At 36.0% G+C, this 144,179-nt stretch overlaps 2 protein-coding genes across 2 annotated transcripts; both read right to left on the reverse strand.

Moving 5' to 3' along the window:
- Positions 1-26,094: 26,094 nt before the first annotated feature.
- klhl4 (kelch-like family member 4) lies at positions 26,095-76,008 on the reverse strand. The gene is made up of 11 exons (XM_073820402.1): positions 75,347-76,008; positions 53,290-53,457; positions 50,948-51,084; positions 50,551-50,747; positions 43,698-43,910; positions 42,569-42,755; positions 41,944-42,168; positions 38,448-38,610; positions 32,002-32,214; positions 30,146-30,317; positions 26,095-27,479 (listed from the first exon to the last, which is right to left on the reverse strand). The coding sequence occupies exons 1-11, from the start codon at positions 75,763-75,765 to the stop codon at positions 27,420-27,422; spliced, it is 2,154 nt and encodes a 717-aa protein (XP_073676503.1). The 5' UTR covers positions 75,766-76,008; the 3' UTR covers positions 26,095-27,419.
- A 4,843-nt stretch (positions 76,009-80,851) lies between these two features.
- On the reverse strand, positions 80,852-102,398 carry ahnak (AHNAK nucleoprotein). The gene is made up of 12 exons (XM_073820841.1): positions 102,242-102,398; positions 101,848-102,053; positions 99,460-100,414; positions 98,806-99,372; positions 91,848-98,733; positions 90,884-91,574; positions 90,133-90,721; positions 89,062-89,970; positions 87,634-88,899; positions 85,492-87,471; positions 84,778-85,329; positions 80,852-84,615 (listed from the first exon to the last, which is right to left on the reverse strand). The coding sequence occupies exons 1-12, from the start codon at positions 102,396-102,398 to the stop codon at positions 81,896-81,898; spliced, it is 17,478 nt and encodes a 5,825-aa protein (XP_073676942.1). The 3' UTR covers positions 80,852-81,895.
- Positions 102,399-144,179: the final 41,781 nt, after the last annotated feature.

A 144,179-nucleotide genomic window follows, 5' to 3' on the forward strand; every position in this document is an offset into this window, starting at 1 on the left:
AGATTTTTGTATGGTTGCCACTGGCTTTGAAGTTGGATCAAATTTTGATTGATTTGATATCAGCTTCACAAAGAATCTGAGAACAATTAGAAGAAATCATAATCCAAACAGTGGGGGTTAGCGCCGACTAGTCAACTTTAATGCTCTGCCATGACGCTTTAAGCTACAGACAGAAGTTCTTACATCACGCGAAGATCGCACACTCACAATCATTCAAAAGCACGATGTCAACAACAATGTCAGTAACATAGCTTAGCAAACTGAAAAGATCTAGCATATATTTCTTAGTAATTAAAACTTGCAGCTTTATTATTAGGCTAGAGAGACGCTGCCAGGTAGAATTAATTCACACAGGCTATCGCTCTCTCACTAATGACTTTATATAAAAGTAATTTTTACAGTGCTACTTTATCTGTATCTGATTTAGAACGAGCCGAAATCTGTGAGAAATATAACAATCCAAAGACAAAATAACTGATGAAAGCAAGCTATTAAAGGAGCAATAGCCATGTAGGCAGCGGTGTTATATGCAATAGTGGTGCACAAGGTGTTCAAGTCTCAGCTCAAGGTTTAGGCGTATTTCTTCATTAATCATAAGTGACTATAGACGACGTTGACTTCAATTTTATCACATAAATGTCGGCATAAAAAAAATCTGAAGTCGTTAGGTCTTTGTTACAACATGGAAAAACACATGCACAAAACCTAATCCAAATCACTATTGTAGATGGTTTGAAATTAAAGACGACCTATAATGTGAGGGGAGTATATACTGTATATAATAAGTCTCAGGTGTCCCTAGAATGTGTCTGTGAAGTTTCAGCACAAAATACCCCACATATCATTTACTATATAATTTTGAAAATGCTTATTTTGGGTGGAAGCACAAACATGCTGTTTTTGTGCATGTGTCTTTAAATGCAAATGAGCTGCTGCTCTCCGCCCCCTTTTTGCAGCTCGTACCTCGGATACTCTGCAAAATAACACTGTCACATGGCATGTGAGTACTAAACTAAGTTCTCTTTCATGTCTTATTGCGCTTAAACTGTCTATTACACACAAGTTTATTGTAAAAGCACTTGAGTTACAAAAACAGTCGGGAATATATGTGAAGGTAAACAGCTGGGAAAGAAATTGCATGTTTATATTAGATCTGTGTGGCAGCAGCGTAATATACACTAAATAAATCAATAAATCCACTGCTCTCTTGTCTCCTCTGAGGCTGGGACTCTAAATAGTGTTCTATGCAGCCAAAAAAAGGAAAATTTGCATGCTTTGCTCAAACTTTTGCCTTGGCATTAGAACTAGTACATCGATATCGCTTGTGAAAAAGGGCGATAATATTATAATAATATCCACTTACTACATCACAAAGAGAGCGAAATCTGAGCGGCTCATTTTTCACATGCTTGCAGAAAAAGGCTTACCAAAACAAAATCAGTTTATGTTGTTTATGTATCAAATACAGAGATACAGGAATCTAGCAAGATTTTTTTTTTTTTATCTAAAAACATACGTATATACAAATTCACTGCAGTTTCCAGCTTAGATGAACACTTGAGGCAGTAAACATTTATTCCTTTTCACAAAAATTAAGATTAACAGAGCAGGATATTGATTAATAAAGACAGTGCAATACTATTATGACCTCAAAACAATTTTTCCATAGTGCATGATTTGTAAACTAAAACGTGTTGGCGTTTGCATCACGTTACCACCTCCAGATGTGTTGTTTTTCTAATGTACAGTAATAGATCACTTGGTTACCACCACTTAGTACATTTCACTTGCAATGCCTGTAACTCAAAAGTCACATTAAAAGAGCTCAAAGAAGCGAGCAAAATTGACTTGGTTGCCTCAGCAAACTCGTTATCTCATGTTTACTTTAGTCAACACATTATTTTTAACCACAACAGAGCATTAAACTTTTAGCACCACTCCCCAGATGTTTCATGCCGTGATTTGTACAACAACCAGTGTGATAAAAACATTCACGTCCATTAGTTTTGGATAAAACAGAATGCACTTTCAGCATGACTTACTGGACATTTATTTTTGAAGCTTACTCAAAATGTGTCAAAAACAGCATAATATCAACACATTCTCACTCCCAACTTGTCACACATTGATGCTTGGTCTAAATCTCTAGGCGTCATTTTTTTGATGCTCAGGGTACTCCTTTAGTGTCAGTTTTGGATGTGCTCCATTGCTTTTAGTTATTTGCATTATGCATCACATTTAATGGTTTGCATGCATTTGCAAAAATAGAAATCATTTTATATAAATGTATACTTTCATAGATATTTTGGTGCCCTAACCCCAACCAATAATATAAAACACACAATAGGCAAATAAATGTAAAGTGACAGGTACTTATGGCAAAAACTGACCATAAAAAGCAGTATAAAAGTATTACAAACAAGTTGTGTTGCATTCCAGTTCCTCTGTTATCTTTATGTGAAGAACCAAGTAAATCGGTTTTTAATAGTTTAATCTGTCACAAGACACACAAGAGCCAGTGGCATTTCACAACCAAAGCTGATGTAACGCTTCTTCTGGCGGCAATTTTTAAATTTGTGCACAGACTGCACACCGGATGAGCTTTATGCTGGATAGAGACGGCGATCACATCTATTCCTCTCAGAAATCAGAAAGAGGTCAGGCGTTTCTTGCTCACTTCTCATCCAAGATTTGACAGTACATGGCCTTGTCCATCGTCCCTTTGATGCAGTGTAGTTGTCCTGTCCCCTAAGCAGAAAAAGACCCCCAAAGCATAATGTTCCACCTCCATGTTTGACGGTGAGGATGGTGTTCTTGGGGTCATATGCAGCATTCCTCCTCCTCCAAACATGGCAAGTTAAGTTGATGCCAAAGAGCTTGCAACACTTTCACCCAGTTCTCCTCTGTATCATTCAGATGTTTATTGGCAAACTTCAGACCGGCATGTACAATGGCTTTCTTGAGCAGAATTTCAGTCCTTCACGGCGTAGTGTATTACCAATTGTTTTCTTGGTGACTATGGTCCCAGCTGTCTTGAGATCATTGACAAGATCCTCCTGTGTAGTTCTGGGCTTGATCCTCACCGTTCTCATGATCATTGAAACTCCACGAGGTAAAATCTTGCATGGAGCCCCAGACCAAGGGAGAATGACAGTTATTTTGTGTTTCTTCCATTTGCGAATAATCAACCTACAGTTGTCACCTTCTTGCCAAGCATCTTGCTGATGGTCTTGTAGCCCATTCCAGCCTTGTGTAGGTCTACAATCTTGTCCCTGACATCCTTGGTTGATTCATTGCTTCTGTGGATAGGTGTCTTTTATACAGGTAACAAACTGAAATTAGGAGCACTCCCTTTAGGAGAGTGATCCTAATCTCAGCTCGTGACCTGTATAAAAGACACTGGGAGCTGGAAATCTTGCTGATTGATAGGGGATCAAATACTTATTTTACTTATTTTAATTTATAATTTATAACTCTCTAGAGGACCCTGTGCATCAAAAAGTGACGCCAAAGGGTCCTGAACAAGAATCAATATGTGACAATTTCGGAGTCAGAATATGTTGGTAATATAATTTTGCAGAAATGTCACAAGTCAAGCAATGCTTACTGTGACTACCAACATGAGGCCATGACAGAATTTTTTTTTTTGGTAAACTATGCTTTTAAGAAATACTTGAGGCACTTGAGAAAACTGATTCAACCTTTCCATTGAAAATTTCAAATTTAAGGTAAATTTTACTGACTGAGATGAATGTCCCTGCAGAAACTACTGTGAATGCTTGGATGAAACTCTAAAGCAGCATTTTCTTTAGCAGTCCAATGTTGCAAGGAGCTGAGGTCCAAAGCTTTATCAGATAAGAGCATTAGAATTTCCAAATGTATTGAGGGAGTGACAATGTTTGGTGATTGAAGGGAGGTAAGAGAAGCAGCTTAATTAGTTTCATCTGAAGAATTATTGGGCTCTAATATAATGGTGCGATTCATCTTTCTCACCATCTGGTCCAAGAGAAGTGCTCCAGTGGTGCCGATTGCCTTCCCTGGTGCTGTGTGGAGGTAAAAGGCTGTTCAAAGCCGGCTTCACTGTGGACAGCTGAACAGAGGTGGGGCAGCAGCATCTGGGCTTGAGGTTGTCACCAGCTGCCTGTCACGCAAACTCCCTTAACTAGCAAGCGAAACCCACTCTATCCAGCATTATGCGCTTATGCTGAAAGGGAACAATCGTTATTTCTTTGGAGGACTGACAAACGAATTGATGACCCCCGAGGTCGGCGGATACCGAGGCGAATTCTTCATTTGATAAATGGCGTTCCAGTTTCTAGTAATTACCGAACACTAATTTACCTTAGACCCGAGTGATTTTGTACCATTTTGAAAAATAACAAACGGACTAACATGTAGTGGGAGCAATCACACTAATAATCTGCGTGAGGAAAAAGGTTCAAAAGACTTCTGATCAAACCGTTCATCTCCTGCTGACAGCGTTATCAAAAAAGCAGTCAATAGTCAAAGGAATAACAAGCTTGACTCAAAGGGCATTGTGTTTCATGCTCTCGCCCGATGGGCCCTCAGCGCTTCGTCCTTGTCACGAGAATCTTGATGTCTAATTTTAGAGCCCCGAATAATTACAGAGTCCGGATGACATTTTGCAGCTGATGTGTGGTCTCGGTGAACTCACCTTTTTGACACAGCCCGTCTCCACTCACAATTATATGAAGTGTGGTTCACGAAGGTCATCGCTTCATACAAACAAAATATCTGTAGGCAGATTTTTGTTCTTTAAACTCGTGATGCATGGAGCACATTACCTAGCAATCTCGATTCAAAGTCCCAATTAAAAGCGAACGGGGCTTGCTCTTCATTACCCGAACTCCAGGCGATTTTCGGGTCATTAAGCCCTACCTGTATCTGTGGAAATGTTTTAGAGGTGAACATCTGGAGGTTACGAGATCGACTGTAAAATGAAATGCCTCGCCGTCCTCTCTTTGCCTTTTGTCCGGAGAGGCCAAAGATAATGAAATGTAATGCCACGTGATAAGGATCTTGGCAGCGTTTTCTGCGACGCGGTGCACAAATCATCATCGTTTGATAAAGCGGTAGACGCTTTAGAGATAATCTTAATTATTTATCCTTATATGCTGCGTGGTGTCGAAAGCTGCAGAAAGCTCTCTGTTTCTGTTTACTCGCAACATGTGTAGATGCAGCTATATAAAGTCTTTACATTTTAATGCCGTGATAGTACAGCATCATTCCTCAAAGCCCTCTAGAGCTCTAGTCTCTATTCACCGCTGTGCGTAAAAGCCTTTTTATCTAAAGACCTCCTCTGCGGTGTCCATGGCATAAGGTAGCACATCTTTTATCACACAGAGGGAATAATACCCCCGAATAACCTTTGTTAAGCTCGATAATATGAGCCCTGTGTATGATATGATTCACTCGTCAAGGAAGAGATGCTCTGAAATGACACCGAGAAGGATTAGTACGACATACACGAGATCTGTGGGAGGAGTCGCGTATTTAACTATATTTAACAGAGTGTGTGGGAGGAGCCTGACGTTTGAAACATTAATTGCGCTCTGTAAATGTGCAAAGTTTCGTGGCAGATTGCAGCGCTGTCTATTAAAGTCTTCAGATCTTTCATAGCTTCAAGGATTGTATAAATGTATTTCTTTAATTCATTCTCGTTTGAATAATTCAGACGTTCATCTATGTTAAATGTCCCTACCACTGGTAGATCCAGATGCTGTTAAAGTTCGCCTCAGGCCGACTTCAAGGAGTTTTCGTTGATCAATATTTTTTAGGCAGAGGTACGAGCTAAATTTGTATTAATTATTAACTCTGCACTTTGGAGGACTACTGAAGCTGAATTAAAAGCAAATAGTGAAATTAATAAATATTAACTTTAGCTAGATTTGATCCATAACAGCAGCTTTAATCCTGTGAGGTGATTTTGATCTGGAACTACATGCGCCGAAAAAAGAAGAAAGCCTTTTCAACACAGAACTGTTTTATGATTTATAGGAAGCCCACATAGTTCAAGCATGCAATATTCATGTTTAATTCTGTCCTTCACTTTTTCAAAGCAAATTTTATTCTTGCCTCAATATTGATTGGAGAAGAATGCGGGGAAGAAATTTACAACTGATTCCATTTTAGATCCTTACGCCTGACAATTTAGTTAGCTGGATACTCTGGAGATTCAAGTGGTCACAAACTTGCATCTTACGTCAGCCAACTAAAGCCGTGTTTTGTTTCTTTAATGGAACCGGAATAACTTAGCAAATATTGGCAGCCTGAAGTGAAAAGGACACATGGAAAAGAACAACCGAACGCTTTTTCTTCCTGCTCTCACAGCAGGTGGAATAGCAACATAAAATCACAGTGCTCTTCAGGCTCGGGCTGCCTGAGAGACTAGCACACTATAAAAAGCAGCAAGATGAGTCAATGTTGCCATCTTGTGGAAGGCAAATATCCAATCACATGGCTAGCTCCCTCACGGCTCGGGTTAGAGTCAAAAGAGCACAGATAAATCTTGATATGGGATGAATGATTTAACTTAAGATGACAGTCTGCTCCCAATTAGCACACCAAGTATGTATAATATGGATATAAACATGCATTAGCTTAAGGATGCTTATTTAATAGCACACAGAGTTGAAAAAGTACTTGCAAGGCACTAAGCCTTGACAACCCAAGTTAAAACAACAACAACAACAAGAAGCAGAAAAACTTTCATTGCCATTGGTTTGCCTTATGGAGCTGCTGTAATGATGGTTTTGAGTGTTTTTAAACCCTCTCTTGTTTCTCCGACCATCGTCAAACACTGAGTCTCGCTGGAGATTTGGGTGCTTGTTGCATTCAAGATGATCCACAGTAATCAGCTCCTTTGAGTCTGTCCTTCTGAGCCGCAGCACATATCGCTGTGTCTTTATGTTACATCATTCTCCGCATGGCACATTATTAAGCTTATGGGAGCATGCTGGAAGAAAGCCTTGCCCTCCGATTTGTTGCTGCTGCGAGCCTCAGCTGTTACGAGCGCAGATGGATCGCTTGCCGACCAACCCAGCGCAAGCCATTGAAAGTAATTTATGCACGCTTCTGGAGGACATTCTTGGCATTGACGTGACTCACATAGCTGTGATGCCTTTGAATATGATATTAATGGCATGAGCTGGCTGTGTCAACAGGGAGGATGTTTTCGAACCGGAACGGAAGAGCGACGTCGGCCTGTCGGTGGATTCCTGCTTCGCACCTACCAGAACGTAGTCATCTGAAATTCCGACCAGGTGTCGTGTCACGGCGATGCCTGGTTATGCGGTGGCGCTTTTTGTGCGCGCCGCGGCAGATTATCAGAGCTTAACATGCCACGCTGGAGATTTAGCTTTTATGTAGCCCATCCTCCAAGTGGCAATGCATGATCCAGGTGCTTTTTTCCCTGAAAACACTGTGAAGGGCATGTTTTGGTAGAGTGTTAGAGCTTGAAACACAATGAAAGTGGCTTTCCTGACACTGAGGCTGCTGCTTGCTCTTGCTCAACTCCCTGTGACAGGACTGTGACTGAAAAGCTCAAAGGCATTGGCAAGAAATCCCTCACTGGCAGACACAGCGTGCCTTTCAATTTATCCCTCTTCACGGCATCATACCTATTAACTCGCGCTGAGTTTAATTGCATCTTCTAATGCTTTCTCTTTTATTCTGAGCATAGTTTGTCAGTTCATTATATACCATGCAGTCCAGCAAGTTATAGGGGCCCTTGAGTAAAACTTTCCTATTATACTGATAAGTGCAAATCTCTTTAATTTCCCCTAAATCAAATGGACTTCAGAACAACTTAAGGGCCATTACTGTTATGCGGTACCTTTAGAGCCCTGCTACAATGAACATGCCACTGTTGTACAGTAGTATATAAAAGATATAGCAGACTTTCAAAAATATGCTCTGGACAATCTCAAGCAACTATAACTTGATTGTTTATACAGTACATTGTCGGGTTGCACGATGTATTGAAATAAAATCGATAGCATGCAGACTGCAATTTAATTCAATAAATATATGCTTTACCAGCTTCAGAGTGAAGCACAGACACATATGGACAGCAACTCAACTACAACGTTCAAGGCCCACAAAGGTAGAAAGGACATCATGCTGTCGATTTGTGAATAGGTGTCAAAAACTGAAACGGAAGAGAAGAAATTGTTATTGAAGTTGTCATCATTGTGGCTTCATAACATTATAGTTGAACCACTGATGTCACATGGACTATTTTTAATAATGTCCTTACTACCTTTCTAGGCCTTGAACGTTTCAGTTGCATTGTTGTCTATGATGGTCTGTAAGAAAGCTCTCAGATTTCATCAGAAATATCTCAATTTGTGTTCCGAAGATGAAAAAGGTCTTGGTTTGGAATAAAATGAGGGTCAGTGATTAATAACAGAATATTCATTTTTGGGTGAACCATCACTTAAAGGCACTATTTATTTTGTTTGTGTCTTTGTTGTTCTGTATGTATTTGTGCTTTTGCTTGTTATTTGTTTATTTGCTCTTATTTTATTACTGTTTAATATTAATGTTAGTTAAGGCAGTTTTTGCTGTGCTGTTGAAATAGGTCAAAACAATGAAAACAATAACTATTTTTATTTTATTTTATTTGTTCACTTATTGTGGCAGCACTAGTAAAAAAAACAACTGTGTATTGTTAATTCAGGCTCAATTAAATAATTAAAAAACAGATACAGCTTTTGATTTTAATAATGCATAGCTAAATGTTGAAATTAATGTGAACGAAGATTAATAAATGCTTTTAATTGGTAGTTCATGTTAACAAATATCATACAGTGTTCCCAAGTTATCAAACAGATTTTAAAAAATGCTTATTATTATTATTATTATTATTATTATTATTAATAATTGTTGATATTATTACAAATCTGTGTCTGGTTGCAGCAAACTTAACCTAGGAAAAACCTTAGTTATAATTATAATCAAATTATTAAATTAGCTATTAAAAAAGAGTTTGTTACAGCCAAACCCTAGCTTTTGATAGTTTAACTGATTTTTACAAAAGACTATACAATGGAAATAAGGGAATTGGAGAAGAAAGAAAAAACTTCTCAAGGCATAAACTCCTGTAATATTTTTTTAATGAATTGTCTGTTTTTCATGTTAGAGGTTAGTGAAGCACCCGGGGACAAAAATTACACCGTCCACTCAAGCCAAATTACAGAAGTTATTTAAAATTCACCCCTATCTCCACATAATTGTGATGAATTGATAAAAGAAAACTGACTAATTTCATTAAACGACCTGTGATTGACTGTCTAGACATGAACTGCCGTGTGGGACTCTCTGAAGTCAAACCCCAGGACTGTAATAACAAAGAAGGTCAAAGGCAAGTGCCATTGAGTCCGTAATAATCATTCCTTCATCAAGCGTTTAACGCCGGAACTCTTTCACACTGTCCACATTCACCTTTTTCAGGAGCCCGGCTGAATATAATCTAGGAGTGATTTGTTGCCCTTGTTGAAGGTTTTGCAGACTTTCTATGCATTCAAAGAGTTTGTCTCAGTCTAAGTCAAAGGGCTGTGAGAAAATTCTATTTTGTGTGAAGCAAAAGATTAATGTGTGTACACGTTTGTGTTTTGCCAAGGGCGATGAACGGGTTAAGGTCGAACGAGACTCAAGCAGTGAGATGTTGTATGAAGGTCATGTGTGAACCATGGTAGAGAGTTTACTTTCAAGGACGTGCATGTGTGCTGTTAGAACATTCAGTCAAGAAAACAGTCTGCTTTCTGAATACCAAGCCAGGACATACAAAATAAAAGACTTGCTATCTGTTTTCATAAGCTATATATTTTCCTCCACACGCTTTGAGTCTTAATTCTGACTAACACATCCTGACTACTGTGTTTGCGGTAGAGATCACTGAAAAGTATTTTGCTATCCATTATAAATATTTCAAAATTCTTAAATCAAGATACATTTACTTCAGAAGATTGAAAAAAAATTGGCAGTGGGGTTCAATTTAATTTTTTTTATTTAAGGAGTAGTTCACTTTCAGAACAAAAATTGACAGATAATGTACTCACCTTTTGTCATCCAAGATGTTCATGTCTTTCTTTCTTCAGTCGTAAGGAAATTATGTTTTTTTGAGTAAAATATTTTAGGATTTCTCTCCATATAATAGACTTCTATGGAATTTGAACTTCCAAAATGCAGATTCAAAGGGCTCTGAATGATCACAGTCGAGGAAAAGATGGGTTATTTTCTGAAAAAAAAAAAATTACAATTTATGTACTTTTTAATCTCTAATGCTCGTCTTGTCTAGCTCGGCAAGACGAGCGTTTGAGATTAAAAATTTGGTTTTAGAAAATAACCCATCGTTTCGCTAAAAAAGACCCTTCTACCTTGGCTGGGATCATTTAGAGCTCTTTGAAGCTGCATTTAAACTGCATTTTGGAAGTTCAGACTCGGGGCACCATAGAAGTCCACTATATGGAGAGAAATCCTGAAATGTTTTCCTCAAAAAACACAATTTCTTTATGACATGAACAAAGAAAATTTGTCAGTGGGGTTCAATTTAAAGTCTTTGTTTTTAAAGACTTAAAGGAGTAGTTTACTTTCAGAACAAAAATTTACAGATGATGTACTCACCCCATTGTCACCCAAGATGTTCATGTCTTTCTTTCTTCAGTCGTAAGGAAATTATGTTTTTTGAGTAAAACATTTTAGGATTTCTCTCCACATAATGGACTTCTATGGAGTTTGAACTTCCAAAATGCAGCTTCAAAGGGCTCTAAATGATCCCAGCCGGGGAAGAAGGGTCTCATCTAGTGAAACGATGAGTTAATTCAGACTCGGGGCACCATAGAAGTCCATTATATGGAGCGAAATCCTGAAATTTCCTCCAAAAACAAATTTCTTTACGACTGAAGGAAGAAAGACATGAACATCTTGGATGACAAGGGAGTGAGTACATTACCTGTACATTTTTGTTCTGAAAGTGAACTACTCCTTTAACATCTAACATGCTTCTCAAGTATATGTATTTTGATTTAAGAATGTTCAGATGTATTTTATATTAAGTATTTTTCAAGTAATTTTTGAGCATTTTAGCTATTTTTTTATTGTCAGTTCACATAAAATTAGAAAAGCCAGGAAGTATCAGCCTGATTTTTAAATATTGATTGTGTTTTTTAAAATGTCTGTGGGGTCACTTTAATTTTTAAAATGTTTTTATACTATTTGATTTAAATGTGTATTTATAATATTCCATTTATATAATTTTTTAAGGCTTAAGTCATGACTCATTTTGCTTCTCAAGCATATATCTTGATTTAGAAATGCTTAGATGTTTGTACACTCTTAAAAATAAAGGTGCTTTAAAAGGATCTTCGCAGTGGTGCCACAGAAGAACCGTTTTTGTTTCCACAAAGAACAATTAAGTTAAAGGTTCTTTAAAGAACCATCTCTTTCTTACCTTTTTATAATCTGAAGAACCTTCTTTCGCCACAAAGATCCTTTTATGGAACAGAAAGTTTCCTCAGATGTTAAAGATTCTTTATGTAAAGCAACATTCAAAAGTATCAATTTTCAAATCGCACAGGATGTTAAAATTGTTTTGAAACCATGATATAATATTCTTCATTTGAAAAGGAAAAAAAAAGAAGTTTTTAAAGAAGTTTTACTGCCTCAACTCATGACTGGAAACTGCAGTGATTCGTACATAATATATGTACGTTTTTTTCAGGTTTGCAGAAATGTATATAAAGGCATTTATTTCCATTGAGCCTATGTTGGGAAACCCACTGAATGGGACACACAGACTGCCTCAACAAAAGTCTCTGAACTTTACCATCTCCAGCTTTGAATATCCACACAATGACTTGGTTCTCCAAATGATGTAAAGCTTGTTAAACACATTAAAAAAGGCGGGTTAGGAAAGGCGCTCGGAGGCTGAATTAAAAGAGAATCCGCCTTCTCAAATTTTCAAGCTGAAGGCTATACTACAGTATGTCAACTTATGCAAAGCACCATAGCGCCCCTGCGAAACGCACGGTAAGATCAAATTAATCTTTTGAAGTTGTTAACAGCGATAGGCTGAAATCCAGACTCTGAACCTGGATCAGGCAGGTGCAGTATGTGCTGCCGTGGGCAGGCCTGCTGGCGGTGCGTATGAGCTTTGGGCTTACACGGTGTGAAGCAGTTTCCCACAGTGATACCCAGTTACAAAACGATCCAAAAGTGATTAAATTAACTCGGTGTGGTGCAGTACTTATGTCCCTTGGCTGGCAGCTATAGACTGTGACCCAAAGGTTAAGCACTGCCACCTCTGCCCTGGTTTCTGTGATTATCCGCTGAATATTTTGGGCCATTGGCTAATGTGAATAACTGTAAGTGACCTGCTTTGTATCTGAATGTGCAGGTGTACTACGTTTATGCGGCTGGGTGTGATTCTACCAGAGCAGATTGTATTGTAATGCCAATGGGAGTGTGGTCCTGTGGTGTGATATGATATATGATTAAATTATGTTAGATAAGAGTGATAATGATCTTTCTGTTTTGGTGCGTTGTTTAACACAGCCGCATGTTATTGAGGCATTTCCACACATAGTGGAAAATAACTCTAGAATAACAGAATATCTCTGGGAATTGACAAGGAACTAGACTAACCCAGCCTGAGGTCTTTTTAGAACAGTTAAGCATTGCGGGTAACCGTTTATTCAGCAAAGTAATGGTGTGGAACTTTAATTGTCATGGGTAGTTCATCTTCACCAGCAAAAGCAGCTAACAATGAGGTCTCGGTAGAATGCCTACTTTTCGCCTAAACTGGTGGTGATTAAGCTTTCTCTACTTTTTGCAGCTGTGCAGAGCGAAAGAACCGCTCAAGGGCTTTCACGTGTTGAGCTATCAACTGACTCAATCATTTTTATGATATTTAATTAATATTTACTTCTGGCTTTGTTTAACCTTCAGTTTCTGGCATTGTGTCCTTAACAAAAATGTTACAGTGCAGTTCAGTTTTCTCTTTTCACTCTTTTATCATTTGCTCACCATTATGTTCCAAATCCGTATGAGTCCTTCCTTTCTTTCTTTCATTTTGTTATTGAACATGAACTGAGAATTTTTAGTTTGAAGAATGTATTTTAGTGTCATATTTCTCATGCAGTTTCAATGAATGCAGGTTTTTGAGCTTCAAAAAGGATGCAAAGGCACTATAAAATCATTATGAAAGTAATACATCTGATTTATAGACTATATTTAAAGTCTTCTAAAGCATGCAATAACACTGTGTGAAGAGCAGACTGCATTAAAGTTGTTTTTCGCAAAAATATTGACATCCACCCATTGACAGAACTCTCCTTGGCACTCTAATAAGATTTTTTAGAAGTAGCGATGTCTGATTCACAAAACCTGATCTAAATTATTCTCAGTTTAAAATCACCGACTCACTGGAGGGAAGATTGTCAGTGAATAGCAACTGAATCTTGTAAAGGTTATCATTCACTGCTGTTTCAAAAGTTTGGGATCAGTAAGTTTTTAAAGTAGATTCTTGTGCTAATCAAGGCTGCATTTATTTGATCAAAAATACAGAAAAATCTGTAATATTGTGAAATACTATTGCTATTTAAAATAATGGTTTTCTATTTTCATACACTTTAAAATATAATTTATTTCTGTGATGCAAAGCTGAATTTTCTGTAGACATTACTCCAGTCTTCAGTGTCACATGATCCTTAAGAAATCATTCTGATTTGATGCTGATGTATTATCAGTGTTGAAAGCAGTTGTGCCGCTTAATTTTTTTTTTTTAATTTTTTTTTTTTGAACCTGAGAAACTTTTTTTAGGATTCTTTTATGATTTTTATTCTGTTCAAATGTTAGGGGTCAGTAAAAAAAAAAAAAGTATTTTTTTTTGAGAGAAATTAATACTTTTATTTAGCAAGGATGTGTCAAATAGATAAAAAATGATAGAAAAGACTTATATTGTTAGAAAAGATGTCTATTTAATAAAAATAAATGCTGCACTTTTTTTTATCAAAGAATCCTGAATCCAAGAAATCACAGATTTAAAAAAAATCTAAAATAATAATAAATCAGCTGAAGGATCATTTGACACTGGAATAATGATGCTGAAAATTCAGCTTTGCATCACAGAAGTAAATTAATATATTTTGAAGTATATTAAAATGCAAAACGGTTATTTTAAATTGTAATACTATTTCACAATATTACATTGTTTTCTGTATTTTTGATCAAATAAATGCAGCCTTAATGAGCAGAAGAGATAACTTCAAAAAACATAAAAAAATCTTTGTATGGACCAGTTTTTAATACTTTAATGGTGATTTTTTTTTAAAGTCCCTGTTCATTTCAACAGCATGAAAAAAATGACTAGTACAGTCTTCATAATGTCTCTTCACAAAAGAAACAACATCTTTCAAGTTTGCAGTGACATGAGGATAGTAAATGATGGCAGAATTTTCATTTTTGGATGAACTGTTCCTTTAAATTATTGTAAAAGCTTTTTATATTTTGTTTGCGCTGAAAATGTGAGACATATATTATTTGCGCTCCGCTCGTCACTGTTTCTAAAACAGGAGTCAGACGGCAGATGAATTTCGAAGGGTGTTTAATTAATAATCATGACACAGCCTGGGGAGCGTTTCTGATGTAACCGCAGCCTATTATTTACCAGCGTTACTAAAGTTGTTAGAAGTGTTTAGGGTGTTAAACTTGGCCTTATGTATCAAAGACTTTTGTCTTATGCGCTCCTCCATTTTTCTACTGTTTTCTCTTTAACTCCTGAGAGGATATTAAAAGACGATCAGCATTTCAGTTGAGATGAAGACAGATTTTGTCAGGACAAGGTTGATGTGTTTCTTTTTGCACTCCTCGCTGAAGTGTGATTAGTTCTGTGTTCCCAGTCTTCCCCCGGTTCAAAAATGGGTTGCAAAAACAAAGTCCACTGCGATTTCTACACGAGGTTTCCTGCAGGTAATTTTGATACGCTTGTCATTCATACCTCTGTTAAAAGTTCACTTACGAGCTTGTCTGGGAAATTGGCATTCATATTTGCGGAGGTTCAGCCCTCTTGTGTTTGTAATAGTGACTCGGTGTATGTAGTCGCTGAATTACAGAATGTCTCCCTTGGAAGTTGAAGCCCATTAAAGTGATAGATTGCACTGTGTCGTAGTTTATGCTTAGGGACAGTTTACACCCACAAAGCAGTCTAATTGCATTCATTCCGCTGAAAAATCCACAAACGTTGAATCTGGGCTCTCGGGCGACTTGGCAGCAGTCTACCTGACATCAGAAGACTGCCTTTGAGGGAGAAGAACGAAAATGTAAATTCTGACAATGAAAAGACAGGGTCTATATCATCTGAAGTCAGTGGACAGGCCTACCGTGCATAATTTCAAAGACAGCACAAAGCCGGTACAAGCGAGCGATGGATGGATTGGTTTCTCCTTCTCTAAAGCTTGTTGATCTCCGCATTCCTCCCCGTCACACCTCGTTAAAATGAATGACAATCAGTGCATCATTTCAGCCTCTGAGACAAAGTCTCTACCTCCCGTTTCGAGCTCCAAACATCTGACGAACATCGCGTTCGCCTCTTACGCTGCGTGTCATTTTCTGCCGCTGCAGAAAATACCTTTGAGAGCGTATGAATAGCAATTAAGACATTTTCAAATGAGGTGGCGTTGGCACAGCAGCTCCTCTTTCTCTGCCTCTTCCCTCTCTTGCCATATCACTTTTGACATTTTTGACAGCAATTACTGTTTTTTTTTTTTCATATATAGGTTTCACTGCATATACTGTATTGTTGCTTTATTTGTATTTTCGGTTGGCCTTGAGCTTTCAGCATATAACCGCCAAGTTATTTTTGCCGTTGAAGAGTTGCATTATTTGTTGTAGGGACAAAATGCAATATTCGACTGAAAAAAATGAATTTTGACATGCAATTATTCATCTCCTCAGCAGAACTGTTAGTATTAGTTTTTAATACTTTAATGGTGATTTTACATCTTTTTTTAAAACTTAAAGGAGTAGTTCACTTTCAAAACAAACATTTAATGAAAGAACAGCATTTATTTAAAATAAAAATATTTTTAGCAATATACACTACTGTTCAAAAGTTTTTAAAGTAGATTCTTGTGCTAATCAAGGCTGTATTTATTTGATCAAAATTACACAAAAATCTGTAATATTGTGAAATATTATTGCTATTTAAAATAATGGTTTTCTATTTAATACACTTTAAAATATATTTTATTTCTGTGATGCAATGCTGAATTTTCTTCTGTCATTACTATGGCAGTTATTTATATGCTTCCAGCATATAAATAACTGCCAAGTTATTTTTGCCATCGAAGGGTTGTATTATTTGTTGTAGGGACAAAATGCAATATTCGAATGGAAAAAATGTATTTTGACATGCAGTTATTCATCTCCTCAGCAGAACTGTTAGTATTAGTTTTTAATACTTTAATGGTGATTTTACTTCTTTTTTTGAAACTTAAAGTCCCTATTTATTTCAATAGCATGAAAAAAATGACTACAATCTTCAAAATTTCTCTTTTATGTTGCACAGAAGAAAGAACATCATACAAGTTTGGAGCGACATGAGGTTAGTAAATGAAGACAGAATTTTCATTTTTGAATTAACTTTTTCTTTAAGGCAAGACACTGCAGGTGAATAGGGTAAAAAAAAATAGCTAATAGTTATCACCTTAGTTGATTACATTGATAATTGCAAACATTTGTTGTATAACAAGTTTTCTAAAATGTTAGTTTAAATATGCAAATGAGGCATTGTGTAATGAAATATGCGTTAATTTGCATGCATTTCTAGTACAGAAATCTAAACACTGGATGAAGTCAGTTTCAAAATTCTTTTTACGTTTTTTTTTTACATATTAGAGTCAAATGTTTTTACAGAGGTGATTTTGGGTATCTCATTTTGTCACTCCATAATTCAGAAAAAAACTTAGAACAGACGTAAAACAATGTATTTTTACCATTTTGGGGGGAATAAAATGTTGTATAAAATCAAGCAAATTATATATAATCAAATCCCTCAGTAAAAACCTTCAGAATATAGACAGGAATAAAAATGTAGAGTTTGGTGCGTGTAAGTGTTACTGAAGTGGAGATTTACGGCTTAGTATAGGAGAAAAAACTCATTTTGAGAAAACGGCCTTCAAAAGTATGTATTGTAATTGAAATCTATTGACACAAATAGATAAATTGCTATAAAAGAAACACTTAACAGTGTCTTTTGGGTGTTTTCTTTCCACTAGTCTGAAAAAACACTTTATGAAACACCAAAAAGCCCAAAATCTCAAACTTGACAGGTGCATGAAAAAACTATGTTTTTGCCTGCAGTGTCTCCCCTTAAGAGTAAGTTATTATAAACACTTTTTCAAGCAATTTATATTTTGTTTGCACTGAAAATGTAAGACATATTGTGTTTCCCTAAAGTTCAGTAGTCACTAAAAGACAAAAAAAGAAGCCATACCACAGGTTTGTGTGGAAAAACAAGTCAGTTTTTAAGTCATATACATATTTTCTTAATTTATTTCATTTTTAATTATTTACACTGCTGTTTAAAGTTTGGGATCAGTACGATATCTTTGTTTTTAAAGTAGTTTCTTGTGCTCATTAAGGCTATATCTATTTGATCAAAAAAAATAATTTTGTGAAATATTATTGCAATTTAAAATAACTGATTTCTATTATGATATACTTTAAAGTATAATTTATTTATAATTTCAGCATCATTACTCCAGGCTTCAGAGTTACATGATCCTTCAGAAATCATTTTAATATGCTGATTCATAATCAATGTTGGAAACATTTGTGTTGCTTTTTTTTTTTTTTTTTTTTTTTTTTTTTTTTTTTTTGGGACCTATGGTACTTTTTTCAGGATTCTTTGATGAATATTAAAATTTAACTTTTTACATTTTAAAAATGTAAATTTTTAAAGTTAATTTTCCCTTGTTCCTTTTTTTTAAGAAATTAATACTTTTATTCAGCAAGTATGTGTTAAATGGATAAAAAGTGATAGTACAGACTTATATTGTTAGAAAATGTTTTTATTTTGAATAAATGCTGTTCTTTTAAACTTTTTATTTATCAAAGAATCAAAGAAAAAAGGATCACAGGTTCCAAAAAAATATTAAGCAGCACTTATAATAAATTAGCATATTAACTGATTTCTAAAGGATCAAGTGGCACTGAAGACTAGGGTAAAGGCTGATTAAAATTCACTGCTGCATCACAGAACTTAATTATATTTTAAAGTATATTAAAATAGGAATCCAATATTAGTATCTGCAATAATATTTCACAATATTACTGTTTTTTTCTTTATTTTTGATCATATAAATACAGCCTCTATAAATATAAGAGACTTTAAAAAACATTAAAAATCGTACTAATCCCAAACTTTTCAACAACAGCGTATTATTATTTTTTTCTTGAGTTTGACTAAACTGTCCTTGTGTATCAAGAGCTGCATAATGTTTATTCCAAAAGTGTTCCTTGAAAAAAATAAGCAGCAGACAGGTTTTGAATAACATGGTGGTGAGTAAATGATGTAAATTATATACTGCTGTCACTTTAAGAGCTACCCGGATCCAATATACTGTACTGTTACACATTTGTTTTCTTTCTCAGCTGATTTCTTTCACTTAAAACCTAAGTTACTGTGTTTACGAGGATACTTTTTTGACACAGTGTGTATTTAACCATTCAACACTGCAAAAAAAAGGCTCATCTTACTATTTTTTATCTTGTTTCCGGTCCAAATTTCTAAAAATTCTTAAATTAAGATGCATTTACTAGATTAGCAAAATGACACAAGTTTATTTTGCTTAAAACAAGATTAAATATCTTAATTTAGTTTTTCCCTCTGGAAACAGGTAAAATGATCTGCCAGTGGGGTAAGTAAAATATTCCTAAAACAAAGTGTATTTTACTTACCCCACTGGCAGTTAATTTTACCTTTTTTAAGCAAACTGCACTTAATTTATTTATTTTTTCCCCTGGAAGTAAAACTAAATATCTTATGTCATTTTGTTTATCTAGTAAATGCATCTTAATTTAAGGATTTTTAGATATTTTGACTAGAAACAAGACTAGGAAGGGCTACACTGCAAAAAATGCTTTTCTTACTTAGATTTTTTGTCCTGTTTCCTGCCAAAATATCTAAAAATTCTTAAATAAAGGAGGATTTTCTAGACAAGTAAAAATTGTCTTATTTTCAGAAAAAACACTTCAAAATTAAGTGAGATTTTGCTTAGAACAAGCAAAATAATCTGCCAATGGGGTAAGCAAAAAAATATTTTTTTAAACAGAAAACAAGATTATTTTTCTTACCCCTTTGGCAGATTATTTATCTTATTTCAAGCAAAAATGCACTTAATTTTGATTTGTTTGTTTTTTCTGAAAACAAGACAATAATTTTTACAAAAGAATATTTAGATATTTTGGCTGGAAACAAGACAAAAAAATAAGTTAAAAAAAATTTGCAGTGTATAAAGTTGCAAAAATTACTGAGTTCAGTCATTTTGTCAGCACTACTTGTAAATTACGTTATTTTGTTGTAGTTGTCTATTTAGAATCACAGGAGAATCATGATTTTTTTTAAACAAAAAAAAATCTAAAAAATTTTTTAACTAAAATCTATTGCTATGAAAAAGGGATACGCCTTTTGATATATGTGACCCTGTATTTATTTTTGACCAAATAAATACAGCCTTGATGAGCATAAGAGACTTTAAAAAACATTAAAAATCATACTAATCCCACAGTTTTGAACGACAGTGTATTATTATTTTTTATGGAGTTTGACTGACCTAGACACTAAACTGTCCTTGTATATCAAAAGCTGCATAATGATTATTCCAAAATGTGTGTTCCTTAAATTTTTTTTGCAGCGGACAGGTTTTGAACGACACGGTGGTGAGTAAATGAGGGCAGAATTTTTTTCTTAGGTGAACAGTTTGAATCCAAAGCATCTCAGTTGCCATCCTTCAATGCACTGTGATCCATTCAGAGACTTTAAAATAGCTGGAGAGTCTCTGGATGACAGCAAACGTCTAGTGTTTTTTCAGTTGCGACTGGCACAAAGTAACTCTAAGATGTAGTGTGATCACTGATTTGTCATAATGAGTAGCACTTACACTTTACATATATAATTTCTTCATATTTCATCAGCCTGGCCTAATAATTATGCAGCATTATTATCTCAATTACTTGCCCTTGACCTAGTTGATGCAAGTTGACATTTATTGTTCATAGCAGGGATAGAGAACTGGCCTTTTGATTTTTTTTTTTTTTTCCTTTTTTTCTTTTTTTAAACTTAAAATAATAGGACTAGAAGTGCAACAGCACCACCTGCTGTAAACAGACCAATTATGCAAACACATCAAAATGTAAAGCCATGTTCATCAGAGGCAGATCCAGTCTGTCTCACTGTAAGTCATTGCAAGGTCTGCCACAACTTTTTCTGGATGGAGTCCAGGCTGTCGTGTTTATATTGAATTCTTAGTTGAGCGCTGCAATCAGTATGCAAAGTAATTTGATGGTCCGGGTGATATCGACAGACGCGTAGATTACTTTATGTAATGTCCAACAAAATCACACTTGCAGTTTTATAGCGAGATGAAATGAATGAATTTGTGACAGATCATTATAAAGTTTTGCGATTTCAGAAAATGCTAATAAAACATGAAACGTGAATTGCTGGTTGTGGCTATATATACAGTGCCTTGCAAAAGTATTCATACCCCTTCTTTTTTTCACGTTTTGCTGCAGCATTATGTTAAACTGCTTTAAATTAGTTTTTTTCCACATCAATCTACATCTCATACACCATAATGACAAAGCACAAAACAGGTTTGTAACAACTTTGCAAATTTCTTAGAAATAAAAAACTGAAAAGATCCCGTTGCATAAGTATTCATACCCTTTTCTGGGACACTCGAAATTTAGCTCTGGAGCATTCATATTGCTTCTAGATGTTACTACACTTCGAGTGGAGTTAAACTGTGGCAAATTCATTTGAATGAGTATGATTTAGAAAGGCACACACCTCTCAGAAAAGGTCTAACAGCTGAAAATGCATATCAGAGCAAAAACCAAGTCCTGAGGTCAAGATAACTGCCTGTAGAGCTCAGTGACAGACTTGCGTTAGAGCAAATGATCTAGGGAAGAGTCCAGAAAAAAATCTGCTGCATTGAAGGTTCACAGAAGCCTGTAGCCTCCATTATCCATAATGGAAGACGATTGGAACAACTAGGACTCTAGAAAATGTCTTCCAGCCCCCATCCAAGCTGACAGAGCTTGAGAGGTGAAAAGGTGAGGCAAAGAATGGCAGATAATTGCCAAATGCAGATGTGCAAAGCTTGTCACATCATACCCAAAAAGACTTGAGGCTGTAAAGGTGCTTCAACGATGTACTGAGTTAAGGGTATAAATACTTATGCAATGTACTTATTTCAGTGTTTTATTTTTAATAAATTTGTCAAATTTGCAAATCTGGTTTTTGTTTTGTCATTATTATGGTGTATGGAGTGTAAATTGATGTGAGGAAAAACTCATTTACAGCAGTTTAACATAATGCTGCAACAAAACAAAATGTGAAAAAAAAATGAAGGGGTATGAATACTTTTGCAAGGCACTGTATCTATATATTTATTTCTCTACTCTCTTAGCTTCATTCAGAGGTCCGGGCATTGATTTCTCGGTTCCAGCTTGGATGAAGCAGACGCAGCTTTCCACGAGGCCATGAACCGGAGGTCGGGTAATTTCAGAAGGCTTTTCAGATATTGCCATTTCCAACATCTGGTGGGACTGAAACAACACCTGCAGTCTTTTTGCCCTTTTGCACTCCCTCTCCACCCGTCTTCTGATGTGCTGCGGCAATTGCGTAGCATTAATAATCAATTTTTATTCCCTTTGAAATGTTCAGTCTTTGTTTTGCTCTTGCTCGGTTGGAGAACAAAGACCTTAATTGCAATCTATCCATTTTATCAGATACAATCTGGCTTTGGACATCGCTCTGTCCTTTCGCATCACTTTCATCTTGTGACATTTCAGACTATCAACAAATAACACATTAATTTTTTAAAGGTTACACTGCAACAATTCAGGCTCTTTTTTTTCTGAGCTTGAACCTCCTAGGTCTCCGGGTCTGTTTGATTGAAGTGCTATTGCCTCTTTTCATTCCATATTGATTCAGTTATGTCCTTCATGTAGAATAACGATTCTAACCCATGTACCGGATTTATTGACCGTTGTAATAATCTTGCTGTTATAGTTTCGATTTTGACTTCTAATCCATCCTGTTTAGCATAAACAAATCAGCGATACTAATGAGTCAGCGGTCATGTTTTTACTTTCAAACAGAATTAGGTATTAGTTTCACAGAGCTTGCAAGAAATCCACAGCTGAGGCAATATGCATCCAATGCTGTACAAGAGACAACCACTGGAGGCCACTGGAGTATTAAAAAAAAAAATAAAGGGCTTGAAACAGCATATGCAGGACACAACGCGCCGTATACGCCATAGAAATACTCAGCAAAGAGAATAACTTTTTATTTCTAAGTTTCTTCAGCATGCCATATAAAACAATGAAAAATTCAATGAAAGAATTTCGGTATTACAAATGTGTCATACTAGTAAATGTATTCTTGAATGTTACATTCCAGTTATACAGGTAATGAGGCTCAGATGAATGTCAGTACATCACAAAGCAAGAATTTAGATGACAGTTTTAATGACTGATTTGACATCATGGTTAAAGACCCTGTGAAATCAAGACTTCTGTGGCTTGAAAGTCATTTATATGCACTCATAAACAGACAAAAAAAATATATAAACTAGAGCTGCACAATCAATCATTCAAATAATGCATTTGTCATGTATAGGTATGAAATCACAAAGTATTTTCAACCACACAATATCCTTATTTCTTTGTTACAAACATTCTAATTATCACAGATGAACTCGCTGCAAAAAAATGCCTTTTTTACTTAATTTTTTTGTCTTGTTTCAAGCCAAAAATCTAAAAATTCTTAAATCTAAAATAATTTTCCAGACAAGTAAAATTATTTTCTTGTTTTTATAAAAAAGAAGTTAAAATTAAATAACGTTTTGCTTGAAACAAACAAAATAATCTGCCAGTGGGGTAAGCAAAATAATATAGTTTTCTGCTTGAAATAAGATTATTTTGCTTACCGCATTGACAGATTATTATGCTTGTTCTAAGCAAAAAACTCACTTAATTTTTACTCATTTTTTCTGAAAACAAGTATAGGTTTTTTTTCTTGTTTTTAGTAAAGAGTTGTTAAAATTAAATACATTTTAGCTGATTGAAACAAGCAAATCTTGATTTAAGAACTTTTAGATATTTTGACAAAAAATCTAAATATTAAAAGCAGTGTGGGATGAAAGTTTAAATCAAAATCACGAGTAAAAAATATTTTCTTGTTTTCAGAAAAAAACAACCAAAATTAAGTGATTTTTTTTTTTTTTTGCTTAGAACAAGCAAAATGAAAAACTTATTTCAAACAGAAAGCAAGATTTTTTTACCCCATTGGCAGATTATTTCGCTTGTTTCAAGCAAAAACACACTTAATTTCGACTTGTTTTTTCTGAAAACAAGAATTTTTACTCATCTGGAAAATCCTTCTTGATTTAAGAATTTTTAGATATTTTGGCTGGAAACAAGTCAGAAAATCTAACTAAAAGCATTTTTTGCAGTGTGATATAAACACTGATGTTTAGTGTTTGAAATAGAGTAAATCATCTTTTCAAAGAAAATAACTTGACATTTTAAATAAAGATTATTTTGTTATTTCGTTACACCAGTAGGTGGCGACAAGTGACTGTATTCCACATTGAATCAATAGAAGAATTTGTTTACAAAAATGCTGATTCATCCAATAATGAAACTAGGAATGGGTGATATGACCAAAATCTTATATCACAATGGCAGTCATTTTATGTCACAGTAACAAAACAGTAGTCAAGATTTGAAGTGGATCAAAAAAGTTTGTCAAATTTGTCCTAAAAAGTCAAAATTAGGTGCAACAAGCAAAATAATTTGCCAGTGGGCTAGGAAAAATAATCTTGTTTTCTGTTTGAAATGAGATTTTATTTTGCTTACCCCAATAGCAGGTTATTATGCTTGTTCCAAGCAAAAAAAAAACTAAATTTTAACATGCATTTTTTCTGAAAACAAGAAAATAATTTTTACCTACTAGAAAAATCCTCCTTTATTTAAGAATTTTTAGATATTTTGGCTGGAAACAAGACAAAAAAATCTAAGTAAGAAAAGCATTTTTTGCCGTGAGTAACATGAATAACAGACGGCAGAAATAATAGAATGCTGTCACTTTAAGAGCTGCCCGGATCCAATATACTGTACTGTTACACATTTGTTTTCTTTCTCAGCAGATTGCTTTCACTTAAGACCCAAGTTACTGTGTTTACAAGGATACTTGCTCATAAACACTCGGACACATACAATTGTGTATTTAACCATTCAACACTGCAAAAAAAAAAGGCTCATCTTAGTATTTTTATCTTGTTTATAGTCAAAATTTCTAAAAATTCTTAAATTAAGATGCATTTTCTAGATTAGCAAAATAAGATATATAATCTGGTTTTAAGCAAAATTAACTTTGTTTAGTTTTAAATTATCTGCCAGTGGGGTAAGTAATATATTCTTTAAAAAAAAAAAAAAGTAGTTTACTTATAATTTGATAATTTTACTTATTTTAAGCAAACTGCACTTAATTAATTTTTTCTCTTGAAATAAGATTAAATATGTAATTTTGCTTGTGTAGTAAATGCATCTTAATTTAAGGATTTTTAGATGATATTTTGACCAGAAACCAGCCAAAAATACTAAGTAAGATAAGATTTTTTTTTTTTTTTTTTTTTTTTTTTTTTGCAGTTAAGGCCTATAAAGTGGCAAAAATAACTGAGTTCAATCCTCAGCGCTCTATAAGCACTGTCTTCACGTGCATGGGCCTCTCCGATGCTCAGAAACAGTCTCTCAGACTTGCGCATATAGCGAAATAAGTTCCTTTTCGCTGCTTATTGCATTTAAACGATTAAAATTACTTGTTTTTAAACCGCAATGCTCAAAAACAACATTGCGTGAGAGCATAACAGCGATAGAGACAATATTTGACAAATTTTTTACCAGTTAATAGTGTCTACCTGTATATCGCCCACCCCTAAATGGAACAAGTGAAGACTTTGAGTGAGTCACTGAATCATTCATTTAAACCAAGTTTTAAAAAAAATAATTCAAATTAATACTACTTTTTTTTTTAAACAGACTACAGCAATCAACATTTTGTCAGCACTACACTCTTAAAATAAAGGTGCTTCACGATGCCATAGAATAACCTTTTTTTGTTTAAATGGTTCCATAAAGAACATTTAACATCTGAAGAACCTTTCTGTTTCAGAAAAGGTTCTTTGTGGAGAAAGAAGGGTCTTCAGATCATAAAAAGGTAAGAAAGAAATGGTTCTTTAAAAAACCTCTGACTGAATATTTCTTTGTGGAACCAAAAATGGTTCTTCTGTGGCATCGCTGTGAAGAACCTTTTAAAGCACCTTTATTTTTAAGAGTATACTTGTAAATGATGTTCTTTTGTTGTAGTTGTCTATTGAGAATCACAGGAAAATCATGATTTTTTTTTTACACAAAAATAAATTGTGAATCCCAATTTATCCAAAATCATTCAGTTCTAATATGCACGTTTAATTTTCATACACTGCAAAAAATGCTTTTCTTACTTAGATTTTTTTGTTTCCAAAATATCTATTGTTCTTTGCAGAGAAAATAGTTGGTCAAAACAAGCAAAATAATCTGCCAATGGGGTAAGAAAAATAATCTAGTTGTCTGCTTGAAATAAGATTTTTTTTCTTACCCCATTGGCAGATTATTTTGCTTGTTTTAAGCAAAAACTCACTTAATTTTGACTTGTTTTTACTAAAAACAAGAGAATAATTTTTACTTGTCTAGAAAATCCTTCCTGATTCAAGATGTTTTAGATATTTTGGCTGGAAACAAGACATTTTTTGCAGTGTAGCTAAAAACTAAAACCTATTGCTATGAAAAAAGGATAAGCCTTTTGATATATGTGACCCTGGACCAAAAAAACTATCACAAGGGTATTTTTTTTAAGTTGAAAGCTGAATAAAATAAGTTTTCCATTTATGTATGAATGTATGGCAAGACGATATTTGAAAATCAGAGGGTGAAAAAAAATCTAAATATTGAGAAAATTGCCTTTAGAGTTGTCCAAATGAGGTAGCAATGCACATTACTAAATCAAAAATTAAGTTTTGATGTATTTACGGTAGGAAATTTACTAAATATCTTTATGGAACATTATCTCTACGTAATGTCCTAATGATTTTTGGCATTAAAGAAAAATCAGTAATTTTGGCCTATACAATGTATTGTGTTTTGTGGTCCAGGGTCACATATAATATACCACCCCAACTTCTGGCTCATATAATGTGTCAACAAAACTGTTTTTGACTGATTTCACAGGGCCTTCAAAATATTTAATAATGGCATTCAAACATATTGAAGTAGCATGCCAGAACATAATGATAAATTACACGTGATCAGCGACTATGTACAATACAAATTACAAAAACCTTTACATAAAGGTGAAATATCAATATGATATAATAGCACATTTTCTACTGTAAACCTTATTACCATTTTAAGAACGACTTACCGATACGTGCTAATTACTTTGGTGTTTTTGTGTTTGTTTGTTTGTTTGTTTTGCTTTTTTCTACTTCAGCGAAAGTAATTTCGTGCTGAACCTAGTATCAGGAAAAAAAAAAGTATTCAGATGAGAATCGCATGAGTGTGTGTTCACAAACATTTGCGTAAACCAGCGTGTTTTGTTGCAAGCGTACAACTGGAAGTATTCACAGTGGTCTTTTAAAATCGTTTGTCTAAGATCAAAATACATTTTCACAAAATTGCACAAGTAAACAAGTATACTGCTGTCTTTAAAATTACATTTGATATTTCATAGAGTTAAAAGATATAATGTGATGAGGTTAACAAGATGTAAGTATTAAAATGAAAAAACGCAAATTTTGTCTGGATACATTTTCAAAAGTATTCTTTTAATATAAAACGTCTCTCATAATCAAGTAATATCTTATATGCATTATTTTTTTTCTATCCCTTTTCTTCCAGTCTGTAATATTTCTGAGCAAAAACATTCTAAGAATGAACGGCTAAATCTGTTGAGATGAATCCAGTGTTGACGATAGCTTTGATGAACTGTACTACGTGAAAAGAGCATTCCAAGTGTTGACATCGCAGGCCTCTTCTTGAGGTCACAGTTCAGGGACTCAGAGCCTTCAAGGCAGCTTCACGACCACCACACATGCCCCCGCTCTCCCGATGTTTAGAGGGACCTCCTAGAATAACAGGAGACAGAGGTTAATGACCAGTGTCCTACCACTGCAAATTCCCTCCTCCGCAGTGCTCTCGGTGTACTAACAGCCCATTGCAGGTAATCTTATGAAAGAGAGAGCAAGATGGAGACATGGGAAGCTTAGACAGGAGGCAAACTAGACTTGAACATAGTGTTTGTTAGCAGACTGGCTAAGGAAAGAGCGGTTAACCTCATGGTGTTCAATGCCATTGTGACACAGTGGAAAACGGATGAATGGCAGGAAATGCTTGCACTTCCTGTTCACAGACGTACATCATCCAAGCATTCAAGGAACATTCATAAAGTCCACTGTTTTGACAGTAAATGTTCTAGAACAATTCTAGGTGTTTTTCTTTTGTTCTTTGCAGAGAAAATAGTTGGTCAAAACTGGATAGCTGTAAAGTTATTGTAATATTTTAGATTCAATACAAGCTCTTGTGGCATAATGTTGACTAACATTAATAGTAATTTTGAATAGTCTCTTTCTTAAAAAAAATAAAAGCTAAATATCTGGATTACAGTGAGGTGAGCGAACTTACAGTACTATATGTGACCCTGGACCACAAAACCAGTCATAAGGTTAAATTTGACAAAACTGAGATGTATACATCATATGAAAGCTCAATAAATAAGCTTTCTTTTGATGTATGGTTTGTTAGGATAGGACAATATTTGGCCGAGATACGTCTATTTGAAAATCTGGAATCTGACGGTGCAAAAAAATCTAAATACTGAGAAAATCACCTTTAAAGTTGTCCAAATTAAGTTCTTAACAATGCATTTTACTAATCAAAAATTACATTTTGATAGGTTTACTGTAGGAATTTTACAAAAAATCTTCATGGAACATGATTTTTGGCATAAAAGAAAAATCAAAAACTTTGAACCATGCAATGTATTTTTGGCTATTGCTACAAATATACCCCAGCGACTCAAGACTGGTTTTGCGGTCCAAGGTCACATATGTGAATGGGACTAAATCAGTAAAAGCTAAAATACTCACTTTTGAGTTTTATTGTGTTTTTATAAAACTATAAATGTCAGAATTGTAAATCTTCCAAAAAACTGGCCCCATTTAGATGCATCATAAGTGCCTCACAGTAACACATAAATGTGATCCTGGACAACAAAACCAGTCATGAAGGTATTGAGATTTGTAATTTAAAACATTTTTTAAATCATCATATTTGGCTGAGATACAACTATTGATGAAGTTCTTAATGCATATTACTAATCAAATATTACGTTTTGATATATTTATGGTAGGAAATTGACCAAATATCTTCATAGAACATGATCTTTACTTAATGAATTGATAAATTTGATGAAATGTTTTGAGTAAAGTAACATTACTTTTTAATTTACAAGAAAATATCTGAGTTACTTTTTCAAAAAGTAACGCCAGGTACCTTTTGTTTTCTTTATGTATTTATTCCCATTTTATTAACCAATGTCTTTGATGCTGACCTTTGTTGATCCAATTCAACCATACTAATAAGCAAAACTTACTTTAAATTGACATTTGTGCTTCATTTTTCTCATTGCTGAAGAGTGTTGAACTTCCTTCTCCAACAGTTCTACTGTACAGACGTGAATTTACATTTGCTAAAAATCTAACTTTTTATATTAAAAACAAACAAGCAAGCCCTGTCCAGATTTAAAAAGTAAATATATGGTTATATGTATTATAATTGGTTGAGTGAATGATTCAATTACTTATTCATAAAGTCATGAGTCACTTGCTTCATTTAATGAATCAGTCCCTGATAATGAATCACATGATTCAATGACCGATTCATTAAGATAAGTGAGTAATTGAGTCACCACCTACTGGTGGTTTTAGTTTCACAATTAAAAAGATAATTAATTTATCTTTCCTTAATTGTTTTTATATCCAAAATGTTACATTTGAAACATTAATATCATAACATTACTTTTTGCAAATTTAATTTCAGTTTAAATAAATTCAGGGCACATTTGAGCCGCTTAAAATTATTTTTAAAAAAAGTTAATGCTTTACAATATTTAAAATAAGAGCAGACCCAATTTCTTTTTTTTTTTGGTCCCACTTAACATTAGGTGGCCTTAACTACTATGTATGTACATATAAATTAATCATTTGGTACAATGTTGATTTTGACACAATATAGAATTTGACATTTTACAGAGACATTTGTGTATAAGTAATATAAGAGGCAGTTAATGGTCTCTCACTGGCTTCTATATACAATCTCTTCATAAAAAAAAACAAGCCCTGCATATTAATATAAAAGTATTTTTAAAAACTTTAAAATATTTAAAATATATTATTCAGAGACTTCATATTTAATTAAATTTATTTAACTTTCATTATACTTTCAATAAAACATTTGCAATTGGTTTTTAAAAGCTGATTTTGTTACATTTACACACTTTTGACCAGCAGGGGTCACTGAAGGGTGTTTTGAGTCCTTCGAAAAGGTTTGTTTCTCCCATCACTAGTTTCTATGCACAATTTCTACCTGATTAAATATTCTAATCACAAACAAATGAGAATCAATTTGGCCTTTGAACATTATTGTGGACAATAGGGGCATTGGGAGTCTACAATGTTGAGCCGCTCCTTTAAAGGCAGGCAGCCTGATTTAAAGATGAACTCAATGCACCCACCTCCGTCCATTCGTTGTTCTGGGCATCATAGGACTCGACACTGTTTAAGTAGGTCTGACCGTCATATCCTCCGACCGCATATAACCTGTCTCCCAGCAGACACACCCCCACAGCATCCCGAGGGACGCTCAGAGAGGACACTGTGGTCCACGTGTCTGTTTTGGGGTCATACCTGCAAACGCAATACAGAATGTATGAGACAGTGCTAGTACTTCAATACAAGCCACTGAATAAAATGAGAGATAATTGCATGGAGGTTAAACAGCAGCCAGTCTGTAATCAAGACGATGGAAGCCTTTGAAAGCACAAGGACTATGATTATCATCCCTGACAATGAAATCTATTGTGCTTTCAGCATGGAAAGTAATAACAGAGTAATTAGTTGAAGTTTCTGACGGCCGTTGTATATTAATTAGGATGTCTTATTGTTCTTTAAGTACTTATTTCAGTTATTATTCATTTAGCCTTTCCCCCCACAAGTACTTACAGACTATATATATATATATATATATATATTATATATAGCCTATATATATATATATATATATATATATGTGACCCTGGACCACAAAACCAGTCTTAAGTCGCTGGGGTATATTTGTAGCAATAGCCAAAAATACATTGCATGGGTCAAAAAAAAAACTTTTTCTTTTATGCCAAAAATCATTAAGAAATTAAGTAAAGTTTATGTTCCATGAAGATTTTTTGTAAAATTCCTACTGTAAACATATCAAAATTTAATTTTTGATTTGTAATATGCATTGTTAAGAACCTAATTTGGACAACTTTAAAGGTGATTTTCTCAGTCTTTTTGATTTTTTTGCATCCTCAGATTTCTGATTTCAAATAGATGTATCTCAGTCAAATATTGTCCTATATCCTAACAAACCATACATCAATAGAAAGCTTATTTATTGAGCTTTCATATGATGTATAAATCTCAGTTTTGTCAAATTTAACCTTATGACTGGTTTTGTGGTCCAGGGTCACATATATAGATAGATAGATAGATACACAGCATATTAGAATGATTTCTGAAGGATCATGTGACAATGAAGACTGGAGCAATGATGTTTTGCATCACAGGAATACATTACTTTAAAAATATATATATTTAAGTTGAAAATGTATTTTAAATACAAAATTAATTCACAAAAATTACTTTATTTTTGATCAATTATACGCAGCCTTGGTAAGTTTTCAATTTTAATTATTACAAACTTTAGGCTGTCTGTCAGATCATCTCCAGCAGGGGGCGTCTAACGCCAGATTTCTGTGGTTTCCCACAACATTCCTCAATGACAAGGTAACAATGGTTTCACAAATGAGTAAAGTGTGTCCAGATTTGCAAATAAACTTGCAAATTGTAGTACTTGGCACCCATAACTATGTGCCAGGTCTCAGCAGGCTGCTTTGTGTGTGTGTGTGTGTGTGTGTGTGTGGGCATGTTTTTGTGACATATCAGGACACAAATGTGTGTAATAACATGGGTATGACATAGGTATTACAAGGAGAGGGTGACTTATGAGGACATTGCCCATGTCCCCACTTTTCAAAAGGCTTATAAATCATACAGAAAATGTTTTTTTGAGAATGTAAAGATATGCACAGTCTCCTGTGAGGGCTAGGTTTAGGTGTAGGGAAGGTGTAGGGTGATAGAAAGTACGGTTTGTACAGTATAAAAACCATTACGTCTATGGAATGTCCCCACAATTCACAAAAACAAACGTGTGTGTGTGTGTGTGTGTGTGTGTGTGTGTGTGTGTGTGTGTGTGTGTGTGTGTGTGTGTGTGTGTGTGTTGTCGTTATGATCAGGCGTTGGATTCCTTGCCAGATGCTGTGCTGTGGCAGCTTACCTCTCCACACAATCAGAGAGACGTGAACAATGGCTTGAAGCTGGTGCATCGTGTCCTCCAACTGCATACAAGAAACTGTTATATGTGGCCACGCCTACTCCTCCCCTCCTCTTCGACATGGGCGCGCACATGCTCCATTTATTGGTGTGGGGATCAAAACATTCCATCGATCGCAGACAGGAGCTTCCATCACGGCCGCCTACAGCGAACAACCTGTAAATGCAGAAAAGTTTTACGTGACTTCGACAAGAAATATGCTTTTACTTCTGTTCTGGGATGTTTCTTAGATTTGATTGTATACACTGCCAGTCAAAAGTTTTGAACAGTAAGATTTTTAATGTTTTTTTTTTAAGTCTCTTCTGCTCACCAAGCCTGCATTTATTTGATCCAAAGTACAGCAAAAGTAATATTGTGAAATTTGTACTATTTAAAATAACTGCTTTCTATTTGAATATATCTTAAAATGTAATTTATTCCTGTGATCAAAGCTAAATGTTCAGCATCATTACTCCAGTCTTCAGTGTCACATGATCTTTCAGAAATCATTCTAATATGCTGATTTGCTCCTTAAGAATTTTTTTTTATTATTATCATCATCATCAATATTTGAAACAGTTGAGTTTTTTTTTTTTTTCAGGATTCTTTGATAAATAGAAAGATCCAAAGTTCAGCATTTATCTAAAATAAAAAGCTTTTGTAACATTATACACTATTAAGGACGCCTGTTTCCGACAAAATAAAGGTAGTTGCGACTTTTTTTCCTCACAATTGCCTCATAAATTCACAACTGCGAGAAATAAGGTCAAAATTTTGAGATATAAACTCACAATTTTGACACTTTTTCTTGCAATTGCAACTTTGTATCTTGCAATTCTGACTTTTTTTTCCTCAGAATTGTGAGATATATACTAGCAATTACAAGTTATAAAGTCCAGTTCTGTGGAGAAAAAAGCCTCATTGGTTTATATATCACAATTCTGACTTCCTTTCTAAGAATTGCGAGTTTAAATCTCAGAATTCTGACTTTATTTCTCAGAATTGCAAGTTTATAACTCGCAATACTGATTTTATAACTAACAATTCTGAGTTTATATCTTATAATTCTGAGAAAAAAATCAGAATTGTGAGAAGTTGCAAAAACCTTTTTATTTTTTAATTCAGTGGCGGGAACGGGCTATACCATTCAAAAGCTTCAGTCAGCATTTTTTGTGGGGGGTAATTATAAAGATTAACACTTTTATTTAGCAAGGATCCTTCAAATTGATCAAAAGTGATGATAAAGACATTTGTGATGTTACAAAAGATTTATATTCCAGATAAATGCTGTTCTTTTGAACTTCCTATTTAAAGAAACCTGAAAAAATTCTACTCAGCTGTTTTCAATGTAATAAATGTTCTTTGAGCAGCAAATCAGAACATTAGGATGATTTCTGAAGGATCATGTGACTGGAATAATGATGCTAAAAATTGCTGAAATCACAGGACAAAATTACATTTTGAAACATTCAAATACAGAACAGTTATTTTAAACTGCAAAAATATTTTATAAATGTTCCTGTTTTTGTTGTAATTTGGATAAAATAAATGCAGGCTTGGGAGCAGGCTTGATGTAAAAACATTAAAAAAATGTACTGTTCAAAAACTTTTGACTGGTAGTGTGCAATGAGGTATTTTTAATCATGAATGTGGGCCTGTACCTTTGTTGGACCAAAAAATACTGTTCCTTTTTCAAATCCTGGTTGTAGCTAAAGAAAGGTTATAATACTTTTGTTTTGTTTTTTTGAGTTAATTGGTATAATGTTGTGCAAACGTATATTAAAACAATAGTTCTGGAGATAAACAAAGATGTTTTTTTTTTTTGTTTTTTTTTTTTTGTTAAAGCAGACAGGACCTGTACTTGTATACCCATTATTTAGACAGAAAAAAAATCTGGCAGGGGCCATTGCCAGGATGACTGCTGAGAGAACTAGTTTTGGCCAAACCTGAATGACTTTAAATTCAATTATAGAGCACTAATCTCCTCATGCATCACCACAGGCATTAGTGTCACAAATGAACTTTTTTGTTTAGAGGCATTATTTGGCCTCTGAAATAGCTATTTATAAAGTGGCATGAAATCAAAATGTACTCAATTTATTTTATTTTTAATGTATATTACTGGTCTTATTGTGAATACTTTATCTGTGCATTTTACTTATTTATTGACGTAAGGATCTTTAAGCAAAATGTTAGAACTTGCTCTTGTGATATGCTTTTTTGACGTTTATGACGTACAGTTAAGGTCAAAAGTTTATATTCCCTTTAAGACTGTGCAAAATGGTAATTATTTTACTAAAATAAGAGGGATCATGCAAAAGGTTCAAACACTCACTGATGCTCCAGAAGGAAAACCTATGCATTAAAAGCCAGGGGTGAAAACTTTTGAACAGAATGGATATGTTTTAGATGATTTACCCTGATCTTCAAATTTTAAACCTTTTCATCCCCTGGCTCTTAATGCATGGGTTTTCCTTCTGGAGCATCAGTGAGCATTTGAACCTTCTGTAATAGTTGCATATGAGTCCCTCAGTTGTCCTTAATGTGACAAGATTAATCTCAAAATCATACAGTCATTGTTGGAAAGGGTTCAAATACACAAAAATGCTGGAAAACCAAAGAATTTGTGGGACCTGAAGGATTTTTCTGAAGAACAGCGGACAGTTCAGGACAAACAAGGGACTCATGAACAACTACTCTATCATTAAACTAAAAAAAAAAAAACACAGCTGTGGATCATTCAGGTAACAACAGTATTAAGAATCAAGGGGATGTAAACTTTTGAGCTTTCTCTTGTGAACTACATGTAAACACTAAACTAAATAAACAATATGCATTTTGTATGATCCCTCTTTAGTAAAATAGCATTTTGCAGATCTGAAAGGGGGTGTAAACATTTGACCTCAACTGTATAAAATGTCTTAAAAATAAAAATGTCTTTCGAAAGGTTAAAAGGAATAACTATTATCTGACTGATTGGTTGCACTTTATAATAAGATTCATTAGTTAACATGAACTAAGAATAACCAATACTTCTACAGCATTTAATAATCTTAGTTAAATGTTACTTTCAGTATTTATTAACACATTATTAAAATCAGAAGTTGTTTATTAACATTAGTTAAGGATTTTCAGACACCGTGAAAAAGAGATCGCAGAGCAAAGATGAAACTGACAAATCGCTGGCAGACAAGACAGAATAGGTTACTTCTGGTATGAAACAAGGTCTCAGCTTTAATATGTCGTCATTTTTCAAGAAATTCAAACAATAAATACTATTTTGTGGCTTTTTAATGTGTCGTGATTATTGCCTTATTGCTTGTATCAATCGACACAAAACTGAACATCTTATTTACTTAAAGCACGAAATAAACATGAATGAACATCAGAACGTGTTTTATTTCAAGCACTAAAAGACGTGAATACACATCATTTTTCAAGTTTATGTCCAAGTTAATCTACTCTCTTTTCTGATTGGTCAGATCGCCTGTCAATCAAGCTGTTTGCAAAGGGTCAGTAGAGAATCTAGGGTAGAAACTAGCATAATACAATGGAAGAGATTTTACAGTGTCACCAAGAATTTCAAGCATTTTTGTATTAGGTGGTCTTTGAGAGTCCTTGGCGAGGGGTCTCTGGGTCAGAAGTGGCAGAACCCCTGTCCTACAAGAAATTCAAAGAGATACCTACGGTATGTCCTTTTCAAAGGCCGATCAATTAATCACTTTGAGAAGTAGGACACCGGGCTCTAGAGGTAGCTTGAAGGGTTTGTTTTTGACCTGGTTACAGAAATGCCCCATGAGTCATCAGTCAATGTTCGGCTAGATTCAAACCCAGCCTGTGTTTTCTTGGACAGAGCTAACAGCAGCTCGCCTGCCACTCAAGTGACTTTAATGTAAAAGACACCAGAGGGTCTTTGGTCTCAGAGCCTATTAACTCCCATCTGGCTGTACCAGGGTTACGCTGTATATTGGATCCAGTACCTAATTCAGACCTCATCATGAGGAGAATCCATGGAGGAAAGCGATCGGCACACTGCACATACTGCTATTGATAGGAAAGCCTTTTTCTTTTTACATTTTTTCAATTTGATAGATTTTAGAAAATAAAAAAAATTTATATTTATCTTTATATATTTAAATATAACATCTTACAGTCCCACTGCAGTCATATATTTTATCCATTAAAACTCTTTTCGATTATCAAAATTACATTGAATGATTTTTCCTGTTAAATTCATGGAGAATTCCTTGTTTGTGTGGGTGCTCGGTGTCTATGAATCATCCAGAATTAAACAAGAAACTGATTGCAAAGAAGAAGAGGCAGGGCAAATCTATACTGAGTCGTTTGCAAGCAGATATATCACAATGGTAATGTATTTTATACGGCCCATTCTACAGAATTTGTTTAAAGTTGGAAATGCCTTGGGGGAAAAAAAAGTATTTTTTTTTTTTTTTCAAATAATTTGTATGCATGCAAATTTTATAACATCCAAGTAAACACATTTCTAGCAATTGTGCAGTTAATTCTTATATTGTATTTTCAGAAAGTTTTGAAACATTTGTGCTCTCCCCAAATGTCACTACCGAAACACAGTAATACACTGTATTTCATTAGAAGGGTTATACTGACCTATTAACATTTTGCTTACATCAATAACAATTACATTTTTAAAAACATTTCAAGTGTAATTTATGAGATTTGATTTATTAATCAAATCTTTCTTTGAGAAAGGCAAAAGGTTTATCATACTGATTTCAAAGTTAAGGATTTATTAGTTTGAATATACACTGAATCAAAAACTACATAACATCTTAGTTGAGAATTCAGTATACATATTTTTGAGGAAACATCCCCATGTAATGTTTTATTAGCGACCACATCACACACTACTAAAATACAAAAGAAGTGCATAACTGTACTAAAATTGTTTATTTCCCCAAATATGAGAATTATGTGTTTCCTTTTGTCACTACCGAAACAATGATGACAATGTTCAGTAATGACAATATTACAGAATAACACAAAAAAATAAGTTGAAATTTAGGGGTTAGAGTTCAGCCACCTCCCAATAGAAAGTATAAAATAATTGATGAAACCTTACTGATAGTTTAACTAATATTGTGGGTCTCAATAGATAATAGAAGGACCTTAAATATCTAAGATGTAAAAACTTAAACGAGAGGTTCACTTCCAGAACAAACATTTACAGATAATGTACTCACCCCCTTGTCATCCAAGATGTTCATCTCTTTCTTTCTTCAGTCGTAAAGAAATTATGTTTTTTCAGGATGTCTCTCCATATAGTGGACTTCTATGGTGCCATATATAAACTGCATTTTGGAAGTTCAAAGTCGGGGGGAGTTTGAACTTCCAAAATGCAGTTGTAAATGCAGTTGTTGATTTTTTTTTTTTTATTATTATTATTACAAATTATATACTGTTTAACCTCAAACATTCTTGTCTTTCTCTGCCTGATTTTTTTTTCCAGTTCAAGGCAGTTAGGGTATGTTGAAAAACTACAAACTTCAAAATTGTCCTACATAGCGGTTTTGAAAGAGAAAATAAGATAGGAGTTTTTCGACATACCCTAATTGCCTTGAACCAAAAAAAAAAGTTCAGGCTGGGATCATTTACAACCACATTTGGGATTTTTTAAAGACTCACTGGCACCATAGAAGTCCACTATATGGAGAAAATCCTATAATGTTTTCCTCAAAAATCTTTTTTTTACGACTGAAGAAAGAAAGACATGAACATCTTGGATGACAAGGGGGTGAGTACATTATCTGTAAATTTTTGTTCTGGAAGTGAACTTCTACCTTAAATGCTTTTTAAATGTGTTTTTTGGTTGTGGGACAGCAGTTTGGACCAATTCTGCAGAATGGCCCATATATCACACTCTATAACGTCGGATATATAACTGAAAACATGAAATGAAAGTTGATGGGTTTGGGAAGATGTTTGTGACGGTAGTAAACAGACCGTTTCAAACTGCATTATTGAGACGGTCTTTGGTACACTGCAGCTTTAAAGAGAAAATGCTAAGCACATGGTGTTGACTAAATTTACACATGGTTTATCTTTAATCATATTAAAAACACCAGACAGACGTGAAAACTTGATTTTCACCACAAGTTTAATTCTAGATTTTTCAGTTAATCTGTAAGGAAGAGCACTTTTTTCTCCACTCAATTATAAATGAGTGGAGGCAGGACTAATTTGCGTATTCATAGATCTGCTTATACTAAATGAGGTAAGGGTGTAGAGTGATTTTTCAGCAATTAACTCTGACAAATTGCTTTGTTCTTCTTTTGTATGTTGCTTCGAATAAAAGCTAAATGCATACATGTAAGTGTTTTAAAATTCTACAGTAGCTCAAAAAAGAAAATAAGACTAAATGAATTCCTTACTTTCCATTGAGAGCAGTGACGCCAACGGTGCTGCGCGGTGTGGACATACTGGCCACATAATTCCACTGCCTCGCCTGGGGGTCCCACCTTTCTACTGTGTTCAAATAGCTCCATCCGTCATGGCCTCCCACTGCATACATGGGCCCCTCTAGCACAGCAATTCCTTTTCGAACAAATAAATAAATAAATAAAACAAAAAGTAAGTCTGGGCTCAGCCTTTGGCAGCGCACACCATACATCAGACAAATGCACAGTTCAATACCAAGTGTCTTTGCCTTTGCGATGTATTGAAATTGGCAAATGTCAAAATTTTAAATGGTAATACGATGGAATTAATTTCAATGAACATCAAGAGCTTTTCCTTTTTAAGACATTCTCCTGGTGCGACCCTGAGGACAAGAGCCCTATGACGCTGTGGTAAGCATTAAGTATTCATGGTGCATCTCGCTGCTCCCTTTACAGCAAGGGTCTCTTGTGTTTCTGTTATAAATCTCTGGCTGTCGCTTTTGGGGTCCTGACATATAAATCGTCCCTTGACCGACATTTTGGTTATGATATTGCAGTGCACTTTATAGGCCTCAATGAGCATCCTTTGAGTGTCAGTTTTATGGGATTATTGTACAGTGCATTTTCGCCTCTGAGTTGAAATTACCTGCAATATTTTTTATATACATTTTTATGTGCAGCCCAGATTGCCTTTGTTAATTTATACAGAGTTGTTTTGATGTTTGACCATCCGGTTATTTCTTGAGGCACCGGTGTTACAGATACAGTATGTTTTTTTTGTTTGTTTGTTTTTTATGCCCACACTGGTTTGCCTTTGGCATGTATATCAAAGTAGATGCACAGCAATACGTTTTCCCTTTGTTTTATAATGAACTAAATAAAATTTTTTAGTGTATTTGGTGCTTACACTCCTTGTCATGAAAGCAAACACCACTACTACAAAACGATTACTATTCATTTTATTTTATCCACCTCTTACTTCCTGCAAGAGTAGCCACAGCCATTTGTAAGTTTTATGGGTCTGGCTTGGATTGGTGTCTTTGCATATTGTATTATTTTAATTATGAAAACACTGGTTTATAGTGCAAACAGTTTTACCGTTTACTGCAAGTTGTTATTCTTTACATTATTTCCCTATAGCGGATAATGAAATGGAAGTCTCACCCACAAGCTTACTTCCACGTTGAAGAAAAAGGTGGATAGAATGCATCTGTACTAAATATGCTAAACATAAGCTTGTGAAACCTGCTGGTCAACATGTTGCAAATGCAATGAGAACACAGCTTTTCAGTGGTGGGCAGTATCTACTTTGTTACTGCAAGTACAGATACAATTTTCAAGTATCTGTACTTTAACGTGCACTCCGATTTCAAGGATCTCCCATACTTGGCTCATTTTGAGTCAGACTTGTAAATTCAGGGAATTTTTTTACTGGAGACTCACTCTGTCTGAATTATTTGAATCAGTGACTCAAATTGTTGACTTGAAAACAGCGGGGACCATTTTCACCCCTTTTCCGACACGCCGCATATAAAAAAAAAAATGGCCCGCATTTTCATCAGTCTGTTGGTTTTTAATTATCATATTAAGAAAAGGTGCATGCATTCTTTTGCCTTCTTAAGAACTTTTTTTTTTGCGGCAAAGGATGTGTGGACCTCATCGACAAAAATGACCGAGCGCACATGGAAAAACATGATATTCTCCATTAATTTTAACCAATTAAAAACAAATTGATGCAGATTTAAGACATGAGTTTCTTCTTATTTTAATAGTTCTTTTGAGGCGTCACAAATGTCTAGAGAGCATTATTGTAATGCGAGAAAGCATTAAAATGCGCAAGCACAAATCTCTTCTCTCGCAGGTGGATTCTCTTCACTCTCACATAAAACAAACACGCTTTCTCTCACTTGTGCACGCTCAATAAGCACATATTACAACTGATGTAAATCAGTATTTATATAGCATAACAGTGGAAAAACCTGAATCGTGCAGTGCGATTTATTTTCTGATTTAACATGGTTCATTGAAAAGAATCAGTTAGTTCACAAATCTGACATCACTGTTACGTCTCATAGTGACAATTTCTTCAGTTCAAAATAACGTCATGTTTTTATGAAATATAGTGGAGTACAAAGTACAATATTAGGCTATAATGTGGAATGTGGAGAAGTAAAATTTTCCCAAAATAAAACTACTCCAGGCGACTTATGGGGTGAAAAGTAAGTTACTAATGCAGATTTTTAGTCCTTATTATTGTAAATGAAATCATATTTAGGTCATGATTGAACGAAAAGCAATATTATTGTCAACATTATTAGCTTTAAAGTAAGGCCCAAAATAGCATAATCTTCCTAAAGTACCAAACTTTATACGCAAATTAAGTTTCACACTGTGATTGACTGCTTTTGATAAAGTAAGACAGTTGACACAACACGTTCTTAAATTTCCTGAGGCTGTAATCTGCAGGGGCGTCTTTTCTGTTCAGTCGCGTTTGGCTGCTTTTCAGCATCTTGCGCTATTGAACCGTTTCTAAGTGTGTCAAGAGTCAAAATATTTCAAAACGCCTGCGGAGACGTCTGTGATCTGTTCCATTACGCTCTGTCTAGCTATTATTGAACCAAAACACATCATGTGTGAATATCAATGTAACCGATATTGTATGGTGCGTGACTATTAATTGAGTCATGCAGACATGGCTTGGTAACCTAGAAAGTAAAGCCAATTAGTCAAGTAAATTAATAAATATTCATTCATGAACTATGCCCTCATAATAGTAGGATTCCTCCTTCTTCACCAGCTTATTATGAACATATTCCTTTCAGCTAACAAGTTAGGTCTTCTGGGTGAACATGGCTTCGTTAATATTAATAAGCAAAGCCTTATAAAATACAGCATACACACTGCCATTATAAATGTGAGGTAAACTCTTAAAAATAAAAGTGCTTCACGATGCCATAGAAGAAACTTTATCTAAATGGTTCCATAAAGAACCTTTAGCATCTGAAGAACCTTTGGTTCTTTGTGGCGAAAGAAGGTTCTTCAGATTATAAAAAGGCAAGAAAGAGATGGTTCTTTAAAGAACCTTTGACCGAATGGTTCTTTGTGGAACCAAAAATGGTTCTTCTATGGCATCGCTGTGAAGAACCTTTAAAGCACCTTTATTTTTAAGAGTGTAGTGCCTTTTTTATATTAGAGATTAGTTCAAATACGTTGGACGTCATTAATGTTTGATCAAGATCATTTTTAATTTATTCATATTTAAATGTTTATAAATTACTGATCTGTTAAATTATGTCATTTTTGTTAATGACTAATAAGACTTTTAAAGTGTTCATACATTGAGGACTGTTGTTTAATGCTTGTGGGTCAGGTAATTTAATAACCTTATAGCATGTTTATAAGGAGCAAAATTAATTACTAAACATTACTGCATAACAATTATTCATATATGCTGTGTAATAAGATTACACAAACTGACTGCCGCATTTACCTAATCCATGTCTGTGGGTTGACATTGGTGGCATGGTGGACCACACTTTAGTGATTGGGTTGTAGCACTCCACCATGTTTGAGGTCTTGAGTCCATCCCTTCCTCCAACCACGTAGAGTTTGTTATCGATCACTGCCACCCCAAACTGAAGTCTTCGCCCATTCATGATACCAACTTGTATCCATCTGTTTGTGCGAAGGTCGTATTTCTCTATTGTTGTAGACCCTAGAAGTAGACAGAGACGCATTTAGTTTTATAGTTGTATGCTGCTACACTCTTAAAAATAAAGGTGTTTCACAATGCCATAAAATAATCTTTTCTGTCTAAATGGTTCCATAAAGAACCTTTAACATCTGAAGAACCTTTCTGTTTCAAGGTTCTTCAGATTATAAAAAAGTAAAAAAAAAAAAAAAAGGTTCTTTAAAGAACCTTTGACTGAATAGTTCTTTGTGGACCAAAAATGATTCTTCTTTGGCATCGCTTGAAAGAACCCTTTAAAGCACCTTTATTTTTAAGTGTATGCTAATGGCTATCAAATATGATGACCTAAATTTTATGGTACAAAATGTATATTTTTTTTATAGCAGCAAGAGGCTGTTAAAAAAAAAACTAAATAAATGTCCACCTTTAGAGGCGTCCATGCCTCCAACGGCATAAAGCGATCCAACAGTGGATTTCCGTGGTTTGGTTCTTGGGCTCTGTAGCATTGGACGGCGCTCTGGCAAAAGATGGTACTTCATGGCTTCCATCAGGAGCTTCTGGCATTCCAGGTCTTCTGAAAACATCTTATTGTTTTCCAGATCAGCAAGAAGCTAAATCCAAAAAATAGTGCATTAACATCAACAAAAGAATGTTGAAGACTAACATTTAAATATGAGATCAGCAAATTAAAGCATTTCTCCTCTTTCAGAATAAAAATTTCCTGATAATGTACTCACCCCCACGTCATCCAAGATATTCATGTCTTTATTTCTTCATGCGCAAAGAAATCAAGTTTTTTGAGGAAAACAACCGAGGATTTTTCTCCATATAGTGGACTTCAATGGTGCTCAACGGATTGAAAGTTAAAAATGCAGTTTCAATGCAGCTTTAATGGGCTCTAAATGACCCCAGCCGAGGAATAAGGGGCTTATCTAGCGAAACGATCTATCATTTTCTTTATAAAAAAAAAAAAAAATCACATTTATACACTTTTTAACCACAAATGCTCATCTTGTCTAGCTCTGCGATGCACATGCATACTCTGAACACTGTTTACTTTGAAAACACTGGGTCGGTACTTCTGCAGGGAGAAGAAAATGTGATGTGAATTTTTCGACATACCCAACTGTATTGATCCGGAGTGCACAGAGCACGCATGCATATCACAGAGCTAGACAAGATGACCATTTGACATTAAAAAGTATATAAATTCTAATTTTTTTTTAAATAACTGATCATTTCGCTAGATAATACCCTTATTCCCCAGCTGGGATCATTTAGAGCTGTTTGAAGCTGCACTGAAACTGTATTTTTAACCTTTAATCTGTTAAGCACCATTGAAGTCAACTATATGGAGAAAAATCCTATAATGTATTCCTCAAAAAACATAATTTATTTGCGACTGAAGACAGACAGACATGAACATCTTGGATGACATTGGGGTGAGTAAATTGTCAGGACATTTTTATTTTGGAAGTGGAGTAATCCTTTAAATTGTAATAAAAGAAACATTTTTTCTTTCCAAGAGTCTCATATGAATGTTATTGGCCAACCTGTGGTGGTAAAAGCGGAAGTCGAATATATGCCAACAGCACTCCTAGATCCTGCTGCCGGTGCTGCACATCATAGCGAACCCACATCATCAGTGCTTGGAAAATGGTTTCTTCATCTGGAACGTTGATGTCATCACTGGACAAAAGCTTGACTATTTCCGTTGTGGGCAGCAAGAGGAACTCCTGATTCTGAATAACCTCTAGAAAGTGTTCCTGAAATATTAATAAGCAATTAGTTATATGTGACTCTGGACCACAAAACCAGTCTTAAGTAGCACGGGTATATTTGCAGCAATAGCCAACAATACATTTGTATGGGTCAAAATGATCAACTTTTCTTTTATGCCAAAAATCATTAGGATATTAAGTAAACATCATGTTCCATGAAGATATTTTGTAAATTCCCTACCGTAAATATATCAAAATCTAATTTTTGAGAACTTTATTTGGACAACTTTAAAGACGTTTTCTCAATATTTAGAGAAATATTTCAGAATTTTAGATTTTCAAATAGTTGCATCTCAGCCAAATATTGTCCCATACTAACAAACCTCTTATTTTTTTCTGATAATGTATAAATCTAAATTTTCAAAAAAAATTACCTTTATGATTTGTTTAGTGTTCCAGGGTCACATATTATAAATCTGTGTAATGCAACATTAATGGCAAATCCTAAAATGCCAAATTATTGCATAAATATTGGTCATATTTTATTATTTGTAATATATACAGTCAATCCCAAAATTATTAATACCCAAAATTCTGACTTAGTTACTTTTTTTCAACCAGCAAGTTTGTTTTTTTGACCAGAAATGACACAGGCTTCTCCCAAAAGATAACAAGACGATGTACAAGAGGCATCATTGTGGAAAAAATATTACTCACCTTTTATTTACATTTGAACAAAAAGTGGCATGTCCAAAATGATTAATACCCTTTGCAAACTGTCACAGTCTATGGGAAAATCCAAAGTTCTATACCATTCCAAATAGTCCAAGCTGTTCTAAAGCATCCTAATTACCCTGATTCATTGGGAACAGCTGTTTTAATCAACTCAACAGGTGAAAAACAGAAGCTCTCTGCTGTTGGTTTGTGGACAGTCATGGCTAAGACAAAGGATGTGTCTGGCGATTGTAGTGCATGCCAAAGTTTAGCTTAAAGGTGTGCCTTATTGATCAATAATGTCTGTTGAGATGGTTTGGACCTGAAACAGTATTTGATACAGCACGATATAACAAGCACATGGCACTGACACAGAATATAACATCTCGTTTTGAATTAGCCATTACGGAGAATCTAATAACTGCAAAAAAAAATTGGCCTTTCACATAGGTCTTGTTCTCCATTCATCTGAGCGATATAATGATCTGCTCCGGCGCGTCCACAAGGACATCCGAGGTTGCTCTCTGATAAAACGTTTTGCGAGGTTCAACTTGTAGCATGCGAAGAGGATGCCGGAAATCTCGCTAACAAGCTTGTTCATTACTTATGGCACTTCTAGAGTTTCCTTTGTGCATCAGAAGTAATCCCCATTGATTCTGTTGCAAATAAGGGCAGTAAACATCCTATTGATCATTAATCAGACCTAAACAGCAGCGTCTCCGCTAAAGCCGTGCACAGGCTCTCGAAGCTTAGCTTCAGACACACATAATTAAATGAGTACCATGCATTGATTTTCAGCCCCTCCTCAATAGATTTAAACTCTACTTCTTCTGGTGACATTGATATAGATTCATTATTCGCAATTACCATCACAAGCACCCTGGCAATTAATTGAATACATTAATTCTGTTTCACTGCAAACTGCATTCATTTAGAAGCCTCTCGTGGGCATATATTTTAGCGGAACAGGTCCTGCAGCAATATTAGTGTGAGATGCACAACTCCGTAAGACCTAAATGGGTTAAATTGTAAGGGAGGATGTGAGAACTGAATGGGTTGCGCCAAAACTAATGTATTCATGAGAGGAAATCTGACCTAGAGCAGTGTTTGTGTTGTCAGTCATTTATCTAAGCTCCGTCTCATCTGCCTCTTACATTCAAAAGAAAACACCTAGACTTCCAGCACGCTACAGGCCATAGACATCTTGAACTAAGACATTAACTCATGCAAGTCTGCAGCTTCTCACAATGAGGATGAGACAGAAAGGAGGAAAAACAAGCTTATCAAAATAGAAGTTTTTAATCTGAACACCACGGCGAGCCAACCAGGAAGCTCTGTTAGCGCTGTGTTCATTACCGCAGCGACCGAACAGGAAATTTTCCTGCTTGTGTCCTCTGATTAGATTAACCTCTCTGCTCTGGAAAGCCCTTTGTAAACAACCCGTGCAGATGTCCTTCAGGAGATAACGGCTATCTTCCTAAGTTGTTTCCGCACTTGGGCAGAGAAATGCCCATCAAGCAAATGTGTTCTGTGGATCCCTGGGCTCCTGAGAATACTTAATGCATTGCCATTATTTAACCGAAGCTGCTTTCGCTATATATTTCTCACACATCAAAGAGCTTGGCGCAACCCTTTAAACTGACCGCATGCTGAGATACAAAATGTCAAATCACGTAATTTTATGCTTGGAATTCTTTATGTAAGACAAGGCTTTAAAACCTGTGGTATCTTTTAATATGCAGGTTGATAATTATTAGTTTTAATGATAGTTCACTATAAAATGAAAGTTCTCATTCATCAATGTAACACTTGTAGAGTTGTAGAGAACATAAAGACATGTTATGAAGAATGCTCATGCTGCTATCTATGAAAGTAAATGAAAAACAGGAGTGGTCAAGCTTGAAAATAGATTAAAAAAAGGTTTCTTAAAGCAGTCCCATGTGTCTTATGCACAACATTCTAAGCACTTTGAAATCATATTCATTTTGGTCTGTGATTCACTCAAATCTTGCATTGAAAATTGCTTGACAGTTCTGATCATGATTTACTTTCTTTGTATGGAAAAAGCTACAAAAGGAAGCTTAAAAAAACCTTTTGTGTTCCACAGAAGAAAGAAAATCATATGGGTTTCGTAGTAGTTATAGTACATATTGTTCAGGATTTTACTGTGAAATCAAAGCATAATAGGACATTTTTTACCATAACAGACACAGAAATACTACTAGTCAAAAGTTTTTGAACAGTAAGATTTATAAAGTTTTTTAAGAAGTCTCTTCTGCTGACCAACCTGCATTTATTTGATCCAAAGTACAGCAAAAGCAGCAACATTGTGAAATATTTGTACTATTTAAAATAACTGCTTTTTATTTGAATATATTTTAAAACTTAATTTATTTCAGTGATTTCAAAACTGAATTTTTAGCATTACTCCAGTCACACAATCCTTCAGAAACCATTCAAATATTTTGATTTGCTGTTAAAAGAACATTAATATGTTGAAAACAGCCAAGTAGATTTTTTTCAGGTTTTTCTGATGACTAGAACAGCATTTATCTGAAATAGAAATCTTTTGTAACATCATAAATGTCATTATCATCAGTTTTGAACAATTTAAAGCATCCTTACTAAATATAAGTATTAATTTCTATCATTACATTTGTAAAAAAAAAATGATACTGACTCCAAGCTTTTGAATGGTATACTGTATAATGTTACAAAATGCTAAATCTTTGAATCTTTCTACTCAAAGAATTTTGAAAAAAATGTACTGTTTTAAATATTGATCACAATAATAATAAAAAAAATGTTTCTTGAACAGCAAAGTAGTGATCTGAAGAATCATGTGACACTGAAGACTGGAGTAATGATGCTAAAATAGTTAAAATATTGTGCATTATTACTGCTTTTGCTGTACTTTGGATGAAATAAATGCAGGCTTGGTGAGCAGCAGAGAATTATTCACAAAAAAAATAAAAATCTTACTATTCAAATACTTCTGAATATAAATTGTATTTAATTATATTTTCTTCCTGCCAAAGTAATAGTGGTACAAAACGCTGTGTTACATGGAGAGAATAAGCTAGATAAATAATAATTGTCATCTATAATAGAGTACCTATATAACTGTATGTGGAAATATTATGCATTACAAATGAAATATTTCATTGCAATATATCCTTCTAAAATTGGTGGGAGGATGCTTACCATTGAAAAATGATGCTTGTTTATTGTCAGCACTTGGTTTTGTATGCCAAGTGTTGATATCTCATACTATAAATATTCCCAGACTGGTTGTTATCTCTGTGAACCTTTAGTATTAGATATCAACACTAAAACCCAATGAGACTGACAATCATCAAGAATAACATGAAATGCCTCTGAATGTTATGAAATAAATCAAAAGAGACAGCTAAAACAACAACAGCAAACAGCAAATAGTATAACAATGCCACCACATAATTTATTCATGCCAGAGTGCATGCTGGGAACATCGCCAGCGTAGTACTGTAGACATTACACTAGTTAATCTGTAAATATACAAGAGATTACTGTAATGCAGAACCAGATAATCATTAGGATTCTACAACACAGTCATTCTCAACTTCAACTCCCGTGAAATTGCAGTATACAGGTCCATCTCAAAAAATTTGCATATTGTGATAAAGTTCATTATTTTCTGTAATGTTCTGATAAACATTAGACTTTCATATATTTTAGATTCATTACACACAACTGAAGTAGTTCAAGCCTTTTATTGTTTTAATATTGATGATTTTGGCATACAGCTCATGAAAACCCAAAATTCAAAAATCTCCAAAAATTAGCATATCATGAAAAGGTTCTCTAAACGAGCTATTAACCTAATCATCTGAATCAACTAATTAACTCTAAACACCTGCAAAAGATTCCTGAGGCTTTTAAAAACTCCCAGCCTGGTTCATTACTCAAAACCGCAATCATGGGTAAGACTGCCGACCTGACTGCTGTCCAGAAGGCCATCATTGACACCCTCAAGCAAGAGGGTAAGACACAGAAAGAAATTTCTGAACGAATAGGCTGTTCCCAGAGTGCTGTATCAAGGCACCTCAGTGGGAAGTCTGTGGGAAGGAAAAAGTGTGGCAGAAAACGCTGCACAACGAGAAGAGGTGACCAGACCCTGAGGAAGATTGTGGAGAAGGACCGATTTCAGACCTTGGGGGACCTGCGGAAGCAGTGGACTGAGTCTGGAGTAGAAACATCCAGAGCCACCGTGTACAGGCGCCAGGTCAAGCCACTTTTGAACCAGAAACAGCGGCAGAAGCGCCTGACCTGGGCTACAGAGCAGTGTTGTTTTCGTCAACGATGACGATGACGAAATCATTTCGTTGACGCCACTTTTTTTCATGACGATAAGGAGACGATGACGAGATAAAAATGGCTCGTTGATGACTAAAACATGACGAGACGTGTGTGAGTTTTCGTTGACGAGACGAGAATAGACGAAAATGTTAGTGGGTGGTCCGTCAGACGTTTAAAATGCATGACATTTCCGCTTATTGTGCATGCCAATTAAAACTTAAAAAGTATCTGACGCTATGGCAAGCCGTTTTAGCATTAAATACTCTTTGCTATACTAGTATGGCAAGCCGTTTTAGCATTCCATCCTTTTTTGTCTTTTATGTTCTAAAACATTCCTTCATTATTGTAATTATTAGTGAAAATAGTCGATCCGGAAGCTCACATTGTGTTGAACTATAGATCTGCTATTTTCAGAACTTATAAGTGACACTACCCAACAGCAAAATACTTACTGACCTACATTAATTTGTTAAAACCTTTTTTTGACTAAAACTAGACTAAAACCTTTTTGACTTTGTCGACTAAAATTGGACTAAAACTATCACATATAGAAGTGACTAAAATTTGACTAAAACTAAGAAGCATTTTAGTCCAAAAGACTAAGACTAAGACTAAATCTAAGATGGTTGTCAAAAACAACACTGCTACAGAGAAGCAGCACTGGACTGTTGCTCAGTGGTCCAAAGTACGTTTTTCGGATGAAAGCAAATTTTGCATGTCATTCGGAAATCAAGGTGTCAGAGTCTGGAGGAAGACTGGGGAGAGGGAAATGCCAAAATGCCTGAAGTCAGTGATGGTCTGGGGTGCCATGTCAGCTGCTGGTGTTGGTCCACTGTGTTTTATCAAGGGCAGGGTCAATGCAGCTAGCTATCAGGAGATTTTGGAGCACTTCATGCTTCCATCTGCTGAAAAGCTTTATGGAGATGAAGATTTCATTTTTCAGCACGACCTGGCACCTGCTCACAGTGCCAAAACCACTGGTAAATGGTTTACTGACCATGGTATTACTGTGCTCAATTGGCCTGCCAACTCTCCTGACCTGAACCCCATAGAGAATCTGTGGGATATTGTGAAGAGAAAGTTGAGAGACGCAAGACCCAACACTCTGGATGAGCTTAAGGCCGCTATCGAAGCATCATGAGCCTCCATAACACCTCAGCAGTGCCACAGGCTGATTGCCTCCATGCCACGCCGCATTGAAGCAGTAATTTCTGCAAAAGGATTCCCGACCAAGTATTGAGTGCATAACTGAACATAATTATTTGAAGGTTGACTTTTTTTGTATTAAAAACACTTTTCTTTTATTGGTCGGATGAAATATGCTAATTTTTTGAGATGGGAATTTTGGGTTTTCATGAGCTGTATGCCAAAATCATCAATATTAAAACAATAAAAGGCTTGAACTACTTCAGTTGTGTGTAATGAATCTAAAATATATGAAAGTCTAATGTTTATCAGTACATTACAGAAAATAATGAACTTTATCACAATATGCTAATTTTTTGAGAAGGACCTGTATAAACATCATTTGATTGTAATTTTACCATCACTACGGTTGAGATTACTGCGAAAGGTCAGCAACTAGCAATGTTTAGTTAATTTATAATAAGCTAGTTTGTAAGCCAGGTCCTACCATAGTGTAGTTGTGAGCGACGTTCAAAAGATCCATGCATCCCTGAGCATCGGCAAACGAACGGATCCCCAGGCAGTTGGATGGGTGCAGTTGTTTCATCAGAAAGTTACAGCAGACCTGAATAACTTGTGTGAGCTGGAGGAGACAAGCTGCAGCTAAAAGACTTTCAATCGTCTCCTCTTTTAGCTCCAGGACTCCTGTACATTTGGAGAAAAGAGTGAAATATGCAAGAAACTTTTTGAGGAACAAAATGGCATGATTAACCTGTGTAGACTGAAGAATGTTAAACAGTTAGTTTGGGTTTGTAAATTAGTGTTTTGCCCACCAGCATTGACAAAAACTGAGAGGAGAGACACTTCTGCTGTATTCAGCATATTTATGGAATGCAGATACTCACCAGTATATGCAAAATTAACCAGTGCTCGCAACGCCTCAGGATCCACGCCCTCCATTTTAATTTCTTCTTGTTTTGCCTCTCTCACGTCATTGGTGAACATGGCAGCGAAGTAGTCTGAAACCGCGCTCAGCACAAGTCTGCAAAAAATCGTGCAAACAGTTTATATATGCGGCTGCATACTTCAAGACCGGCTCAAACAACTTCTCGAGAGCCGTCTTCGTAGAAAATTCCTCCCCACAAAAAGATTTATCTGAGCGCAGCTATTTTCACCAGGTTGTTTCATGCAGCTCTGGGATGATGCTGATTGAGCTCAGTGTCAAACTGGGACACGCAGTAGAGATTTGGCTACAGAGAATTTTTCAACAGAATAGCATCAAAACACTCAGCGGCCGAGAGATTTCTTTAAATAAACACTGTTTTAGAATCCTTGAAGAAAGTTCAACACGCTCCGTAGTTTGAAATGGAGCGTGCAGCACAGTTTTGACACTTCTTGATGCTACCATTTGCATATCTGTCCTTAAAGGAACAGTTCACACAAAATGAAACTTCTGTTTTCTGTAATGTTGCTCCAAATCCAAAGACTTTTGATTTTTGAACAATGTGCTCATCGCCCTTTTCCATTAAATTTCAATGAATTTGCCTTGATCTTTCAAGCTTCAAAAAGAATGCAGAAACACCAAAAAATTTAATGAACATGGTCCATGTGTGCTATATTTCTAGTTTTCTGAAGCCATGCTATTGTGTGAGATATAGACCAAAAATCATTAATTAACTGAAAATCATTCATTCTTTTTATCCATATACCGTCCGCTCAACCAAAACTTTCACATATAAAAAAAAAATACAAAAGACATTTTATTGGTAATCCAGTATGATTTGAGCAATTTAATCATTGTAAACATAAGCTCAACCATTCTTGCCCGATTCACGAGAACTAATGAGGCTTCATTTGTGTTTTGAAGAAACATTGAAGTGTTAAAGGTGTGTAAATGATGATTAGGGGTTCAAGCATATAGCACTGAAAGCCTATTGTAAATGTTAGAATGGCCAAAGATTAGCAATCTCCACATAAAATTGATTGTGCAGATCAAACCATAAGTCGTAGAGACTTGAAACTTGGAGGGATGGTAGTACTCACACCGTCTACAATGTCACCAAAGATGGCCCCAATCGGCCTGAAGGGGCCACTACAGCGATCAAAAGTATGAAATCACTCATAACTCCTAAACCGTCAGTTGCAGGCTCAAGTGTCTTAGAATCCTTGGCACACATCAGACAAAATGCATGCCTCAGATTTGATCGTGATTCTGGCGAAATATTCGGGTATTTTGTATTTTTTGAAAAAACTACTTTTGCAAACTTGTCCTAGGTTTTCGCCCGATCGGAACCAAACCAGTGCAGAAAACTCGTCAAAACGTTTAAAAGGGGCAGGCCACTTTTACTAAAATGCCTAAAACTCCATCTGAAACTCAATCTGGAAAAAAAACTCTCTAATTTTATAATTATCAAAAAATGTTGAAATTTACTCTTTGGAAAGCTATAACATGTTCATTTAGAAAAGGGGCATGTCCAAATTTACCCAAAATCCTACAAAGCCTAAAGGAAAACTCAAAACTTCACAAACCTGGTGAGCATCTGCGACAGGTGATTCTAAACAAGCATGCAAAGTTTTGAAGAGATCAGACCACAGCTGGCGCTATAACAGTCATAGACGTTAAAAAACACAGTGTTTCTATTGTAAATTACCTGGATTTGCCAAAAATGCTTTTTTAGATAATTAATTTAGGTGGTTATAGACTTGCTAAATAATATCTTTTTTCATATGTGCTTAAATGCCTTAAAGTGCTTGAACCCCAGTAATCACTGCTTGCAGGTATATTCATTTTCAAACCATTTGTTCCGTTTCTCAAACAAAGACATGACTTCAAAAGACTATATAAGAATACAGCACATGAATTATAAGCAACACTTTTATGGAATTTGTGCAGCCTAAATGAAACTTGAAAGTTCCAGTCCACATTTATTGCATTTTCAAAATTTCTCCTTTCATGTTCTGTAAAAGTCGTCATAATTCTGAATAATTATTATTAGGTAAACCATTCCTCTACTGTTAATTAAAAGTTAAATATAATCTTTACTAGCATTTACTTTTAAGTAGATGCCTAAAACTTTGATTTTGTCTAAGAATAATGAATGTGAATTTACTCACTTTTCAATTGATTTCTGGAGAAGTACTGCACTGCATTTCAAGCAGCGTTCCCTTCTGCCCTGTTGATCTGTCTGTCTCTGCAGTGAAAGTAGGACGTTTGACAGTAAGAAGACTTGATTTGGTGGAGACTCACCTGTGTGCAGGGATCTTGTGATCTCCAGCTATCAAAAGCACATCACACAGCTGCTTGTGCTGAAGATAGGTCTCCATCTTTCGAAAGGTCTGTTCCGCATGGTTTGTGGCCTGGAAAAACTCATCTGAGCAGTTGGAGCTCATCCTAGAGAAACTGCTCAAAGCCAACCTGTGGGAAAGACGAAGACCGGAGTTGAGCTGGGATCAAGAAATGTGCGCTTCTGTCAGTTTGATATGACTATTTGATCTATTCAGGTGACTGGGGGGAACTTAACTAACACCTGCACAAGCTGCTGTGTCCACCTGTGACTTTATCTTTTAGTTTCCCTTCAACTGAACAGTCAGGTCTGAGGCTTCACAGAGTTACACTGACTGACAGGTCAAGTTGGAGAAAATGTGATAAGTCATGCACTAGTGCATTTCAAACTGTGATGTCTATAGAACATTCTTATCTCTAAAAGCCATTTACTCACCTAAAAATTTAATTCTGTCGTCATTTACTTCCCTCGTATCATTCCAAACCTGTTATTCACCCATAATGAATGTTGTTGGACTCCATAAACAAAACACTTTACAATATCTTCATGTTCAGGACAATAAAGAATATCTTACAAGTTGACAATGATAAATAATGACAGAATTTACATTGCAGATGAACTGTCCCTCCGTTATTTGTGTATAGCAAAGGTTGGTATTGTTTGGACATACAGTACAGAGGTAATAAATTATTTGTCTCCCACTGTCTCCTACAGCAGCATTGTTACCTGAATGATCCATCCATTTTTTTTTTTTTAACTTGCTTAGTGATCGCTGTTCAACTGTTGATAGTTTGTTAAACTATCCACTGTTCTTCAGAAAAATCCTTAAGGTCCCACAAATTCTTTGGTTTTTCAGCATTTTTTTGTATTTGAACGCTTTCCAACAATGACTGTATGATTTTGAGATCCATCTATTCACAATGAGGACAACTGAGAGACTCATATGCAACTATTACAGAAGGTTCAAATGCTCACTGATGCTTTAGAAGGAAACACCATGCATTAAGAGCCAGGGGTGAAAACTTTTTGAATCTGAAGAACGGGGTAAATTTGACTTATTTTGTCCTTTGGGAAAAAAAAAATATTTTCTGTAGCTTCTAAAGGGCAGCACTAAATGGAAATAAAATACGATATTTAGGCAAAATAAGACAAATGTACACATCTTCATTCTGTTCAAAAGTTTTCACCCCCGGCTCTTAATGCATCATTTTTCCTTCTGAACCATCAGTGATCGTTTAAACCTTCTGTAATAGTTGCATATGAGTCCCTCACTTGTCCTCAGTGTGAAAAGATCCAAAGAAACACCAAAGAATTGTGTGACTTGAAAGAATTTTTTTTTGAAGAAGAAGAAGAGCGGGCAGTTTAACTGTTCAGGACAAACAAGGGACTCATGAACAACTATCACTAAACAAAAAAACAACACCGGTGTGGATCTTTCAGGTAACAACACAGTATTAAGAATCAAGTGTATGTAAACTTTTGAACGGGGTCATTTTTATAAATACAACTATTATTTTCTCTTGCGGACTAATGCAAACGTCTTTTATGTGAAATATCTTATTCAAGTCAGTACTAAATTAAATTAAAAAACTAAAACAAAATAACATGCATTTTATATGATCCTTCTTATTTTGGTAAAATAATTAACATTTTGCAGATCCTGCAAGTGTATGTAAACGTTTGACCTTAATTGTAATACATATCATGAACAATTTTGTGCTATTTTTCTCTGAATGTTCAGAAAATGAATGCTATTTGTGTCATAATTAAATAAAAAAAACACATTTATAGCTTTTTTAACAATGATAGTAATACATGATTTCACAGCAAAACTGTGACACTGTTGCTTTCGCAGAGTTATGCTATTTGATGACTTGATTTATTTTATAGAGTTTGCACCCACAAAACAAGCTCTGCCAATGACTGTCACCATGTTCTTTGATGCAGTTTTCTATGCATGAATTATACATTGTGCAGAAGTAATAAAAATGCTTTTTTTTTTCTCTCCCAGTTGGACATTAGTCATTCTGTGTATATCTTCCTTCACACTTGTGAGAGCTAAAATTGAAACCATTAGAGCTAAACTCCGTAAATAAGTGGATTGAAAGCCAGAGTTTTCCAAAGGGGCAGATTACCATTTGCACAAACTTTGCCGTTTTTATTTATTTATTTACTCTTTTGGATGCACAGGACTTTGTGGGGATCGGGTCTCTTCATAGAGCCTTGATAATGCAAATTCTGAGCTGCTCTCCCTGCAGACCGGTAGATTACAAGCCATTGTGCTGCATCTAAATAATCCCTCCGACTCACAGCAAACAATCTAAACCCTTTATTTTGCTGTCCTTCACGGAACAAATCCACGGTTGACATTTAACCAGTCCACGACAGTGTTTAAAAAGTCTAGCTGCCTTAGGGACGTACAGTAGAGCTGTGCATTTTGATTACTTGTTTGTAATATATGCCATAGAGAAGGGCGTTTTTAAAAAAACTCAGTAATTATGCATTGCTTTGAATGGCCGAGTCAACTGAGATTTGCATAACAAAAACAAAGCATGACCATTACGATATTTTTAATATCTCCACGTCCTATTGTCCACTTCATCTTTTAACAAGAGCTGCAAAACCATAAAGTTGGGAATGAATATTAAGCACCTGATAAAACGTTATGATCTCGTAAAAGTTTTAATTACAGAGTAAATCCCACTGAAAGCTGCGCTCACTGGATCAATGGTTTTGTGCACTGTGACTCCGTCCTTAGAGGGACACATAAAGCAGAAATTCGCCCTTGTGTCCTCCACTTTAAAGGCAGACATGCTCCATCATATGAGCTAGCGATATATAAATCACATTAATTCCAGAGTACATACTTCTGCTCTCTTTTTATAGCAGAATACATGTGATAAGTAGTCAGTTGGCGCATTTACTATGATGGAGCTGGCTTGACGTGAGTTGGCTTGATGAGCAAGGTGACTCTCATACGGAATATATTATCTTTATCTCTCTGGTCAGCTGTCAGGGGTTGGTGATCGCACTGATATTTACAAGCCGAGGGGGGTTGACTTCTAAACATTTAAAATTGTCCTGGGGTTGCTCTGATCTAATGCCACATGCAAAGCCAGACTGGCTGACGGATCATATCAAATAGCCTGGTATTTCACATATAGAGCATCCAGGAATAATTCACCCAAAAATGAAAATCTGCTGTAAATGTATTCACCCTCAGGGCATCCAAGATGTAGAAGAGTTTGTTTCGTCATCAAAATAGATTTGGAGAAAGGTAGCATTATGTCATTTGCTTACCAATGGATCCTCTGCAGTGAATGGGTGCCGTCAGAATTAGAGTCCAAACAGCTGATAAAAACATCACAATAATCCACAAGTAATCCACACCACTCCAGTCCATCAATTAATGCCTTGTGAAGTGAAAAGATGTGTTTGTAAAAAAAACAAATCGATCATTAAGACATTTTTAACTTTAACATCACTTCTAGCCAAAAGCATGATATCACTTCCTCCAGTGAAAAAGTCCATGCCCTGTTGTCCTCTTAAATCAGAACCCACCGACTTAAGAACTGTTTTGTATGGAAGCCAGTTTCCACCACTGATTAAAAAATAAAAAAGGTAAATGAGACTTTTTATCTCGCAATTCTCATTTTTTTTCCCACAATTGCGACTTTCTTCTAAGAACTGTGAGATATAAACGCACAATTGTGAGTTAATTGCGGGATATAATCCACAATTGTAAAAAATAAAGTCAGAATTGTGAGATATGAACTTTTTTCCTCGCAATTCAGACTTTTTCTCGCAATTGTGTGTTTGTATCTCGCAATTCTGACTTTTTCTAAGAACTGTGAGATATAAACGCACATTTGCGAGTTATAAAGTCAGAATTGCTAGATATAAAGTCATACTTGCGGGATATAAACTCACAATTGCAAGAAACAAAGTCAGAATTGCAAGAAATGAACTCACAATTCTGACTTTTTTTCCACAATTGCGACTTTTTTTCTCAGAATTGCGTCATATAAACTTGCAATTCTAACTTTTTCTAAGAACTGTGAGATATAAACGCACAATTGCGATTTATAAAGTTAGAATTGCAAGAAATAAAGTCAGAATTGCAAGATATGAACTCACAATTCTGTCTTTTTTTCCTCGCAATTTAGACTTTTTCTCGCAATTGTGAGTTTAAATCTCACAATTGCAAGAAATATAGTCAGAATTGCGAGATATGAACTCACAATTCTGACTTTTTTCTGAGAACTGTGAGATATAAACGCACAATTGCGATTTATAAAGTCAGAATTGCTAGACAAAGTCAGAATTGCAAGATATGAACTCACAACTTAATGATGGATTTGTTTTTCATAAAATATGCAGCTTTCCACTTCACAAGATGTTAATCGATGGATTGGAGTGGATTACTTGTAGATTATTGTGTTTTATCAGCTGTTTGGTCCTTCATTCTGACGGCACCCATTCACTGCAGAGGATCCATTGGTGAAACAAGTCATGTGATGTTAATTTTCCCCAAACCTGTTCCAATGACAAAACAAACTCATCTACATTTTGGATGGCCTGAGGGTGAGGACATTTTCAGCAACTTTTCGTGCTTCCCTTTTATTGTTTTGTGAAAATGATACCTTATATGGCCTGAGTAAATGGTTGAACAGACTACTGAAAAAACTGTTTACAAATATTCAAATTAAATATTTCATTTTTGCCTCATTGTTTTGTTTTGTTTATTGGTTTTAAAGCCGCTGCTGGCTGCTGTTGATGCACAAGGCAATCAAGTGTTTAAGAAAACATTAAATTTACATTACATTCTTTACATTATGCCAACTTGTTTTTGTGAATTAAAACGAAACGCATTTGCAGCTGCAAGATATTTAGACATTAATAACAGTGTGTTTAGATTGTGTGGACAGCAAAGGCTACCAGTCCCAGACTCCTTCTGGTCATTATAAGGTTGTTTTTTATGCTAAATAGATGGGTAATTTATCTCACTGACATTATAACTACATTTTGGCACAAAGCTGAGTGTACTGAATAAGAAATAAGCCAACATCTGAGGAGCTGTAAAACCCAGATGCATTACTTTTGCTCGAAGGAATGCTGAGAGGACTTTTATGTCTACAATATCGAAGAACCAAATTGCTTCTGTATCACTTTCTGAAAGGTTGTAAATTTACTGAAAATGTTTTCTTTCTGCTTGTGAAATTGCCTTTTTATATAAAGGGTCTTTACGAGCCACGATGCACCTGGAACAGGATGCATGGCATATAAAACATTTTTGTAACCCCTGGATAATGCATAACAAGAGTTTCCTACATAGTGTGTTAATCTAATTTACACTGCTGTAAAGTTCTATTATTACTTGTTTTGATATGTTTATCCATTTTATTTTCCATTGTATCTCTTTTATTTGTACCGGTTTTCGAGTACTACTTCTGGCTAAATAAATCTTCATAATGTTATGCACGAATAAACAGCTCAACGGTTGAAGCTGCTGTATGACATATTTCATACTCAGAGGACTTTTATAAAAATCCATTTGTTGTGTGATCTGGTGCATTACATAACCTGCCATATCTCCATATCAGTACAACATCAGAGCAGTTATTGAACTTGAGCTGTATCACTCTATTCACCCAGATCAATAACAAGTGGGCAGTTGTTGCAGTTACCTGAGCGTTTCTTGACAAGAGCCTGCCAACAGGCTCTCCAAACGCTTTTTCAAGAGCCTGACACAGAGAGCTGGTTATATGTGGAGCACCGCAAAGTGCTTAACCAGATTTTACACACTTCATTCCCTTTCTCTCCGAAACAGATGCTTATCATTATCAGTACATCTGCTTCGAATATTTTTTTATTTATACAATGCCATTTGTTAAAGTGCACAAGCTCTGCATATGTTAAGTGTTTTGATCAATACAAGCAACAAAAATGGCATAATAATAGGTGCTGTTGTCAGTCAAATATGAATATGAATTGCTAGGTCTAAAGGATTTTTCAAGGATGTTATAATAAAATATGTATCAGCATCTTTGCTCACAAGCGTTCTGCGCATGTTTGTGGTTGACCTTTCAAGAAATAGCTGCTAGCTGCTTGCAAACATACTGAAGCAGCCCTAAGCGATTTTATTTGGCAGGATCTTATTCCTCATAGAACAGTACGTCAATGCCTCTTTCTCGATTTCTGAAGCATGCTTTGTTATTCAGTGATGCACAGTGCACACATTATGATGAAACTGCACAACAGTGCTTTCCTGCTTAAAACAGAATAACTGAAACACTAGGGTTTTCAACCATTTTGCTTGCCTTTTCCAAAACGTCATTAAATTAGTTTGCATTGTCAATAAACAAATCTGCTTTTGAATATAATCTAAGCCTGTTTCCACGGTCCAAGGTCAGAAAAAAATCCATGCCTTAAAAAGTCAAAATTATGACATATTTAAGTCATAATTACAAGATAAAAACTCAAAACTATGATTTACTAAGTCGAAATTATGAATTTAAAAGTCATAATTATGAGATACAAAGTCGAAGTTATGACTTAAAAAATCGAAATTGTGATATAGTCAAAATTATGACTTAAATCATAATTACTTAAGTCATAAATACAAGATAAAGTCGAAATTATGACTTAAATCATAATTATGAGATAAAAAGTAGAAATTTTGACTTTAAATATCGAAATTATGAGATACAAAATCGAAATTATAACTTTAGTCATAATTATGAGATAAAAATAGAAATTATGAGATAAAAAATAGAGATTGAGATAAAGTCGAAATTATGACTTAAATCATAATTATCAGATAAAAAGTAGAAATTTTGACTTTAAATATCGAAATTATGAGATACAAAGTCGAAATTATAACTTAAGTCATAATTATGAGTTAAAAAGTCGAAATTATGATATACAAAGTCGAAATTATGATCCAAAGTTGAAATTATGACTTAAGTCATAATTATGAGATACAAAGTCGAAATTATGATCCTAAATTGAAATTATGACTTAAGTCATAATTATGAGATACAAAGTCGAAATTATGACTTAAAAAAATCGAAATTATGAGATAAAAATCGAAATTATGAGATAAAAAATAGAAATTGAGATAAAGTCGAAATTATGACTTAAATCATAATTATCAGATAAAAAGTAGAAATTTTGACTTTAAATATCGAAATTATGAGATACAAAGTCGAAATTATTACTTAAGTCATAATTATGAGTTAAAAAGTCGAAATTATGATCCAAAGTCGAAATTATGACTTACTTAAGTCATAATTATGAGATACAAAGTCGAAATTATTACTTAAGTCATAATTAAGAGACAAAAAGTAGAAATTATGATTTAAAAATCAAAATTATGAGATAAAAGTTTAAATTATGACTTACTTAAGTCATAATTATGAGATAAAAAGTAGAAATTTTGAGATACAAAGTCGAAATTATTAATTAAATGGATGCACCGAATATTCGGCCACCGAAAATTTTCGGCCGAAAATGGCCCAAAAGTGCATTTTCGGCCTGCACGTGCTTGTCTGAAGCAACACGTCTGCAGTGTGGACGTATTTCAGTATACCTGAGAAAGACCCACGGATAGTGATTTGCAAAAATTGTAAAGCCGAAATTTCAAGAGGGGGTGTGTCTGCAGTTGTGCTTGCAGTAATGAGAGCAGAGAATGAGACAGATGTAGCTTTCAGTGAGTGAAAAACAATGGCTTTACGTTGGTGTTACTGTACGTCACAGTATTTTAAAGATATGTATTTTCTATATACTGTATTTTTATACATATTTATGTTTTAAACCATGGAGGTGAGCCAATGGATATCACACAAGCAACGTGAAAACTGTTAAAGTTTAAGCTAATATGTTAAAGTGAAAGTAAAAACTGATTATACTTCAAGATTATACTTCATATGCTGATATTAATTTATAATATCAGTCCCCTATATAAGTCCCCTAATATTTTTAATAGTCATTTGTTGCGCTGCTTTGTGTACCATTCTATCAGCGCCTCCTGCTGGAAAAGAAACGCATAGACTTGTAAATGTGAACTCATGGATCCACAAGATAATGTGTTATAAAAATTTAAACAATTTAAACAAAGGCAGTAAAATGTATGTATATGTTATTCAAGTAATATAATACTTGATTGATAATAATTGTTTAAATTAATATAATTGATTTATTCTTTGAAACTTTAATATTAATTTATGCAATTGCAATGCCTTGATTTTAGTAAGATTAGTACACAGTCATAGTCATAAATGCAATGGTACTAATAATTGGCATAATTCTTTCGGTTTTCGGCCTTGGTTTCGGCCAAGAATTTTCATTTTGGTGCATCCCTACTTAAGTCATAATGATTGACATATTATGAGATAAAAAGTCGAAATGATGACTTAAAAAATCGAAATTATGAGATACAAAGTCGAAATTATGACTTACTTTAGCCATAATTATGAGATAAAAAGTCAAAATTATGATTTAAGTCATAATTATGAGATAAAAAGTCGAAATTATGACTTAAGTCATAATTATGAGATAAAAAGTCAAAAACCGTTTTAAGCCAAGTTAATTCATTCTAGAATGTCCCGTTTATCATTAGACCACTCCTGTGACCAATATATTTAAGTCATAATTTTTAACTCTTTATCTCATAATTATGACTTAAGTCAGTCATAATTTCAATTTTTTATATCATAATTTCGATTTAAGTCATAATTTCTATTTAGTAAATCATAATTTCGACTTTTTAATCTCATAATTATGATTTAAGTATGTCATAATTTCGACTTTAAGCATGGATTTTTTTCTGACCTGCCTTGCAAATCTATTAAAGCACCTGGCATATCAATAAATGTAGACTCCTAATAATATGCCTTGTGTGTTTAACAGACAATTCCATAACAATAAACTAAGTGAAGATGAATGAACCTCACTTCTAAAAGAGGATTACGGCTATCTGTGCTCGCTCAAAGCCGTGAGTAGAAATCATCTTTATCGCCCAGACAGCTTAGCCGGGGCTTCCTTCCTCCCAGCATTTTCACCCACTGTCCTTTAAGTCTGATGTACTGAGACTACAGTGGGGGCTCAACCTCATTTTTAAGATGGATCTGTATTCATGTAAGCCCCAGGATTTGTGCTGAAGGAACTGTTTTCTTTCTGTTAGACTGCTCAATTCCAGCAATCAAAGAGCACGTTTAAGAGATAAATTTTCAGCCATTAGCATTCAGAACGTGTTTCTTAAGTCGTTTGTGACACTGGACCACAAAACCAGACTTTAGTAGAACGGGTATATTTGTAGCAATAGCCAAAAATTTAAAATGATTAAAATGGTATGCAAAACTGGTAAACTGCATCCGAAAGACTTCAATACAAATCATTTTTATTATGTACACTGTTTAATTGACAGATTAACAAATGTGACCCTGGACGACAAAACCTTAACCTTAAGTCTTAAGTAGCATGGGTATATTTACATTTACATTTACATTTACATTTATTCATTTAGCCGACGCTTTTATCCAAAGCGACTTACAATTGGGAATACAACAAGTGATTCATCCTAAGGAGGCAGATCAACATAGGAAGTGTTCAAAAATACCATATATCAGGCGTTGTTAGAAGAGTGCAGGCTAGAAGGAGAAGATCAAGAAAGAGAGGAAAAACAGGCTAGAAGGGAGGATATTTTTTTTTTTTTTTTTTATTGAGTCAGATAGTGTCGAAAAAGATGGGTTTTCAGCAGTCGTTTGAAAGCTGTTAAGGAGTCTGCATTCCGGATAGGGGTGGGAAGATCATTCCACCAGGCAGGAACGTTGAACGAGAATGTTCTGGACAGTGATTTAATACCTCTCTGTGGTGGTACAATGAGGCGTCTTTCACTAGAGGATCTCAGTCTTCTGGAAGGAGTATATTTGTAGCAATAGGAGTATATTTGTAGCAATAGCCAAAAATACATTGTGTGGGTCAAAATGATCAATTTTTCTTTTATGCCAAAAAACCATTAGGATATTAAGTAAAGATCCAATGTTCCATTAAGATATTTTGTAAATTTCCTACTGTAAATAAATCAAAACTTAAATTTTGATTAGTAATACGCATTACTAAGAAATTCATTTAGACAAATTTAAAGGCGATTTTCTCAATATTTGAATGTTTTGCCCCTTTAGATTACAGATTTTCAAACAGTTATCTAAACCAAATATTTGTCTTATCCTAACAAACCATACATCAATGGAAAGCGTATTTATTTAGCTTTCATGTGGTGTATAAATCTCAGTTTTTTTTAAAAATTGACCCTTATGACTGGTTTTGTGGTCCAGGGTCACATTTGTCAAAATAGGCATAAATAAATTGAGCATAGGCTATGTGTAAAAACATGTAACTGTTCATTATTTTTTCGTAACTTTTGCAAGCTTATTATTTTTGCATTATTTACATTAGCCTATTAGATGCAGGGTTGGACAAAAGTTGGCTTCAAAACTCAAGTAAATAAAAAAAATATTCTGAGTAGGAGTTTAAAGGTACACGTATTTTTCAGTTCGACACGCAGGACTAGCAAAAGAAAACATTTTGTTAAATCAGGAGATAATACCGTTAATATCAATATACTTTAATATAAACACAGAGGACACAAAGTGGGCTGCTGCTGCTGAAACAGTGCACGATTCACATTGTTTTAAACATGAAATGTGCTTTATATAAAGCGCTTCAAACTAAACCATACAACAACGCGACTGGCCCTACTCATGCGTGTGTTGTTTACGCGTTTAAGACGCGTTTGAGACGCGTTTGCTTCCGCACAGTTTACATCTTATGGTTGTATACTTACCTGTAAATGTTTGAAATTGACGCGAGTATTCCCATGTTCACAAAAAGGCTCATCCTGACAGCGAATCTCAATTTAATTGAACAAACTTCAATGAAGACGCGTGGGAGCGCGCATGCGCGTCAAGACAAGTGATGTTCGATTCTTGAGCGAATCGTTCTTCTGTTCTGAGGCAGTTCACAGAATCGAACCAAATCGAACTTTTAGTTCGGGTTGATGACGCGAGGCGCGCAAGAACCGAATGAGCCGGTTCACCGAACTGTCGAAGTTTGCCGATGATTACCGAGGATCCTAACGATGAGTTGCTGACACTGTAACTAATTCAGTTACTTGGTTAATTTTATGGAAAGTAATGCATTACATTACTTTTGCTTTACTTTTTAAATCTGGGCAGGGCTTGCTTGTTTGTTTTTAATATAAAAAGTTCTATTTTTGTCAAATGTAAAAGCCTTTTTACACCAAAAGCCTCAGGCTTTGAGAAAAGCACATTCACGTCTGTATATACAGTAGACCACAGAAGAAAAATGTTCAGCAATAAAAAAGGAAAACAAATGTTAGATTATCTTGAGTAATTTTTGCTTATTAGTATGGATGAATTGGATCGTCGAAGGTCGGCAGCAAAGACATCGGTTAATAAAATAGGATTAAATACATAACGGATATTCGTATTATTTAACATATTTAATTATTGCAGGTTTGCGTTGAATTTCACAATTTTTATTCATATTGAGGAATACTGTATCTGTTTTTTTAGTGAGTGAGATGAATTAATGCATGTTCACATTTATTCTAGAACTAAAGTAATATCTTACAATTTTTCTCAACATGGCGACAGGAGAGCTTTTAATCAATAAATGGGGGGAAAAGTAACTCAGATATTTTCTTGTCAATTAAAAAGTAATGTGTTACTTGTTACTTGGAAAAGTATTACGTAACTTGCGTTACTTGTAATGTGTTACCCCCAACACTGTTCTATAATAACAGACAAAACATACAGATTATAAATATTTTTTTAGATTTTAAACAAAGGAGTTTATAAGGACAAAAAAAAAACAAGGAATTGATACAATTGGTTTACTCACTGCACTGAGTTGTTAAAAAAATGCATAGTGACATTGTTGATAATGACGTCAGGAACCGATGAATCAGATTTTTGAACTGGTTTATTGAACCGAACTGCCCGAAAATAACCGGTTTTGCGGAAATGAATCGGACTTTGCATCACTAGCTAAGAATGGGAGCATGATAAAAGTAAAATCTAAATTTGGCGTATTTTCCATTCGTGTCCCATTCACAACAGCACTAGCTGTTAAAGCTATATTGTCAATTTTTTATTCAATGACAGTCTTTAATAAAATAGTTTTTTTAACTTTGCTGTACCAAAAACATGACAAACTGAGACAATTTATCATTATTATGTATTTTACACACACCCTAGGCTAATTCTATTAAATGAAGTGTTCGTTTACTTTGGTCAATACAGTGAGGATAAATGTATCAAATGTAATGAAATAGGCTTCTAATAAGCTGGATAATGTACAGCCAAGATTAATGCAAAAAGTCAGGCAATTATTGCAAAATAAATCCTTTGAAAGTGATGCCTGACATGGTTTATTTTGCTAATAACCAGCTTCCCTTACCTTCCCACACCATAAGTTAGGTAGGCCTATCTGAAATATTGACTGAAATATCACAGGGGGCTGCCAGAATCTATAGGCTTCTTCTAATTTCACTGTAATAATGATTCTATCCACATTTGTTGCTCTATTAGCTATCTAAACCTCTTTAACAAGCCGTGTAGACTAGGCCTATTGAACGGTTATAGCCCTTTGTGACTGAACACATAAAATTGTTGCTGCTGTAGCAATCAAAATAACTTATTGCCTCAACATGCCTACCTACAGTATTTATGAATTCCCCTTGTCAAAAAGCCTAGTCCTGTCAGCACACTTTCAACCCACACTGAATAGATCAAAGGTGTGGCTGGTTCCTTCCCCAAAGTTAATGCCTGAAGTGAGAAAAGATGTATCAATAGATTTCCAGACTGGGATTTTCATTCGACTACAGCGTTACACATTTGAATAAGTGTAAGGTGATGCAAAAAGATGTTTTTTTAACATGTTGATTCTGAGACCTTTACTAAGCTGTAAAGGTCATTAATATTCCCGCACCCATTCAGTGTCAAAATAGTGTCAACCGATGATGCATTGCATTTTAAGATAAAGGTTAATTGCCTGAAATTGGCTTTTAATAATCCACATTCTGCGAACAACGTCTGTGAATGCATTATTAATGAGACAACAACAAAAACATTATGAGCAGCAATACAGGTCGCAGATCTTCGGAGCCTTTAATTAGATTGCATTGAATATAAACATACCTCGTGCGGAAATTGCCTAGTGTATCAATATGTCTTAATATTCAGTGTTATTACCCTCTCCATGTGGTAGTTAAAACATAGTGTAGTGCATTAAATACATTTTACTTGTGCTTTCTAGAGAACTGGTTCTATTCATAAAAACACAATAATTTTTTTTTTTTTTTTTTGCTTTCAGGGTTTTTCCTCTTTTTTTTTAATCTTTCATGCGAGACCATTTTAGTGACACTCCAGGACAAAGATAAACTTACGAAGGATATTTGTAAAGGCAACCACGCATAGCTCTTCAGAGGCCGAACAGGTGCAAAGATGAAAGCGTGTTTTTTCAAAGTGCTATAGAACCTCCAGGTCAGACCTCTTCTTATTATCATAAGTATTGCACTTTTTTCTTTATCTTCAGGCTGTGTTACCCCTTCCCTGTGCAGAGTCTCATCACAATTGCTAACCATCTGCAAGGTAAATAGTGCTTACCTCTAGGGTTATAAGAACTGTGCAAAAAATCCAGTATGCTACACCAGTGCTCAACGCTGTGAAAGAAAAGCTGTGGCTCAGCACCCAGAAAAGTCACATGCTATTAAGAGTGATTTGACAGAGGGGCTCTGTACATTATTTAAAGTAGTAAATTTAAAACATACATTATGTGGGAATCCGTTACATTGTAAAATGAATCTGTTTTTCCCCATCATACTCAGTAAGAAAAATGAAGCCAGATGTTTGCTAAGTGTGCAGTTTTTCCTAATATCCTATTCTCAGCAGATGCAAATTATGAACATCTACCAATTATGCTGAGGCTAATAGACATGTTGAAAAGCGGAATTATAATTTGATTGAATGCGGGACACTCAGCAGTGTTAGGATAATTTATTGCCTAGCTTTAATGTATTGATCTTAAATGACAACAAATCCTGAATTATCAATAATTATGCTAATAGCTGCATTTGGAAAGGCAAACAACATTCTACTGCTGTTTTTTAATGCATTTAGTACATAAATATACAAATGCATGTGTGCATATGTGCTGTAGTTGAACAGTGTTTCATTTAGATATTCATGTAAATGTGAGATGAAACTAATCATAAAGGCTATTGAGCTTTCCACCCAATTGGAATAGCAGTCTGCTGTCGTCTCAAACTATACACAGATTAATGCATTAGCTGTATTAACATGCTGGCACCCTTTGAAAGGAGGAAATGTTCTAATGCTGCCCTTTATTTAAGTTTTTATAAAAGGCCTTGTGAAGTTTAGATATTTCCAGGGCTTTTGTTCTTTTGAACACATACAAACTTAATTAATCAATAAGCCACAAGCTTGAACCAAAATCTTGATTTCTAAAGACTATAAAGCAATCTTTTAAAAAGCCAGTTTGAATTATGTGATTTTCATACTTTAAACTAACTATTGCTGTGCATTTGTTTCATCCACAACACATTCAACGTTGAACTTGCCGCTTGTGTATTTTTCTCCATTCGCACACTGCATTTCCATTCCTCTACCTGGACAATGTCTCTTGACCTGTCAATGCTGGATGAAGAAACTATAAATCTCTCCCTGAAATGAAGCTCTACTCATCCCAGGACAAGATGGTGTCATTATTTTCCAAGGCAATTGAGAGGAAATTGAGATATCATTCAACGTAACGGCTGCTGACTCAAGTCTCTGCTGTTTCCTTATTAAAGGGTCAGGGCCAAAATTCCTCTTATAGACAGTGTTTCATCAAAAGAAAGGGATGGTCTTTTTTCACAAGAACTGTTCAGCTAGCAATGCACTGAATGTATTTTTTAGAGTGTATTTTTCTGACAAGACAGCTTTTTGAGAGCTTAAAAATGTTAAAATGTTATGCAAACCTGAACTGCTTCTGAAAGACCTCTATACAAATCATTTTTATTATGTGCACTGTTTAATTGACAGATTAACAAATGTGACCCTGGACAACAAAACTAGTCTTAAGTAGCATGGGTATATTTGTAGTAACAGCCAAAAATACATTGTATGGGTCAAAATGATCTTTTTTTATGCCAAAAATCATTAAGATATTAAGTAAAGATCATGTTCCATGAAGATATTTTGTAAATTTCCTACCGTAAATTTATCAAACCTAATTTTTGATTAGTAATATGCATTGCTAAGAACTTCATTTGGACAACTTTAAAGGCGATTTTCTCAATACATATTTCTCAAGATTTTTTTGCACCCTGAGATTCCAGATTTTCAAATAGTTGTATCTCAGCCGAATATTGTCCTATCCTAACAAACCATACCTTATTTATTAATCTTTCAGATGATGTATAAATCTCAGTTTCAAAAAACTGACACCTATATAGGACTGGGTTTTGTGGTCCAGGGTCATGAATGATGTAGGACTATATAATATTTAATGTAAATGTATTTAAATAAATCTTATCATCTAAAACACATATCCATTTGTATAGATAGTCTATACTGTAGCTTCTCTGTGTACGGAAACTGCAAAGGATTTCAAAAATCCTTCTGCAAAATTACTTCCAGCAAGTAATTACAGTGAGCTTAGGTAATATTCCTTTTGAACACTCTCAACCTTTCACTAGATTTCATGAAATAATTACATCGCATGCAAGACAGTCCATTGAAAACTTTAGTGAATGGTCATAGTCTAGTAAAAAAACACTTAAAAATGATTCTTTACTAATTTGATGGCTGTTATTTTATCATTGTGGCAGTAACCAATCATGATATGTTGACCTTTTGATATTTTATTGAAAAAGCCTGATATGAACTTTAATTTGCACATAATGTTGTAGTCGTATCTGAACACCCCATGACCCTTTGCAAGCCAGCATGCTGTCAGCCTGTCAGACTAGTTGAAGTAATGGCAACACAGATCACAAACATGGCCCTAAGCCCTTTACGCCCCCAGGGATATGTAGGACACCAAATATTTCTCTGTCTGCTCGGCCTTTTGAAAAAGATCAGAAACAGGTGTTTCACAGAAATATGAATTTACTCAAAACAAATGGCTCTAAACGATCCCAGCCGAGAAAGAAGGGTCTTATCTATAGCGAAACTATCAGTCATTTTCTAAAAACATAAAAATCGATATACTTGTCTAGCTCTGCATGCACTCTGTGCATTAATGTTCAGTACAGTTAGGGTATGTCAAAAAACTCCCATCTGATTTTCTCCTCCAACTTCAAAAATCGCCCTACATCGCTGCAAGAGTACCGACCCAGGGTTTACAAAGTGAACACGCAAAGAAGTTCAAACGGCCTTTACAAAAAAAGGTATAACAGCGATGTAGGAGATTTTGAAGTTGAAGGAGAAAAGGAGTTTTTCGACATACCCTAACTGTCTTGAACTGGACTGCACAGAGTATGCATGCACATGGCAGAGCTAGACAAGACCAACATTTGAGGTTTAAAAGTATATACATTTTATTTTATTTTTATAGAAAATGACCGATCGCTTCACTAGATAAGACCCTTATTCCTTGACTGGGATTGTTTCGAGCTCTTTGAAGCTGCATTGAAACTGCATTTTGGAAGTTCAAACTTGCGGGCACCATTGAAGTCCACTATATGGAGATCATTTCTTAAAGGGATGGTTCGGAGTAGAATTGACTTCATTGCTATGCACTCCGAAGCCCATCTAAATACCCCATCCGAAGTTTTTTTTTCCTTAGTCAAACATTTATGGAGATATTAGAGTTTTTCGAATTGCTTGTAACAGCAGTGAATGGTACATGTGATGTATCTCATAAATTGCACCACTAAACGTGCAAGTAATCTTACCAAACTTGTACAGTAGTGTAAATAGGTTATGTACTCACAAAACGCTGCATCAGAACATTTGTAAGTCCACCATGAGTGTTTTAAAAACACGTTTTAGCCGATCCCTACTAGTCTCAAAAACTACAAATGGCGACAAGTCGACGTCACTTCCCTGGTTTGAAAAAAGCACGTAAAAGTCCTCCTACAAGTTGACATGCACACAGATGTAGTAGGAGGACTTTTACGTGCTTTTTTCAAACCAGGGAAGTGACGTCGACTTGTAGTTTCTGAGACTAGTAGTTCTCGGGTAAAACGTGTTTTTAAAACACTCATGGTGGACTTACAAATGTTCTGATGCAGCGTTTTGTGAGTACATAACCTATTTACACTACTGTACAAGTTTGGTAAGATTACTTGCACGTTTAGTGGTGCAATTTACGAGATACATCACATGTACCATTCACTCCTGTAACAAGCAATTCGAAAAACTCTAATATCTCCATAAATGTTCGACTAAGGTAAAAAAAACTTCGGATGGGGTATTTAGATGGGCTTCGGAGTGCATAGCAATGAAGTCAATTCTACTCCGAACCATCCCTTTAAATGTTTTCCTCAAAAAAACATAATTTCTTTACGAATGAAGACCGAAAGACATGAACATCTTGGATGACAATGGGGTGAGTACATTATCTGTACATTTTTGCTGTGGAAGTGAAGTACTCCTTTAATAGCCTGCATGTTGAACTAAAGCAAAAGGTTGGCGTTTCCCGTTTCTGATGTTAAATTTATTATAAAACAATACATTTCACTAATTCTGCTTGGGATATCGGTATGCCCATCCACCAACATGATCTTACTGGTTCAGTTCATCCTTACAAAATCCCCATGACCTCTGTAATTTCAGCATATATTATATGCCTCTTCATCTCGCTTTCTGTTTGAAAACGAACCCTAAAAAAGATGGATATTTCATCAATCCCTTTGAATTATTTATGATGAGCAGGTCCGCAGCCTCGATATTACAGAAGATCGACAGAAACATTCTAAACATAGTATTCAGCAGTTTTCATCAATTCCCATAGTGGTACAGCTTCCAGGCTGAATCCAGATTAATTTCTTCCCTAAAATATTTTATTCATTACTGCCTTGGCTGCCTCACAAGGTTTTGACGTTCCACCGGTTTGACGTTTCACTGGTAATGAAATCCATGAGTACTGTATCAGATGAATATAGCTTATGTACTATATAGCATACACTATTAAACCTGACATGTTTGGCACTTCTCCTAGTAATGTTTTATTTGAACAAATCTAAACGTTAACATAATTCTGCATTGTGTTTTGAGACATTGCATGTCAATACAGACTATTTCTTAGTATTTTCCTCATTTTTATTAGTGTAGAGAGGACAGGAAACGGAGGTGGAAATGGGATCGGCAAATGATGCAAGCTGCTGCTGTATGATAACGATAAGTATGGAACATTATTGTGTTTAAATGATTTTGATAGATAGACAAGTTAAGTCGGACAAGCGTTCTGATTCTGCTTTTTCAAAACAACTCATAAGCCCGAATGAGTACTAATATTTATATTCAGCTCATTTTACACACATATTCTGTTTTTCTCCTTTATAATTGCACTCTAATGCATTACCACCTCCTCTTCAGTTAGCTCTCCATCACTGATGAATGTCATGCAGGGCATTAAAACGCATAACCAATGAATAGTTATTTTTTGCCCTTTGGGTAAAAATGCACATTGAGGAACTTGGTCTGATCTCACCATTAACTCATACACAGAGATGCACAACAAAATCCCTAGTCTAGAGGCACATTAAAGGCCTCATTTCCATTGCATTGTGCCTGTAAGGGAAATTTATGCTTTATTTACGCATTCTAAATGAAAAGTGATAAAAGCACGGGGAAGAAAAACAGAATAACAAACAAATGTAACAGCAGATGTATCATTGTATACCTAGGGGCTCTGAGGTACAATAATTTAAAGCACATGATGGGAGAGTCTTTAGGGATCAAATCTCTTTTGTTTCTATCTAATTCTCTGATTAAATATTCATAACACGACGCATGATAGCCTCACTGTGGTACTCATGAAAACAGAGCGGTTCATTTTCAGGGGTTAAGAATGGTTTTCCAGTGTATGAGATTAAATTTGCAGTTTGTTTTAATGTTGCTGCTAATGTCATTTCAGTCTGAAAATAGAGCTTTTCCATGCTAGATGAAGAATGAAGTCATGGTACTTAAGTTCACAAGACCATGTCAATCAGTGGAGAAGGCTATTAACACTAGGAAAGCTTTCAGACCAGCAAAGCAATTAACAAAAGCTTTTAAAGGGTCAAAACTTGATGTTTAAGTGTTCATGTCTTGCCATGACGTGAATAAGGAATTTTCCTGATTTATTTATTGAGTATTTATTATTATATACTCGAATTGATTCTGTTACCATATTGTTAAATGATAAAAAGCCAAAAAAGCAACACCGCACACACTCTAAAATATTAATAGACTCATAAATATCCATTGGAGATGTGCCTATGGCAGGAGATATATGGCAGAGCTTCAATGAAAGCCACAAATCCATGGCTAACTGTGTTAATATAGTACAATGTAATGTTTTAATGCTCTCTGACCTGTGCATAGCACATATGTGACCCTGGACCACAAAACCAGTCATAAGGTTAAATTTTACAAAACTGAGATATATACATCATATGAAAGCTCAATAAATAAGCTTTATATTGATGTATGGTTTGTTAGGATAGGACAATATTTGGCCGAGATACATCTATTTGAAAATCTGAAATCTAAGGGTGCAAAAAATCAAAATACTGAGAAAATCACCGTTAAAGTTGTCCAAATTACGTCCTTAGCAATGCATATTACTAATCAAAAATTACATTTGGATAGGTTTACAGTAGGAATTTTACAAAAAATCTTCATGGAACATGATCTTTACTTAATTTCCTAATGATTTTTGACATAAAAGAAAAATCAATAATTTTGACCCATGCAATGTATTTTTGGCTATTGCTACAAATATACCCCAGCAACTTAAGACTGGTTTTGTGGTCCAGGGTCACATATTTGTGAGTCTGTGGTCAGTCCAGCTCGAGCTGCAAAGGAATGCTCCTTGCCAGAACAAGCAAGACTGAATAAATAAAGAGCCATTCACACAGGATATGTTTACATGGTAAAAATCCCTATACTGCAAATGAAGGGTGAAAAAAACAGGACATATCAGTGTTAGTCTATGTATGCATAAATTGTTAACCAAAAATGGAAATGCAATGCAATAAGATATTGACAAACAATAATGTAATGCATTTAAATGCTCATTAAGGTGCATTTCTCAGCTATAGTATTAATATCAGCATAGCATGCAATACTTGAATTTCTTGACACACTCTAATGAAGTACAAATATATCATTCTTAATCAAGAGCTGTTTAAATTCAGTAGAAATACTGTATAAGCACAAACACTTGATGAACAATATAAATACAATTTATAGTTTTATGTGCTCATGTATAGGTCTTTATATATGACCCTGGATCACAAAAATAGTCATAAGGGTACATTTTTTGAAACTGATTTATTGTTGATGTATGGTTTGTTAGAATAGGACAATATTTGGCCCGAGATGCAACTATTTAAAAATCTGAGGGTGCAAAAAAACAAAATACTAAGAAAATCGCCTTTAAAGTTGTCCAAATGAAGTTCTTAGCAATGCATATTACTAATCAACAATTAAGTTTTGATATATTTAAGGTAGGAAATTTACAAAATATCTTCATGGAACATGATCTTTACTTAATATCCTAATGATTTTTGGCATAAAAGAAAAATTTATAATTTTGACCCATACAATGTATTTTTGGCTATTGCTACTTAAGACTGGTTTCATGGTCCAGGGTCACATATATGCATTAAAGACTATAAATGTTCATCAGGTGTAGAACATAATGGACGTAGTTTTTTCAGAAAAGTGTGGTTTTGCTCTTATCCCTCATGAGGTCATCTTTTAGTGTGGGTCATTCTAGCCACTTCCTTATCAGAGAAGATGTTTACTTCCTATGCTAGACAGAGCCACTCAGTGGAAAAAAACAAAACAAAAAAGATCTTTCTCTCCTTCCCTCCAGTACTTAAGATGCGAATTGAAAGCATCTGTAGAAGCAGGGCTTTATAATCTCATAAATTCCAATCGATCGGAGTAAGCAAATTAAATGTACGCTTTCTCTCGAACTGCACTGATGTGTAAATATCATCCCCACTAAAGATAATTCATCCTGTTGCCCTTCCCAAATTTATAGCCCTTGCGCCAATGGTGTCTAATGTAATGGCATCCTCTCTGTAGCGTTTGTAAGTCAGAGGATGCATGCGTTAACACGCCGTGAAATATTCCTGCTTCAGGTTATGAAAATGCAGGCTGCAAAGAACCTCACGGCTTCCCGAACGTGTTATACTGCCGGCTATATCCAGACGCCTCTATGTTTTCCTCTGTGTTTTGTGAGATGTCTGCTTGATGAATAATTTATCTGTGGGTATTTCGGAGCTGTGCTTCTACAACCCGCATGCCATGTGAATGAACTATTCCCAGGTGAGCAGCGGTGGCAGCTGCAATGGTGGAGTTGATTGAAAAATGATATTCTCCCAAGACCCGAACCAACCCTGAGTACTGGCAACAAAGCGAATGAAAATAAAACAAACTGTCATTTCTGAGCAAATTTCTCTGGCGTAATGAGCCTGAAATAAGTGACAGTTAAATACTGTACTTGTACTCAATTCTGACGCTCCCCAGGGCTTAACGTAAATCCACTCTGTGCCAAAATAACACCTCGCTCATCGCTCGGCACAGTACTGTCTGTTTTCATTACCGCGCCGAGGGCAAAAATAGGATTTTCATCTAAAAACTGCAAGTCTTTCATGCCTATGGGCAAAACTTAGTCACTCCCTCCCTGCATGTGTTAGCTGACAGCAGCAGGCACCTCTTCACACGTCTGGTTATACGGTTCTATTTCTGCACTGAGCTCTCTTTTTTTTACCTGTCTGTGGCTTCCTCCTCACAGGGATCCTCTGGATTGCTCTTCATGTCCTCATGGCTGCTCTTCGCCTCTTCTTTTCTGGCACTGCAAGGTGAGTTGCTCTTGGGAAGCTCCTCGCTGGCCTGGAGGTGTTGGATGATGTTTTGCTGGTGCCATGATTGATCGCCCGGCCTGACATAAACAGGCGTGGGTCCAGGGTTCGGTGCCAGAATGCTGTGCGCGGGGCTGTTGCTCTTGCGGAGTCCTCCTCTGTCCCGAGAGTGACTCTTCAGCCGGACCGGTGTTCCCCGGTGGTCGAAACCCTCCTGCTGGATGTAGCCCCCATTCCCAGCTGAGGTCTGAGTGCTATGGCTGAACCAACGCCAGCGGAGCCTGAGGATCTGCTTCACGTCAAACTCCTTTTTTCCAGACACAGACATCCTAGTCGCCCTCGACGCGATGCCAGTGGCACGTGGAATCCGAGGAATAACGAGGCAGAAGAGGCTTTACCTATTTTGTCTTTGTTGCCGGTTCTGGCCAATAAAGGGACGGTGTCTGCAGCTTCTGCCTTGCGTCTTATTTCCCAACTCCGTGCGCTCCTTGTCCTTAGTTATAGCACACACATGATATCCTCTGCCTGTACCACCCTCCTCCCTTCCCTTTGTCGTTCTGAGTCTCTCTGCACACACGACACACACACACACAACACAGAAAATTAGGAACGCTTACAGCAACCTGCTCTGATTCCAGCAGCAAATAACGAACGGCTCTTACCCGGGAAGCCGAGGTGCCAAACTGACAGGACGCAGAGGTCAAACCTTAGTGGGGAAAATCTTGTAGCACAGGAAGGAAAGCCAAAAACCAGCAGCATCTCCTTCCACGAGCAGCATCATCTGCGCTCGCACTCACACTCTGCCCCTTTCCTTTTCTGTGTGCACACACATGCTCTTTCCCTCGCTCTAGCTCTCTCTCGCTCACGCATGCACATAGACATGTCTTCTCGCGCAGTCCCCCCATCTGATGGGATCCCGAGGGAGACGGTCTCAGCCTCTCAGCGAAGGAAACCATGCAGAAAAAATATTCTCTCCCTGTCTGTCTCAAGCCGTAGTGACACATAAACACCTCTAAAGTCTTTCACTGTTTTGACTTCTTCGGCACGGCACTAGTTAGTATTTCATCTCGAGTAAATGTTCTGGACTATGTGACTATGTGTAAAATCACGATAAGAATGCTGTGAATGAAGAACCCTGTAAACACCTTTCAGAGGTATATCGGAAACATTCTTTGATCTGATTTGATTTGATTAAAGCTATTTTGCTTTGATGATCGTAACAAATGATGGTCTCGATTTTCGAAAGCAAAAAAAAGTCTGAATCTCTGAGAGGTTGTGTTTATTCTATGGTCTGTTAGAAAAGGTAACTCTACACTCTTAAAAATAAAGATTCTTTATTGGCATCAACGGTTCTATGAAGAGCCTTGAACAGTTATGGAACCTTTCAAATGCAGAAAAGGTTCTTTAGATTTTTAAAATGATCTTTAAAATGGTTCTTTGGGAAACCAAAAATATTTTTTCTATGGCATAACTGCAAAGCACCCTTTTGGAACCTTTATTTTTAAGAGTGTAGATGTGCTGCAGTGTGTTGTATTGCTCATTGTCTGTTTGTATCCAAAGATTTGCTGGCCTATACTGCCGATACTGATCATGATTTATTCATGTGTGCCTTCAGTCGGCTGTTCTATTGTTATGCTGAAAATATGGATACCGTCATCCTTTATATGGTGAGGAGTTCCCTTCGCTTTAATCCTTAGTGGGGTGGAGGGGCTTTGAGCCTGTGACAAATTTGCAAATCAAGACATTAAAAAAAAAGAAAAGAAAAAAAGAAAAAGCAACGGAGAGAGCAATAGATCTTTTAAGTTATTTACCAAATTTTTAAAGCAATCATTTTTTTTTTACCAGCATCAGATTTTATTACAATATATTTTTGTTTTTAATTTAAATAACGAAATAGCTTATTGTTTTAGAACTTTGTTCTGAAAATATTTGAATCTAATTTGAAATATTTTCCACCCTGTATCCTCTATCCTGTATTTCATTGATGAATTATTAATAAGAATGAGTTCACCTGTGCACAAGACTTGAACAATGTCTAGTATGTTATTATATACAGTCAAACCAAAAATTATTCAGAAACCAGATATATTTTTTTAGTCGTGGGTGCAGGACACTATAGTTCATTTATGTAAGTGAGAATAGCAAAATAAAGTAAACTGTGACATATTATACCCAAAAATACTTCTTACAGTGGACTTCCAGTAAAATAAATAAAAATTTGGGACGAAAAATTATTCACTTTGACCTGACCATGTTTTGCTTAAGTGTTTTTTCTTTATTTGCGAATGCAATCTTTTTACACCACAGACTGAACAAAATTAAGCATTGCTTGGTAATTGCTTAGCAAGGTATTGATAGTTGTGTAAATATTGTCATGCTAACAGTTTTTAGTTGATTGTAACCCATTACATGCCTTTCTATCAAAGTTATCTAATATTATCAAGATGAATTTGTTCTGACACTCTTGAGTTCTTGCCCTATTTTATTACCATTTTCTAAACTATAGCGAATGAATTGTGACAATGTGAGTAATGTTGAAGGCGCCTGAATAAATTTAGGTTTGACTGTATGTGTATTTATAATTGTGCTGAATTTACACTAAAAGTTCAGAATCTGTGCGATGCATAAAATACTACAACAAATCCGTCAAATCAAGTCATCGCTAATTGTTGTAAATCTCAAAAAAAAAATGGTGAGATGTCTGTCATCCAGCTGTTCTCTCACCCCATTTGTGTGAGACTGTTTAATTACCTGAGCATTTAATATATTTCTATAGCTTGATGCATTATGTAAGCAGTGAACAGCAGGGGGTGGAGGGCATGTAGGATGAATGAATTTCCTTTGCATGCATAAACTAATCTCATTTGGAGCTACACTGTAATGAGAGGTAGTCTGGTTGAATAATGTTAACCTATATAATTATTCCATGATGTCCTTCTAAAGCCAGTGTTTTTGAAAGTGTGAGTGAAATAGTGACTAATCACAAATATTTTGAGTTTTAATTACATAAAAGGGTAGCTCCACCTTAATGTGGCCATGAAACTACAGCAGATGAATAGAAATCAGTTTCTAAATTTTAGCATGTAATCTTGATAGATTAGACAAATTACAGGCTTGAATGTAAACAGTTTTTTTTTATTACTATTAGTATTCATATACTAAGCAATTTATCAGTGTAAATTGCTTACCATATCCATAACTAAATACTGAGGGTGAAGATTTGTCAAAGATTTACAGTCAGTTCTAAATATAACAGCATAGAGAGAAAACCATGATAAGATGCATCACTATATATGTGACTCTGAACCACAAAACCAGTTGTCAGAGTAGCACAGGTATGTTTGTAGCAATAGCCAACAATACATTGCTTTCTTTCTTTTAATTTTAATTTTAAAAATCATTAGGATATTAAGTAAAAATCATGCTCCGTGAAGATATTTTATAAATTTCCTACTGTAAATATATCAAAACTTAATTTTTTTTTTTTTTTTAGTAATATGCATTGCTAAGAACTTTTAAGGCAATTTTCTCAATATTTCGATTGTTTTGCACCCTCAGATTCCAGATTTTCAAATAGATGTATCTCAGCCAAATATTGTCTTATCATAACAAACCATACATCAATAGTACTCAGTTTCAAAATTTCTTTCTGCTATACCCAATATTTTCTAGGTAAAACATCAAATATACAGAAGATCATATCAGCCTTTTTATGTCTGTAATGTGCATTTAACACATTTCTATTCCTCTCTGCCCTTAAGGGGAGACACTGCAGGCAAAAACACTGTTTTTTCATGCACCTGTCAAATTTGAGATTTTGGGCTTTTTAGTGTTTCACAAAGTGTTTTTTCAGACTAGTGGAAAAAACACCCAAAAGACACTGTTAGTTCTTTCTTTTATAGCTCTTTATCTATTTGTGTCAATAGATTTCAATTACAATACAATTTTTTAAAGGCCGTTTTCTCAAAATGAGTTTTTTCAGCTACACTGAGCCATAAATCTGAGCCATTTAAAAAAAAAAAAAAACATTGTTTTGTGTCTGTTGTAAGTTTTTTCTGAATTATAGAGTGGCAAAATTAGTTACCCAAAATCCCCTCTGTAAAAACATTTGACTCTAATATGGCAAAAAAAATTACAAGAATTTTGAAACTGACTTCATCCAGTGTTTAGATTTTTGTATTAGAAATGTATGCATTAGCGCATATTTCAGTAAATAATGCCTCATTTGCATATTAAAACCTAACATTTTAGAATACTTGTAATACAAAAAAATGTTTGCAATTATCAGTGTAATTAATTAACTGGGTAAGTAAGGTGATAACTATTAGTTAAGTTTTTTACCATATTCATCTGCAGTGTCCCGCCTTAAAGAGCCCTATGTGTCCTAAGTTCATACATTAAATATATACATCCTTTGAAAACACGGCTTAAGTCATACATTGGTGATTATTTAAGTGCAAAACCAGCACACACCTGTACGAACTGAAATAAATGCACAGCCTAGCCTCTTATTCCTGTAGGAGTCAAGGACACCATCTTTTTAAGTCCCTTTGATACAAGAGATATCAGCTTAGACCGTTGCTCACTGTATTATTCACAAACATCTGTCCTACCAGATAGAGACATTCTTCATACCTGCATATCACATAACCAAAAAATAATCATAATTCTATATCCAGCTACAACGAGGAGCACTGATAAAGGAATAACACTTTAAACCCACCAGCTCGATTTTCTGCCGTTTCATGGCTTTGATTTATATACAGGCATATCGGAGCAAAAAAATATATCACTGCTGCTAAAATTCAAGTGACCAGGAATCCTAAGAAAATATTTTGCTAGTTTGCATGTATAAAATAGCATAAGATTGTCTCAAACATGTTCAAACACAAAAGAAATTCACCCTAATCCACTTAATTCCTTGTAATGTAGTAGCATAGCAAAAGACATTAATTTAAGTCTTACCTTTCAAACAAAATAAGTGAAATATAGGTGCTTGCTTGTATTCCTCTCAGCTTACAAGTTGCTTGTCATAGGTTTCGAGCTAAACGTAAAATGGACGGCCTCTTTTCTTTTCTCATCCTACTTCTGCTAGTGAATATTTGCATACAAAACAAACCACACTTTCCTCCCTCAAAGGAATTTCCTGATCATTTCCTTCCTTAGTACTGGTTTGAAGAACCAGGACAGGAAAGCCCATTTCCTGTTTTCTTGGTTTTGGCTCCTATCAAAGTATTCATAGAAAGCTAAAAGCATAATGGTTAGATTCAACCTTGTTTTTAGGAGTTCTGTGACAATATTAAAGTCACAACAAAACTTTTCTGTGTGTAGTTTTACATTACAATACAGAGGATTTGTGCATCCATGTCCATTTTTAGCACTGTAATGCAAATGAGTCACATTCAATACGCATGTATTGATAATTGATCACTTTATTTAAATTTTTTTGCAACAGATACAAGGGGGAAAAAAACAGTTAGAAACTTGCAGCCTAAATGTCCCATTATTTACAAGGGCAATGCACATTTTATGCCTCTTCAAAATATTAATGTTTTAACAACAGCATTAGCATTCCTGTAGTTATATCACCACATGACAGCACAACATTTCATACATTTAGTGAGAGGAAGAGAGAGAGTCAACTTGATGTAAAGAAATGTGGAAGACATAACCAAGAATAAATGCCTTAGAGACCATTAAAAAAAATCAAAAGCAAGCCCCAGCTTTTGCCAGCTGCTTCCTGGTGTGCATTTTAAAGAGATTCAAGAAATCATTGAAAAAGACAGTCTTGGATATAAATACTTTAGAAGATTATAATCTCTGTGTAAATTCTATAACAGAATATCTGAACTGTCATAATAGTTGGGACACAAAGTTACGTTATCCCATGGATCTGTTTCAAATCAATTTATTTACAGTTTGTACAGCCCTTAAACTTCACTGCGCTCACTGATGAGATCTGGTTTTGCACTGCTCCAATGAGTTATTCATATGCAATGAGTACATATGATACAGCACTAATTGCATAAGTGAAGCTGAAGTCTTAAAATCCATTCAAATCTAATCTAAAAATCACTCCTCTTGCATTTAAATGTGTCCAGACAATTTTAAAAAGGACAACAGAATTCCAAAACGTTCAAAGGTACAAAAATAGAAGTTATCAAGATGACAGATGATTTTTTTTATATTAACTACACACATTGTTGGATTGGATTTGTATTTCCTATCTACAAGACAATTAAAATTACATAACAGATTTCTCTTATTTACAGTTAAATTGTGATTCAAAAAAAATATTTATATATATCAATGCCTGTAAAGAACATATGTGGGAATTGAAGAAACGGTCAATACGGCAGTGCACTATTGTTTAAATGAAAGACAGATTTACACATGGTCATCTAGACTGACAAAAAAAATGTGCATGTGAATGTACTGTGTATAGATACGAGCATGAACTATTTCTTTGGCGAAACCGCTATTTCAAGTTGTGGTAACCAAAAACTGCCTTTTGAACCACTTTCGCTGCTAGATGTTGACGACATTCTGGACTTCTTTGAAGACTGAACAACTCCACCAGCACCCTCAATCCTAACCTCACTTTCATCTGCCACTTCATATGAACCTTTACTTTTCGAGCTAAAACCTCCAATTGTCGAGAACTTCAACTTTCCTTTTTTGCCTTTAGACTTTTCTCCAATATCAGCAGAAATGTCGCCACCCTCTGCTTGTAAGTGGCCTTCAGCAGAAAGAGGGGAAGCTAAACTTCCCTCATCACTTACGGAGGAGTGATGTCGTGTTTTTTTGAAGAGGTCAAGGGAGGCAGATTTACTCTTTGGTGAAACCTTAAACCCAGAGCTTCCCTCCACTGTCAACTTGCCACCTGTCAATTCCCCAGAACTAAGGCTCAATTCCTTGGACACCTTTGCGCTACCTTTACTGGTAACGTTGATATCTTCTCCCTCAACAGTAAGATCAGCTGCACTGCCACCTTTAGATTTAGATTTGGCAAATAATTTTGGCATTTTGACTTTCACTTTTCCACCACTGCTTTTGATATCAGGGCTCTCTATTTCCAGACTTTGGGAACTGACTTGAGAACCAGCAGCCAATTCACGTGAACGTACATCAACTCCCATCTCTCCTCCATCTACTCTAGGCAATGCAACACCAAACTTTGGTACTTTGATTTTAGGAAAGGTCACACTACCTTCTTGGTACTCCATCACACCAGATACTGATGCATCTGACTTCACGTCTAACCCACTTGCAGTCCCTCCCTTTTGTCCTCTTACATTAAAGCCTGGTATTTCAATGCTCCCTTTTGCTCCTTTTTGTTCAGTGAGATTTAAATCTGCATCTAAAGCACCACCATGGACATTTACACCAGGCACTGTCAACTCAACATTCTGCATTTTTCCTTCCATGTCAATTTTAGCCCTGCCTTTACCATTAATGCCTGATCCTGCTACACTGACATCTGGGGCACGAAAAGTCTTTTCCGGAACCTCTAATGCTGCGTCCAGTCCAGGGCTTTTTATCTCTGGGCCAGAGATGCCGACTTTAGGCGTTTTGATTTTCCCTCCTTTTGTTTTGAAATCAGGACTGTCCAAACTAGCATCTGATGTCTGAATATTAGTTTTAAAGCCTGCTGAAGGCATTTCAACCGATGATTTCATAGTTCCAGACGTGGATGAACCTTTAGCTTTTGGAGATTTGATGTCAAATTCCACATCGGGAAAATGTAACTTTCCAAAAAGAGGTTTCTTTACTTTGCCGGACTTCATCTGTATGTCAGGTTTATCTGTCTCCAACATATCACCATCAAAGGTTTTGGACTTCCCCTTCCCTTTAGGCAACTTGAATTTACCCTTCTTTCCTTTCACATCGATGTTCACATCAGGCCCTTCTACACTACCACCAGCATCAGGAATTTCAGCATCTAATTTTGGACTCTTAACTCCAAATGAAAATTTTGATTTTTTCGTTTTTGGCACTTTGATATTTGCATCTGGTCCACTGATGTTGACATCCATATCTTTTTCAGGTATTGAAAGACTGCCACCTGAAGACTTCATTCCAAAGCTGGGACCTTTGAATTTTGGGAACTTAACCTGTTTAAAACCACCCTCAGGTCCTTCAAAATCAAGACCAGGAGCTTTCACATCAAATTCAGGTCCTTTAATGTCAACATCTGCTTTGGGGAGATTGATGTCAACATCTGGACCCTCCACTTTAGAACCTTTGAGTCCAAATGATGGCATTTGGATTTTAGGCATCCTGATGCCACCTTCAGGGCCCTCTATATCAACATCAGGACCTTCGATGTTCACTTTTGGTCCCCTTATGTCACCTGAAATATCACCCTTAACTTTGGGGCCTTTAAGATTGAAGTCTACATCTGGCATAGAGACATTTGGACCCGATATCGTAGGCATTTTGAACTTGGGACCTTTGATTTTTCCATCAGGTCCCTCAATGTCAAGATCAGGAGCATTAACATTAATTCCAGGTCCTTTAATATCAACATCTGCTTTAGGGAGATTAATGTCAACATCTGGGCCCTCCACTTTAGGCCCTTTGAATCCAAGTGATGGCATTTTGATTTTAGGCATCTTGAAGCCACCTTCAGGGCCCTCCACATCAACATCAGGACCTTCGATGTTCACTTTTGGTGCCTTCATGTCCCCTGAAATCTTTGGTACAGAAACATCCATATCACCCTTAACTCTGGGGCCTTTAAGATTGAAGTCTACATCTGGCATAGAGACTTTTGGACCTGATATGTTAGGCATTTTGAACTTTGGACCTTTGATTTTTCCCTCAGGTCCCTCAATGTCAAGATCAGGAGCATCAACATTAATTCCAGGTCCTTTAATATCAACATCTGCTTTAGGGAGATTGATGTCAACATCTGGGCCCTCCACTTTAGGCCCTTTGAATCCAAGTGATGGCATTTTGATTTTAGGCATCTTAAAGCCACCTTCCGGGCCCTCTATATCAACATCAGGACCTTCAATGTCCACTTTTGGTGCCTTTATGTCCCCTGAAATCTTTGGTACAGACACATCCATATCACCCTTAACTTTGGGGCCTTTAAGATTGAAGTCTACATCTGGCATAGAGATCTTTGGACCTGACATGGAAGGCATTTTGAACTTGGGACCTTTGATTTTCCCTTCAGGTCCCTCAATGTCGAGATCAGGAGATTTGATGTCAATTTTAGGTCCTTTAATGTCAACATCTGCTTTAGGGAGATTGATGTCAACATCTGGGCCCTCCAGTTTAGGACCTTTGAATCCAAATGATGGCATTTTGAATTTAGGCATCTTGATGCCACCTTCCGGGCCCTCGATATCAACATCAGGACCTTCAATGTCCACTTTTGGTGCCTTTATGTCCCCTGAAATCTTTGGTACAGACACATCCATATCACCCTTAACTTTGGGGCCTTTAAGATTGAAGTCTACATCTGGCATAGAGATCTTTGGACCTGACATGGAAGGCATTTTGAACTTGGGACCTTTGATTTTCCCTTCAGGTCCCTCAATGTCGAGATCAGGAGATTTGATGTCAATTTTAGGTCCTTTAATGTCAACATCTGCTTTAGGGAGATTGATGTCAACATCTGGGCCCTCCAGTTTAGGACCTTTGAATCCAAATGATGGCATTTTGAATTTAGGCATCTTGATGCCACCTTCCGGGCCCTCGATATCAACATCAGGACCTTCAATGTCCACTTTTGGTGCCTTTATGTCCCCTGAAATCTTTGGTACAGACACATCCATATCACCCTTAACTTTGGGGCCTTTAAGATTGAAGTCTACATCTGGCATAGAGATCTTTGGACCTGACATGGAAGGCATTTTGAACTTGGGACCTTTGATTTTCCCTTCAGGTCCCTCAATGTCGAGATCAGGAGTTTTGATGTCAAATTCAGGTCCTTTAATGTCTACATCTGCTCTGGGGAGATTGATGTCAACATCTGGGCCCTCCAGTTTAGGACCTTTGAATCCAAATGATGGCATTTTGAATTTAGGCATCTTGATGCCACCTTCTGGGCCCTCGATATCAACATCAGGACCTTCAATGTCCACTTTTGGTGCCTTTATGTCCCCTGAAATCTTTGGTACAGACACATCCATATCACCCTTAACTTTGGGGCCTTTAAGATTGAAGTCTACATCTGGCATAGAGATCTTTGGACCTGACATGGAAGGCATTTTGAACTTGGGACCTTTGATTTTCCCTTCAGGTCCCTCAATGTCGAGATCAGGAGATTTGATGTCAATTTTAGGTCCTTTAATGTCAACATCTGCTTTAGGGAGATTGATGTCAACATCTGGGCCCTCCACTTTAGGACCTTTGAATCCAAATGATGGCATTTTGAATTTAGGCATCTTGATGCCACCTTCCGGGCCCTCGATATCAACATCAGGACCATCAATGTCCACTTTTGGTGCCTTTATGTCCCCTGAAATATTTGGTACAGACACATCCATATCACCCTTAACTTTGGGGCCTTTAAGATTGAAGTCTACATCTGGCATAGAGATCTTTGGACCTGACATGGAAGGCATTTTGAACTTGGGACCTTTGATTTTCCCTTCAGGTCCCTCAATGTCGAGATCAGGAGATTTGATGTCAATTTTAGGTCCTTTAATGTCAACATCTGCTTTAGGGAGATTGATGTCAACATCTGGGCCCTCCAGTTTAGGACCTTTGAATCCAAATGATGGCATTTTGAATTTAGGCATCTTGATGCCACCTTCCGGGCCCTCGATATCAACATCAGGACCTTCAATGTCCACTTTTGGTGCCTTTATGTCCCCTGAAATCTTTGGTACAGACACATCCATATCACCCTTAACTTTGGGGCCTTTAAGATTGAAGTCTACATCTGGCATAGAGATCTTTGGACCTGACATGGAAGGCATTTTGAACTTGGGACCTTTGATTTTCCCTTCAGGTCCCTCAATGTCGAGATCAGGAGATTTGATGTCAATTTTAGGTCCTTTAATGTCAACATCTGCTTTAGGGAGATTGATGTCAACATCTGGGCCCTCCAGTTTAGGACCTTTGAATCCAAATGATGGCATTTTGAATTTAGGCATCTTGATGCCACCTTCCGGGCCCTCGATATCAACATCAGGACCTTCAATGTCCACTTTTGGTGCCTTTATGTCCCCTGAAATCTTTGGTACAGACACATCCATATCACCCTTAACTTTGGGGCCTTTAAGATTGAAGTCTACATCTGGCATAGAGATCTTTGGACCTGACATGGAAGGCATTTTGAACTTGGGACCTTTGATTTTCCCTTCAGGTCCCTCAATGTCGAGATCAGGAGTTTTGATGTCAAATTCAGGTCCTTTAATGTCTACATCTGCTCTGGGGAGATTGATGTCAACATCTGGGCCCTCCAGTTTAGGACCTTTGAATCCAAATGATGGCATTTTGAATTTAGGCATCTTGATGCCACCTTCTGGGCCCTCGATATCAACATCAGGACCTTCAATGTCCACTTTTGGTGCCTTTATGTCCCCTGAAATCTTTGGTACAGACACATCCATATCACCCTTAACTTTGGGGCCTTTAAGATTGAAGTCTACATCTGGCATAGAGATCTTTGGACCTGACATGGAAGGCATTTTGAACTTGGGACCTTTGATTTTCCCTTCAGGTCCCTCAATGTCGAGATCAGGAGATTTGATGTCAATTTTAGGTCCTTTAATGTCAACATCTGCTTTAGGGAGATTGATGTCAACATCTGGGCCCTCCACTTTAGGACCTTTGAATCCAAATGATGGCATTTTGAATTTAGGCATCTTGATGCCACCTTCCGGGCCCTCGATATCAACATCAGGATCATCAATGTCCACTTTTGGTGCCTTTATGTCCCCTGAAATCTTTGGTACAGACACATCCATATCACCCTTAACTTTGGGGCCTTTAAGATTGAAGTCTACATCTGGCATAGAGATCTTTGGACCTGACATGGAAGGCATTTTGAACTTGGGACCTTTGATTTTCCCTTCAGGTCCCTCAATGTCGAGATCAGGAGTTTTGATGTCAATTTTAGGTCCTTTAATGTCAACATCTGCTTTAGGGAGATTGATGTCAACATCTGGGCCCTCCACTTTAGGACCTTTGAATCCAAATGATGGCATTTTGAATTTAGGCATCTTGATGCCACCTTCCGGGCCCTCGATATCAACATCAGGACCTTCAATGTCCACTTTTGGTGCCTTTATGTCCCCTGAAATCTTTGGTACAGACACATCCATATCACCCTTAACTTTGGGGCCTTTAAGATTGAAGTCTACATCTGGCATAGAGATCTTTGGACCTGACATGGAAGGCATTTTGAACTTGGGACCTTTGATTTTCCCTTCAGGTCCCTCAATGTCGAGATCAGGAGTTTTGATGTCAAATTCAGGTCCTTTAATGTCTACATCTGCTCTGGGGAGATTGATGTCAACATCTGGGCCCTCCAGTTTAGGACCTTTGAATCCAAATGATGGCATTTTGAATTTAGGCATCTTGATGCCACCTTCTGGGCCCTCGATATCAACATCAGGACCTTCAATGTCCACTTTTGGTGCCTTTATGTCCCCTGAAATCTTTGGTACAGACACATCCATATCACCCTTAACTTTGGGGCCTTTAAGATTGAAGTCTACATCTGGCATAGAGATCTTTGGACCTGACATGGAAGGCATTTTGAACTTGGGACCTTTGATTTTCCCTTCAGGTCCCTCAATGTCGAGATCAGGAGATTTGATGTCAATTTTAGGTCCTTTAATGTCAACATCTGCTTTAGGGAGATTGATGTCAACATCTGGGCCCTCCAGTTTAGGACCTTTGAATCCAAATGATGGCATTTTGAATTTAGGCATCTTGATGCCACCTTCCGGGCCCTCGATATCAACATCAGGACCTTCAATGTCCACTTTTGGTGCCTTTATGTCCCCTGAAATCTTTGGTACAGACACATCCATATCACCCTTAACTTTGGGGCCTTTAAGATTGAAGTCTACATCTGGCATAGAGATCTTTGGACCTGACATGGAAGGCATTTTGAACTTGGGACCTTTGATTTTCCCTTCAGGTCCCTCAATGTCGAGATCAGGAGTTTTGATGTCAAATTCAGGTCCTTTAATGTCTACATCTGCTCTGGAGAGATTGATGTCAACATCTGGGCCCTCCACTTTAGGACCTTTGAATCCAAATGATGGCATTTTGAATTTAGGCATCTTGATGCCACCTTCCGGGCCCTCGATATCAACATCAGGACCTTCAATGTCCACTTTTGGTGCCTTTATGTCCCCTGAAATCTTTGGTACAGACACATCCATATCACCCTTAACTTTGGGGCCTTTAAGATTGAAGTCTACATCTGGCATAGAGATCTTTGGACCTGACATGGAAGGCATTTTGAACTTGGGACCTTTGATTTTCCCTTCAGGTCCCTCAATGTCGAGATCAGGAGATTTGATGTCAATTTTAGGTCCTTTAATGTCAACATCTGCTTTAGGGAGATTGATGTCAACATCTGGGCCCTCCACTTTAGGACCTTTGAATCCAAATGATGGCATTTTGAATTTAGGCATCTTGATGCCACCTTCCGGGCCCTCGATATCAACATCAGGACCTTCAATGTCCACTTTTGGTGCCTTTATGTCCCCTGAAATCTTTGGTACAGACACATCCATATCACCCTTAACTTTGGGGCCTTTAATATTGAAGTCTACATCTGGCATAGAGATCTTTGGACCTGACATGGAAGGCATTTTGAACTTGGGACCTTTGATTTTCCCTTCAGGTCCCTCAATGTCGAGATCAGGAGTTTTGATGTCAAATTCAGGTCCTTTAATGTCTACATCTGCTCTGGGGAGATTGATGTCAACATCTGGGCCCTCCAGTTTAGGACCTTTGAATCCAAATGATGGCATTTTGAATTTAGGCATCTTGATGCCACCTTCCGGGCCCTCGATATCAACATCAGGACCTTCAATGTCCACTTTTGGTGCCTTTATGTCCCCTGAAATCTTTGGTACAGACACATCCATATCACCCTTAACTTTGGGGCCTTTAAGATTGAAGTCTACATCTGGCATAGAGATCTTTGGACCTGACATGGAAGGCATTTTGAACTTGGGACCTTTGATTTTCCCTTCAGGTCCCTCAATGTCGAGATCAGGAGTTTTGATGTCAAATTCAGGTCCTTTAATGTCTACATCTGCTCTGGAGAGATTGATGTCAACATCTGGGCCCTCCACTTTAGGACCTTTGAATCCAAATGATGGCATTTTGAATTTAGGCATCTTGATGCCACCTTCCGGGCCCTCGATATCAACATCAGGACCTTCAATGTCCACTTTTGGTGCCTTTATGTCCCCTGAAATCTTTGGTACAGACACATCCATATCACCCTTAACTTTGGGGCCTTTAAGATTGAAGTCTACATCTGGCATAGAGATCTTTGGACCTGACATGGAAGGCATTTTGAACTTGGGACCTTTGATTTTCCCTTCAGGTCCCTCAATGTCGAGATCAGGAGATTTGATGTCAATTTTAGGTCCTTTAATGTCAACATCTGCTTTAGGGAGATTGATGTCAACATCTGGGCCCTCCACTTTAGGACCTTTGAATCCAAATGACGGCATTTTGAATTTAGGCATCTTGATGCCACCTTCCGGGCCCTCGATATCAACATCAGGACCTTCAATGTCCATTTTTGGTGCCTTTATGTCCCCTGAAATCTTTGGTACAGACACATCCATATCACCCTTAACTTTGGGGCCTTTAAGATTGAAGTCTACATCTGGCATAGAGATCTTTGGACCTGACATGGAAGGCATTTTGAACTTGGGACCTTTGATTTTCCCTTCAGGTCCCTCAATGTCGAGATCAGGAGATTTGATGTCAATTTTAGGTCCTTTAATGTCAACATCTGCTTCAGGGAGATTAAGGTCAACATCTGGGCCCTCCACTTTAGGACCTTTGAGTCCAAATGATGGCATTTTGATTTTAGGCATCTTGAAGCCACCTTCTGGACCCTCAATATCAACATCAGGTCCTTCAATGTCCACTTTTGGAGCTTTTATGTCCCCTGATATCTTTGGTGCAGAGACATCCATATCACCCTTGACTTTTGGGCCTTTAAGATTTAGATTGACATCTGGCATAGAGATCTTTGGACCCGATATCGAAGGCATTTTGAACTTCGGGCCTTTAATTTTCCCCTCAGGTCCCTCGATGTCGAGATCAGGAGTTTTGATGTCAAATTCAGGTCCTTTAATGTCAACATCTGCTCTGGGGAGATTGATGTCAACATCTGGGCCCTCCACTTTAGGACCTTTCAATCCAAATGATGGCATTTTGAACTTAGGCATCTTGATGCCACCTTCTGGGCCCTCGATATCAACATCAGGACCTTCAATGTCCACTTTTGGTGCCTTTATGTCCCCTGAAATCTTTGGTACAGACACATCCATATCACCCTTAACTTTGGGGCCTTTAAGATTGAAGTCTACATCTGGCATAGAGATCTTTGGACCTGACATGGAAGGCATTTTGAACTTGGGACCTTTGATTTTCCCTTCAGGTCCCTCAATGTCGAGATCAGGAGTTTTGATGTCAAATTCAGGTCCTTTAATGTCTACATCTGCTCTGGGGAGATTGATGTCAACATCTGGGCCCTCCACTTTAGGACCTTTCAATCCAAATGATGGCATTTTGAACTTAGGCATCTTGATGCCACCTTCTGGGCCCTCGATATCAACATCAGGACCTTCAATGTCCACTTTTGGTGCCTTTATGTCCCCTGAAATCTTTGGTACAGACACATCCATATCACCCTTAACTTTGGGGCCTTTAAGATTGAAGTCTACATCTGGCATAGAGATCTTTGGACCTGACATGGAAGGCATTTTGAACTTGGGACCTTTGATTTTTCCCTCAGGTCCTTCAATGTCGAGATCAGGAGTTTTGACGTCAATATCAGGTGATTTTAAACCAACATCACCACTAGGTACACCAACATCAACATCTCCTTTGGGTGATTTAAAACCAAATTTTGGCATTTTAAATTTTGGCATCTTAAATCCTCCCTCTGGACTTTTAACTTCTGCACTTGGAGAATCAACTTCCAGTTTTGGCAAATTGACATCACCCTCCAAACTGACACCAGCTTGACCTTTCACTTTAGATCCTTTCGGAAGTTTGACATCAACATCAGGTGCTTCAATCTTTGGCCCTTTAAATCCAAACTTGGGCATTTTGAATTTTGGCTTTTTCACGTTTGTTTCTGGAAAATTTACATCAACATTAGGGCCTTCAGCTGATGGCATCTTGACTTTTGGGCCCTTGATTTTTCCTTCAGGTAATTCTATGTCAAGTTCTGGCCCCGTGATATCCATTTCTGGTGTTTTAATGCCTCCTTCAACTTTTGGAATTGACACATCAACATCACCTTTCAGTTTAGGACCTTTTAGGTTGAAATCCATATCAGGCATAGAAATCTTTGGACCAGTGATGGAGGGCATCTTGAATTTGGGGCCCTTAATTTTTCCTTCTGGTCCCTCAATATCGAGCTCTGGACCCTTAACATCCACATCGGGCACTTTAATTTCTCCTTCCACTTTTGGAACTGACAAGTCAACATCACCTTTCAATTTTGGACCTTTCAGGTTGAAGTCAACATCTGGCATAGAAATTTTTGGACCTGAGATTGATGGCATCTTGAATTTGGGGCCCTTGATTTTTCCCTCAGGTCCCTCAATGTCTGGGCCTTCAATTTCAACTTTAGGTGCTTTAATATCTCCTTCCACTTTTGGAACAGACAAGTCAACATCACCTTTCAATTTTGGACCTTTCAGGTTGAAGTCAACATCTGGCATAGACATTTTTGGACCAGAAATTGATGGCATCTTGAATTTGGGGCCCTTGATTTTTCCTTCGGGTCCCTCAACATCAAGCTCTGGACCTTTGATATCCACATTGGGTGCCTTAATTTCTCCTTCTAATTTTGGAATGGACACGTCAACATCACCTTTCAGTTTAGGACCTTTCAGATTGAAATCAACATCTGGCATAGAAATCTTTGGACCTGAGATTGATGGCATCTTGAATTTGGGGCCCTTGATTTTTCCTTCAGGGCCTTCAATGTCAACCTCTGGAGCTTTGATATTTACATCTGGTGCCTTAACCTCGAAGTCAGCTTTAGGGATTTTCACATCAACATCTGGACCCTCCACTTTTGGACCCTTAAATCCGAACGATGGCATTTTGATCTTTGGCATCTTAAAACCACCCTCAGGTCCTTCAAAGTCTGGGCCTTCAATTTCAACTTTAGGTGCTTTAATATCTCCTTCCACTTTTGGAACGGACACGTCAATATCACCTTTCAGTTTTGGACCTTTCAGGTTGAAGTCAACGTCTGGCATAGAAATGTTTGGACCAGAGATTGATGGCATTTTAAATTTGGAGCCCTTGATTTTTCCCTCAGGTCCTTCAAAGTCTGGGCCTTCAATTTCAACTTTAGGTGCTTTAATATCTCCTTCCACTTTTGGAACGGACACATCAACATCACCTTTCAGTTTTGGACCTTTCAGGTTGAAGTCAATGTCTGGCATAGAAATCTTTGGACCAGAGATCGATGGCATCTTGAATTTGGGGCCCTTGATTTTTCCCTCAGGTCCCTCAACATCAAGCTCTGGACCCTTGATATCCACATCGGGTGTTTTAAGTTCTCCTTCCACTTTTGGAACAGACATGTCAACATCACCTTTTAGCTTTGGACCTTTCAAGTTGAAGTCAACGTCTGGCATAGAAATCTTTGGACCAGAGATTGATGGCATCTTGAATTTGGGGCCCTTGATTTTTCCTTCAGGTCCTTCAAAGTCTGGGCCTTCAATTTCAACTTTAGGTGCTTTAATATCTCCTTCCACTTTTGGAACAGACACATCAACATCACCTTTCAGTTTTGGACCTTTCAGGTTGAAGTCAACATCTGGCATAGAAATCTTTGGACCAGAGATCGATGGCATCTTGAATTTGGGGCCCTTGATTTTTCCTTCAGGTCCTTCAATGTCAACCTCTGGAGCTTTGATATTTACATCTGGTGCCTTAACCTCGATGTCGGTTTTAGGGATTTTCACGTCAACATCTGGACCCTCCACTTTTGGACCCTTAAATCCAAATGTTGGCATTTTGATCTTTGGCATCTTAAAACCACCCTCAGGTCCTTCAATGTCTGGTCCTTCAATTTCAACTTTAGGTGCTTTAATATCTCCTTCCACTTTTGGAACGGACACATCAACATCACCTTTCAGTTTTGGACCTTTCAGGTTGAAGTCAATGTCTGGCATAGAAATCTTTGGGCCAGAAATGGATGGCATCTTGAATTTGGGGCCCTTGATTTTTCCCTCGGGTCCCTCAACATCAAGCTCTGGACCCTTGATATCCACATCGGGTGTTTTAAGTTCTCCTTCCACTTTTGGAACAGACATGTCAACATCACCTTTTAGCTTTGGACCTTTCAAGTTGAAGTCAACGTCTGGCATAGAAATTTTTGGACCAGAGATTGATGGCATTTTAAATTTGGAACCCTTGATTTTTCCCTCAGGTCCTTCAAAGTCCGGGCCTTCGATTTCAACTTTAGGTGCTTTAATATCTCCTTCCAATTTTGGAACGGACACGTCAACATCACCTTTCAGTTTAGGACCTTTTAGGTTGAAGTCAACGTCTGGCATAGAAATCTTTGGACCAGAGATCGATGGCATCTTGAATTTGGGGCCCTTGATTTTTCCTTCAGGTCCTTCAATGTCAACCTCTGGAGCTTTGATATTTACATCTGGTGCCTTAACCTCGATGTCGGCTTTAGAGATTTTTACATCAACATCTGGAACCTCCACTTTTGGACCCTTAAATCCGAACGATGGCATTTTGATCTTTGGCATCTTAAAACCACCCTCAGGTCCTTCAAAGTCTGGGCCTTCAATTTCAACTTTAGGTGCTTTAATATCACCTTCCACTTTTGGAATGGACACGTCAACATCACCTTTCAGTTTAGGACCTTTTAGGTTAAAGTCAACGTCTGGCATAGAAATGTTTGGACCAGAGATTGATGGCATTTTAAATTTGGAGCCCTTGATTTTTCCCTCAGGTCCTTCAATGTCAACCTCTGGAGCTTTGATATTTACATCTGGTGCCTTAACCTCGATGTCGGCTTCAGGGATTTTTACATCAACATCTGGAACCTCCACTTTTGGACCCTTAAATCCGAACGATGGCATTTTGATCTTTGGCATCTTAAAACCACCCTCAGGTCCTTCAAAGTCTGGGCCTTCAATTTCAACTTTAGGTGCTTTAATATCACCTTCCACTTTTGGAATGGACACGTCAACATCACCTTTCAGTTTAGGACCTTTTAGGTTAAAGTCAACGTCTGGCATAGAAATCTTTGGACCAGAGACTGATGGCATCTTGAATTTGGGGCCCTTGATTTTTCCCTCAGGTCCTTCGAAGTCTGGGCCTTCAATTTCAACTTTAGGTGCTTTAATATCTCCCTCCACCTTTGGAACGGACACATCAACATCACCTTTCAGTTTTGGACCTTTCAGGTTAAAGTCAACGTCGGGCATAGAAATCTTTGGACCAGAGATCGATGGCATCTTGAATTTGGGGCCCTTGATTTTTCCCTCAGGTCCTTCAATGTCAACCTCTGGAGCTTTGATATTTACATCTGGTGTTTTAACCTCGATGTCAGCTTTAGGGATTTTCACATCAACATCTGGACCCTCCACTTTTGGACCCTTAAATCCGAACGATGGCATTTTGATCTTTGGCATCTTAAAACCACCCTCAGGTCCTTCAAAGTCTGGGCCTTCAATTTCAACTTTAGGTGCTTTAATATCTCCCTCCACTTTTGGAACAGACACATCAACATCACCTTTCAGTTTTGGACCTTTTAGGTTAAAGTCAACGTCTGGCATAGAAATCTTTGGACCAGAGACTGATGGCATCTTGAACTTGGGGCCCTTGATTTTTCCCTCAGGTCCTTCAAAGTCTGGGCCTTCAATTTCAACTTTAGGTGCTTTAATATCTCCTTCCACTTTTGGAATAGACACGTCAACATCACCTTTCAGTTTAGGACCTTTCAAGTTGAAGTCAACGTCTGGCATAGAAATGTTTGGACCAGAGATTGATGGCATTTTAAATTTGGAGCCCTTGATTTTACCCTCAGGTCCTTCAATGTCAACCTCTGGTGCTTTGATATTTACATCTGGTGCCTTAACCTCGATGTCAGCCTTAGGGATTTTCACATCAACATCTGGACCCTCCACTTTTGGACCCTTAAATCCAAACGATGGCATTTTGATCTTTGGCATCTTAAAACCACCCTCAGGTCCTTCAATGTCTGGGCCTTCAATTTCAACTTTAGGTGCTTTGATATCTCCTTCCACTTTTGGAACGGACACATCAACATCACCTTTCAGTTTTGGACCTTTCAGGTTGAAGTCAACGTCTGGCATAGAAATCTTTGGACCAGAGACTGATGGCATCTTGAAATTGGGGCCCTTGATTTTTCCATCAGGTCCTTCAATGTCAACCTCTGGAGCTTTGATGTCCACAACTGGAGCTTTAACCTTGATGTCAGCTTTGGGGATTTTCACATCAACATCTGGAGCCTCTACTTTTGGACCCTTAATTCCAAATGTTGGCATTTTGATCTTTGGCATCTTAAAACCACCCTCAGGTCCTTCAATGTCTGGGCCTTCAATTTCAACTTTAGGTGCTTTAATATCTCCCTCCACTTTTGGAACAGACACATCAACATCACCTTTCAGTTTTGGACCTTTTAGGTTAAAGTCAACGTCTGGCATAGAAATCTTTGGACCAGAGACTGATGGCATCTTGAACTTGGGGCCCTTGATTTTTCCCTCAGGTCCTTCAAAGTCTGGGCCTTCAATTTCAACTTTAGGTGCTTTAACATTTCCTTCCACTTTTGGAATAGACACGTCAACATCACCTTTCAGTTTAGGACCTTTCAAGTTGAAGTCAACGTCTGGCATAGAAATGTTTGGACCAGAGATTGATGGCATTTTAAATTTGGAGCCCTTGATTTTTCCCTCAGGTCCTTCAATGTCAACCTCTGGTGCTTTGATATTTACATCTGGTGCCTTAACCTCGATGTCAGCCTTAGGGATTTTCACATCAACATCTGGACCCTCCACTTTTGGACCCTTAAATCCAAACGATGGCATTTTGATCTTTGGCATCTTAAAACCACCCTCAGGTCCTTCAATGTCTGGGCCTTCAATTTCAACTTTAGGTGCTTTGATATCTCCTTCCACTTTTGGAACGGACACATCAACATCACCTTTCAGTTTTGGACCTTTCAGGTTGAAGTCAACGTCTGGCATAGAAATCTTTGGACCAGAGACTGATGGCATCTTGAAATTGGGGCCCTTGATTTTTCCATCAGGTCCTTCAATGTCAACCTCTGGAGCTTTGATGTCCACAACTGGAGCTTTAACCTTGATGTCAGCTTTGGGGATTTTCACATCAACATCTGGAGCCTCTACTTTTGGACCCTTAATTCCAAATGTTGGCATTTTGATCTTTGGCATCTTAAAACCACCCTCAGGCCCTTCAATGTCTGGGCCTTCAATTTCAACTTTAGGTGCTCTGATATCTCCTTCCACTTTTGGAACAGACACATCAACATCACCTTTCAGTTTTGGACCTTTCAGGTTGAAGTCAACGTCTGGCATAGAAATCTTTGGACCAGAGATTGATGGCATCTTGAAATTGGGGCCCTTGATTTTTCCATCAGGTCCTTCAATGTCAACCTCTGGAGCTTTGATGTCCACATCTGGTGCTTTAACCTTGATATCGGCTTTAGGGATTTTCACATCAACATCTGGACCCTCCACTTTTGGACCCTTAAATCCGAATGTTGGCATTTTGATCTTTGGCATCTTAAAACCACCTTCAGGTCCTTCAAATTCGGGGCCTTCAATTTCAACTTTTGGTGCTTTAATATCTCCTTCAATTTTTGCAACAGACACATCAACATCACCTTTCAGTTTTGGACCTTTCAGGTTAAAGTCAACGTCTGGCATAGAAACCTTTGGACCAGAGACTGACGGTATATTGAATTTGGGACCCTTGATTTTTCCCTCAGGTCCTTCAATGTCAACCTCTGGAACTTTGATGTCCACATCTGGAGCTTTAACCTTGATGTCAGCTTTGGGGATTTTCACATCAACATCTGGAGCCTCCACTTTTGGACCCTTAAATCCAAATGTTGGCATTTTGATCTTTGGCATCTTAAAACCACCCTCAGGCCCTTCAATGTCTGGGCCTTCAATTTCAACTTTAGGTGCTTTGATATCTCCTTCCACTTTTGGAACGGACACATCAACATCACCTTTCAGTTTTGGACCTTTCAGGTTGAAGTCAACGTCTGGCATAGAAATCTTTGGACCAGAGACTGATGGCATCTTGAAATTGGGGCCCTTGATTTTTCCATCAGGTCCTTCAATGTCCACAACTGGAGCTTTAACCTTGATGTCAGCTTTGGGGATTTTCACATCAACATCTGGAGCCTCCACTTTTGGACCCTTAATTCCAAACGTTGGCATTTTGATCTTTGGCATCTTAAAACCACCCTCAGGCCCTTCAATGTCTGGGCCTTCAATTTCAACTTTAGGTGCTTTGATATCTCCTTCCACTTTTGGAACAGACACATCAACATCACCTTTCAGTTTTGGACCTTTCAGGTTGAAGTCAACATCTGGCATAGAAACCTTTGGACCAGAGACTGATGGCATGTCGAATTTGGGGCCCTTGATTTTTCCCTCAGGTCCTTCAATGTCAAACTCTGGAGCTTTAATGTCCACATCTGGTGCCTTAACCTTGATATCAGCTTTCGGAATTTTCACATCAACATCTGGACCCTCCACTTTTGGGCCCTTAAGTCCGAATGATGGTATTTTTACTTCTGGCATCTTAAAACCACCTCTAGGTCCTTCAATGTCTGGGCCCTCAATTTCAACTTTAGGTGCTTTAATATCTCCTTCCACTTTTGGAACAGACACATCAACATCACCTTTCAGCTTTGGACCTTTCAGGTCAACGTCTGGCATAGTCATTTTGAATTTTGATCCCTTGATTCTTCCATTACCTTCAAGCTCTGGACCCTTGATATCCACATCTTGAGGTTTAATTTCAATGTCAGCTTTGGGAAGATTTATGTCAACATCAGGGCCCTCCACTTTTGAACCTTTGATTCCAAATGTAGGCATTCTAATTTTTGGCATCTTAAAACCAAACCCAGCACTTTCAAGGTCTGTGCCTTCAATTTCAATCTTAGGTGCTTTAACATCTCCTTCCATTTTTGGAGCAGACACACTGACGTCATCTTTCAGTGCTGACCCTTTCACGTTTAAGTTGACATCTGACACCGAAATCTTCGGACCGGAGACTGATGGTATCTTGATATTAGGATCTATGGCTTCTCCTTCAAATCTTCCAATGTTAAGCTCTGGAGTCTTGATAAGCACATCCGGTGCTTTAATCTCCATTTTGGATTTTGCAACATTTACATCAACATCAGGACCCCTCACTTCCGAACTTTTCATTCCAAACGAGGACACTTTGACATTTGGAACAGTAAAGTCACCCTTGACACCTTCAAGTTCTGGTCCTTTAATTTCAACTTTTGATGTTTTAACATTCCATTCGGCATTTGGAACAGACACATTAACATCTCCTTTCGCTTTTTGTCCTTTCAGGCTTAAATCCACATCTGGCGTAGTTCTTTGCGTTCTTTGACCAGTAATTGATGGCACACCAAATTTGATGTCTGTGACTGAACTCTCATGTCCTTTAATGTGAAACTCTGGACCCCTGATGCCCATGTCTGGTGAAGTGATTTTAACATCACCTTTAGGGAGACTTACTACTGTATCAGTTCCCTGAACCTTTGAACCTTTAAGTCCAAATGAGCCTAGTTTCACATCAGTATCCAATTTGGGGCCCTCCAAATTAGTGTCTTTCATTCTAAATGATGGAGCTGACATTTCCTGATTCCCAGTTATGCTAAAACCTCTCTGACTAACATCTTTTAGATTTTGATTGTTAAAATTCACTTCTACATTTGGACCTTCCTTGGGCCTTTGAACATCTACGGTAACTTTAGACAATCTGGTTTTATCATCAGACCCATCCTTATTCACTTGAGACAAAGAGTGCCTGCCAATACTGACCCCTGTATCTCCGCTAATGGAAAAACCTGAAACACGGGTGTCCAGAACAGGGCCCTTTACTGTAGCAAACTCAGTTCCTCCCATACCTGAAGCCTTAAAACCAGCTTCCAAGGGAGAAGAAATATTTGTCACATCTTTGTCTAACCCCATGGTTACTTTGCCAGAGAGATCACTACTGCCTGCAGAAGCTTCAGTCCTTCCATAATGTTCTATCACCATCTTTCCTTTACCACTTGACAGTCCAGTGTCTGACACATTAATTGTAATCTCTTTCCCACTACCATCTAATTCACCTGATGCTTTGTAAGATCCTATGCTACAGTGCTTCACAGAGGAGCCAGTGACATGGGGTCCGCTAAGAGATATGTCCCCCATTTTTATACCTCCGTGTGCACCGCTAACAAGGGTACTATGTGGTAATTTGATTTGAGAAGAATCCCCCTCTGACTGGTCATGCTGCAAGACCTGAAGTTTGAACTCAGGGCTTGAGGGATCAATCTGCTGACTAGTTCCCCCAGGCACATCCACAGTGTAGGTAGTTATCCGACGAGTGATTGTAGTAATGGTGCAACCATCACTGCTTGTGCTGCTGTGACGTTCTGTGCGCACATCAACACCCTCAGCAAGATCCTCGGACTTTAGTCTAGGTTTAATCTTCTTGGTGTAGATTCTCTTGTAGTCTTCATCATCCCCACTCTACAGGAAATGGAAAAGATTATTAGATAAATTAGTAGAAATTTTTGCAAGAGAGAAATGTTTGTTAAATATTGAAATACTGACTAAATCTACACCTCATAGTAGGGATGCACGATATGAAAAATTCTAACTGATACCGATAGCCGATAATTAAGTCCTTCTTTTGGCCGATGCCGATAACCAATACATTCATATTTTTATATGATAATTTTGTGCACACAGGAGAATACAAAATCTAAGATCAACTAATGAAATTTATATTATATATCTGGGTCTAACAATCATAGCAAACAGTCCTGACTCTTCAAAAATGTTTTTATTTTTTGTGTAAGGCACCACAATTCTAAATAAAATAAAATGCTTTGACATTTTGTCAACCTGGAAAAAATGAAAAGTGCATCATGGAGTAAAGTCAGATGTCCAAATGTCTGTGGTAAAGCTTACATGTAGTCCATTCTTATTGATTATATTATGAATGTGTGCAGCAGCCAAATCGTACAAGGCGGGGAATAAAACATCAGAATCGAGCTAAAAACATCTGAACTCTTCAGAATGCCGCAAGCGCAACGCAGGTCATGTGACATGAACCAACCAATCAGCCTCATCCTTTCCCTTAATAACACTGAAAGCACTGGCAAGGTGGAGAAACAGCTTATCAAAGCTTTACAGGAATAAACATTTTTAAATAAATTTGATAACAGAGCTACTGCAAGCGATTTTTAATGCTGAAAATCAATTTATTCTTTGCTGAAACTACCGCGTCTTTATGGAGAGCGCATGTCATGGCTGCTTAGCAACGGCAGACGCCACTGGAGCTCAAACTACAGAGCGGTTTGGCAAAGACTTTGGGTTTGGAAAGAAAGAGAAGGCGGCGCTTCAGCGTTTTCCACGCGTTTTTAGGCGCGACATGTGAACGGCCCCCTAAAACAGATTCACCGTGATGACGACCTCTGAAGTGAGATATAAGATTGTTAAAACTCAGAATCCTTGCTAAACATGTGTTGCAAATAGCAGTAGCATTGTCCTCCTCTGTCACCGTGAAAAACTTCCAGACCTGCGAAGGCGATGATGACGACACAGATGATGACGTTTTAAACGCGACAAAGGCCGAGAGTCACTGCAGTTTACAGCTGCAGTCACTTGCACTCGGAAAGCAGATGAATCTCAGATAAACCAGACTGATTGATTGATTTACCAGCAAGAGTACTTTATCGGATCGGGTTTCATTTATTTATCGGAGCAATAAAAATGACGTAATTTTTACCCATATCGGTCGATAATTTATCTGTCCGTTAAATATCGTTCATCCCTACTTCATAGGAATGTTTGTTCTTATGCTTGTGTACCAATGCTGAATGACAACACTTTAAAAGAAATAGTTCGCATGTCCATAGTCCCAAATAAAACATGGACCAACACTGAGGTCACCTTACCAGGAGAATGTCTGAACTAGAGCCTCCTAACCCTCCACGTCCTTCCCATGATAACGTCCCCACCGGAGAGCGGCAAGGTGACTTGTCTCCAGTCTTGTTTTGTAATTTTAGTCCAACCTTATGTTTGTTTAGAGTCTTTAGTAGTTCAGATGTTTCTTCCGAACTCATGTTGTCAAAGTAAATGGTGGCCCCCACAATTTGGTCACCTGTGACAAAGAGCAGTAGATGCTGAGTTCAAAATAAACGGTTTACAAAAGATAAATTATATTGAGGAAATACAAGAGCATTAGATCATAGAAAATAGCCCAAGACCAAAAAGGGACAAATGTTGTTCAGAGAAGAATAATAAACAAAATAATTACATCACAACCTGCAGGGTTGTTTGACTTCTTACCTTCATATACTTTCCCAGAATGAGCAGCAGGGGACTCATCTTTCACCTCTTTGACGAAAATCTCTCCTTGACCTTTTTGTTCTATGGTGAGCCCAACATTATCAGCGCCCATCCACTGTGGGAAAAGCACTTCCCTTGTGTCCTGCTCGTCAGCCATCTTAAAAAAATGTTTTAAATACAATAAGACCATAGTATAACTGTTGTAAGTATATGTTGACTGCTATACAGTTTAAAAACAGGAAAAAAAATAAGCTAAATCTTTTTTATTTTTGTAATTTGCAATTTGCTGTAATGCAATTTGCAGTGCTATTAACATCACATAGCTATAACATTATAACTATTAAGTCTGCATACCTTTAAATGTATTACTTCTTCACCTGTCCCCTAGTGTGGACCGTGTCAGCCCTTGTTCTTTCCTAAAAAAAAAAAAAAAAAAAAAAAAAAAAAAAAAACGGGTTAGTGTCTTGAATTCAAATTAAGCTTTTACAGATAAGTTCGGTTCATACATTTAAAAAATACTGCAACCACTAGATGGCAATACAGTCTCCAACAAAAAGCAAAAGTAAACAAGCATGATTTCTCTTTGGGAACCAAGCAGTGGTTTAACTACATTTTTCTACTAAGAACAGAGTATCTGTATACCACAATTTTCTCCAGCATTGATACAAAGCACAGAAGAAAATGCTTTCCAACAAGAGCAGTAACTTAATATCACTCACTAAATGTATTAAGTTTAGTATACAGATTAAACATTTAAATGTCTAAAAAATCTAGTATCCTTAAAATGAAATTCAGACTTTAGCTCGAAAACCTAGGGGGGGGTCTTTGCCTGATGAACATTGCTTCAGAGTTATTTAGCATGTGGGCCTGCCATTCCAGCGTTCAATACAGAACGTTCTTTGTCTCAGAGATATCACCCCCTCACAATCATCCACCCTGCAATTACACAGGACCTCTTGGATATGAAAACACCTACATACATATTTCACTAAACTTTGACAAGTGGGGCTCTAAATTGTTTTAATTATGAAAACATCTGCCAGTGACAAAAACAACATCTAGTTATACACAACTCAAGTGCTATGTAATCAATTTGTCCCATGTCCTACTCTGTAGTATCACTAAAATATAACTCAACGGTCATTACACAAAAATCTGATTGCTCAATTGCATTTATTGGTCAGAAGTGCCACAGAAAGCGTTTATAGACAGATAAACAAGAATACATGGTAAAAATAAAAAAAAATAATTCATCGCCAGGTATAATTAAAATCTGTAGAAATGGAAAAAGCTTTGTTGCATGTGATCATGAATTGGTAGGATGTATCAGTTAAAGGAATTCAAACACTCCCTTGATTCAAAATAGTAAGTACTCCCTTCTGAAATAAGCCTGACCCTGACCTTAGTGGATTACTTAAGGAATGTACACACTCAAAATAAAATGCGAATACAATTCTGCAAATACTGAAGGCTTATGTGCAACTCAACCATTCATGACGCTAAAGATAAAAGCTATAAAGCTAAAATTTTGGTGATTCAAGAACTGAAAAAAAAAAAAAAAAGTTAAAGTTGCTTTTAGTCCGTCTATTAGTTTTAAGTTCATCTATATGTTTTTAAACACTGACAAAGTTTAACAGATATATGCATTTAAAATGTACGGCCTTTGTCTTGGTAAAATTGTAAAATCTGAAAATCCATTATTTATAATAGACCAGAGAAATTCTGTGCACTTTTCTAGAATGGGAACATTCTCTCCCCACTAAATTGTAAATACCACTTGTCTCCCACTAAATATGTTTCCCATTGGGGTGAAAGAAGCCTGGTTTTTTTGCCCATGTCGACCACTATCCTCAAGAGACAGGATTGTACAGAGCAGATCATTTGAGTACAGTACAGTACAGACTACAAAACATCTGCAATCAATTTTAATTGTACAGAGAATTGTTAGTTTCATATTAACTCTACTTTGATTATGTGACTGTTCAAATTCTAAATGCTTAAAAAAAAAAAGGTTAGTCAACAAATCACATGCAACAGAATAATGCACAATAATTTACATTTAATAGATATTAACTTCATGGAATTTCAGTAACATTTTTTCCAAAGTCCACAGTGGGAAAAACACTACAAATGAGACATGGAAGCTGTGAAACCCAAACCTGAAAAAGCGCCTTGTTATTGTTGGCTAAAGCTGATATTTACAAAAGGAGACTGGGAAAACCTACATTGCTATGTACTTAAGAACTCCCTAGTAAGCAGTGCAAAAGCTTATTATTTCACTCCCAGCCTGTCCCATGTTCTGCCTCTTAACATTATGCCACACCCTCTATAAACAATCCTGTACCCCTACACATAACACATGTTCTACTTCCTTCACTCTTTTAGAAACCTGTACTATTTGCGCAGAAAAATCTGACAGATTCCTCACGTTCATTTTTCCGGAGAAGCAAACTGCGTGGGAGGGTAAGAGAAGAGAAAAGCAAAAAGGCAGATCGGTACATCCACAATTGAAACAGAGCAATCATAGACTGAAGAGGCAGAAAAGACATTACGTGCCACTAAACTACTGTGCTTCAGCAGGAACATCTTTTCTCTTAACCACAGAGATTGAGCTCAAAGCAACTCTGACACCAAGTATAGCTCAGATTATTTTTCTTCGTATAAGTGTGACATCCTTTGGCTTTCACAGAAGTATAAACTATGTCACTACCAGAAAATTACTGGAGGGCATCTGCAGCTGGCTCTGACCCAAAATCATATGATCCATGCAAGCAGACACTTCATAATACCTCCAGTGTTTGTACAATCATAAGACTTCAGCAATGAAATAGAACGCATCTTTGTGGACTCTCGAGTTGCAATGAGGACCTTTTAAGCAGAGCAAGCTTTGAAGTACAAAAACTAGCAAAAAGAAAAACCACAGATTTGAACTACTGTTGTCAAAAGGGACCAAGAGGATCTGAGAAGTGGATAAACAGTTTGGCGCATGAATCATAATTGGGTGACATAACATACACAATAATTCTTGCGAAAAGGCAAGCGGGCGTTTCCGGTTATGCTTTCGCTCAATTCACCGTCAAAGCAACAAACCGACAGAAGCTTCTGCTCAGTCTTATAGCTAATGTTTATAAAATAATCACACTACAAACTTAGATCACCTTCTGAGAAGGTCTGACTTTTCTAGGAGGAGATATCTAAACAACCAATCAGATATAAGATGTTGCTTCAAGCATGCATCTTGCAGTAGTTTTTCTAGCTTTCTTGACGAGCAAGATGAATAAGCAGCTCTTAACGGCTGGTCTGACAGCATTGAGAAGGCAAATCTGCATGAGGAGTGTCATGTTTCTGAGTCTTCACAGTAGGCTGCATTGTGCAATTCTCAAGGTGGAATTTATGATTAACATTAAAATGAATGCACGTCGTAAATCTAAGGTCCAAAAAGTAATCTGCATTGCTGAAGTTATTAACACAAACAACTAATTTGAAGTTTCAACAAGTTTGGACGCACTGTAATTAACATTACAAACAAAGAGATGAATAAAATAACTTGCAAAATTTACTTTAAATCCGGGAGGAGACGGAAACTGAATTGCCAAGGCTAATGCTCAAACTCTCTCCCGTCTTCCTTTATATTCTGAAAGAAAGCAGAGGGAAATCATATGTAATATTTATAAGTAAACAATCCAATGCATCAAATAGACAAGACAACAAAAGCAATCCAAAAGCGATTACAAAATGTGCATTCAACTCAGATACCACACTTTCATCTTTTAAAGTGAGAAACAGTTTTGACTGCATGGACAAGGCTGACTTTATTTCCCTTTTCCTTCAAAAATGCAGCCCCACCTTAGTTGGCTTTATACTTTGGTTTGCCCTAAGAGGGCGACAGTGACTGAAACAGTTACAATCTGAGCGCACAAAAAGGGGAGTTTTCCTTTGCACGAACCAAAGAGCGCAGCTTACACGTGTCTGTACACGCTTAAACGTTTCCTCTGGATGCTGCAGTTCAATAATTGCCCGACTTGTCTGACTACTGAATTACTTTTATTTGCGTTTAAATATCAACTTTGATATCCAATTACTGTTAAATACAATTATCAGCATCACTCCCTCAAAATAAACTCCACCCGGTGATCTAAACACTGGGAATTTGTTTGGTCAGCTACAGTAAGAGTGAAACTTCTCGTCAGTGTCTGATATTACTGTGTTTGAAAGTTTTAGTTTAATAGTGAAATTGCTGGTCACTTTTAGATATTACTGTTTAAAAAGTTCTAGTCGTCATAGAATAAAAACCATGAGTTAAATGTCATGCATTCTTAAACTGTCACCTAGGCTTTTGTTTGCAACGCTTGATGTCAAGAAGTACTTCAACGCGACTAAACTCAAAACGTGAGATGATTCAAGCCATTCACAGTAACCATGCAAAAGGCATGAAACTGTCACTTGCCACAAGCAAAATAAAGTTCAAGAAAGTTTCTCTCAGGAAAGCAAACATCATGTGCAAATCCTCATTTGATCGCTGTAAAGCTCCTCAAGTCCCATGGTGTGGCTAAAGACACTAGAGGCTAAACTACACAGTCATTTCACTCATTTAATTTCACACAAACCAAATTATCAAACTTCATTATCCACCCTTATCTTGCACACAGAGAGAATAAAATCAGCCCTTTTTTGTTTCATTTAATAAAAAGCTTTAACCTGCCAGCTCACGTGGGAAACAATTCCTCTTTGTCAAGCAGTTCCAATATTTGCTCCACTCAGTATTTGCTTTAATAATGTGTCTCTCTCTAGTTACCCAAATCTGATAAGGGTCAATTGTTCAAAGCCATAAGCTGCAAGTCAACCGACTTCTTACCAAACACCAGATACAAAATATTCCCTCAACTACAGAGTTTGTGCATCTATGCAAATGGCTAAATGTCTAAAGTGTTGAACTGTCCTTCACACTTCATAGCCTTTGAAGCCATCCCGTGGCTTCTCGTCCAATTTAGCGTTTGATTATTTCTGCATAGAGGAGGCTGAGAAACAAAGAGGTATCTGTTTTAAGCCTTTCAGTCTAGGCTGGAAAAATGTTGGGAATTTGTTTAGTTTCATAAACATGTCTTTCAGGCCTTTAAAGCAATGTTGCACGTCAAGACAAGATACATGTGCGTTGCCGTGAACACTTGACAAAGAGCAATGAAATGTGGTTTCAGTGATACCTTATATAATTATAATTCTAAAAATAATAATAATAAAACCTTCGGCCTAGGGTCGGATCACAGATGTGGTTACTTGAAATGGAGAGGTTTTCCCTACAGCAGACAAGCATGAAAAGACTTAATGTAACACTAGCACCGCAAACAAATGCTGGAATCAGCACAGACAGGTATATGCTTGCGGGGACCTGCCCTGATATCAGTTCTCCACAGTATTATTCCACTGTTGCAAACTCTCTTGTCTGCTAGAAAACAACTGCCCCAAGAAAGCTGCATATTTACCTCAACAATACATCTTCAAAATGACCAGGTATTTTGAAGTAAACGGCTCTTAACAGGTTTGCGGCGTTGCACAAGTAGGAACAAAAACGTTTTCCTTCTTTCTTTCCCTCTGCTAGTTCCAACTTCATGTCTATTATTTGGAAACCACTGCTAGAAGCTCTCACTACCCTGTTGTTTCATTAACGGATGGTTATTTCTGAGCTGTGACTGAAATAGTCATGGGCTCACTGTGATAAAGGCCAGTCTGGACGGGGCTGTCACACTGTTTGCAAAGAACAACATTTGGCAGAGCAGCTGTGTACACTCAAACGCTGACATGTATGAGTCCTGTACTTAGTTGTATCAAGTTTGCTGTCACCTTGCAAAAGGTGGATCTAGCCAAAACAAAACTGCATGTTACAAACAAAACCAATATATCGATAACTACTTACAAATTGTTGCATGTGTTCAATTTCCAAAAGAGTTAAAAATGCCATTTAGCTTTAAAAAAAAAATAATAATAAAATTAAGTATACTTATATATAGTTCATATTGTCGTGCATGAGAAAGACTGGTACTAGGACAAACTGCGACCATAATCACAGGTCTAAATGTGTCAGACGACACCGCAACGCTTCCATCTGGCAGAGGTCGTTTGGCAACAACTGTGCAACTCTAAAAAGAGCAGAGTTTATGGCACAACGCAGACAGCGAACGTCGCAAATCCAAAGTAGGGGACACGCCCTTCGCACAATGAGAAACTACACTCACACCATCTCTCAGCCCGCACATAGCGCACAGTGAGCTGCGAGCCCCACCCAGGCCTCCAGTCACACGCATTCCTTGATAGAGCCGTCAGGCCAACTGGAAGAGAGCCCAGCCTCTCCTGCAGTGACTAACTCCAAAGCAATGTCCTACTCTCTACCCAACCACTCGAATCACCCAGTGGGTCTGAGCTGGGTACAAAAACAGGGTATTCTTTCGTGGTCTCCACTTACTTACAACTAGGGTGATTTGATCATTTCTATCTTTTTTAATTTTTTTAATGCAAGCTGATTTATAAACACTAACAGAAGCCCTCCTGACACAGATTAATGCACAGCAAAAGGTCATAAAAAGATTGTTTGCATGGTTTAAAAGCTCTTAGTGCTTGAATGTAAACGCAAGATATTGCACAACTATAAATCTAGATTTACCAAGATTCAGCAACGCTGTGGCTTAGATAAGTGATAGAATTGTTGGGCAAACAACCAGACCACTAATTATAGAAAAGCCACTGCAAGCGTTTCATGCCACACTTTTTCCATTAAAGTGTCGTAATGTTTAATAAGGGACACACACTTACAGACAGCCATTACACAATGCAAAAACATAAATTGTGGCCTTTGGCTTTGCCTACAGGAGTTGCTTGGTTGCTCGCCCCTTTAGCAGACACGTTTTTTCCAAAGCAAATTACAGGATACTTTTTAATGTGACAAGTGCAAGTCGTATTTCTCTATTAAACGCTCATTATTTATCACAAGAGACGGGTCGTTTCTGACATTAAGCAAGAGCTGATACATAAAGATTTGGTTAACAGTTCCACTTTTACTTCTGCATGGGCGCGATTCAAAACCACAAGTGACCACATTCGCGTGCAAGACGTACGCTTTCAATCTTATTGTGGAAATATCACATTTATTTAGAGGAACAAATAGAAAAATAGAAAGATAAAATGTGCTGTGATGTTAGAGATGCTTGGAAATATTTTAAAAACATTTTTATTGTATAAAAAAGCCAAAGGCTTTCACTTGCATTGAGTCTTGTTTTTGTTTATTCGCACTTGTTTATCCTGTTAACAAGGCTTTTCAAACCATGTCAAAGGATATGAGTCACCGATCAAAACCATAGCGGTGACTGACGGCGAGGTGGTTTTCTTACCAGCTCGTGTTGCATTAGATTTCATCTGCCATCATCTGGTTTTATAGTTAGGTCTAGTGCCGCTGCCAAGCATTTTGTAGAAGTGAAAATCATGTGGTTTCATACGCCCAAATAAGTCAGATCTCTTTGCTTATCTATAATTCAACTAGAAAAACTCATGTAAACTGCACATGGAATGATCTAACCCATGCAGCCAGTACCCTTGGTCTGTTGTAAACAAGTAGATGTGCATACCTACATTACTGGAATGGCGTGATGTAGTACGAGCTGTAGTCCAACACTGATTCGACGTCAAGACATGCCGAGCATTAAACCGCCTTACAGCACACTTTGGAATGCATTAGAACCATTAAACCATGGCCTCTCTGTGTAAACTGTGATATAAATGAAATTTTAACAATAAGTGTGCAACTTTGAAGAACGTAGACAGCTGAAGTGCATATCTTTGATGTCATTCATTGATATGGACTATTAATTCGCATTAAACACACTTGTAAAAATGTACTTGGTGCACAATAAACCTAGATCAACAATTAATCCATTTATCATGCAGCAATGGCAGGTGTGGCTTACAGGAAATAATTGCTACATGTTATGCGAGTTAGTGCATGCATGTCACCTTGGCTACAGTATGACCTATTTACTTGTTGCATCATTAAATTACAGTTTGCACACATAGCTTGTAATTTCTAAAATTGACCGACTGAAAACAGGACATTTTTCATACATAATTGAAGCTTTGAAATCAGACTTTTTTTTTTTCTTTCAAAAAATGGACATTGAAGCCTATAAACGCACTAACCATCCGTCATGTGATACTAGACTTTAATGAAATGCAGACCGTATCTTCTATTTCAAGACCGTCAACAAATGTAATCTAGTAGTCCAAACTGAATTGTAGAAGTACAATGGAAGTACAGTTTATCATGCGTCATAGGCACACATAACTTTTTGAGGTTTAAAATTTATAATAAATATAAGAATTCTGACATGCACTCTTTAAAAAAAAAACATGCTTTAAAGGGTTCTTCACAGCGATGCCATAGAACTATTTTTGGTTTCACAAAGACCAATCTCTTTTTTACCTTTTTATAATCTGAAGAACCTTTTGTGAAAGATTCTTCAGATGTAACGGTTCTTTATGGAACCATTTAAACAAAAACGGTTCTTCTATGGCATCGTGAAGCACCTTTATTTTTAAGAGTGTTGTGCATTGTGCAAAAAAATAACTATTTTTAAAATTGCAAATGGGATTAATTGGAAATGGCAAAAACTATAATAAAAAAAAAAATGAAGGCACATGCATGCCAGACTATTACAACACAACTCTGTCAATATGGAAAATGATGAAATATGAATGCCTGACTCTGACTCAGAGTCATATTGGCAAACGCACAGTGTATTGTCCAACTCTGCTTTAGCCAGTATTTCTCAACCATGGAATGATGATAACTCCAGGGTCTGTCTGACCAGGAAGACACGTACTAAGATAATGCAAGACTTCATACTTCCAACCTCTTTAAATGAACCCTACATCTTGTACAGCACCGTACTGACAACTTATCTGTGATGAATCATCATCGCAATTTCACGGAGAATTAATTTCTTTCATTCTGCACCCTTACGGAGGGGAAAAAAAAAAAAAAAAAAGTGTCAAATGAAGATTCAAGATGTGAGAAAACAAACAAACCGCGAATGAAGCGCTTCGATACAAAAGCCTGCCACGCCTCCCTTGGCGTTGCCATCGCAAGTCCTCGACAAGCCTTTAAGGAAATGACAAAGGAAGTGTGCACAAGTCCAGACTCTTTCCGTTTCACGCTGAAATAGATGGTCCTACGAAGCACACCCTAATCTGACCTATCAACACAGAGGAGGAGAAAGTTTCGCCTTCAATGTAAACTTCCAGGACGTCGCATCAGATAATGACACACAGACCCCAAAACCTTGTTTCTATTCAACAATCAAAACCTAAGCCATTCGAGATAAGCAAGAAGCTCCCTGTTCTGTAACATACTGTAACCTTCAAACATAAGCAAGGTTAAAAGACACTGCAGAACATGAGGCAACCACACTTTTAAACTTTTTTTTAAAGAACTAAAATAACTTTTTTTTATTAAAGTTACTTTTGCCTAAGTTTAAAATGCTGCTTTGTTACTATTTGACTGCTTTAGTTTGCAATGGAGTCATCTGTACTGACATAACACAAGAAAGCTTAGGGTGTGGCAGGAGAAGGGGGATGGGCTCCAAATGTTCCCCTGATGAAAAAAATCTGCTCACAAACATTTTTTAAAAGATAGCCTAAATCAGATAAACCACAAAACAGCTTTTTAGGTTGTCAACACTCCATACACATCTCCAAACTATTAGCATTAATCCGTAACGGTCCCGTTTTTGTCCTTCTTACTCTTTCATCTACTCTTTTCATTCTCTTATTCTGTTATATAACACTTTCAGTCATCCCACTGCAAAACAGCTCCATAACTAAAGCCATGCAGCAGTTGGGCGTGAATAAAACACCTCATTCTTTCTTCTCCATAGCAAGCCTTGCTTTCTCCCTCTGTGCTTCAAACCTGGTTTCAATTAGTAAGTCTTTCCAAACCACTACATTCCATTACCCCCTCCTCCCTTCGCCCCTCTTACTCACTACCCACACCCTGGCCAGGGCTCCAGGTTAAGAAAACCCAAGACAAAATGTGACAGGATTTTGCGAATAAAATTAAACATTCACATTTTATAAGAATAACAACAACATTTAAAAGTCATTTAAAACTCATTCAACAGAGGAGCAAAATATGAGAAAACAGTTCACCCACAGTTTTGGAATATGTGCTGACGTTGTCCAAAAATCTTGTGCTATGACCAGATTTGGTATGGCAGGATAATGCCCCTTTTCAAGAGGAAAGTTTGACACGAGTTTAACTCAATGTACATGCATTTTTTTAATATATTAAACATAATACTTAACGTTTTAATATTTTTAAAATAAAAACAAACGCATTTGTTTCATTTAGAGCGTGGGCAACCAAAGTCAGGCACCCTGCTTATCCACGTTGCACTGTTGGGTGTACAACTTGGGTGTATCTTTTGCATGCCATGCAAAACCCCTGAAAATTTGCCTTCATAGTGAATCCTGTTTCGTCTGGGAGATTTAGTAGGTCAAGTTTAAAAACTAAACGCTTAATTCTAAACTAAGGCAAACTTTAGTATTGTTAAGGAAAAACGTGCGCAACAGATGACAATTAGGCTACTGAGGAGAAACACACCCACCCACCCTCTTCATGTTCAACAATACAGATAATACGTTTTTGATTAAACATAATAAGCGTTCTCAAAAACAAATAAGCAATAGATAACATTGTTACACATAATTAAACATATAAATAGTCTTTTGAAAAGTACTTTGTGCAACCTAAGCGTCGCGCGCTTAGTGCATAACTAACTTAAAGAGATAAACAAACTTACCTGGAAAGTTCAACACCTTTGCTCTGGCATCTTCCGCGGTCCACAGCTTTCTGCCACAGCCCAGAAAAGTTTTCCACCACGCTTTCTAAACTAAACTTGAACGTATTCTTGACTCTCTCGTTTTCTCTCGAGGCGCGAAGCCTCGCTTTATATATTTTTTAGTTTTAAGTAGTTACTATATCACTTGCGCGCTCTCTTTCTCTCTCTTCCTCTCACATTCGTGCTGTTTTTTTCTCTCAGTGTGCTTGTTACTCCGGGCTATGGAGAATGGCAGAGTTTGGGCTAGGGCTGTGGAGTTCTTCACTGGAGAAGAAGGCGGGGGTAACGGTGTAGCAGGGAGTGGTCCTTTATAAATTTGGTCCAGCCCACCCACTGTTTGAGTGACGTGTGTTTAACACAGTGATAAAGCACGTGAGTGTGGATTGGGAGCAGATTTTTTACTAAAAGGTTGAACTGTGTTTTTGGGACAAGGGTAATTTAATTATCAGGTTGGTGCAAGTTGGCACATTTTTACTGGGGCAGTTTATTAAGTGTTTGAAAATTTGTAATTATGAAGCATTAAAAGGCATGTTGAATTTCTGCTTAAAAGGCTTTCCTCATAAAATAGATTTTACAGTATGTGCCTGTCCAGAAATTCCCTGCTGAAAAAAAAAACAGCATATGCTGGGATGCTGGTTTTAGCTGGTTTATGCTGGTCCTTTGCTGGTTTATACTGGTCCTTGATTAGCAACATGACCAGCATAAACCAGCAAAGGATCAGCATTAACCAGCTAAAGACCAGCATTAACCAGCAAAGGACCATCATAAACCAGCAAAGGACCAGTATAAACCAGCAAAGGACCATCATTAACCAGCAAAGGACCATCATAAACCAGCAAAGGACCAGCATTAACCATCTAAGGACCATCATAAACCAGCAAAGGACCAGCATTAACCAGCAAAGGACCAGCATAAACCAGCAAAGGACCATCATTAACCAGCAAAGGACCATCATAAACCAGCAAAGGACCAGCATAAACCAGCAAAGGACCAGCATAAACCAGCTAAGGACCATCATAAACCAGCAAAGGACCATCATAAACCAGCAAAGGACCAGCATTAACCAGCTAAGGACCATCATAAACCAGCAAAGGACCATCATAAACCAGCAAAGGACCAGCATAAACCAGCTAAGGACCAGCATTAACCAGCAAAGGACCAGCATAAACCAGCTAAGGGCCATCATAAACCAGCAAAGGACCAGCATTAACCAGCTAAGGACCAGCATTAACCAGCAAAGGACCAGCATAAACCAGCTAAGGGCCATCATAAACCAGCAAAGGACCAGCATTAACCAGGTAAGGACCAGCATAAACCAGCAAAGGACCAGCATAAACCAGCTAAGGACCATCATAAACCAGGTAAGGACCAGCATTAACCAGGTAAGGACCAGCATTAACCAGCAAAGGACCATCATTAACCAGCTAAGGACCATCATAAACCAGCAAAGGACCATCATAAACCAGCAAAGGACCAGCATAAACCAGCTAAGGACCAGCATTAACCAGCAAAGGACCAGCATAAACCAGCTAAGGGCCATCATAAACCAGCAAAGGACCAGCATTAACCAGCTAAGGACCAGCATTAACCAGCAAAGGACCAGCATAAACCAGCTAAGGGCCATCATAAACCAGCAAAGGACCAGCATTAACCAGGTAAGGACCAGCATAAACCAGCAAAGGACCAGCATAAACCAGCTAAGGACCATCATAAACCAGGTAAGGACCAGCATTAACCAGGTAAGGACCAGCATTAACCAGCAAAGGACCAGCATTAACCAGCAAAGGACCAGCATTAACCAGCAAAGGACCAGCATAAACCAGCTAAGGACCAGCATAAACCAGCTAAGGACCAGCATAAACCAGGTAAGGACCAGCATAAACCAGGTAAGGACCAGCATAAACCAGCTAAGGACCAGCATAAACCAGCTAAGGACCAGCATTAACCAGGTAAGGACCAGCATTAACCAGGTAAGGACCAGCATTAACCAGCAAAGAACCAGCATTAACCAGGTAAGGACCAGCATTAACCAGCAAAGGACCAGCATTAACCAGCAAAGGACCAGCATAAACCAGCTAAGGACCATCATAAACTAGGTAAGGACCAGCATTAACCAGGTAAGGACCAGCATTAACCAGCAAAGAACCAGCATTAACCAGGTAAGGACCAGCATAAACCAGCAAAGGACCAGCATTAACCAGCAAAGGACCAGCATTAACCAGGTAAGGACCAGCATAAACCAGGTAAGGACCAGCATAAACCAGGTAAGGACCAGCATTAACCAGCAAAGGACCAGCATTAACCAGGTAAGGACCAGCATTAACCAGGTAAGGACCAGCATTAACCAGCAAAGGACCAGCATAAACCAGCTAAGAACCATCATAAACTAGGTAAGGACCAGCATTAACCAGGTAAGGACCAGCATTAACCAGCAAAGAACCAGCATTAACCAGGTAAGGACCAGCATTAACCAGCAAAGGACCAGCATTAACCAGCATAAACCAGCTAAGGACCATCATAAACTAGGTAAGGACCAGCATTAACCAGGTAAGGACCAGCATTAACCAGGTAAGGACCAGCATTAACCAGCAAAGAACCAGCATTAACCAGGTAAGGACCAGCATTAACCAGCAAAGGACCAGCATTAACCAGCAAAGGACCAGCATTAACCAGGTAAGGACCAGCATTAACCAGCAAAGGACCAGCATAAACCAGCTAAGGACCATCATAAACTAGATAAGGACCAGCATTAACCAGGTAAGGACCAGCATTAACCAGGTAAGGACCAGCATTAACCAGCAAAGAACCAGCATTAACCAGGTAAGGACCAGCATTAACCAGCAAAGAACCAGCATTAACCAGGTAAGGACCAGCATTAACCAGCAAAGGACCAGCATAAACCAGCTAAGGACCAGTTTAAACCAGCTAAGGACCAGCATTAACCAGCAAAGGACCAGCATAAACCAGCTAAGGACCAGTTTAAACCAGCTAAGGACCAGCATTAACCAGCAAAGGACCATCATAAACCAGCTAAAACCAGCATCCCAGCACCAAAACATACCTAACCAGCATATGTTGGTATTTTCAGCAGGGTTGACTTGATTTTGGAGTAAACTGGAGTCGAAAGTGTGACATTCTTTCCCGATGTGCTTTCAAGTATTGCCTAAAATAGTGTCACATGGTTAGGTGGCACATGATTGTTATCTTTTAGTAAGGGGGGGGGAATTTTTTTTCATTATATGTTTGACTGTTGATGCTAGTCTGCTTTTACTGTGGTTACTTGTTTACCCGATCCACCTTATTTTTAAGAGTGGGCGCGGCCATTTGTATTCATAATGTGCGGCTCCTGGTGTCGTTCACTTCTGGTTATTTTACCTGTGCAAATATCTACCTGATATCTAACTGTTGTTATTATATTATTTTAATTTATTAAATGGTTAATTCATTTTCATAATCATAAACACACTGATTTGTAGGGCAAATAGTTTTATTGTTTACTGTAAGCCTAAATTATTCTAATTGAGGGTTTGCACTTACCTTACGATTTGTGGCCCTGACCTACAAAACCAGTCATAAGGGTCTTTTTTTTAACCCTTTTGCGACCTTATGGACATTTTTGTCCATTTCAGCTTTGTTTTTTGTTATAAGTGTGCTTGTGTTAATGCCAACTGCATACATTTTGACTCATTTTAATATTTCACCATCATTTCCTCAAAAAAAATAAATTTTACCCTCGTACAAAAAATACTCACACTCAGGACCTTAAGGACAAAAATGTCCACATTGAAACCCATTAAAACTGCAACGGCTTCAGAATTTACATTTTTACCATTTTTTACTAGATTGTTTACTAGATTTTTTCAAATTTGGCATATACATTTTTTTTTTTAAATCTAACACTACATAAAAATATGTTCTTCACTGGCACACCCAAGAATCTAATAAGCAAACAAAAAAATTCTGCTCAGCATTTATTATATGGAAATTACTACTATTTTTCATTTTTTCATAAAAAAAAAACACCTGTGGCATTATGCAAACAAACCAGCATTTAAAGGGTTACAATTCTGAAAATTAATGAATGTTTGGTATCTAGATAGAACAGATGCTGGTTAAAAAATCGCCATCAGTGAAAGTGGAATAAAATATTAATAAATCATATTTTTATGACAGTTTTTGGACATGGACATTTTTGTCCATTTTGCACCTATGTGTAACTTACTTTTTTGAATGCACAAGGGTTAAATAAAGATGTATATATTATCTGAAAGCTGAATAAAAAAGCTTTCCATTGATGTATGGTGTTGGAATAGGACAATATTGGCTTGAGATACAACTATTTGAAAATCTCAAATCTGAGGGTGCAAAAAAAAAAAAATAGGAAAATTGCCTTTAAAATTGTCTAAATGAACTTCTAAGCAATGCATATTACTAATCAAAAATGACATTTTCATATATTTACGGTAAGAAATGTACAAAATATCTTCATGGAACATAATCTTTACTTAATATCCTGATTTGGGGCATAAAAAATATATATAATTTTGACCCATACAATGTATTTTTGACTACTACTACAAAAATTACAGTGCTATTTAAGAATGGTTTTGTGGTCAAGGGTCACATTTGGTCAGTTACCCAGATATACATCCATATTGGCGATACTCTTATGTAAACAACAGCGTGGATTGCACAGTTAATGTACTACTGAATATGTTGTTCTGCTAATTAATACTGTCTAACCCATGGAAAAAATGTGTGGAAGCTGCTAAATCATATAGAGAAGAACTTAGTGAGCAGGAAAGGGTGCAATATTTTGACAAACTAAAGTTAATACAAGCAGTATTAATTAAGATATTAGCCTAATATGTCATCTACCTGACAGGAAATATAATGTTAGATTGTTATGTTGCCCTGGAAATCCTGGTTCAGGATGGCCAACAACAAACAACTTTTGCTCCTCTTCTCCTTGATTTGTTATAAATTTTGGCAGTCTAGGCTACTCCAAATGTTTTTCCCAAGTCTGACCGATTAGTACAGCCCAAAACTACAATAATTGTTCATTTTCAGCAGCAATAATCAGCAAAATATGCAAGTTTTGTTCAGCCGATTGATGACACATCGTGAAAACACTCTATAGTTATTTACTTTTATCAGCTAATGAATCAAAAGTCTTGCACGTTCACAGAAAATAGCTTACTTCCATGTTGCAAAGTAAGGTTTATTACAGATTCAGCAAAAACATGATGATATAATTGTACTTTGCCGAATAGAATAAAGGAGGGGGTTTGAACTTGATCAGAGGTGTCCAATCCTGCTCTTGGAGGGCCGGTGTCCTGCTGACTTTAGCTTTAACCCCAATTAAACACACCTGAACCAGCTAATCGAGCTCTGAATATGCATACTAGAAACTTCCACGCAGGTGTGCCGAGGCAAGTTGAAGCTAAACTCCGCAGGATAGCGGCCCTCCAGGACCAAGTTTGGACACTCCTGGACAAACTAAATCAAACCTCTTCTAAAGAAAATGTATCTGTGTAATTTGACTCTATCCCATGTGACAACTAGCCTTCGTATCAAATTCTGTTTTGTATTGTCATATTCTCACAATGGTCTGTGTATGCATACTGAGTCGTCATCTTGTGTTTACTGTCATGTGTGCAATGCTTTGTCACAAAATGCCATTTTACTAATGCAATTTATTTATGTAAATACAGCATAAGATCCTGCTGGAGAGCAGTTCTGCCATGTACAGTGCATGCAGTACTTCAGTACCTCTTTGATTAAAAAGTTTGAAAAAAGAGTTAGTGGCTGTACAGGGTTTTGTTTTAAGTTTTATAAGTCATTTTGAATGACAAATGTCAAATATTTGTTGATATCTGAAGCAGTGCCGCTTGTCTTTAATAATATGTTCATTGTGTTTGCAAACATGGATATAGTGCTCTCTTTGAACTCGTCCAACATAATTTCCATACATTTTCATAATAGAAAATCCAGTGTAAATCTCTGAGGAGAGTTTCATTCTCATTTTGTGACCTTCGGATTGATAAAACAAAAAAATCCAGTTAAACAACTGGATGATGTTTTTTCTTTGAATAAATAAGATTAACTAGTAAAAAAGGCAAAAGCGTGATCTAGAATCGTACAAAGCTCGTTAGGTTTTGAGTGTTTTAAAATGAACCCGTTTTGTATAGTTTTATAAATGTAAAATGACAGTCAAAGCCTAGATGTTACTTACAACTTAAATATTAGCTCTAATGTTAAGTTTAACCATCTTCACTTGCCCATAATTGTTTTCATGCACTAATTTGCTTTTTTAAAATAAATGCATATTCTAGAATTATAAAATATTTGTTTCTTTGTAATATCTGTTCAAAAGACAAATGCAAATTTGCTTTTAAATGGTATTTATTTATTCATTTACTAAATGATTTTTGTGCATGTCTCCTGCTAAAAAGGGTAACACATCACAACACATAAAAATAAATTTGTTAATTTAATTTAAAACAAGGTACAAATACTAATCTAATTCAAACAGATCACACAATTCTCCCTTTTCTACTAAATCAGGCTACTATCTAGTTATTCAGTTTGCGATTTGGAAAAGAGGAACCGAAACCAAAAAACAAGGCGTAAATGAAAACCTAACACTGGTTTGCCAAAATGTAATCTGTATTTTATTTTCTACAGTGTTATATAATCATGAGTCAGAACTCTGCTGTCAACAAAGCTAGAATAATGTCCCAGAAATGTGTTAGAACAATGCAGAGCTTCATCTGTTTAACTCAAAAACCCTAGTTTATTTATTTAAATATGTATTGTTAAGTTATTTGTTATCAACTCTTTTTATTTTTATTTAGCGCATTTAATCTTATGAGTGAGAACTATTAGTAAGAAAACAGACACAAATTACAGGCGGTCATAATGTGCAAGTGTAATAAATAGAATAATGAACCTAATTAACTCAAATAATAAAGGCTGTGAAGATTATAAATCTAGTATTCAATTTAATTTAATTAGGCTAACTTGTGACGGTTCACTGAGGCAAGTAATGTGCGATTTAGAGCACAAACCTTTGAAGACGGATTCCCTTTATCTAGTTTAAAAAAAAGCCTGTTTGCAAATTGCAAAAATGTCTTAATCTATTATGCAAATACATATATAAAATCCAATACATCTGTTCTTCTGTGATGAATCAACTTCCAAATCAAAAAATGTCAAGTTAGCCACATATTTTCAAATATGTTTCATGAGCATGTTTCAAAATATATTTACAGAAATATATTTTTGACCAATATATTTTGTGCATATTTTTGAAAATGTATTTTAAAAATATATTTTGCCCTCTGCACGTTTCACATCCATTCACATATGTCACTTTTGAAGAAAAGCCTAATTTACTGTCAATACCACAAGTAAACATATAACACATTTTAATACATATCAGCAAGGAACATACCTTTACAATGTTCAGAATACTTTACAATATTGCAATAAATGTTGTATCTATTATGTAATATTTGTATGCATCATGTATTACGTATCTGTAATATCTATTATGTAAATATATAAAATCCAACACATCTACCCTTCTGCGATTAATCAGCTTTTAAATAATAAACAAGTCAAATTAGCTGCACACACCCATACAGCAAAAAAGTTCAAATATATTGTTTAAATAGGTTTCAAAATAATACAAAAAATGATGTAAATATATTTTAAATATATTATGTAAATATATTTTCGACTAATATATTTTTTGCATATTTCTGAAAATGTATTTTAAAAATATAAATATATTTTAAATGCATTTAAGAATATATTTGCCCTCTCCAACACATATTAATGAAAACCAGCAAGGAACATTTACATTTACAATGTTACAAAATATAAAAACAATATTAAACCATTATGAAACATTGCATTTAGCCTAAATGTAGGTTAGACTGGAAATGTATATTTTCTTGGCTCTGAGATACATTCTGAAATATATTTTGGTGTATGAATGTTGAAACTAAATATGTTTTGTTTCTAAAATATATTTCATTGAGCTTCACTGAGCTTCCACAAAACCAGTCATAAGGGTCAATATTTTGAAACTGAGATTTACACATAATCTGAAAGCTTTTCATTGATATGGTTTGTTAGGATATTTTTGGCCTCTGGAATCTGAGGGTGCAAAAAAATCTAAATATTGAGAAAATCGCCTTTAAAGTTGTCCAAATGAAGTTCTTAGCAATTCATATTACTAATCAAAAATTTAAGTTTTATATATTTATGGTAGGAAATGTACAAAATATTTTCATGGAACATTATCGTTACTTAATATCCTAATGATTTTTGGCATAAAAGTGAAATCGATCATTTTGACAGATACAATGCATTTTTGGCTATTGCTACAAATATACCCGTGCTACTTAAGGCTCTTCTTGTGGTCCAGGGTCACATTTTACTAATCAAAAATTTAAGTTTTATATATTTATGGTAGGAAATGTACAAAATATCTTCATGGAACATTATCGTTACTTAATATCCTAATGATTTTTGGCATAAAAGAAAAATCTGTGTATTTTTGGCTACAGCAACAAATATACCTGTGCTACTGAAGACTGGTTTTGTGGTCTAGAGTCACATATTACTAATCAAAAATGAAGTTTTGATATATTTACGGTAGGAAATGTACAAAATATCTTCATGGAACATTATCGTTACTTAACATCCTACTGATTTTTGGCATAAAAGTAAAGTCGATCATTTTGACAGATGCAATGCATTTTTGGCTATTGCTACAAATATACCCGTGCTACTTAAGGCTCTTCTTGTGGTCCAGGGTCACATATTACTAATCAAATATTAAGTTTTCATATATTTATATTAGGAAATGTACAAAATATCTTCATGGAACATTATTGTTACTTAATATCCTACTGATTTTTGGCATAAAAGAAAAATCTGTGTATTTTTGGCCACAGCAACAAATATACCTGTGCTACTTAAGACTTAAGGTTTTGTGGTCCAGTGTCACATTCATTTTTGACACGCATTGTATGGGACATGTGCACACACCTGCATGTGCAAGTTTTAGATAAAAAGCAAGCCTAAGAGAAACATAAAGTGAAATGTATACCTAACCTGAAGCAACAGTTGAACCTCACAAGATTTGCATGGCTGATGAGATACCTGGAAGACCCGGAACACTAAACACACTTTCCGTCTATACACCCTGCCATTAAAACGTTTACAGTTCTCCCTGTGCTTCAAGGCCTTCTATCAATCATGCATCCTTGTCAAAAAGCTGCTTTAAAACCCTCTCTGTACAATAGCTCTGCTTCGTTTTAACCTGCCCTAATCTCACAAAATAGCTTTCACAAGGTCTAATTCAACAGTTGATTGGGTAAGACATCTGTGGTTACTTCATTTACATGACTGTTTCAGCTGCCTCAGATATTGCTCACGCCAGAAATGCAGGTAAACAGCGTAGGTGTGCACATGTGGTTCCCTTCAGTCGGTTTTTAGAGACAAACAGACAGCCGGAAAGACAGACAGGCAAAGAGAGAGAAGCCCGAGGCGCTTGGCGAACAAATCCACGTGTCACACCCATATTCAGGGCAGTGTAATGGTAAGCAGAAGATGAATCCTCCAAACGAAAACGAAAAGTTATACTGTCTGCCTCGCAAAGAAACAAAGGGAGTGGCGCGCGTTGCTTTGTGTAAATAAGTGGAAATGCACAAGAATATAATCTTGAAGCAGAAGAATAGACAAAACGTTTGAGTGGAGAAACAACTGGAACAGTGTGCATATGTTCCAGCGTTCTCTTGTTGGTGTAGGAGTTTTGTCTCCCCGATGTAATAAAAACTTTTGGATCACAAACAGGCGAAGAATGTCAAGGAACAAAACAGTCATGCTTTTCTGCAGAGCTCCAAAACCATGTGAGGAGAAAAAAAAGACATGAAATGGCCACAGCAAATGCAACAAATGCATATTTGAGCGATTAGTCACTGTAAGAAGCGAGCAGATCTCATGCTTTTGATTTGGGTTGGAAGTGGGTTACCCAACGATGCTTGAGTAGTCCTGAAAACATTCAAGATCTTAGTTGTTGAATACTAGGATATGTGGGAACGGGTGTTTCCTGGTGAGTGGCTCATAGGTGTGTCTGCCTGTATGAACTAGTGTGAATAACAGCAGTCAGTGTTGGTGTGTCAGGGTGAGTCATCCCGTATGACTACAATGCACGCAGCGCTATACCGAGAAGCGAAGGAAGGGAAAAGAACAAGGAGGGGCAGAGAGGATGAATTTATCGGGTGTGTCCCGGGATCAACTCTGGAGGAAAAGAGGAGCCACTTTATTTGAAGTTTAGAGAAAACCGCACAGAACAAAGTGATCTCAAATGTGCACTCTTGCTTGTGTTTTTACTTGTAAATCAGAGAACAGCTAGTTTTACTGCGGGGAGTAAACACACTCTCCAATTTAAAGGCTGAAAGCTTTCGTTGCTCCCCGCAGACGCACAAATGGGCACAAGTCATCGTCCAGGCAAACAATAAAAGTTGCATTGTTATAAGATATTCCACTTTTCACAACTGATCAGTTGACGGGTAGTTTTTGTTCCCTAAACACGAATGTCACAGTTAGCCTGAAAAAAAAAAAAACAAGATGCAATGAATTGTATAGGTTAACAAAAAGGGATTTTATAAGGAGATTTTATATATTTGTCAATTAATTTGCAATTAATGCAATTAATTAATGCAAATTAAAAAGCATCTTAAAATATCCCCGGTTAATTTATTTTTTTTATTTTTTTATTAATTGCAGATATTTCAAATACATATTTGTAAATGTCTGCAATTAATTTAATAAAATAATAATTAATTTTAATAAAAAAATAACATTTTAACATAAATGCAGTTAATATAATACAATTTTAAATATCTGCCATGTTTGAAATTAATTGTACATATTTTAAATGTTTGTAAATGTCTGCCATTCATTTAGAAAAATAAAAAATGATTTTTAATTAATTGCATAAATTATTTTACACTGTTAACATTTGCAACTAATTAAAATTAAAAATATATGCCATTTTGAATTAATTGCAAATATTTAAAATATGTTTTCAAATATCTGCAATTAATTTAAAATAATTAAACACATTTTAAACATTTAAAATACAATAATAATACAATAAATACACTAAAAACATTGTCAGAAGCAAAAAAAACAAAACAAAAAAAAAACTAATTAATAAGCCTAAAAGAGAGTTCATTTTTTTGTTTTAGTTGCTGATTTGTATATGCTTTCACACAATGCTAGAAACTCTCTTATGTATAACTCTGTTAAAAATAACTGCAGATATTTTAAATGTCTTTAAATATCTGCAATTAATTTTAATTGATAAAAATAAAATTAATAAAAACTGCAGATATTTTACATTGTTAATATCTGGACAATTAAAATTTATGTTTTAACATATTTTTTAAATAGCTGTGATTAATTAAAATTAATTTAATTTAATTAACATTACAAAAATGTCTGCAATATGTTTGCATATAAAAATATGTTTTTAAATATCTGCAATTAATTTAAAAGAATTACAAATATTTTAAACATTTAAAATAAACTTATTTTATTTTAGACACTAAAACATTATCAGAAGCAAAAAAAAAAACTTAAATGGGCTCCTTCTAAAATATGAACATAATAAGCCTAAATGGGGATCATTTTTTGTTTTAGTTACTGATTTGTACTTGCTTTTATACAATACTAGAAATGATCTTATTTACAAAACATATTTTATAAATATTTATGAATATTTTAAATGTCTGCAATTCATTAAAAAGAATAAAAAGCTAAATTTACATTATTAATATTTGCAACATTTTTACATACTTTTTTAAAAGTTTTAATGTTTAATGTTTTTTATGTATTATGTTCTTTTCATATATGCAATTTTGAATTAATTGCAAATATTTAAAATGTTTTTAAAAAAATATTAAATGCTGATATTTTTGTTAATATCGGCAAAATTAATACATTTTTAACATGTTTACATCTTTTTTTATTTCTGCAATTTATTATAATAAAAAAATATATATATGCTATTTTAAATTAATTGCAAATATTATATATTATATACTTTAATTTAACTTTAAATTACATTTGGAAAATTAACATTTTTTAAATATCTGCAATTGAATTTAATTTTTACAATTAATTTCCAATATTTAAAAAAACGAATTATTTGTTCATTTTAGTGTTTTATATATATTTTTCACACACTAAAACATTATCAGAAGCTAAAAATGCAAATAAATAATATGCATGTGCTACTTCAAAAACGCATCTCTCTTAACATACAGGTGTGCATATTTATTTAGATAATGTAAATTGAATCGGCACGTTGCTGCCAGGTGTTTTTAACACTGCTGAGGCATAACAGACATATATTGGTTATTGTATCTAGAGTACACCACAAAACAAAGGCAAGGTTTAGAGTTTTCAATAGGCCCATCCTGTTCTTTGTGGGAGGGCCTGTTGCACAGCAAGGGCGTGGGCTACCTGTGTATGTAGGTTACTTCTAAAGACATCAATTATTATTCTTACACTTGGCACATCTGGCTTCCCCCCTCACCCCCTAGTATGGAGGATGGGAGCGTTTTTGCATGATTGCTGTATGACTACACAGCTTCTGCCACAATATTTATTATTCATTTTGCATTTTAGTAACATGCTTTCACCCAACACTAGAAACTCTCACAAGCAAAAAATCTCGCCCCATCCCCCTTTCGAATGGTTTTGATCACTGCGGTCTCCATAGCCACATTTTTTGTGTTTTCATGGAGTTCCCCTCTTTGCGATCCAGCGCTAGTGTTTTAGTACAAACGTAGGGGAGGAACATCATGAGATACAGGCTGAATTGTGGTTTCCCCTGCAGGTCGTGAGTCATAAACACGAGGGAGGGACGAACTGAAAAGGACTATTCTGGGATGGCTGCCATGGCAACATAATAAGCAAGGGGGAAGGTTATTGCAGTGATGTTTCCATGGCGATCCCCTGTGTGTAAATAAATATGGCACGTCAAAATGTTTGAAAAGTAGTAACGTGCTGCGTTGCTGGGCAGTCAGTGTGTCATGATTTGATGCCAGCGTAGTTTATATTTCTGCTAAACGTGCCTCCTAATGCTTTAACGCTGGTTTGTTTCACACCTCAACCACACTGACAAAAATGCACAGGTTAAAGCAAAACAAAAGTGCTTCGGAGCTGCTCCAGCTAGAATTAGTTTTTTTATGTATCTAAAAAAAGTTTCATTTCCTTTTTAATACTTGATCTTAGGGCTAACGACTAACGACTATTTTTATATCCATTAATCTAAATGACTCATTTCCCACCAAAAAATCTACAATTTTACTTCATTTTATTTAAATAAAATCAATTAATTGCAGATTAAATTTTAATGGAACCATTCAAATGGAATCCAGAAAAGTAATGGAAAAGAATTTGGCCAAAATAAAAGTGTAAAACTCAATTAATTGACAAGGCTTTTTGATTTTAAAAAATATTTTTAAATTATTATTTAAATAATAATAATAATAATAATAATAATTTAAAAACATTATCAGAAGCAACAACAACAAAAAACTTAACAACTTAAATGGGCTCCTTCTAAAAGAATCTACAATATTAATGTAATAAACCTAAATAGGTGATCATTTTTTGCTTTAGTTACTAAATTTTGTATTTGCTTTCACACAATACTAGAAACTCTCCTATGTAAAAATAAAAGTAGATATTTGAATGTTTTTAAATGTCTGCAACTAACTTAAATAAAATAACATTTTAAAATATCTGCAATCAATTTAAATTAATCAAAAGCTGAGTTTGCACTATTAATATCTGCAAAATTAACATTTATGAATGTTTTAAACATTTTACATACTTTTTAAAATATCTGTAATTAATTAAAATTAATTTTAAAAAATGTGCTTATGTTTTGTTTTTTATGTGTAATGTTTTTTTTTATATATATATGAAATTTTGAATTATTTGCAAATATTTAAAATGTATTTTAAATAATATTTAAAACGCAGATGTTTTTTATTATTAAATTTGAATGGAACCATTCAAATGGAATCCAGAAATGTAAAGTGTAAAACTTAATTAATTAGACAGGCTTTTTGATTTATAAAAAATTATAATTTAAAAACATTATCAGAAGCAACAACAAAAAACGTAAATGGGTTACTTTTAAAATAATCTACAATACAACACCCTAAATGGGTGATCATTATTTGTTTTAGTTACTAAATTTCGTGCTTGCTTTCACACAATAGAAACTCTCTAGTATTTTAATTATTATTATAAAAATAACATTTTAAAATATCTGCAATTAATTTAAATTAATAAAAAACTGAATTTACATTATTAATATTTGCTAACAATATAACAATATTTGCAGACAAAATGAAAGACCATTTTTAAAAATTGAATAGTCGATTAGAATAAACTACAGATCTAAACAGCAAATATATGCTCTTAGGCAGTATAAGACTACAAAGTTATCACACAGTGAGACATATTGCCTCATATTGTCACACATGCTTTTATGCATCTAAAATAATGCGCTCTGTAATTATTTCGGGCCCCGTGGCAGAGCTGTTTATATTAACTTCTCTGTACCATTTTGTCTTGTTTTTAGATGCAATAGGCAACCTATGTTCATTACATTCCTCTCATAGTTGCGAAGTGTTTCGACAGAGCAGTCTTCCACGGGCGAGCTTCAAACCTCATGTGCAAGTTAGTACAGGAATGACAGGCAGACTTTCAACAGCAGAACAATGTGTACATTAACAGTATGTCACATAAACAAAAGCCTTGATAATTGGGATGATTGAGAAACAAACCAACTTACTTATATATATACTCTTAGAAAATAAAAAAACAATTCCCTGGTCAAAAAAACAGCTAAAACCAGCTTAGGCTGGTTGGCTGGTATTAGCTGGTTTAAGCTGGTCTCCCAGGCTGGTAAGGCTGGTATTAGCTGGTGGCCAAAACCCCTCTAAAACCAGCCTGCCAACCAGCTATGACCAGCTAAAACCAGCCAACCAGCCTAGGCTGGTTTTAGCTGTTTTTTTCACCAGGGAAAGCTGTTACTGGGGCGGGACCTTTTTGAAAGGTGCTAATATGTACACTTTGGGTAGTAATATGTATTTTCCAAGAGCTAATATGTACCATTTAGAGGTAAACAATGTGGAAAGATGTACTTTTACCTTTTGTACCTTTTTTTGAGAGTATAGAATAAGGTTTACTGATAAAAAGAATGTTTTAAAATACCTGCAGTTAATTTAAATGAATAAAAATTTAGAAATTGCAGATATTTTTCATTGTTAATATCTGAAAATGTTAAATTTATTACTGTTTTTAACATTTTTACATTTTAAAGTTCAATTAAATCAAATTTTTAAAAACATTTTTTTTAAATATATGTGATTCTGAATTAATTTCAAATATTTCAAATATGTTTTTAAATGTGTGAACTTAATTTAAATGAATAAAAACTTTTTTTTTCTAATTTTATTAACTTTTTTTAAACATTTTTACATTACATATTTATTAAATTTCTGCAATTAATTCAAATTAATTAGAAAAATGTACATTTAATAAACAATTATTTTTATTTTCATTGTATATGTATTTCCAAGAGCTAATATGCACCATTTAGAGGTAAACAATGTGGAAAGTAGTTGTTTTACCTTTGGTACCTTTTTTCTGAGAGTGTATAGGTTTACTAATACACATTTAATATTTACACATTACATTTTTACCATTATTAATATACAATTTACAATTATTTACAGTAAACACCTACCATATTCACTGTTAATTATTGATTTTAGAATTACATTAGAAATGTTTGACAAAAATAAGCAAATGCAACCACAAAACCAGTCTTAAGTAGAACGGGTATATTTGTAGCAATAGCCAAAAATACATTACATAGGTCAAAATGATTGATTTTTCTTTTATGCCAAAAAATCATTAGGATATTAAGATAATGTTCCATGAAGATATTTTGTACATTTCCTACCATAAATATATCAAAACTTAATTTTTCATTAGTAATATGCATTGCTAAGAATTTCAATTGGACAACTTTAAAGGCGATTTTCTCAATATTTTGACTTTTTTTGCACCCTCAGATTTCAGATTTTCAAATAGTCTGAGAAATATTGGTCTATCCTAACAAATCATATATCAATGGAAAGTTTATTTATTCAGATTTTAGATTTATTTTGAAAAATTGACCCTTATATGACTGGTTTTGTGGTCCCGGGTCACATATGTCTATTGCAGTAAATAATTACAAATTTTTATTAAATATTATTTAAAGATAAATAAAATACATACTGCTTCCTTATTAATTCCTATATTTTTTAACATAAGGTTTTAACCTTACACAAAGAAAATATATTTTAATATATATTGATGATCAATATATTTAATTATTGAATGTACTGTATAGTAAAAAATATACTGAATATTAATACATAAGGAATTGACACTTTTCATGTTTAAAAAATATGCTAAAAGTTTACATACACCTTGCAGAATCTGCAAAATGTTAATTATTTTACCAAAATAAGAGGGATCATACAAAATGCATTTTATTTTTTATTTAGTACTGACCTGGATATGATATTTCACATAAAAGGCATTTACATATAGTCCACAAGAGAAAATAATAGCTGAATTTATAAAAATGACCCTGTTCAAAAGTTTACATACACTTGATTCTTAATACTGTGTTGTTACCTGAAAGATCCACAGCTGTTTTTTAGTGATAGTTGTTCATGAGTCCCTTGTTTGTCCTGAACAGTTAAACTTCCTGCTGTTCTTCAGAAAAATCCTTCAGGTCCCACAAATACTGTGGTTTTTCAGCATTTTTGTGTATTTGAACCCTTTCCAACAATGACTGTATAATTTTGAGATCCATCTTTTCACACTGAGGACAACTGAGGGACTCATATGCAACTATTACAGAAGGTTTCAACGCTCACTGATGCTTCAGAAGGAAAATACGATGCATTAAGAGACGGGGGTGAAAACTTTTGAACAGAATGAAGATGTGTACATTTTTCTTATTTTGCCTAAATATCATATACTTTTCCATTTAGTACTGCCCTTTAAAAGCTACAGAAGATACTTACATGTTTCCCAGAAGAAAAAATAAGATCTTCAAATTCAAAAACTTCACCCCTGGCTCTTAATGCATCGTTTTTCTTTCTGGAGCATCAGTGAGTGTTTGAACCTTCTGTAATAGTTGCATATGAGTCCCTCAGTTGTTCTCAGTGTGAAAAGCTGGATATCAAAATTATATAGTCATTGTTGGAAAGGGTTTAAATGCACAAAAATGCTGAAAAAACAAAGAATTTGTGGGACCTGAAGGATTTTCTAAAGAACAGCAGGCAGTTTAACTGTTCAGGACAAACAAGGGGCTCATGAACAACTATCACTAAAAAAAAAAACACACACACAGCTGTGGATCATTCCGGTAACAACACGATATTAAGAATCACGTGTATCTAAACTATTGAACCGGTTCATTTTTATAAATTCAACTATTATTTTCTCTTGTGGACTATATGTAAACATCGTTTATATGAAGTATCTTATACAGGTCAGTACAAAAAAGAAATAACTTGCATTTTGTATGATCCTTCTTATTTTGTTAAAATAATTAACAATAATATCTTGAAATGTTATTATAATATAAAATAATGTTTCTACTTTAATATACTTTAAAATAGAATTTATTCCTGTGATGCAAAGCTGAATTTTTATCAGCCTTTACTCCAGTCTTAAGTGTCACATGATCCTTCAGAAATTATTCTAATATGCTGATTTATTATTAGATTTTTTTTTGGGAACCTGTGATTCTTTATTCAGCATTCTTTAATGAAAACAAAGTTAAAAAGAACAGCTTTCTGACTTTAACAAGACAGTCATAAATTCAAAACGTTTAATTTACTTTTTTTCTTACATACCGTCACACATATTTTCATAAATGAAACACATTCCCATATATTTTTGTTTTTTTTTAAGGGAGTTTACCTCACCTTACAACACAAGTTCACCATAACAATCTAAATTCCTGATGGCACACAGGAATTCCTGTGGTTTTATGGTTATTTGCCGCTTTAAACCAGCGTACACGGCACATTGTAAACGAATGGTACACACATCAAAGGTGTGAGTGTCAGAACCACAGTTTTGTCAGAGGTCAGTGTCATTTCACCTATGAAATAGCTGATGCGCTGAGTGCCTGCAAATGAGAGTGTGCCGCAGACAACGGCAACGGCAGTAATGAGGGCTTCGATTTTACGACAACAGTATAACAATTTAACATGTACGCAGGCCACAATAGAATAACTGAATATATAGGCGGCAGTATAATAAATTAACACCCATAGGCAGCTGTATGATATCATTTATGATTTTATGAACTCATACTGGTTGCTCATAATTGTACACACCCCTTGCATAATTTGTAAGATGCTTAGCATTTTCGTAATTCTACTCTGCTTTAGCAATGCCTAGAAGAAACTGCATAATAGATATGTAAGCATATTCCACAAGACAAAATAATTTTAACACATATTACTTTGTTCTTATAATCCCGTTGCATCTTTGAGAATCAGTGATGATTCTTTAAATCCTTTTGAGTAGCAACGCTGTATCTCAAAAAATCAAAAAGCCACAAAATCGAGGGGGAAAAAAGCTCCACATGCAGAACATACCAGGAAACCGAAGAAATTACAGTCTCTTGACTATTACAAAACACACAAACAGTCACTGGCAACAATATTAAGAACCAAAGGGAAGTACGCTGCAAAAAATGCTTTTCTTACTTAGATTTTTTGTCTTTTTTCCAGCCAAAATATCAAAAAATTCTTAAATCAAGAAGGATTTGCTAGACGAGTAAAAATTATTGTCCATTTTTCTGAAAAAACAAGCCAAAATTAAGTGATTTTTTGCTTAGAACAAGCAAAATAATCTGCCAATGGGGTAAGAAATAAAATCTTATTTCAAACAGAAAACAAAATTATTTTTCTAACCCCATTGGCAGATTATTTTGCTTATTTCAAGCAAAAACACACTTAATTTTGACTTGTTTTTTTCTGAAAACAAGACAATAATTTTTACTCGTCTAGAAAATCCTTCTTGATTTAAGAATTTTTAGATATTTTGGCTGGAAACAAGACAAAAAAATAAAGTAAGAAAAGCATTTTTTGCAGTGAACATTTAAACAATCATGTGATTTAAATGTTATTTTGTTTTGTGAAACATAATACTGTGCTATGTTAAATAACTTTATATTGTATATATGATTAACCTTTGATTTAAAAATCTGTCTACAGTCCAAAATTCTGAGATCACAATTAAAACTCAGTATTCAAAATCTAATTTAAACTTAAAGGTAAAAGGAGCATTTTCTATATAAATGTTGAATAAATTAATAACTAGCTAAATAAATGAATGCCATATTGTAAAATGATGTAAGGATTACACAATAAATCCACTTTGTAGGCCGTGTCATAATCTAGACATGTCAAGCGAAGTCACAGGAAATTATATCATTGTAACTGTTTATGCTTAAACTAAATATGACTTAAGTAGCATGGGAATACTTGTAGCAATAGCCAAAAATACATTGTATGGGTCAAAATTATCAATTTTTCTTTTATGCCAAAAGTCATTAGGATATTAAGTAAAGATCATGTTCCATGAAGATATTTTGTAAATTTCCTACTATAAATATATCAAGACTTAATTTTTTATTAGTAATATGCATTGCTGAGAACTTAATGTGTACAAAATTTAAAGGTGATTTTCTCAGTATTTTGTTTTTCTTAGTCCTCAGGTTCCAGATTTTCAAATAGTTGTATCTCGGCCAAATATTGCCCTATCATAACAAAGCACATGTCAATGGAAAGCTTATTTATTTAGCTTTCAGACAATGTATAAATCTCAGTTTAAGAAAATTGACCCTTATGACTGGTTTTGTGGTCCAGGGTCACAAATACCAGAAATAAGAGACCAAAAATAATACAAATGTTTCTTTTTTGCATTACAGATTTATACAATTATAATCAAAGTATCTTTTTATTCAGTGGAAGTAAGAGCATGTGACTGCCTGAACAAATGCATTCACATGATCAACATCCCAAATTGGTTTATTCAATTAGTGGCCTAGAAATAGCACAGAATCATATATATATATATACTTACAGTTGAGGTCAAAATTTTACATCCCCCTTTCAGAATCTGCAAAATGTTAATTATTTTACCAAAATGAGAGGGATCATACAAAAAGCATGTTATTGTTTATTTAGTACTGATCTGAATAAGGTATTTCACATAAAAGATGTTTACATAGTGTCTACAAGAGAAAATAATAGCTGAATTTATAAAAATGACCCTGTTTAAAAATGTACATCCCCTTGATTCTTAATACTGTGTTGTTACCTGAATGATTTACTTTTTTTTTTTTTTTTGGTTTAGTGATCGTTGTTCATGAGTCCCTTGTTTGTCCTGAACAATCAAACTGCCTGCAGTTCTTCAGAAAAATCTTTCAGGTCCCACAAATTCTTTGGTTTATCAGAATTTTAGTGTATTTTAACCCTTTCCAACAATGACTGTATGATTTTGAGATCCATCTTTTCACACTGAGGACAACTGAGGGACTCACATGCAACTATTACAGAAGGTTCAAACACTCACTGATGCTCCAGAAGGAAAAAAACATGCATTAAGAGCTGAGAAAACTTTTTAAATTTGAAGATCAGGGTAAATTTTATTTATTTTGTCTTCTAGGAAACAATCTTGTATAGCCTCTGAAGGGCAGTAATAAATGAAAAAATATGATATTTAGGCAAAATATTAAAAATGTACACATCTTCATTCTGTTCAAAAGTTTTCACCCCAGCTCAAAATCATACAGTCATTGGAAAGGCGTCAAATATACAAAAATGCTGGAAATCCAAAGAATCTGTGGGACCTGAAGGACTTTTCTGAAGAACAGCGGGCAGTTTAACTGTTCAAGACAAACAAGTGACTCATGAACAACTATCACTAAACAAAAGAAAACAGCCGTGGATCATTCAGGTAAAAACACAGTATTAAGAATCAAGTGTATGTAAACTTTTGAACAGGGCCATTTTTATAAATTAAACTATTATTTTCTCTTGTGGTCTATATGTAAACATTTTTTATGTGAAATATCTTATTCAGGTCAGTACTAAATAAACAATAGCATGCAAAATAATTCACATTTTGCACATTCTGAAAGGAGGATGTAAACTTTTGACCTCAACTGCATACAGGCTTTTGGACACTAATGATTAGTTTAAGCATAAAAAATACTATGAAATATTATGCTGTGACTTCACTCCATGACGTGTCTGTATTATGACACGGCCTACAAAGTGGCTTTATTGTGTACTCCTTATGATACTTTAGAAAATAATTATACTCAATTGTCAGCAGTTGAGAGCACTTAAATATAGTGCTTATATATATATATATATCCAAAAGAAATACTTTGCAGTGATTTACACATTCATCCTGAAATAAACACTTCCAAATCCAGCAGGAAAATAACACACTTCCAGCTTCGGCTTTCCGCATCAAACGCAAACGATGAAAGAATAGTCTTTTGCGTGACATTTCTGAGCATTGTACTGGAGCTCTGGATGAAACCAATGTCTATGCTCCACCTCCCCCAATGGTAATCTGAGCCGGCAGAGTTATGTATGGGGTCTCATGTCCAAAAATGCAGGGGCTGGCTGTTTTCGCTCTCCCCAATGCCTTGCATGAAAATCATCCAGCTACGTTCTCAACCAAAAGCGTTGAGAGGCGTCGCCTGATGTTAAAACTTTAGAAAGGGATGGTAGAAGTTCAAATCATCTGATGCTGTACTGATGAACCTTTTGTAGTGGTTCCCAGTGATTGACAGCACCATTCACATTCCTCCCTTTGGCATGCCGACCTTTAACCCCAGTACTGGAATGCCAAAAATTCCTTCTTGCATGTCTGCAGAGAGGGAAAAAAAATATGCAGGCCCAGATTCATACCTGTCCGCACATTTTGTGAGCTTATTATGTAATTTTGCATGAACTCAAAGTTACTGAAAACGTGTACGCCGAGTTCTGGTGAGTCTGGTTGCGTGGTTATTTTTTCCTGGCAGGAGCGCATGGTGACTGACTCCAGGGGAAAATTCCCATATCAGCACAATGTAGCACAAACCACTTTCAAAGATACGCTTTCACAGCCTGGTTTCTGTTCTTATGTTCCTCATCTTAAATTAAGGTTTCATTACTGACTCATCGTTGCCATGGCAGTACTTTTGTATAGAAGGTAACACGCATGACAGTGCTCTCGAGTTACCACTGCAAAGCATGTCCGAAACTCGAAATACTGGCTGAATGCTTCTCGGTTTGCTTTCCTAACCGCTGCTAGCCCTCACTCTTTCCAGATGTGTGAAACAGAGGCATACCAGGGTTTTTTCTTCTCTGCTCAATGTACAATACAGACCTTGGGTGCCTCTCTGTCTCTATAACATTCTGTCACATGTATTTGGTGTAGCCTAATAAAATCAATCCGGAAGGAGCCGTGAGATGGGAGCTAAGGGAAGAGCCGGGGCGGGAGTAACGGCAAGAGAGCGAGGAAGCACTGGGGGAACTTCAGGGGGAGCTGGCAGCACTAGTGTAGTGTTGCTGTTGGCATTACAGCACGTATTGTTCTTGAATCTGGTTTAGTTTGACCCTTTTAACTCCCAGCTCTCAACCAATACAAAGGAAGAGGAGGTTTTCTGGCAAACATTCCAGTTCCACACTCTCACGTTCCTGTGCGTTTCCTAACATGGATCGTATTCTCACTAGCTTGACTCTTAATGCACTGAAAAGCCAGAATTATAGGATTACAAATGAGAACTAGTGAATTTTACATGAAGATTCTCTTGTGATCATATTGCAAAAGAACATCCTTTTTAAATTAATACAAATTGATTAAAGGGGTCATCGGATGCCCATTTTCCACAAGTTCATATGATTCTTTAAGGTCTTAATGAAAAGTCTCTAATATACTTTGGTTAAAAATTCTCAATAGTAGTGTAAAAAACACCCTTTTACCTTGGCAAAATCAGCTCTGCAAAATATCAGCTCATTTTATCGCGTGGGCCCTTTAAATGCACATGAGCTCTGCTCGCCCCGCCCCTCTCTGCTGAGGGATTACAAGCTGTAATGTTTACTTTAGCCGCATTTAGCTGCATTTAGCCATGTTTATCTGCAAAACTTGCCAACAAGCACATTATCAAGAAGGCTATTTGCAAAGATGCATAAAAAACCCTTATACTCACTTCTGCTGTGGGTGAAGATGCATCACAAATGTGACCCTGGACCACAAAACCAGTCATAAGGTTAAATTTTACAAAACTTAGATATATACATCATATGAAAGCTCAATAAATAAGCTTTCTATTGATGTATAGTTTGTTAGGATAGGACAATATTTGGCCGAGATACAACTATTTGAAAATCTGGAATCTAAGGGTGCAAAAAAATCAAAATACTGAGAAAATCACCTTTAAAGTTGTCCAAATTAAGTTCTTAACAATGCATATTACTAATCAAAAATTACATTTTGATAGGTTTACAGTAGGAATTTTACAAAAAATCTTAATGTAACATGATCTTTACTTAATTTCCTAATGATTTTTGACATAAAAGAAAAATCAATAATTTTGACCCATACAATGTATTTTTGGCTATTGCTACAAATATACCCCAGCGACTTAAGACTGGTTTTGTGGTCCAGGGTCACAAATGATTCACATGAACATAGATGCATATGTAGATTGGGATCGGTGCTTTCCTTTTAAAAAAGAAAGTAACGTTGTGCTCTGCCTCTTAAAGCAACACTAAAGAACTTCACTCCCTCTACAGGTTGGAAGCGGAATTGTCCATTACCGCTGTCGTAAATAATTTAGCCTACCGTCGCGTCACATGCACGTTATTTGTTTGGAGGCTATCCAGGACCGGCTTTGGAAATAACGATGTCCAGTGACAAGGTAGAGTATGTTGCATGACTTTATGAAAGTATGAAAACGAAATAAAACATAATAATGACATTGTTTGATATTTTTTTTTCCGTAAAGCAAGTCGCATTTGTAGTCTCATTTGAACTACAAAACCGCGACCCGACGACCCAAACTTACATAGTGCTGTTATGGCCGATAGAGGGTCGCAAAGCGAATACGAAAGTGCCATTTCACCCTGTTATGAGTTGATGAACCACTGACACGAGTTCGGAAACATTATTTTAAGGTAAAAAAAAAACTCTTTAGTGTTGCTTTAAGTGGCTCAGATGTCGGGAGTAAATGACGACCGCTATGTCCATTATTACATCCAACAACAGAACACCTCAATCGCTCAATTAGAGTCTTCCTCTGCACCTCAGTCTCACAATGGCGATCGTATTGGGACTGTTTCAGCTCGGTGAGGGCGGGTCTAAGGTAAGACACTCATGTCAATCAACTGTGTTTCGTCTCAACGACAAGAAGCTGAGAATTACCTGATTTTAAAAAGGGGATGTTACTTTAAAAAATAAAAAAAATTTATTTTATTTTATTATTGTAGGGTGGTTGTGTACACAAAATACCAACACACATTAATGTTCAAAAAACATGTGAAAGTTTTGCATCCCATGACCCCTTTAAAATGGACTACTGGACCACAAAACCAGTTGTAATTTTTTTGAAATTGAGATTCATACATCATCTGAATAAATAAGCTTTCCATTGATGTAGGGTTTGTTAGGACAGGACAATATTTGGTTGAGATTTGGGGTGGACGATATGGCAAAAATATCATATCACATTTTTTTTTTTTTTTTTTTTAAATATCATGATTTTATTTAGTGTATTTCATCATCATGTTTTACTATTTTGTAAGTTGTCTGAGCAGTGCAGCCAAACTAATTTCCATGTTTAAAAGGCTTACAAGGTAACAAAATATAAAATAAAACAAATGGCAGATGTTTAGGCCAAATTGGGCCTAGATTAGAAACAACCTTTGTCATTTTTTTAATGTTTGTTAAACAAGTTACAAGTCACAAATACATATAATATACAAATAAAACATTTTTTAGGTACAGTAGGTGTATTTAGCAGTAGCATTCAAGAAATTAAATGAGCAAATGCAAAAATATATACATAAATTATACACTGACTCTTATTAAATCAACTGTATTAAATTTCTTCAGTCAAGAGAAATGAGTGATTTTTCTTTGTGTTTTGTTTTTTATTAGCCTACCATCACCTAAAAGTGACAATTCTGTCATCATTTACTCACTCTCAAGTTTTTTTTAAACATAAAACATGTTGAACATAAAACTTCTTTTGAAGAAAGTGGGTAAACAAACTGTTGCTGGTCTCCAGTTACTTCCATAGTATTTGATTTATTTTTTCCCACTATCAAAGTCAGTGGGGACCAGCTACTGTTATCCACATTCTTCGAAATATATTCTTTTGTGTTTAGCACAAGAAACAAAAAAGGTTTGGAGGTTTGGGTCAACATGCAAGTATTTTTTTGGTGAACTGTCCCTTTAATGTCATTAATGACATTAATGGCTTTAATAGTTGCATAAATATACAGGCATGCATCTGTTTTTCTCTCAACTGTTTACTTTCACTTTAGACATAACCAACTGTGTTTATATGTAAATCCTTGTGTGTTTTTGACAGTATTAGCAAATAAGACTCGAAAGATAGCTCAGTCCAGTAATCAGGCGCTGTTTGACAGGCTTTTACATGCTCATGAAGTGCATGCCAGAATAGCGTGCGGACGAAATAATGTTATTTACCCGCAAGATATTATGTCGTGTTGTACAGTATATTAAGACAGAGGCACGCTGTATAGCACAATACTACGATATTTTTTCAAAAGCAGATCATCCACAATCAAAAACGAAGTTCTTAGCAATGCATATTACTAATCAAAAATTACGTTTTGATATATTTACAGTAAGAAATTTACAAAATATCTTCATTGAACATGATCTTTACTTAATATCCTAATGATTTTTGGCATAAAAAAATAATCATTTTGACCCATACAATGTATTGTTGGTTATTGCTACAAATATACCCCAGCGACTTGTGATTGGTCGTGTGGTCCACGGTCACATTTATAGTGTTACAATTTTTTTTTTTAATAAGTTCTGTTCTTTTGAACTTTTTATTCACTAAAGTCCTAAAATCCTAAAAGAAAAAAAGGTTTCACAATTTCCATAAAAGCAGCAGGAAATCAGCAGAATGATTCATCACCATGTGACACTAAAAACTGGAGTAATGCTGCTGAAAGTTTACTTTACAGTAAACCAGGTCAAGTCGTCTTTTATTTATATATCGCTTTATACAATATAGATTGTGTCAAAGCAGCTTTACAGTGTCCAACAGGAAAATAAGTTTGTTAATAATGCATAAGGACAATAACAAAGTCATTTTTTTTAATTAAAGTTCATTGTTGATTCGGTTATGTAATCATCCAATTCAGCTCTTTTCCAATAGTGTCTGTGCAATCAAGCAGTATTACCAGAAATTAAATGTAATAAGGGTGATAATTTACAGTTAATGTCAATCAGTTAATGCATTAACTAGTATTAAAAATAAACAATAAATTTGTATTTATTAATCATCTTTCATTGGTTGGCTCTGGTTTATTACTTTTTTTGGTTTCATCCTGTTAAGAAATAAAATCTAGTTCTCACATTCTCAAACCTATTTAACACATAAAAACAAATACATCAACAATGCCACTGAACTGAACAAAACCTGCATATTTTGCTAAATATTGCTGCTGAAAATGATCAAATATTGTAATGTTTTGAGCTGTACTAATCTGCCAGACCAGGAAAAATATTTGGAGTACTATAGACTGCCAAAAGTCATAACAAATCAAGGAGAAGAGTGCAAAAAACTGTCTGAGGAACAAAGGGCGTTTGTGGAGACAAAGTGAACCAGGATTTCCAGGGCAAGAATCTTGACAACATTCATGTTAGTTCTTGTCATTTCCAGTCAGGTAGGTGAAATATTAGGCTAATATCTTAATTAATACTGCTTGTACATATCAATATCCACCTACTAATTTTAATTTGTCAAAATATTGTGCATTTTAATGCTCACTAAGTCCTTTTCTATTTGCTTTAGCAGCTTCCACACATTTTTACCATGGTTTAGACAGCATAAATTAGCAGAAAGATGTATTCAGTAGTACATTAACCGTGCAATCCATGCTGTTGTTTACATTCGAGTATCGCCAGTACAGCTGACCAAACCGTGACATAAGTGTAAACCCTATAGCAAATAGATAAAAATCATATCCAACACTTAAAGATTACTTAAAACAAGCATGTTTTATATAATATTTTACTAAATTAAAAATTTTCCTAACTTCATGAAATACATCTTTTGATTTTAATAATCTATTTTGTCAATTCTGAAATTAACATTAAGACTAAAAAAATGGATTAGAAGTTCTGTTTTATTGTTAGCTGTCATTATCATGCACCTGTCAAGTTTGAGATTTTGGGCTTTTTGGTTTTTCTTTAAGTGTTTTTTCAAAATAGTGGAAAGAAAACACCCAAAAGACACTGTTAAGGGTTTCTTTTATAGCACTTTATCTTTTTGTGTCAATAGATTTCAATTACAATACATACAGTCGTGGCCAAAAGTTTTGAGAATTACATAAATATTGGAAATTGGAAAAGTTGCTGCTTAATTTTTTATAATAGCAATTTGCATATACTCCAGAATGTTATGAAGAGTGTACAGATGAATTGCATAGTCCTTCTTTGCCATGAAAATTAACTTAATCCTGAAAAAAACTTTCCACTGCATTTCATTGCTGTCATTAAAGGACCTGATGATCATTTCAGTAATCGTCTTGTTAACTCAGGTGAGAATGTTGACGAGCACAAGGCTGGAGATCATTATGTCAGGCTGATTGGGTTAGAATGGCAGACTTGACATGTTAAAAGGAGGGTGATGCTTGAAATCATTGTTCTTCCATTGTTAACCATGGTGACCTGCAAAGAAATGCGTGCAGCCATCATTGCGTTGCATAAAAATGGCTTCACAGGCAAGGATATTGTGGCTACTAAGATTGCACCTAAATCAACAATTTATAGGATCATCAAGAACTTCAAGGAAAGAGGTTCAATTCTTGTTAAGAAGGCTTCAGGGCGTCCAAGAAAGTCCAGCAATCGCCAGGATCGTCTCCTAAAGAGGATTCAGCTGCGGGATCGGAGTGCCACCAGTGCAGAGCTTGCTCAGGAATGGCAGCAGGCAGGTGTGAGCGCATCTGCACGCACAGTGAGGCCAAGACTTTTGGAAGATGGCCTGGTGTCAAAAAGGGCAGCAAAGAAGCCACTTCTCTCCAACAAAACCCATCAGGGACAGATTGATCTTCTGCAAAAAGTATAGCGAATGGACTGTTGAGGACTGGGGCAAAGTCATATTCTCCAATGAAGCCTCTTTCCGATTGTTTGGGGCATCTGGAAAAAGGCTTGTCCGGAGAAGAAAAGGTGAGCGCTACCATCAGTCCTGTGTCATGCCAACAGTAAAGCATCCTGAGACCATTCATGTGTGGGGTTGCTTCTCATCCAAGGGAGTGGGCTCATTCACAATTTTGCCCAAAATCACAGCCATGAATAAAGAATGGTACCAAAACACCCTCCAACAGCAACTTCTTCCAACAATCCAACAACAGTTTGGTGAAGAACAATGCATTTTCCAGCACGATGGAGCACCGTTCCATAAGGCAAAAGTGATGACTAAGTGGCTCGGGGACCAAAACGTTGACATTTTGGGTCCATGGCCTGGAAACTCTCCAGATCTTAATCCCATTGAGAACTTGTGGTCAATCCTCAAGAGGCGGGTGGACAAACAAAAACCCACTAATTCTGACAAACTCCAAGAAGTGATTATGAAAGAATGGGTTGCTATCAGTCAGGATTTGGCCCAGAAGTTGATTGAGATCATGCCCAGTCGAATTGCAGAGGTCCTGAAAAAGAAGGGCCAACACTGCAAATACTGACTCTTTGCATAAACGTCATGTAATTGTCGATAAAAGCCTTTGAAACGTATGAAGTGCTTGTAATTATATTTCAGTACATCACAGAAACAACTGAAACAAAGATCTAAAAGCAGTTTAGCAGCAAACTTTGTGAAAACTAATATTTGTGTCATTCTCAAAACTTTTGGCCACGACTGTACATTTAAAGGCCGTTTTCCCAAAATGAGTTTTTTTCTTCTACACTGAGCCGTAAATCTCCACTTCAGTAGCACTTACACACACCAAACTTTGCATTTGTATTCCTGTCTATATCCTGAAGGTTTTTACAGAGGGATTTGTTCATATATAATTAGCTTGATTTTATACAATATAGTATTCCCCCAAAAATGCTAAAAAAAAGACGCTTTCTGTCTGTTCAAAGTTTTTTTTCTGAATTATGGAGTGACAAAATGAGATACCCAAAATCCCCTCTGTAAAAACATTTGACTCTAATATTTAAAAAAAAAAAACTGATTTCATCCAGTGCAAATTAGTGCATATTTAATTAAATAATGCCTCATTTGCCTATTTAAACCTAACATTTCAGGGGGAAAAAAGTACAATAAATGTTTCGATGTAATCAATGAAGTAAGGTAATATCTACTAGTTATTTCTTTACCCTATTCACCTGCAGTGTCATGCCTTAACAAACTGAACTTAAAAAAAAAAAAAAAAACTAAATCTCATACAATTAATGGATAATGCATATATATATATATATATATATATGTGACCCTGGACCACAAAACCAGTCATATGGGTCAATTTTATTTAGTTGAATAATGAACATTTTTGTATAAATAAGCTTTCCATCGATGTATGGTTTGTGAGAATACGACAATATTTGGATATGCTTACATATGTGTAATTTTTCTTATTCTCTTATTTTTATTGTCTCTGTGTACTGGTAGCTAATAACACTGAAACAAATTCCTTGTATGCACAAGCATACTTGGCAATAAAGCTCTTTCTGATTCTGATATACAACTACTACATAATCTGGAATCAAAATATTGAGAAAATAGCTTCAAAACTTGAATAAATTCTGATATATTTATGGTAGGAAATTTCCAAAATATCTTCCTAATGATTTTTGGCATAAAAGAAAAATCTATAATTTTGACCATACAATAAATTTTTGGCTGCTGCTATAAATGTACCCATGTTACTTAAGCAAAACGGACAAAAATGTCCATGTCCAAAAAAATATGATTTATTAATATTTTTTTCCACTTTCACTGATGACAATTTTATAACCAGCATCTGTTCTATCCATAGATAACAAACATTCATTCATTTTCAGAATTGTAACTCTTTAAATGCTGGTTTGTTTGCATAATGCCACAGGAGTTTATGAAAAAGTAAGAATAGTAATTTCCATATACTAAATGCTAAGCAGAATTTTTTTCTTTGCTTATTAGATTCTTGGGTGCGTTAGTGAAGAACAACATTAATTTTGAGGCATTTATATTTTTATAGTGTTCCGGTTTTTTTTTTACGCATATGCCAAATTTGAAAAAATGCCACAATCTAGTAAAAATGGTAAAAATGTCAAATTTGAAGCCTTGCCGATAGAATGAATGCCTATTGGCAAATATTGCATCATTTAATAGTCAAATGACCCTGGGTTAAAAAATTGGGTTAATAGGTTTCAATGTGGACATTTTTGTCCTTAAGGTCCTGAGTGTGAGTATTTTTTGTACAGAGGGTAAAATTGATTTATTTGAAGGAAAGCAGGGTGAAATATTAAAATTTCAATCAAAATAAACACCTGAGCCAAAATCTATGCAATTAGCATTAACACAGGCACACTTATAACAAAAACCAAAACTGAAGTGGACAAAAATGTCCATAAGGTCGCACAAGGGTTAAACATATAAGTGCAATCCAGGCAGTTGT

Source organism: Garra rufa, chromosome 16 (assembly GCF_049309525.1).
Source record: "Garra rufa chromosome 16, GarRuf1.0, whole genome shotgun sequence".
Taxonomy (NCBI): Eukaryota; Metazoa; Chordata; class Actinopteri; order Cypriniformes; family Cyprinidae; genus Garra; species Garra rufa.

Bases quoted from the DNA above. Each gene is read 5' to 3' on its own strand.
- klhl4 (XM_073820402.1), bottom strand. From the start codon at position 75,765: ATGTCTGTGTCTGGAAAAAAGGAGTTTGACGTGAAGCAGATCCTCAGG. The intron at 53,458-75,346 runs GTAAAAAAAAGA...TCTTTCCCACAG, and splicing joins GAGGAGGAAGCCACAGACAG to GTTGGCTTTGAGCAGTTTCT. The intron at 27,480-30,145 runs GTGGGTGCATTG...CTGTTATTCTAG, and splicing joins AGAACAACGAATGGACGGAG to GAGGTCCCTCTAAACATCGG.
- ahnak (XM_073820841.1), bottom strand. From the start codon at position 102,398: ATGGCTGACGAGCAGGACACAAGGGAAGTGCTTTTCCCACAGTGGATG. The intron at 100,415-101,847 runs GTAAGGTGACCT...CATTTCCTGTAG, and splicing joins CTAGTTCAGACATTCTCCTG to AGTGGGGATGATGAAGACTA. The intron at 90,722-90,883 runs ATTGAAGGTCCT...CCTGAATTTGAC, and splicing joins TAAAGGCACCAAAAGTGGAC to ATCAAAACTCCTGATCTCGA.